This window comes from Ammodytes marinus, assembly GCF_949987685.1.
Source record: "Ammodytes marinus genome assembly, chromosome: 4".
Classification (NCBI taxonomy): Eukaryota; Metazoa; Chordata; class Actinopteri; order Uranoscopiformes; family Ammodytidae; genus Ammodytes; species Ammodytes marinus.
In genome coordinates, this window is record NC_137233.1 from 26,968,426 (window position 1) to 27,073,421 (window position 104,996).

Here is a 104,996-nt window from a genome sequence, read left to right on the forward strand (position 1 = left end):
CTGCTCCAGAAAAAGTTAAGAGACCAATCCAAATATTCAGTGTCTCTCGTTTCCATGTTTGAGTAGAATGAACCTTTTGGTTTTATAATATAAACTACTGACAACATTTCCACCAAATTCACAATAAGAATATTGTCATTAAGAGCATTTCCATTAAGTAATGTAGAGATGAAGACTGAAGAAAAATCCAGACAGGTCTCTTAATTTTTTTCCAGAGCTGTATATAAAAAATTATATTCAGTATGTAAATAAGTAAGTAGCATAAGTAAGAAAGCAAGTAAGTAGGACCTATGTAACTAACTAACTAACTAACTAACTAACTGCCATGCCTGAACATCCTATATAGCATACCTAGGGTCCAATCAGACCAGCCCTGTGGTTGTGGCACTGTTGTTTAAGGACTCCATCATGTGGTGAGTGTGACGGAAGTTCTATTAAGGTTGGAGGTCAACTCAGGTGGAAGAATATTTCAGGAGACTTGGATGAATTATGAAGCAATATTTATTACAGACTTGGCCAAGGAGAACCGGACTGCAACTCTCGTGACTTGCACTTCAATTCTGCCAGACTCATGCTTAGAGCTGTGTATTAACCTCGCGCTATCTCTAACACCTCCCCGGCTCGGGCACCAAGCGTATCAACGTTTTCAGAGCTGAACACAGTGAACCATAACATTCTGGAGTCTAAGGAGATGAGACTTTATCTATACAACTGACCTAAGTGTCTCCTAACAGGCTCCAAGGCTGACCTAGAGTCTGTGAGACGGACACACGTAGGCATATATGACCTATTAATCTTTCCCATTAATAGTACAACTAAAGACCCAAAATTCCCTCACAGTGAGAAGGCTGAAGAACTGCAGAGGGACAAGCCTCCTTTGAGCTCGACAGTGAATTGACATCAATTCAAATCATCACATTATAATACTAGAATACCATCAGAATTGTTCTGCTTCCATACGGCTAAACAGAAGCTGCAGTGAAAGAAAAAAGTTGAGACTCACACTTAATGAAGAAGACCACTTGTTTCGTCTGAGTAAGTTTACTTATTTGTGGATAATCAGGTAAGGAATAACAGCAGTTGGCCTATTGTTCTGCCATAGTGATTTATTTTAAAGTTAACATAGAGTTAAAATGTATCAGATAAGGGAGAGTACATTGCTAACTTTTTCTTATCGTATCTTCTTATGTCAGTCGATAATGTGATTTATGGGCTGTAGCCCTTGGGGCAGAAAGGAGGTCACGCCATCACAGTGGAGTGTTGAAGCAGACCAGAGACACAACTGCAAGTTTAATGCTGGCATATGCCCTGGTAAGTGTCTTGAGCATCTAAATTGAGATTTTTCTGCATACAAATTTAAAACTATTTGTGATTCGGAAGTTCCTTCGACCGTGTAAATGAATGTAGAATATGGTTAACAAATGTGCTGGCAAAATCACAGACGTGCCACTGTTGTGTACCAAGCCACACAGTACCCTGAGATAGACTGTTTTGTTGATACATATTTTACTGCATTGTTAGAACTGTTCAATCTGGTTGCTGGAGAAGAACTGCAGGCTCTTAACTCACAAACAAAATGCCACTAATGACATGTTTGTAACTATATTTGCTGCATGAGCATGAGAACAGTGATGAACTTTGGCATCTGGCTGCTCCCCTGTTTATGTTTATACTCATGAACAACGAAGATGCTATGTGTTTCTGATTTGTTATTAGCTTAGCTTTATTGAGGCAAAGGAGGAAACTGACAGTCTTGCGAATCTTAACCATTTATTCGGGAATGCACAAAATATAGCAGTAAACATACAATCTGGATATATACTTCACTCTTCAAGTTTAGAAATTTTAGGAACAATAATCTTTTCATAAAGTATAAAATATACACATAATGTACTGTAACAATGGATTTGCATTGAAAAGCACCTTCACACAAATGTCACACCACTACAACAGGACACAGAATCACACTGGAACCCATTATACATTTTACAACAACATGTTGCAAGTGACTGTGCTCTAAGTAAAGTAAGGCTTCCATTGAAGGATTTGCCCATCATATCTGAAACACATCTGACCAAAAATGCCCACTATGTGCTCCTTCAGGTTCAACCAGACCAGGATATGCTGAGGTTAGCGAGGGAGATATTAATACATGCTCAGCCATCCATGGACCTCAACTCTTTGACCTTAAAGAGTAAATGCAGCCCACTTGAAAGCCCCTTCATCTACTGCAGGCAAAGCATCAAATCTGCAAACCCATTAAAACTCACTGCAGTTGAGAATATTCTGATCATAAAATATACATATTTATTCTGTGTACGTAACACTTTGGCAACAGAATTTTGGAACGACTGCATGAAGGAACTAAGAATGTTTTTCAAAATAAAGGCACACCAGCAACATTTGAGCACACCGATAAAATATGAATACAGACCAAAAACACCCACATGGCGACGACACAATGTGCTTCAAACCTTTTCACACTCAAACGCTGAGCGAGAAAATCAAACATGGCACATGGTTTACAGTATAATAAGATAAAAGATTTTACAACTTAAGCTTCAAACTTAACCACCACTCCCCCACCCCACCCCATTGCTCTCAAATGAATTGAGTATAATATAACAGAACAGTATTTAAGATTCTATTAAGTGCTCTTCATTTATAACCATCCCAGAGATTTATCGCTGATATATTGTATATGATGTCCAAACTCTGCATAACTTTATCACACCCTGTATATATCACCCTGTGAAACAAGAAAGACAATCTCAAAGGCAACATAAGGAATACTTACTTACAGTTAATTTGCTGATCAAAGGAGATCAAGCAGAATCAAACCGTCTGTATCGCAAAAGAAATGGCAGCAAGGAAACTAATACACTGTGATCAGTTGAGGCCCCGTGTGCCGATCCGTCCTTTACTGAATCAGTGTAGACGTACTGTGGTAAAAGCTATTTGTGCGCATCATCTTTCCCTTAGTTCCCTTATTTTGTACAGTTTTGTGTTAAATATGCTATAAAAAAAAAGTATGATGATTTTTGATCACACTTCAAAGTAGTAGAGGACCAAACATTTTAAACTGATGAACCATAAAATGATTCTTTACTTATCCTGAACCAGGGATGAACAAATCGTAGGACTTCGCCTTCAAAATAAAAATAAAATACATTTCATGATAACTTTGTAATTCTTCAACTTCCATGACATTAACACAATGATCCATTATTTTTTTTGTTTTCATATTTTAGTCAACAAAGCAAGAAAAAAAGAAAAAAAAAGAAAGAGCAACTGTAACCTTTCTGTATTTCAATGTATATAAAAACAACAACACATCAGCGGAGAGACAGAAAGGTTGACAGTTGCATGTGTTATCCTGTACAGAATTTACATCACTGTTGCAGTGAGAGTTTGATTGAAGGCCTCTTAATCGGTTCCCATTTTGGCGATCAGTTCGTCGCAGATCTTGGTGAGCTCCTCGATCTCTTGATTCTGTGAGAGAAGAAGTGTTTAGAAACGAGTTTTGAGCTAAAATGCCAGGACAGAAACATAATTCAGTTTGGGTAGAATACAAATTAGACAGAATAATTGTTCATGCACACCAAACAAATTTAAACTGGGCACGTCCATTAGACTGTCTTCAACTGTAACCAGCTGTGTGAATGTAACTAAGTTAATTTACTTAAATACTGTAATTAATTACAAGTTTTTCCCTTACTTCTACTTCACTTGAATATTTCCATAATGCTAGATTAGATGTAATCTACTACAGTTCAGACGTACATACAGTATTTTACACTCCACTGCTTTCATTTGATACGTAAAGGAAGCAACATTTTACAACAAAAGAGACCCATATGATATACCTATACAAAGTACTCTTACATGCTATTGATAAAAACAATGGTATTTCTACTAAAGGATCAGAGTTGTTCCTCCACTGACAGATAGGCTACTGCAGTTTGGCTGACAACCATAAACAACAACAAATAAATAAGTTAAAACTACAAAATCTCATATATCTCATTGCTTGGTTTCTTATTATTCTTGGAGCTTGATAATGGAGTAATGTGTCTACTATTCCTCTTAATTTGAACAAGATGCTGGTTTTAGTAAATGAAACACTGCCCCCTAGTGTTAAAAGCTATGCCAGTGTGTTGGCAAGAGCATTTATAAAATCAGTGTTCATTGCCAGCACAGTGTTTTTACAGCCTACAAACAATCTCAACGCAATATTATTTGTTTACAGTAATAATTTCTTTACACCTCATTTCATTTGACGACATCTTGACGCTTTTTAAACAGGCATTGTAAAGCACCTCTTACCAGACTTTAGACTTGAAGGGAAGCCGAAGCACAAACAGAAAACTCCATTCCACTGGACCTCAATCATTCAGAGTGTTACCCTACCTGGCACTCCCACAGTTTAACACGGCAAATCCATTTTAATCATGTTTGCAGTCAGCCTACCTTTTGAAGGACAGCTCTTTCAAGCGACTCCACCTTCATCTGCTCCATCCGCAGACTGGCGTTGAGTGCGACACCCTCGGAGTTGGCCTTGGCACGTACCTGGGCTATCTCCTCATTAGCCCTGTTAGAGAGGAAGTGAAGAAGGAGACCAGAGAACTTGTCAAATTGCCTCGCCCTTTTCAGGATTAAAAACCTGTCTAATGGTTAAATCTTGGTATCAAGAAAACATGCAATATGCTTTAAAAAGAGCAAGAGGGCTTCATCTGATGGCCAAATACATTGACATGCCAAACGTGAATGCATGACACATTGGAATAGGCAACCATTTATCGCAGTTAAAGCGGTCTTTGCAATATGTAAACAGCGATATCAACATTTGCGAAAACGCATTTTTTTAAAAATATATTGTGCAGCCCTAGTTGGATTCCACAAACTGCAGACGTGGAAGCTTACTTGTCCAGTTTCTCCTCGGCGTGCATCTTGAGGGTTTGGTATCGCTGCTCCTCCTGCTTGATCCGGTTCAGGTAGTCCTGCGCACACTTCTTCAGTACTTCCTCATTCTGGGGGGGGAGGGGGGGATAAATGTAGAGAATACATATAGTGGTTCGGCTTTTAATGTGGCAGTGGGCTGGAAAACATCTCATGAGAGTCTCTACTGACCTTCTTGAAGCCCTCCAGCACGCCCTTCATGTTCTCATATCTCCTGAAGAGGTCAGCGAAGGAGCGCTCCACGGAGCTGAGGTCGGCTATGGCCTGATCCCTCTCTAAAGTCATCTGCCGGACCGACTTACTACAGGACAGCGTCTTCTGCTGCTGCTGGTCCTCTGCAGCCAACAGAGGAGTCAAAATATGAGACTCACAGGAAGCAAAGGGTTGGGTGTGTACAGCTTATCTTAAAGACTGAACTCAAGCAGCACTGCCAAATGCAACTTTGAATCAGTGGAATATTTGCAATTGTTTTGGTTCTTCTGAGGCCTACTCCATCACACTGTGTTCAACATTAAATGTTCTCAAGGGAAGCTACAGAGTGTCTGCTGCTGTTTTTGAGCCACAGACTATAGGTAGTAGTAGGCTACAAAAGATCAGCAAATTCATATTAAATATTGGGGTTGAATGAGAAAAATACAATTTATTCAGCCTTCCTTCTGTTGTGGATGTGAACAATATTAGAAAAAAGCTGAGAGGTGAGTATTGAACCTCATTGTAATTGTTCTTTATCACATCCTATGAACTCTCCACTGACTCGACTATACACAACAGATAAAAAGCATGTACAGTTAAAATCCACCAGGGGGCAGCAGCAACTTACCAATCATCTGTGCAACTGTTTTCTCATATTCTGCAACTATTTGCCTGTCAACATAAGAAAAGAAAGAACGAAACTCAGCAACTTTGTTTCTCAATTTCACTGTCAATCACTGTACATTTCTTTTTTTGGGGGGCATTTTTATGCTTTATTTGATAGTGCAGAGAGAGAGGTGAAATGGGGCAGAGAGGGGAGTGACATGCAGAGAACAACCGCGGGTGGGAATCGAACCCGGGTCTGCTGCTGCGCCCGGCCCGGGAAGGGGACGCCTTACCAACTGAGCTAAAGGCGCCCCCTCACTGTACATTTCTTTAAATGTGAAACTATACCAACCTCATCTCCAAAACCTCTGCTCTGCTGTCTTCATATTTCTTCTTCCAATCGTTGACCTCCATCTCTTTGGTGATGATCTGATCGGAAGAAAGGGGCATGAAGAGAAAAATGTCCGGATCTGAAGAAATGTGAATCATTGGCTGACTCATTTAGTGAAATGAGCGGCATTTCAGCCATTGGGTGTCTGTGTGTGTGTGTGTGTGCCAGTGACGTACCTCTTCTCTGATCATGGTGAGCACTGCGGCCTTGTCTATCTCACTCAGAGCTATGTTGTCCTGGGACAGGCCTGCAAAATCTGGAGCTTCACTGCTTGTCACCTTGGTTGCTTTTTGTTTTATAGATATCTGACTCTGTGAAACGTACAGAAAACACAATGAGTGCTCGGTTTCCAGGAGCTGCTTTATTTAGTTTTTAATTTAGATCGCATGATGTCATTGTTAGGAGTGTATATTTTATTTATCAAACATTTGCATGAGCTTGAGGTGTAAGTGTGCTTATCTAAGACACTATTATATAGGTGAAACCTATTAGATTATTGTGGCAATAATAGCTGATGGGGCTTTAGAAAGCAACACAAACTGTTGTCCCAAAATGACAAAAGTAGGACTAATTATTTATAAACTATCTTCTTCTTAACTGGGATAATAGAACAGCAGGTGCTCAACGAGCCAGTCATGTTTAAATATTAATACTACTACTTACAATCTCATCTTTCAGACTGCAGGTGTCCTTCTCCTCCAGGTGATCTGTCATCTTAGCCTCAGGACCTTCAAGGAAAAAAATAACAACACGGAATTCAATGACAAATGACAACGATGACACATCCATACAGAACTATACATAGCCTATCTGAACTCAATGTCCTTACCTGAACTTCAGCAATAAGAATGAATTTGTCTAGTTTTCATCAGAATGTCTTGTTTCTGTGATGAAAAGATGGTGTGATACTCCTCAGACTGGTTGAAACGACTGCATCGGAATGCAATGCACATATGAGAAGAATTTGTTCTCAAGCGCAATATTTATAACTTATTTTTAACCAGGACAGGGCTCTGCTGAGTGTGCAGGCTCCATTTTTCTTCTTCATAAAGCTTGACACTTTATGCGGTTGCCTTTGTAGTCTCCAATCCTCAAACAGAAATTGATGCTTTTTCCAATTTATACTGCTTTTGGAACTTGCACCTCTCTGGTTGTGGTAACTTAAATTGACTATCATATGTCCTTTAAAATCTAAAAAACACTAGGTATTAGATATTAAGACTTTTGATAGAACTATTTACTATACTACTAATACTACTACTATATAGTCATAAACAACATGCATTGTTATTTGAACAGATAGGTCAGTTGATCCTTTTGCTTAAGTTGACTTAACGGGGAAATGTTGTCACTTTTAGGATGGGTGCATTTAACCAGACAATGAAGAAAGTCTTAATTGAAAAGACTTATTTTTCTACAAAGTGGAGGGTTTGAAGGTCCAAACATACCGTCCATAGCAGATATATCATTGACTGGCTGTTTTTTCATGGGTGCTTTATTGCTTTCGGGTTTTCGTCTCTCCTCGTGGCTGTCTGCTGTCTGGCCCACAATGCCAGTGGAGGCAAGCTTCTCCTCATCCGTGGCATGGTGGACTCGCTGTGTGATTTCTGGGGTCTGAACCACCACCTCGTCCTCCCCCTGGAGACAAGGGAGGAAGATTCACATGGCAATGGGATTTAATTCACACTTAGATAGCAAAAGTGTAATATAATATTTCAAACAAAATAATAAATAAAACAAAATAAAAAATTTGAACATGAAAACATCTCCTTTACAGGAACAAAATCAATCAATTGGCAGCTTTGATTAAAACTCTTCCTAGTGCATAGCAAAGTGTATGTGTACTGTAGAACAAGTGTGGATACAGTACGTTACATCAGACATGAAAGTATTAGAATCCCAGACATCTAAGGTAACCCCAGTGTTGAATATATTGCAACCGCATTACGTAAGGGAAGTTAACTTTACATTAAGTTACATTAGGGGCTCTTAGGCACTTGTAAAGCATAAGGAAATGAGGAAATCTCAAGAGGATGGATGAGGTGATAAAGTCCAGGGCACAGACTAACATTTGACTTTAGAGTGCTAATAAACCGATCTGTCACCAAGCCAGCACTGCGGCGATGGAACCACTGCTGATGCTCGTGTCAGCTCGTGTCATACTGAATGTATGTCTCTATGTGTGTGTGTGTGTGTGTGTGTGTGTGTGTGTGTGTGTGTGTGTGTGTGTGTGTGTGTGTGTTTGTGATGAGGTGAGGCCGGGAGATGCTGCTGAATAATGGACACTGCAGTTTCACTGCAGTAAGGTGAAACATTTTGGCCGACACAAGACACAAGACTCAAACAAAAAACACACACACTCACATACACACACACACACACACACACACACACACACACACACACACACACACACACACACACACACACACACACACACACACACACACACACACACACACACACACACACACACACACACACACACACACACACACATACACACACACACACACACAGTACCTGATCGCACACGTCAAGCACCAAGGACTGGCTCTCGTCATATTTCTGAACTTTACAGGAATTCCTACAAAACAAGCACATGTTGAGAGTAAAAATGTCAGAATATATAAAAGTTGCAATCCTTATACACCTTTGGAGCCGTTTGCTTAGTGTCATATTGTATAAGGTACAGCTAGATACAGTGCATGGCAAGACATAGCTAGTATAATCATACTAGCACTGCCCAGCTACTGGAGGGATCAAAAATGGGACAAATGAACTTGCTGTAACATGGGATGGTCCTGTGAGTTGAGGTTAAACTTAGGAGGACATTTATTTCCCTCACATGCTCCTTCTCAGCAGACAATTCTGACGTCATGATGAAAGTAAAGGGGAAGCCAGCATGCATAAGAGAAAGAGAGCGTCGATAGTACTTACAACAGAAAACAAAGAAGCTTGACTTTTTCAGAGGTCCTGAGGCCAATAGAAGTGGAGGAAAGCAGAGGTTGGGGGTTTGCGTAACAGACAAGGGGAGTAAGGTTGAAGTATGAAGGGATATTGATTAATGACAATGGGTGACAGAGCAGGGGTAAGAGACAAAGAAGAGCGTGTGAGTGACTGAAGGGCGTTAAGCTCAGCATGTTAGATACACAGCAGACAGTTAAAAGTTTTTATGTAAACACGAGATGCCGACAGACCTGGAACAGCCAGTCCAAACCACTGCAGCTAAAAGTGCTTTCAAGGATCTAAAGATAACATGTTGGGGAATTGCGTCAATGGTCAGTATGCTGCGTTAAGTGTTTGGCATGTTCTCAAAGCATTCTGTGGTACGCATCCAACCACTAACAAATCCAGCCAGAGAAAGAGCAGGCTCAGTGTGAGTAAATCTGAACCCAAATGGAAATCTGAATTTTTATCATTGGTGATGTTAAAACCTTGGAGGCGGCAAATGCATGGGGCAAAATAAAAGAGCATATTCACTTCGCTGTACACTCACTGGATTGTCCTTTCTTTGCTTTTCTTGGGAATCTGTCTCACTTTCTTCTCCCCTGCCGGATGCCCCGCCTTCTGTTTGCCTGCGTCTTTGACTTTTTCCTCCGTCTGAGGGGCGCTACTGGAAGATTCCTCTGTGCTCAGGGTTTTGGAAGCTTTAAAAGGGTCCACGGAGTCATCAAAATGGTCTGGGTCAAAACTGTAGGAGCCCTTGGGGCGCACCGGAGAGTTGTCCACTGTGCTATTGCTTCCAAATGGATTGAAGTTTGGGTCGTCCCACTGATTGGCATCAAAGTTATATGTTTCCTTCTTAGGAATAGGAATATCATCAAGGTTCAGAGGTGCAGGAGAGTCTGAAACGGGAAAAGTTTCTGGAAGAGCGTCTGCAACTGGCTCTGACGCTGGTTGGGAATCTGTTTCCAACACCGTGGGTTCTGGTGCAGGTTGGCTGGAAGCCTCGGTTCCTTTGGACTTCTGCTTCTTTACTGCCAGTTTGCTGATTGTCTTTTTACCACCTGATTTCCTTAGAGGTGGCTTACTGACCGTGCCTTCGTCCAGACCGAACTCTAGCATCACAGACTTCGCCTCTGGTAATGGCTCCATCATCTCTGTTTCTGTTGGAGCTGCTGAGCTGGCCTGACAAACAGGCATTGGGCCACCAAATGGATTGAAGTTTGGGTCGTCCCACTGATTGGGATCAAAGTTATATGTTCCCTTTTTAGGAATAGGAATATCATCAAGGTCCAGAGGTGCAGCAGAGTCTGACACTGGGAAAACAGTTTCTGGGAATGGTTCCGAAACTGGTTCTGACACTGGTTGGGAATCTGTTTCCAACACCGTGGGTTCTGGTGCAGGTTGGCTGGAAGCCTCAGTTCCTTTGGGCTTCTGCTTCTTAACTGCCAGTTTGCTGATTGTCTTTTTACCACCTGATTTCCTCAGAGGCGGCTTGCTGGCTGTCCCTTCGTCCAGACCGAACTCTAGCATCACAGACTTCGCCTCTGGTAATGGCTCAATCATCTCTGCTTCTGTTGGAGCTGCTGAGCTGACATGACAAACAGGCATTGGGCCACCAAATGGATTGAAGTTCGGGTCGTCCCACTGATTGGGATCAAAGTTATATGTTCCCTTCTTAGGAATAGGAATGTTGTCAAGGTCCAGAGGTGCAGCAGAGTCTGAAACTGGGAAAACAGTTTCTGGAAATGGTTCCGAAACTGGTTCTGAAGCTGGTTGGGAATCTGTTTCCAACACCGTGGGTTCTGGTGCAGGTTGGCATGAAGTTTCGGATTCTATGGGCTTCTGCTTCTTAACTGCCAGTTTGCTGATTGTCTTTTTACCACCTGATTTCCTCAGAGGCGGCGTGTTGGCTGTCCCTTCGTCCAGACCGAACTCTAGCATCACAGACTTCGCCTCTGGAAATGGCTCCATCATCTCTGTTTCTGTTGGAGCTGCTGAGCTGGCCTCACAAACAGGCATTGGGCCACCAAATGGATTGCATTTCGGGTCGTCCCACTGATTGGGATCAAAGTTATATGTTCCCTTCTTAGGAATAGGAATGTTGTCAAGGTCCAGAGGTGCAGCAGAGTCTGACACTGGGAAGGCAGTTTCTGGAAGTGGGTCTGAAACTGGTTCTGACTCTGTTCGGGAATCTGTTTCCAACACTGTGGGTTCTGGTGCAGGTTGGCTTGAAGCCTCAGTTCCTTTGGGCTTCTGCTTCTTTACTGCCAGTTTGCTGATTGTCTTTTTACCACCTGATTTCCTCAGAGGTGGCGTATTGACCGTGCCTTCGTCCAGACCGAACTCTAGCATCACAGACTTCGCCTCTGGTAATGGCTCCATCATCTCTGTTTCTGTTGAAGCTGCTGAGCTGGCCTCACAAACAGGCAATGGGCCACCTATTGGCTCGAGTCTGAGGAGAGAGCTGGGGCCGCAAGGTGGGGGAGAGTTCTGAATTTTGGATCCGCCGGTGTTGAAGGGGTCAAAGCTGTCATCCAGCTGGTCTGGGTCAAATTTGTAAGTGGCTTTATGAACAGGGAGTTCTTGTTCCTCAATAGTTTGAGCAGCCTCGATCATTGAGGCCTTCACCTTCAGGGATGGAGGTTTAGACTTCCTGGTTTTGGTCTTTGGAGTTGACTCATCGACCAGTGGGGTCTGGTTGAGGCCATTGCACTGTGGATCTGGTTCAGCAAATTGTTTGTGCTCAGGGGTCTCTGCTGCTGGGCTGGCCGCAGGTTCACTGCTCTGTACTGAGACTGGTTCTGAGGTTGGAATTGGAACAGGAGTCACAACTGGGACAGGATCTGCAACTAGGATGGGGACTGGGGTTTGGTACGGCTCAGGGGATGGTGCTGTGCTTTCATCCACCTGAGGTGTTTCCTTCACCGAAGATGAAGTAGGAACGGGCAAAGAGCCCAAAGCTTCTGGAATATTCTGTGTTTGTTTTGCTTCCAGGGTATGAATGTTGACTTCCAGAGGGCCACCCATGGAGACTGCAGGCTCATCCTGACCCATGGTGTGGCGGAGCAAAATATCCTGATCCCCAACAGGGACAGTCACTATCAGGTGCTCCTCCTGAGCCACATCTGCAGAAGAAATGAGAGAGGAAAAATAATTCAACTTAAAATCAAGTTCAAAGTGCAAGATAATATGACTGCATGTACATTTCTTCTGCCTATGATAACATATCCAATCAGATCTACTAAACTCAGATGTAGGAGACATCTGATTGGTTACAACCAGCCAACTGCTCCGATTGCTGCTGTTGCCATGGCGACATCTTACTATGAGGCCCATGAGATTTAAACCAAGCAGTGCATCCGAAAAACAGAGAGTATGAGAAAAAAAGAGAGGTATGGTTTATTTTGTCTTGTGTGTTGAGGAGGAAGGGGACAGTGGCTGCTGTGATGTAATTGTTGCCCCCAGGAAACTGTTTGACACATCAACATACTTCTGTATGCCTGTCATAGTCGCCATATTCATGTAATATTATGTTGCTAGGAGACAAGCACTACCTGCTGTGTTTCCACCTATTTCAATTCATAATATAATGTCGGCAAAACTGTGTCATCTTCAAAGTATTCCTGCCGGTCAACATGCCCATACAAACGCGTCCTCCTCCCAGTCCACATGCATTATTCAAAAGACAAGTATGAGATCCTTCCTCAGTTCTGTCACTCTTGTGTTTACAAAAGCATTTCACATGAGGGATAAATCTCTCTGCTGCGGTGCCTGAAATAGTACCCAAAACCTGACCCTCCATTTAAAAATTAAATGTCTTAAATACATATATATTGCAAAATAGTATTGATAAAGAATTGTTCATGTATTACAGTAACTCAAGTCAAGGCAACCTTTACGTATGGTTCTGATAATGTCATCAAATGAAGGTTAGGTGCCTTTTTGGCTTCAACAAGATCTTCAGCTATCAGATAAATATTTATAAAACGGTCACGGTGCATAGACTGATGCTGATCTTGTAATGGAGACTTTGGGTGGGCACAGAAACACAGCCATCAGCATGTTTACATTCAAAGAAGTTTCTAGAGGCACTTCAACTCCCGCCCGCCAGGATTCAAACGTCCTCATTCACAGCTGCAGTAAATGATGTTTGTGGTTGAAACAAAAAGCGAACTCCCTCCTCTCTCCATTCTGGTCGACCTTTACTATGCACATTTTAGGAACATGTTGGTGGAGCCTTCAAAACTGGAAGATTGGTTTACTCCTGCCAAAGACGACAATTGCCTTTCATCAGCGCACGGTACCCTTAAAAAGTTGGCTGCCTGATGGCTACAGCCTGAAAACAAGGGTTGTTCAGTCACTCCCCTCATTGTGACCTCTATCAGTTACCAATACAAAACGGGGCCGACCCATGCTTTTGTTGAACCTGTTGAATTCCTGAGCAAAGGACATTCCCACACTCTCCTCTGGGCTCCTCCTCTTGGTGATTCAAATGACAATGACAGCGCTTCCGCTATCGTCAAACTCAAACACCACCTAATTGCAATACTCAGTGTGCAGTACAGCTTACGTACCAAGCACAAAGGACATGCTTAGGTATAGTTTACCATAAAGAAAGTCAATACTGACCTGTAATGGTACTCATAGTTAAAAAGGGAGGTCAATTCCAAGTTAATGCTTAAATGCAGTAGGTAGGTTCTTTCCCGAAACAGACTGCATATGTATCCAATTACGCGGGCATGGTAAACTTGATATGCCCTGCATATAGTCAGACACAGCAGTGGAATTCCAAAATGGCCAAAATGTGCTATTTAAAATGATTATCTTAACATACCTAGTTGACACATTTTACTTGGAAACTTTCTTTTCGTTGATCACGACCACAAACACATGTAATGTTTGATGAACATATACAGCAACATCAAAGTAGTATTTTTTTCCATGCAGGGACGCTGTCTTAAAAACCTGTAATGCCAATAAGCACCTTCAGCTTCCCCTCCATGCCTCTCCTTAACTTTCTCTCTTCTCTGCGTTTGTTATTTGCTCAGCAGTGGCCTCACCTGTTTTGTCTGCTTCAGTGTTGTTGTTCTCCAGCTCTCTTGGGAAGGTCGGAGGGGCGCGGACGGGAGTTACTTCTTCAGGAGTGCCAAAATGACCCTCTGAGTCAGAGCTGTGGTAAGCCAGAGAAACACATAGAGATAGAGAACATTAACTTTCCAACCAGGAAAAACCTTGCATGACTGAGCAGCAATGATTGAATTAATATAATTCTATTCAAATTACTGGAGCTATCTGTGCTCTTAAGCAAAAGGCTTCATCAGCACAGGGAACAGTGAAGACGACGGCTTGCATAAACAGAACTGCAACAACTGCATTCACACCTACAATAGGTCCAATAAATGAGTCAAATGTGTTATTTCTATTCCTTCCTAAATCTATTGAATCAGATAGATACATTTAAGTGAATCAGGAGAATGTTAGAGTACTGTTCAAGCACTTTTTTAGAAAACTACATTATACGCTATATAAGTCAAGTCCATTTACCAAAACTACATTGTGTAAAACTATCAGTTTTTCACATTAATAAAGCAAATCTCAGAGAAAAGGGATTAACAGAGTATGATACTACAAGAATGTAAATGTTATTTTGGATATAAATCTACAGCGTGCTGAATTTAATCATTTAAATATGTATCATGAGCAAAGATACGTTGTGCTTTAACAAGTCTTTACTTTCCCAAATCATTCAATATTATATACTCCGCTGAGGTTGTTTCATAACACTCAGCACTATAGAGAAAGAGGAAATAGGGCAGCCTAACTCTTTCCTGTCACATCTCCAGCTCTATGCAGCATGAGGTATGAGACGGCACCTCGCAAACTTTCTATGCATCTAGATTAAAAGATGAGAACATTGCAAGTGAATGCAGTTTAGAATCTACAGTACATGGGCCCTTTCAAACACACAAAATGGTGATGTTAACATTGAAGAGCAGCAACATTCAACCTTGATCAGATCAGTTCAGGAAACAATAGCACATTGTGAGAGTAAATAGATGGCACTGTTTAGATAATGGCTTAGATAGCAAACAAACATGGAGTCTGACACTTGAGGAAGTGTAGTGACAAAGCATCAGGTCAATACAATGTTTAAATGTGAAAGTGTGAAGGTTGGCACATATAAACATTGGTAAATCATTATGTTCAAATGGAACAAGGCCGAAGATAACACAGTGATAAAAGTAGACACCAGGAGCAGAGGCGATAAGGCCATTACGCCCTGAGCATGTGTCATGTTTGTGAGCAAGGATTAGATCATCGAACTAAAAGCCCTACAGTTACCTGGCCTCAGTGCTAGAGTGTGTGTTATTTCTGTGAAGCCATGCACAGAAATGAGGATATACCAGTGGTGGGTCTGAGAAAAACATTCACTTCAAACACTGTAGCAGCCCAAACCAGAAAGCCAGAAACGTGTCAAGCACTGCACGACAACACACCACATTTCACATTTCTGCATGTCAACGAAAAAATGATTCATGCTGATAAGGCAACGGATACAGTCTGTCCCTATTTCGTCCAACATTCATAATAGTAGAGATTCCTCAACCTGACATGTGGACAACACACACACACACACACACACACACACACACACACACACACACACGCGCGCACACACACACACACACACACACACACACACACACACACACACACACACACACACACACACACACACACACACACACACACACACACACACACACACACACACACACACACACACAGAGGAAAGGAAAAACACATGTGAAAGTGCCACCCTTCTCCAGTCCAGACAGTGTGTGAACCACCCACAGTGTCAGTAGTCGCGGGGCTCCACCACCACAACAACACTTGCCTGAAGCCTTGAGATCTCTCCTCCTCTTCGTCTCCTGGCTCTCCACGTTGCTCCCTCTCCTGGCTGGCCTCCTGCCCCTCTTGGTCCTCCTCTCCCTCTCCCCCTCGCACCGCCGTCCACGTCCATTTGGCCCATGACACGGGTGACAGCCAAGACATCCCTTCTCTTTCCACAGCAGGGTGTGCGGATGGGGGGGTGGGGGGGGTTCTTCAACCCTTCTGTTGACTCACTGGTTCTCCAAAGCCTGACTGATCCTTCGCTGTGTTTTTCTTCTTCAGATTCGCTCCCTGCCAACAGCTCTCACATCTTCCCACAGAGCCTCTCTCTCTTGATTCCCACGAAAGCAGGGAGACATTTCTTTACCACTCCTCTCTTTTTTTGGTATGTTCTCAGTGTTAGAGTCACAGAGACATTCGCTGCCTTCTCAATCTTCTCCTTTTCTTTACCTCCAGTCACGCTCCCTTTCCCCTCTGTGGACAGAATACCTCTGCTCTGATCAGCTGGGTTTCCAAATGCTGTTCTCAGCCTCTCCTCTGCTGGCTGAAACCCACCACTCCCCGCCTGTTTCCCCTCTACCTCGGGCCAGCCCACTTACAAAAAAACACAGCAAGGGGAGGCAGGAAGCCCACAGCCGTGAATACAGAGCAGCTTCTCTCTAGTCAAACTCAATGAGTCCCCCTGTGGTGGGAGAATGGTACGTTCCTGTCAGACCGTTCTTGCACTCTGAAGCAGAAGGAGGGAGTCTGAAAACAAACACAGGAGAAGGAGGAGGAGGAGGTGGAGCCGAACTGTTGGGGCTCCACAATTTTATAGCCCAAAGAGAGAGAGGTTAGGAATGTGAGGTTGGTTCTTAAAGCCTTCTCTGCTCCCCCAGGCCATTAAACAGTTAACTGTGTCTCCCATACAGTGGCAGGCATGCATGACCAGGGGAACCAGTTTAGTTAGATAGCCCCAGGAGACTTACCTGGCTGGATTCAATGTGTCTGAGGTAACAGTTAAGCTGACAGGGAACAAGGGCCATCAATGCACTCATTGTCTCTCACTCAAATTCATTGTTGATCCTGACACATACAGGTACAGGTACATATTGTACAGGAAAAGAAAGGGAAATAAAGAATAACATTTCTAATGTGTTACCAGTTTACGTTTGCATCACATATTTTACTGACTTTATATAATTGTACTGTTTGGTATTCTGTTCGGTTCCATTCTCTGTACATTTAGTGACCTGATTATGCCAATCAGCAGCAGTCATCAGCTATAAAGTAAGTTTAACAATCACCACTTTCACTTTGATGTTAATCTTCAAAGCAAAATTAAACCCGTAATAACTTCAAAGTGGCCCCAACTGCTGTGCTTCAGAGAAAGGTTTACATTGTATTGTCTGTCTAAAACAACAGTCACATGCCTGTGTACATTAAAAGAGTGAGTGAAATCCTTCCTCCTGTCAGGACTACCAGTGATAAGAACCCCTCCTAATGCTTTTCCAATGTAGGACATGGGGAACAGAATCCACTACTTACGTCTCTGACAGCTAGAGACTTATGTAGTTGCTTTTAGTCTAATCAAAAGGGAATGTTATAAAGTGACCGCCTATTTAGTAAAAAATGCCCAAATAGTTGTTACTGTGCCTGCCCTTAAACGCTATAAAATCCAAAAGAGAGGTTCCCGCACATTATCTTACTTGAAAAAATATAAATGTATTTATTTGGTGGCAACGTTTCCGTGCTAGACTTCCATCTGTCGAACCCTTTTGTAACCATTTTATAATTTTAAAATGTAGATGTATAATAGATTCCTTTAAAAAAATGCTATTCTGTTCTATCCTATACCATTTGTTAATATTTTTTAAACTTGCTAAATTGTTAAATAGAGGAAAAAAGGTTGGATCTATCCTTTTACTTGCAGGTGAGCCAATAAAACAAAAACAAAGTATCCATTATGATGTCAAGGGAAACAGTCTCATAAATGATGAGACAAACAAACACTACTGTATATCTAGAAAGCACTCACAGGTTGAAATCAACCGACATGGACTTAATATTAAAGGTGAAGTAAGCGATTTATTTACGTTAATAAGTGTTAAATCGCTCTTTATTCATACAGTGATCACTTACATAATGTGCGCGTTTCATAAAGCCGATTTCTCAGTCAGCTGCTCTGCATGTAATCGGCAAGTAAACTTATTGGAGGATCCCGAAATGTATATCCAATCACAAGAGAGAACGATACAAACCGACACCCGTCTCACTCATGGTCTCACTGCTGGTGCACGCCAGAGCGACAGATGGGTGAATGTTTATGCGCCTACAATGGCGGAGCAGGTAAAAATCCTTCCCAATGTCTGTTTTGATGGTTTTTATCATGTTTTATCACACTTATGGATCTGAGATGATGCTAGATAACTCGCTGCTTGAAGACCACAGTGCATTAATGTGGTGACCTAGGTCCATGCGAGCGAGGGGACTGCTAACTGCAGTAACTGACAGGAAGTTAGCTAAAAGAACCATTCTGCTTACAGCACCTTTAAGTGCTTTCAGTACCTTGAGGGTCGACAAATCTCTTATGAATGGTAATTATGACCCACATTTGTGGCAGTTTCTTTCAAAATCAGTGCTTTTTGCAACGCCTGTTTGGTATATTATATTGCTATTTCGTGAGCCTTCTCATTTAAAACGAATATGCATCCTGATATTGTTTGCTAATATTGCACTCCCTCTCCAGAAACTTCTCCAATGTTTGGCTTGGCCACGCAGCAGCTAAACTCCTCCCAAATTCCAATGGAGGAGCAGAGAGACACACACACACGTGCCTCAGTCAGGCTCAGAGTTTCCACATTGGACCAGAAAGGGTGGAGTTAGTCCTCTGCCCACGTATTTACTGTCTGGGTCTGGAGGTTGTGGCTAGGGTACAGAGCGAGGGGTGATCCCTGCTTGAATCCCTGCTTGAAAACACAAAGAGATTATCAGTGGAGCTCAAGGATCAATTTGTGCTTTTCTTCTAGGATTGTCTTGTCTTTCTGAAAGCACCAGCATTTCATATTTTTGAAGTGACTGAGCCAGAGTTGAGACCCGCAGGAGCTCAGGCTTATTAGAACAAAAGATTACTGTCTCCCCACACTTTGTCGGCTCTAATCTTTGTCAATCATCTTTCATCAACACTCAGGTCATACTTGACTAATGGACAAAGCTGTAACACATGAGAAACCTGCATTTTGTGGAGGTTATCTTTCACCATAAATCAATGTTTGTAACTGGAGAGAGCATAACAACTCTTGGTTTCCATGTATTCACTTTTTATTCTAGATGGCTCCCCGCACCAGTGGTGAGGGGGGCCCGGGTAAGTTACATAAGAAAGGGTAACTTCCTATTGCCATCCTTGTTATGAAAACATAACTATTCGTTGGCAGTTCTCTAGAAACACTCTATACTACAGTGGAGGAAATAAGTTTTTGACCCCTCACTGATTTTGTAAGTTTGCCCACTTACAATGAAATGAACGTTTTATAATTTTAATGCTAGGTTTATTTTAACAGTGAACAGAATATCAAAAAGAAAATCCAGAAAAAGAAATTATTTTGCATTTCATTGAGTGAAATAAGTATTTGATCCCCTATCAAAACATTGCTTAGTACTTGGTGGAGAAACCCTTGTTGGCAAGTACAGAGGTCAGATGTATCTTGTAGTTGATGACCAGGTTTGCACACATCTCAGGAGGATATTTGGACCACTCCTCTTTGCAGATCCTCTCCTAATCTTTAAGGTTTCGAGGCTGTCGCTTGAGCTTCAGTTCCCTCCACATATCTATTGGATTAAGGTCTGGAGACTGACTACGCCACTCCATGACCTTAATGTGCTTCTTCTTGAGCCACTCCTGTGTTGCCTTTGCTGTATTTTTAGGGTCATTGACGTGCTGGAAGACCCATCCACGGCCCATTTTTACGGGCCTGGCTGAGAGAAAGAGGTTGTCACCTAGTATTTCATGGTACATGGCCCCATCCATAGTTCCCTCGATGCAGTGAAGTCCACCTGTCCCCTTAGAAGGGAAACACCCCCAAAGCATAATGCTTCAACCTCCATGCTTGACTGTGGGGATGGTGTTCTTGGGGTCATAGTCAGAATTCCTCTTCCTCCAAGCATACGAGTCACTATGATACCAAATAACTTGATTTTGTTCTAATCTGACCACATCACCTTCTCCTAAGCATTCTCTGAGTCGTTCAGGTGTTCATTGGCAAACTTCAGACGGGCCTGTACATGTCCCTTCTTGAGCAGGGGGACCTTACGGGCACTACAGGATTTCAATCCATTACGGCATAGTGGGTTACCAATGGGTTTCTTGGTGACTGTGGTCCCAGCTGCCTTGGGATCATAAACAAGCTCCTCCTGTGTAGATCTGGGCTGATCCCTTTCTCATGATCATTGATACCCCACGAGGTGAGATCTTGCATGGAGCCCCAGACCGAGGGAGATTGATGGTCATTTAGTGTTTCTTTCATTTTCGAATAATCGCACCAACAGTTGCTTCCTTCTCACCCAGCTTCTCGCCAATGGTCTTATATTCTATTCCGGCCTTGTGCAGGTCTACAATCTTGTCCCTGATGTCCTTAGACAGCTCTTTGGTCTTGCCCATGATGGAGATGTTGGAGTTTGATTTATTGACTCTGTGGACAGCTGTCTTTTATACAGGTAACAAGTTGAGACAGGTGTGTTTTATAAAGGAAACTAGTTGAGATTAGGAATACTTTTTTAAAGCACGAGGACTAATCTGTGGGAGCCAGAATTATTTATGGTTGGTAGGGGATCAAATACTTATTTCACTCAATGAAATGCAAAATAATTTATATATTTTTTTAATGTGATTTTCTGGATTTTCTTTTTGATATCACTGTTAAAATACACCTAGCATTAAAATGATAGACTGTTCATTTCATTGTAAGTGGGCAAATTTACAAAATCGGCGAGGGATCAAATACGTATTTCCTCCACTGTATATACAGAACTGAATACAGCCATTATTTGTCACTGCTTACAAAAACAAACCAGGCGTCCTCAAAGATTTCAGCTTGAAGTCTGCCTTTCTAGTCTAAAAATGGCATCAATAAACATCAGTAGGTAGCGTGTGGCAGTTGTGTGTGTGTGTGTGTGTGTGTGTGTGTGTGTGTGTGTGTGTGTGTGTGTGTGTGTGTGTGTGTGTGTGTGTGTATGTATGTCCCCAGATAAAAGACCACCCCATTCTTAAAGGCTGCTCCACCACAGCCATGAGAGCTCCTGCCAAGGAATCTGACGCTCCACCAAAAACCAAACACAACTCTCAAGAGCTCAGACTTCAAAAGCAGTGGGAGGAACCTAAAAAGCATTTTATTTTAAGAAGACAGTAAGTCGCTCAAGCTAGAAGGAAAACAATTTGTTCAGTCTTTCTCTGTTGACACAGTAACTCAAACTCTGCCTGTGTCTATGGAAAAATGTGACTAATTACATATTTATGTTTAGTCTTCTGTAAGGGCTTAACATCCAGTGACTATATTTGTCTGTTGTGTAACTTCACAGCTCAAGTGTCAGAACAAAGCAGAGGTCAAATTGACATATACACACCATGTCGACGGAAATGATACCTAAAATACATCCTGACTCATTTTTAGAGGACAATAATGAAGCCACAAAGCTACACACAACAGACCTCCCTCTGGAGCCTGAAATAAATGTGTGCAGACGGAGTCAGACACACAGAGAGGAAGGAAGTGAATCAAAATGTGACGAGAAGAATAGTTTTGTTATGTGATTGAGGAAAAGAGGGAAAGAGAGGAAGGACAAGCGGAGCAACCGCCATCTGCAGAGTAACAGGATGGATAAACAATGGACAGGCAATGAATAGGCAACACAAACTGCATGAGAGGAGCACCTTCTCTGAAAGTAAACATCTCTTCCCCCTCAATTTCTGTCAAATAGCAGAATCAGTGTGTTGCAGTGACATCTATTGGTGAAATCTTACACTGACACCCAGACACAGAGCACCTAAATAGGAAACTAATCTGGCTTAACAAGTTGTTTATGTGATAGCGATAAACATAATACATTTCAAACCTTAAATTGAAAATGTCATAGAACAACCTAAATGTAGGCCTATGTGCCACACCTGTATACAGTGCAGAGTTTATACAACGGTGTCACTATTGCACACTTAACTGTAGGCTATAAATGTGCATGACATGTATGGTTTACGAGCTATTTGAATTAAAGTTGCAATGGCCCATTCATTTGAATCGCAGCATATAGACTTGACTTAAGTCATGATAAGTTCATTATTGCACAATGATCAACTGTACACAAGTTCTTAACGATTTGTTACATTATGTAATAACAAGTATTAAAGCATATGGAGCCCAATTAACCTCTACTTTATTTAGGCTTTAATTCAGTAATTAACTCAAACTTCAACATGCTTTATGTTGCACACATAAACTAATGAGCTTAAAAAAAGGCCTACCTGTCAGCAATTTGCCATTTGTCAATTTAATTATACCCTCATCAATTTATGAAATGGCAAAATTACAAAGATCCAGCCCCACGCCCCTCCCCCCAAGACACAGAGCATCTTCGTAAGATAACTAGGCCTATCTAAAAACAGACATAGCCTTAACCTTTTAAAACAATTAGGCCTAACAAGTCAATGGTTTAAGTGTTTAATGTTGCATGAAGATCAAGCTAATTGGCATATCAGAGTACACCAGGCATGGACCTAGTCACATGAGCACTCTACAACAATAAATAAATAGAAAGGAATTCATTAACAGATTGGGCACTGTAAAAATTGTTTTCTGACACTTACCGCGAGTCGTAAAGTGTGTTGCTGTCCATTACATGAAGTTGTTAAACGGCAGGGAAGTTAAGATATTATCATGCAAAGAAAACGCAAAAAGGGCTAAAGACTGAACTAATGAACTACAGTCTAAACTAGTTTTACTTGATATGGAAATAGTTGGTCGATGGGTGGCAGTAAAGCTCTTCGACATGTGTCAAACATTACCCAAACCCGAAGAAGAAGTAGTACTTCCGCTGTGACGTACTAGTCAGCCAGTAGTAAATGGCGGTTGCGAACAGGGTGGACAGTAAACATTACCACGGTTATAACTTTAACTGTCAAAATATCATCAACAACATGTACTCGACTGTGTCGGAAATACAGGAGAGTTACAAAATGTTTATTTTCAACTTTCAGGTCGGTTCATGTGCTGTGCTGACAGGAGATTCACTCCCGAGGAACCGACAACGCAAACGGTAAGTGGTGCACCATACGGATCTGTAATTGTTAGAACCAGCGGTTAGTTTACATAATTGCTTATAAGTGCTTATTAAATAGTTAAGCTTGGTCCAAAAAAATATAGACACGTCTGTATTTCTGTGCCAACAACAACCAACAACTGTGTCAACTTACGGCCTCTGTTAAAAGATTGTACTACCTGCCCTGCTGCAGCTTAAACTTGCACGAGAGCTAACAGTAGTAAGGCTAATGTTTCGAAGCTGTGATACATTCTAAGTTAAATGGCACCTGAGCTGAGGCCATTTGTAACATGTGTGTTTTAAGCTACTTGGCTGTTCAAATGAAAGGACTTGACCAACGCTTATGTCAACGTTCTTAGTCGAACTAATGGAGAAAGAAGACGGAGAAAAGGACACGGAGTCCGAGGAGACTGAGCTCCGTCTGAAAGTGGAGGCGTTGAAGCAGGAGCTCAGCGAGTGCAGAGCCGAGCTGGCAAAGCTCCAGAAACAGCTCAACCAGTCCCAGAGACAGCACAAGAGCACAGAGAGCTACAACGAAGACCTGAGAAAACAGGTCAGTGCACACAACCCGTCATGACCTCAGCACACATCTCTTTACGCAGCCTACAAGGAGTGTCGCAGCCCAGTTTTTGTACATTTAACAATAATGCACTCTCTAGTAGTATGCAAAATGTAGTTTTTCATGGCACTAGAGTTGGATATTAAAGGGTTTCTTCCAGGAAACTGACCAGATCCTAACCCCATCTCACCTTTTACTCACTTTATTTAGTAGATTACTTCCTAATAACCTTTCTAATTTATAGCAAGCCACTGATAAAATCATTTGCTGTTTGAAATAGAAAATGCTTACTGTGAATGTTTATAAATTATGATGAAAATGTCATAAAACTCTTTATTTATTTTCATGTTTTTTTCTAATTATCATGTTATCTGAATTGTATCGTTTCAGGTTGACCAGCTGAGCGCAGAGATTCATGAACGGAAGAAGAAGGATAAAGACAGAGTCGACATCAACACTCAGACAGAAGAACATGTGTGGACAGAAACTGGTGCGTAACTTTCATATACTTCATTAAATTCATTAAATTAGTTAGTCAGACAGACAGAAAGCAATTAAACTGTTAAAAATTGTTTCCATTTTCCTTTCCAGATTATTACAACTACTACTATGGAGACTACTCGCAGAACCCAGAGACGTCCGACACTCAGGAAGTCCTGGACACAGTAGTAGCAGTGGATGCAGCTGAAAGCAGCGAGGCGGCTGAGGATTCAACACCAAACGAAACAGCAGCTACTGAAGTGTCAACTCAGCCTGCCAACAGTGTTGCAGTCACAACAGAGGTTAGTTTTTCCTAAAAAGTTACTTGAAGCAGACATAAATGCAAATGTTTGATGTTTATACCTCATGAACGACTAAAACTATTATTATTATCTATTAACTGGCTGTATCAAAACTGTATCAATACTAATGCCAAATACTGAAAGAAGGACATGTTGAAATGAATGGTAAAGTATTGTATTATACTATTTATATTATTTGAAAAGGAGTTGACATAAAGACCAATGGATGGCATTTTCTCTTTCAGGAGGGTGATGCAGGATCCATTGCCGACATGTTGAGGGCCACTGCTGAACAGGCTCTGACACAGACTGGGTTTGTCTTTGATGAGACTTCTGGGATGTACTATGACCACAGCACGGGCTTCTACTACGACTCGGTTGGTCAAACAGACACAGCAGAAATTATTATCAATATATTTGTTTTTGTTTGAGGGAGATGTTGTACCAGTCTTTTGAACCTATTCATGTTTTTCTTCCCTCGTCCCCAGGCTAGTCAGTTGTACTATGACGCAAGCACAGGCATTTACTACTACTGTGATGCAGAGAGTGGACGATACCAGTTTCACTCCAGGATTGAGGTGCCAGCTGTACAAACTTCTGAAGAGCCTTGGCAGGATAAGAGCAGCAGTGAAAAGAAGGGCAGAAAGCTTAAGAAAGGATACAAGAAAACCTCACGCAAGGACGATAAGGTATGCAACACCTGGATCTCTTTCACTGACACATGACATAGATGCATTTTATACTTGGTGGCTGACAGCCGGCTTTTGACTTTGTAGTTCCCCATTTAAAAACAGCGATTGTCTCAGTCTTCAAATGCATTCTCTTTTAGGCTAGTTGACTAAATAATTATCCTCTGACCTAGGTGCAAGAGGTGACTAACTCATTGGCTAAAATGAAGATTTCTTCTTACTGGAATACTGCTTCCCACAGAGGTACACCTTTTCATACAAACATATGAACCTTTACATTCATGTAAATAAATAGTTTTAGATATGGGACTTATCTCAGTACATTTCCCATCACAATAGGAATTATACCTGCAAATTGCCCATACATTTACAACACTTTCAAAATATTTGATGTGATGTTGACTCACACAGTGTTGTTGGGTTTATATCAAAATCTAAAGTAAGTAATGAAATTTGAACATAATAATGTGATGGCCAAACTAGGAAAGTAGGACCCAATTTAAAAAAAAGAGTCCCAATTCAAACCATAAAGCATTCAGCCATTTCATATTGCGAAGAGTCCTCACAAAGTTCTTTGTGTTTGAACTGGTCATCAGTAGTTACTCCTTTCCTTACCTGTACCGTGGGTAATCTGGGTGCAAACTAACATTTAGATCACTGGAGGTGTAGGTTTAAAGTGAATTGTCTTTGAAGACTGAAACCAGGTACAAAAACAGTACCAGACATGGCATGGAACATGGGATCTACAAAGCCAGCTTGCCCGCTGTCAGTGAGCATCACTGCAGATGCTAATCTCACTGTTGACTGTCTAATGGCAGGAACTCATTTGTGACGAGGTAAAGATGGAAGAAGAAGAAATTGAGTGGGTCGAAAAGAGGGCAACAACCAAGAGAACCACGGAATCACGAAAGCTGAAGCGAAGGTCTCGCAGCCCAGACGTGGCTCCACGTAGAAGAGACTCTTCTAAACACCGGGAGGAGAGCGACAAATCTTCATCAAAGAGGCAGAAGCTGAGAAACGGTTCACGCGATGACGATAAGGACAAGGGAAAATCCAAGAAGAAAAGCAGGAAATCCAAGTCAAAGAAGGAGAAGAAGAAGAAGAAAAAGAGCCCGGCTCACAGCGGTGACTCAGAGGGAAACAGTGAACAGGAAGAGGGTGAGCTCACAGAGTCTGAGAGAGAGGAGTGGGAGTCCACTCCCTCTGTCTCAGCAGCTTCTAGCTCCTCCTCCTCCGCAGAGAGCCCACTGTCAGAGATGGACACTCAGAGTCAGGGAGGTGAGGGGAAAAACCAGCCCAATTCAAAGCTTATTCAGGACGTACATCTACACAATATCTGTCTCTTAACTTTCAGCTAGTTAGATCATCACCTTTCATTTGTTCCTAACACTGTATATTTCTGAGGTAGCTATGTTCCTGTAACAGTGCAATCTGTTTATTCTTTCTTGCAGTCAATGACATTTGGCCGCCCTGTGTGAGAGTGACTGTGGTCAGGTCCCCGGTGCTGCAGGTGGGCACTCTGTTCATCATCACAGCCGACTCTCCAGCCACCATCGGCAGGTTTGTGCTGTCCTCTCTCGTGGTCGTATGGCAGCAGGAGTAATATTTAAATCAAAGTGGTAATACTGTTTACCAAGCAAAAGTGAGAGTGTTGCGATTTAAGAATGGGGTTACCACAGTGGGACACATGTGCTGAGGCTGCAGTACCAAAAACAGAATGACATGCCTTTAAGTAGGAACTGAGAAAATAACCCCCCTTAAGAGGCACCTTCTTGAAGAATTGATCTCATTCATAACAATGTCTCTGAAAATTCCACCTGCTGTCTCTCTGTTGCAGAGAGAAAGATATGGACCATGCGATCAGAATAATAGAAATGGGAGTCAGCAAGGTATTGATTTGCCCTTTCTTTTTCTCTGCGAGGATGAACATTAATAATCAGTATTGCAGTGTTATGTCATGTTCCTAACCGTGAACTGTGTTTGATTCCAGTTCCATGCGTTGGTTTACTTTGACCAGGATCAGCAGTGTTACATGCTGGTGGACCAGGGAAGCCAGAATGGAACAGTCATTAACGGCAACAGGATCTTACAGGTAGACAGTTTGTCACCCTTTGTTAATTAATAAATAAAATAAAGTTCCACTCGTCAATCAATTCATCTTTCTTCTGCAGCCCAAAATCAAGTGTGAGCCACATGCACTGATGCACGGTGATGAGGTGAAGATGGGCGAGACCGTGCTGTCCTTCCACATCCACTCAGGGACCGATACGTGCGATGGCTGCGAGCCTGGTCAGGTGATGGCTCACCTCAGCAAGCACAAGAAAGAGGAGATGACAGGTGAGCTGTCAGACTTTTGAAAAGCCAGTGATAAGCTGATCCAAAATCTTTTTTGTAAAATCTGATTTGCTTTTAATTTCTTTAAACCATTCCTAATAAAGTGGCTTTATGTGAGATTTCACTCACTTGTTGTGGTTGTGTACTACCATATCACGACATAAAAATAATATAACAGTGATCATTTAACTTTGCTCTGTATTCTCCCAAAGTTCCTGCTCCCACCAAAGAGCATAAAGAAGCACTGAGAAAAAAGGAGCTGCAACAGATGAAGGCAAAATATGGGCTGAAGGTAAGTGTCAACAGGACTAGCAGCTACCAAAAATGTGCTTTTTCTCTTAAGGCAGCCAGCCAATCACCTCTGTGCTATCTCTGTTAACAGAGCAGTGAATATGAGGAGGCCAAAGCCCTGAGGAACCCCAAATACCAGAACCGAGCGGAGTCTCGACGGCAGACTGTCGGCAGCGAGGGCGTTTTCCAACGAGATGATGCGCCCGCTTCTGTTCACCAGTAAGTATGAGGTCACTGACTGTTATCGCTAAAGGAGGAAAAAAAAACAATGGATGAAATGGAAATCATGTATTGTGTTTTACTTGCCTTCTCAATAGGGAGATCAGTGAAGTCAATAAAGGACGGAAGATGCTGGAAAAGATGGGCTGGAAGAAAGGAGAGGGGCTTGGTAAAGAGGGAACGGGAATGAAAGACCCGGTAAGATCTGTTGACAGATTTCCTTGTTCACTGAATTGTTTTGTGAAACAACAAAATGACTTGACAATACTTTTCCTCTCTCCACAGATTCAACTACAAATCAGAAAGTCCCAGTCAGGTTTAGGGGCCGGTGGCGCGATGTCTCTAGACAGCGTCTCTGTGACCAAATCAAAGTCCCAAAAGAACTGGGAGAAGGCGCGCGAGAGATTTGCTGATACGTGCCAGCCCGACGTGCTGCTGTCGCCTAAACCGCAGAAGAGCATGTCACCCAAAGCCTGGGTCAAATCAGAAGAGACTGACACGACAGACACACAAACAGGTTTGAATCCAGACGGCCAAAATTAGGAAAAAGAGTGTTGATTAAAGGACGCATAGAAAATAGTATTATTTTACAGAACGACGAGGACAACAGAAAGTGACAACAATGATGTCACTTGGGACTGTTCTGTTCATTTCAACACTGTCTTATCACCCAGAATCTGTAAAAGTCACTAGCTGCCGTTGTTCAGTGTGTCCTCCCTCCATAAGTGAACTGTGTGGAATGTTTACACTCCCAAAAGAAGAGCAGCAGTGTGCGTTTCACGGCCCAATGCGTCTGTAGTCCAACCTACAGAGGGCAGAGCTGCCAATGTGCCTACCAGAACAACAGGACATGGATCGCCTCAAGCAAATATTGACACAGTGAAGCTATATTTCTCACAATGAGATCGTACTACGATGCAACAACTGTCTGTGTGTTTAGACAGCCACCGTAACTGATCGTGTTAAAGCAGCCACAACTGCTTGGTGTTACTGTGTGCAACCCCCTCCCTCCCCCCCCCCCAATCCCCTCCATTTTTTTATTAAAACCTTGGAACAATGAATTTCGAACATGCTTAACCGTTTGGTTCTTTTTGATTCTTTGCCTATGACGTGACATCAGATGTCATTGGTGTGTTTGCTCCAAAGCAATAAGACGCACACATCCACACACCAGTGTAAGGCCAGTGAGCAAACATGCGTAACAGTCCGACTGTATGCAGTCTTTATCTGGGGGTTAATTTTGAGGGTGTGTGAATATTTGCATGTGTGTGCAAATGTGCGCTTGGACAGAGGCCACTCTTTGACCGAATGGAAAAAGAATGGAAGTCTACTAGTTTTCAGTCAGCTCGGTCAAATAAGGCTAGTATATGTTTAATATTGTCACTGTTACTGCATTATTATAGCTGCATACAACTTCAGAAAAATGAAGAGGTATCAATAGTTCAGCTTTAAGCAACACACGTTTAAGACAATGAATTAGGAGTGACTGGCAGTAGTTTTATCACGCGCTGTTAAATCAGTATCAAACAGGTGAGCAATGAGACTCACGTGACACTCTTGGTTCGACTCTTTGAGCTGGCTCGCAGGCTACTCCTCTTCTGACTTATATTTCCACCCATTTTGATCTCTTCCCTCTTGGTAGTCGATGGACAGCCAACAATGTGTTCCCCTTAGTTAACAGGCATGATCTCCCGAGACTGGAGTGGTGCTCTGCTGTGAGGCTTCCTCTTCTCTCTTGACAGGTGGGTCCCTCCCTTCCTCAAGCCTCCTCCCTCGACCTAACTGCTCTTACTGGGAGTAAACACTCAGCAGCTGATACTGTAATGTAATAAAATCGGGAGGGATCAGCTTGTGTCCTCTGGGCCTCGTATTGGGCAAAAAGTCTCGACCAAGAAAAAAGAAAATAAGAGGTTGAGAGTCATGAGATCGAGTGGGAAACTGGGAATTCTAGTTAAATATGTAGCTCAGGGCTTTTAAGAAATCTGGCTTGACCAGTTTCTGACACAATGCATGCCACTGTTGATTTTTTGTTCAGGCTATTTGTGATGTCACTTCTTCAGAAGTTGTTTACTAAACGTGAAGCCAGTCCAAGGCAAAATCAGCTGATTGTGGAGTTCTATGGTAATTGTAATATATTGAATCTGTTCTGTTGGCTAGCCGTTTTGAAGTGCATGTTTCCAACTGAACAGTGGAGTGTAGGTGTGAAATCTGTGCTATGTAAGCACCACCGGCGTGTATTTATCTTGCAAGCGAGAATACAATGTCACTTCTCTCAAGGTGAGAAAATGTTTGTTTTCTTTGTAAGTTCACAGGCGAGTTAAGACAAGTTCTCTTTGAGTTTCAGTTTGGAGCTGAAACGAAATCTTTGTTAGGCGATGGACCAGAAATAAATGTTCATCCCAAACCGTGTGATAAAGAGCAGCTGCAGAAATATAATAGATTTATTTCGTCGGCATAGTTTTTCCCACATGAAATAAATAATCAGATGTGCTGAGTTTTTAAAGTTATTAAACCACCTGGACTTTTTATACACTGTTCCTAAAACTCACCATCGAAAATGTCTGACTGTTTTCCACGCCCTTCTATCTGAGAGCTTTTCACAGGTCAAAGGTCAAGAAGGAAGGTCGTCCTCTTTTTCATGCCACACATTGCATCACATGCACACACACACACACACACACACACACACACACACACACACACACGCACACCCAATTGCACAGACTTGTGAAAACAACTGTTGTGTGTTGCATTTTTTTTGTTGATAAAATCAGACAAAGAAGGGTGCGTCTCAAAACTGCAGATAACGGATTAATGGTATGTTTCATGATGTAAATGGAGTGCGTACATCCTCACTCCCATTCGTGATAGTTAGGAGGAGTCAGAAGTCCAAACAATTTTGCCATAATGTTTCCATGCAAGGTTTCATTTACACTGACATCACATGAAGTATAATATGCTGTCATTCTGAAGTAAATCATAAATGATGTTAACAAAGATAAATGACACTAAAGCAAATTAACTCATGAAAATGTTTCATTCTGTTAATTCAATTGAATTACATTTATTTAACTCAAATGAAATACATAAAAGTAATTGGTTTGACTGCCCGAGGGATCAGAAGTATTATATATATATAGACTTAGATCTGTTTTAAGGAGCCACACGCCATAACAGTACAGCGTTTTGGGATAATCTCTCACACCACTCTACCACTCTGTGGAAGTTGCCAGACACACATGATCTAATGATATGCCATTGAGTGGAGGCTGCCCCCAGCTGGTAGACTGTGAACACTACCAGAGCCTTCTATGTCAGAGCAGACCACAAAGTAATAGTAAGAGAGCAACTCCTTCATCATCCTCATCATTCATATTTTCCCTGTACAGGGCACGATGTCATTCATCATCTTGCTTGCCATCATGGTCGAGGGCTTGGCCGGGCTGTTCAGCCATTATCGCCCACTGGAGTCTGTAATTTTGGACGACGTGCCTCAGAAATAAGTTTTGACGGTTTCCCTATTTAAAAGACTTGAATAGCAGTTGCGTGCGTTTGGAGCTTGTCTGGTGTATTGCGTTGCTAGGACCTGACCACATCTTGTTGTCATTTGAAAAGGGAGTCACTGTGTGTTTACCACAGGGAGTCAAATAGGTTTGTAGCAGAATGAAGACCTTGGGAGATATACGGTGCACAAACTAACAGTCACAGGGGTCATTGTGAGGGATCTAGACACACAAATTATAAGACAAATACCTCCTCAGAGTATTCCACTCCACTGCAGTAGGAACATGTAGTTGTATCTGAAGTCTTTTATTCGGAAATGAACAGAACTTTTATGTTCTCCCTTTAACATTGCCATTCTTATTCCAGTGGGGCATGTTTTTGAAGTCTCTCCTTGTTCCAGATGGAAGTAGGACTAAAACCTTCTCAGCCAGACTCAACACGCATTCAATTCATCTAAGCCAGACCCTGTATGTCTGTCTGTCTGCGTGACTGTAGCTCTGTGTTATCGCAATCACAGTTTGTGCCTGTGACTCCATTGAGAGGCATGAGACCAGAAGCGACACCAGTCTGAGGAACACTACTGTGTTGACTCAACTTCCCTCTGAATGTCCGGCCCCCCTCCTTCTGTCCACACCAGCGACTGAGCCTCTGTAAATCAGAGCAGGGCACACAGGCTGAATACAGTGCAACAGATTACACTGTTTTAAAATGGCTTGCCCTCCTTGGTTGGAGGGCATCAAAAAAGATTCCAGCTGCAGAAGATGCAGAGGAGGGGACAGGAAGCGGGGGTTTGTTTGGAAGTGCTTCCAAACGTCCACAGGTCAATCAGCTTGGTAAGAGAGGAAATGATCCACATTCCAACCACATTCCAGCATGAATATTGTTTTCATATTCAACAAAGCACCATCTTACAAGTCCTTTTTAGGTGAGGAAATGTGATTGCACTATTTGGAAAAAGGAAAACCTCCTGCAATATGATGTGTGTAAACTAAATAACCCGACTAAAGCTGTCATAGGGCTTCTGTTTGTTTATTTGAGAGGGGCAACAGTCCTTCCCATGTACGTCATGCCGGGTGGGTGCCTCAGTATAAAATACCACATCCAGACCAAAATTCTTGTGCTCCAAACTGAATGGAAATTCCAACACAACTACGACTTACTCCAGGCAAGGGATTCAGACAACAGCCGCTGTTGAACGTCTTGCTTCCACCCTTGGCTTTTCCTGCTGGGTGTGTCTCCCAGTGACCTCATCTTCCCAGAAATCCTTTAGAAACCTCAGCGGCACACTCGCTCACATGATGCAAGATGTCCACAATCAATCACAAACCGGTCAGTGTACAGAAAGACAGTTAACTTTGCTTACAACATCAACAGCGTGGATGGTGGTGTCTGTTCATTCAACCAGAATGTGTGTGTGTGCGTGAGGACTAGCATCCTGTTTATACAGCCTGGTTCTTGCTGCCCGCTGTGAGAAATGTCAGCCTTAACCGTATTGTTCTTGCCAACGTTTTTTTCCATTGAAATCTGTGTGACTAATTCTCCCTCAAGGGGGAAAAAAACTCATGTGAGCAAACCTTCACTAACCTGCCTGTGCCTGTGAGTCTTAACAAGAACAGCTTGAATGAACAGAAAGTTTTAAACTATAAGTACTGTACAACTCCGCACATCACAACCAACACAAACTGCTGGGTTGGCTGGTGGGGGGGAATTATAGATTATTGAAAAGAGGCTTTGTGTTCATGCAAAAAACACACAATAGCTCCCACGCGACAGCAGGACCTTTTAAACCCAGACACAGCACATTCAATGAGTCATCTGACACACTGTCCAAAAGTCAGCTGATCAATACCAAAGAACACAAACAGTTAACTACAGCAGACATATAGTGTACTAAAAGCACACTGATATGCATAAAGGGACACCTGACAGGCTGACCGGCCGTCACACTTAAAGTTTCAGAAGTGTGAAAAATCCTACCTTTGCTTCTCTGAGTAGTGACAGGCTGTGTTGGAGCTGCCAGGAGTTTCGGATGTTTAAAGTCCTCAGAAAGTGAGTCTGTGCACTCAGGCTGCTGTAGGAGTTGCCGCTCTCTGAGTGAAAATACTTGTTCTCTCTCTCTGCGTGGCGGAGTCTAGTCCATGTGGCTGGATGGGAAATGGGAAATGAACTCTCTGGGCAGAGAGCCAACAGCAGACTGAGGTTTTAAAGACACAGCAGTTTTCAGTGCTACAGCAGGTCTGGTCACACTTCACACAGTGTGGAGGCTATAAGTAATGTTTTCAGATGCTATATTTATCATTCCCATAACACACTGCTGACTTCATTTCCGCTTTATTTACTTATGCTAATACCAAGAATAATTGTTTTTCCTTAACTTAGGCCTACTTGTTTTACTTACTTTTACTTAAAGGGCTTTTAGATTTTCTGCAACGTTATGCTTATTCCAGTCCAATTCATGGGCAAGTGTTAAATAGTTTTTACTTTGACACTTTTATTTGATAATTTCAAGTTCTGGTGACTTTACAAATTCAGATGAATAATACAAAAAGTAATTAAATAACTTACTATGTATTTTTGTACTATAACATGTATGCCATACTTTTGAATTTAGGGCTTTTTCTACACTGTAGTATTGCTACTTTTACTTCAGTAAAGGAGTACTTCTTCCACCGCTGAGCTCTTCAGTGATCTCTCCACTCCTCTTCGCTACTCTGGAAAAGGAACAACTTAATAGGTGATCTGTGATGATTAACTCATTAAAACCATCCGTGAAATTCAGATTTAAATGTGAAAAAATAAAAATAAATATTAGGTTGTCATCTGAAATTAGTTTTCATCAGTTTTTGTATTGAAACATCCAAGCTTCTCAAGTTTGGTATCATGATTTGTCAATTTTGTCATGATAATGTTCACACACACAACAACAATCACACTGTATATAGTACAACAAAGAGGTTTGTACCCTGAATAAGTGAACTGGTGTCTCCCTCTAGTGTTTTTTCATTAGAAGGCAACTGCAGCAGAAGGATTGGCTACGGTTGTATACTGTTTATGCTACCACCAACTAAGTGCATCATGCAGAGTACAGCTGAAAATAAATAAATAAAATAATACCTATTCATTTATTCAAGGTTTTATTTTATTAGGTTTGACTAATTACTGGTACTAAAACCTGTTGAGACTAGTATACTGGCCATTAGCCAACTTTACCAGCAATAACCATCTACACTGACTCCATTCTGTGTTGGGAGAGGATACTAATTTTCTCTATCCATCCATCCATCCATCCATCCATCTATCCATCTATCCATCTATCTATCTATCTATCTATCTATCTATCTATCTATCTATCTATCTATCTATCTATCTATCTATCTATCTATCTATCTATCTATCTATCTATCTATCTATCTATCTATCTATCTATCTATCTATCTATCTATCTATCTATCTATCTCTCTCTCTCTCTCTCTCTCTCTCTCTCTCTCTCTCTCTCTCTCTCTCTCTCTCTCTCTCTCTCTCTCTCTCTCTCTCTATCTATCTATCTATCTATCTATCTATCTATCTATCTATCTATCTATCTATCTATCTATCTATCTATCTATCTATCTATCTATCTATCTATCTATCTATCTATCTATCTATCTATCTATCTATCTATCTATCTATCTATCTATCTATCTATCTATCTATCTATCTATCTATCTATCTATCTATCTAATCTATGCATAATGATATCTTGAAAAAGGAGAGTGAAACTCCTCAGAGAGTCCCCATTTGTATCATTGAGACTAATCACATATATGTATTTGCTGCCAGGAAACCCATGACTTCATCTCTCAGGCCACACGGTGCTAATGACTTTGTACCACGGACTGGTCACACACTCAGTTAATCGGGCAGCGACGCACGGAGGCAGAACACTGCAGCTGTCAATGCAACCATGCAGAGTCAACGGTCCACTACAAAGACCTGTGCTTTCTATCTCAACATGCAATGAGATCACTGTGATTTTCTCTTCAGTTAGGATTTGATCATTCATGGGCTGGACTTGATCATTATGGACCTCCTCCTACCCCCTTTATTCACACTGTAGCCTGGCAACAAGCCACTGGTTAATATGCACTTCACTTCACCACGTGTAGGTACATGATGAGGAGACATTAATGGCATGATATCAAATGTTCCGTTTGCTGGGAGGACTGTTTTTTTTAATAGAATGATTCCAGATGTTTATTTCAGTGCAGATATATTTCACATTAGCCTAATGGATCCATACATATTTTGAAAGATCTAGGGTTCATTGTCACAGTTTTTCGTTTTTCACTGCCAATACAGATACATGGGGAACTACACTCAACAAAAATATAAACGCAACACTTTTGTTTTTGCTCCCATTTTGCATGAGATGGTCTTAGAGATCTAAAATTCATTCCAGATACGCAATATTACCATTCATCTCAAACATTGTTCACAAATCTGTCTAAATGTGTGATAGTGAGCACTTCTGCTTTGCTGAGATAATCCATCCCACCTCACGGTTGTGCCACATCAAGATGCTGATCTGACATCATGATTAGTGCACAGGTGTGCCTTAGACTGTCCACAATAAAAGGCCACCCTGAAATGTGCAGTTTTGTCTCACAGCAAAATGCCACAGATGCCACAAGCATTGAGGGAGCGTGCAATTGGCATGCTGACAGCAGGAATGTCAACCAGATCTGTTGCTCGTGCATTGAATGTTCATTTCTCCACCATAAGCCGTCTCCAAAGGCGTTTCAGAGAATATGGCAGTACATCCAACCGGCCTCACAACCGCAGACCACGTATAACCACACCAGCCCAGGACCTCCACATCCAGCAGGTTCACCTCCAAGATCGTCTGAGACCAGCCACTGAGACAGCTGCTGAAACAATTGGTTTGCATAACCAAACAATTTCTGCACAAACTGTCAGAAACCGTCTCAGGGAAGCTCAACTGCATGCTCGTCGTCCTCATCGGGGTCTTGACGTGACTCCAGCTCGTCGCCGTAACAGACTTGAGTGGGCAAATGCTCACATTCGATGGTGTCTGGCACGTTGGAGAGGTGTTCTCTTCACGGATGAATCTCGGTTCACATTGTTCAGGGCAGATGGCAGACAGCGTGTGTGGCGTCGTGTGGGTGAGCGCTTCGCTGATGTCAATGTTGTGGATCGAGTGGCCCATGGTGGTGATGGGGTTATGGTATGGGCAGGCATCTGTTATGGACGAAGAACACAGGTGCATTTTATTGATGGCATTTTGAATGCACAGAGATACCGTGATGAGATCCTGAGGCCCATTGTTGTGCCATACATCCATGAACATCACCTCACGTATCAGCAAGATAATGCACGGCCCCATGTTGCAAGGATCTGTACACAATTCTTGGAAGCTGAAAATGTCCCAGTTCTTGCATGGCCAGCATACTCACCGGACATGTCACCCATTGAGCATGTTTGGGATGTGCTTGACCGGCGTATACGACAGCGTGCACCACTTCCCACTAATATCCAGCAACTTCGCACAGCCATTGAAGAGGAGTGGACCAACATTCCACAGGCCACAATTGACAATCTGATAAACTCTATGCGAAGAAGATGTGTTGCACTGCATGAGGCAAATGGTGGTCACACCAAATACTGACTGGTTCTGAGTCCCCAGACCCCCAATAAAGCAAAAAAATGCACATTTCAGAGTGGCCTTATATTGTGGACAGTCTAAGGCACACCTGTGCACTAATCATGATGTCAGATCAGCATCTTGATGTGGCACACCTGTGAGGTGGGATGGATTATCTCAGCAAAGCAGAAGTGCTCACTATCACACATTTAGACAGATTTGTGAACAATGTTTGAGAGAAATGGTAATATTGTGTATCTGGAATGAATTTTAGATCTTTAAGTCCATCTCATGAAAAATGGGAGCAAAAACAAAAGTGTTGCGTTTATATTTTTGTTGAGTGTATAAATCTGATTCATGCGGAACTACGTAGGCTTTGACCAATATGATACTTTTTTTTGGGTTATTTCCCTGGAGAGATTTCTGAGAGGCTTTTTTCTTCTCTCTGAGCTCTCGTCACTGATTGGAGGAGGGGCTCACTGAAGCACAACACACTAAGAACATGCCTGTACTGACAAAGACACACACACACACACACACACACACACACACACACACACACACACACACACACACACACACACACACACACTCAAAGAACCCCGACAACCAACACAATTGTTCCTAAATGTATGCCACCTAAGTCTCATATTATAACTTTATCACAAAAACAAATGACACTTCCATTGTTAAATGTGATCTAGCAAAGATGAATCACAAATATTAATCACACATTGTATCTTTATTGTTTGGAATTTAGACAAAGACCATATTCTGTAATGGATTGAGATGTTTCTTTTTAAATGTATGTAGTGCTTTTAAGACCCCAGACATGTCACTGGTCAATTTGACCCGAACAGTAACAGAGTGTCTATAAAACAAACATAATACAAGGGTTAAACACACATTTTTCACTGATGAGGTTTCTGCAGTGATGTAAAGGTGTACTCCAGGAGAGTGTGGCATCACTGTTAGGTTTGATTACAGGTGCAACATAGTATTCCTTTACCACACTCAACACCAAACCAAAATGAATTTGGTGCTGAGCAGGTAGGGCCTATAGTGTACAGTGGATAGGCTATTTAGAGTTTTTGTTCACCATTGAAAAAAGCTGCCTGGAAATGATCGATGAGTCAGACCAAAACAGTTAAGACTGGACAGCTAAAACATATTGCTGAATCTCCCTGTCACATTATCAGACTGTGGGCTATTCAATTTACCATTTGACACATTGTTATCATAGAAATAATGGTTACAGCTGCTTTCAGATTTGAAGTCAAGTTTTTCAGGGGGATCATCTGGCAGCCAAACACCAATGCAAAGCCTAAATCATTCAAAAAACTACTTTCAAAAGCCTTTGCCTTTTTTCAGCTTGTTTTCTTCTTCCAATGATTATGAATCAAGTCTACTAGCAGTGTAAGTCCTACACAGCCTGATGGATGCATAGATGATGAAAAAGAAAATCTAGATATTCCATAAAAAATATATTTATTTAGTAACCATTAGGCTATACATTCAGATTGTTACACTCTTAAACTCTGCTGGGCTCCAGCTCCGGGTTTTCCTGCCGCTGATCAGATGTGTATGGATGGCTGTGAAGAGGAGGACGTTACATCACTTGCAGTGCAGCCCCACGCCAGCAGCAGCATCCAGCTCGGAGGTAACACGGCGCACACAACCCCAGCTGGCCATATTGTGCACCACCAGCTCTCCGCGAATCGGCTGCGTCACACCAAAGGAAAAAAAGAAAAGAAAAATCATAGTCTATATACCATAAGCGCTGGAGCAACGCCACCGCATCAGGAGAAATACAGTGTTTCAAAACGCTACACGGCTGAGCTGGTAAGTTATTTTGGATGCGGTAGCCTAAATCCTATTTTGCTTATTTATTTTTTTCCTACGGTGCATGCATCAGTCCCCATTATGTCGAAATCCTTGCGTGTCCTCTTCTGCGCTTTTGTGGGTAACAGGCTTTTCTCGTGGCCCACAAAGCGCCTCGCACCACGCACACATAATTTGTGTTCAATCGGTTGAATTCAACACCATAATAATGATTCATGAATGGTTTGTGAAATCACACAGGAGCTGAGAAGCATAATCCGTAAATGCCTATCGTTCAGGAGAAGCCTTTAATAAGATCATGTTTATCCATCCCATCTCCCCAGGTTGGTGTTTTTTTTCGCGCAGGGAAAATGGTTAAACTGGGGAATAATTTCAGCGAGAAAAATAACGGGAAGGTGGTTTCTGAAGACGGATTTGACACCATCCCTCTCATAACACCATTAGACGCCAGTCAGCTGCAGTTCCCTCCACCTGATAAGGTAAGATTGTTTTTTGTTTGAATTTTTCCAGTGATTTGGAGGGTCCAAGTAATTGGCCCTGTGTCTTTATTGCTGCATTTCTGTCATTCCAATTAGTCCGATTAGTGAAAAAATTACAATTCTAATTTATTTGAGTATCCATTCCATGTTTACAAATCCATTATGTCTATATACTGAACAAATACCTGTATCCACCCTGCTTCTGTGAACTCTCATCCCCCTCCTGAAGCCGTAACCGTTAGCTTATTGGATCCTCTCTCTTGTGCATGTGTGTTGTGTGTGTTTCTAACCAGGTGGTGGTGAAGACAAAGGCAGACTACGATGGTGGGAGCAAGAAGGGGAAGCTTCGGTCCCCCAAAATCGCAGAGTTCTCAATAAGCATCATCGAAGGCGTTTCTGAGAGACTCAAAGTGAGGATGCCTTGTTTTTCACACACATTCATCCACCCATTTCCATAATCTCTCTCACTCCTACACATGCATCATATGCTGACCGGAGAGCAGGCATCTGTCTCCCTCGCACCTCAGGGTTCATATTCCAAGTCACACTGTGTGGGACTTCCTCTGGCCAGGCCACCTTCATCTCCTGGTGTCCTGCGCGGCCCTGTCATCTTAGCCGGGCTACACGCACACTGATTCACTTAACCCCGCCCTGAGACTCTCATTAATTCAGCTGCTGCCATGGCGATGGCCTCCAAGCGGCATCATCTCTTCCCCCCCTCCCCCACCCCTCCTTCAAAGCTCTCCCCTGCGTTGGCAGATGTGTCTAGCTGTTCACACCACAAATAGGATGGCGCAAACATATGCTTCTGCAGGAGAAAAGCTTTCAAAAACACAATCCCGGCTCCATGTCTGATTTGCATACTGTATGTAGGCCCCAGAAGGGTCCCTTGCATACTTTTTAAAATTCATAAGAACTGATATGCATGTTTCGCAGGCAGTCTGCTCTCCTTCCACGTTTGGAAATCAACAGATGAAATGGGTTTCTCTCTGCCAAGCCTCCTTTTGTGCCAGAGCTTTAATACTCAAACACCTGAGAGGCAAAAAGCTCATCACTGTCTCAGAGAACACAGCGCTCACATCCTCATACTTTGAAATGCTGCAGAAAGCCCTTTCATGGCAGAGAGGCTCTTTCATAATCTCCTGTTGCTCTGCCTTGATACGTGCTCTGTGCTGTCTGCTCCGCTCTGCCACTGCAGGCTTCACACAAGGCAGATGAGAAGAATATATTTTTATTCACATTGATTCAAGCCCACTACTAAATCTGCGGCAAACACACTGGTGGGGACAGTAGGCCTACAACGAACTTGGATGCACCACGGCACCGTTCTCCCAAAAATACAAGACAGCTTCAGTAATATTCTGTCAGCGCAGCATGCAACAAGAATCCACCATTATTTCCATCGGGATTTCACTGTTTCAGCGTCTCTGCCCAGTGCTTGAAGTATTCCAGTTTCTCTGCAGGATAACATATTCATCTATAGTGAGAAATAGCTGGCAAAAAAAAAATACCCTGAGGCTCCTTGGCAATACTGTAGCTATTTCTCTCACAACTTGTCTTACCCCCCCCCCCCCCCCAAACACACACACACCCCCACCTCCCAGAAACACCAGTAGCTGTTACATAACTCCCCTGAGAGGTGAGAGCTGAGCTGTACAGATGGTCGCACAAGCCATTTCCCTGTCTAGTTACTATGCAGAGCATCCTGTAGCCCTGATTGGCTGTTATTAACGGGTATATCCAACTTGGTGTGAACCTCAACTACACCCAACTTTCATGGCAACTTCCATGGACACTCCTTACCTCAATCCTGCAGCCTTGCTCTGCCATTTGACCATTGATTAGCGCACGCACACACACACACACACACACACACACACACACACACACACACACACACACACACATGACATTCACACAGGTCTTGTGCCACTGCTGTGTATCTCCTTAGGTGACCTTGCTGGTGATCTGTGCCCTGGCCTTCCTGGTATGTGTGGTGTTCCTGGTCGTCTACAAGGTCTACCAGTATGAGCAGCCTTGCCCCGACAGCTTTGTTTACACGGTAAACACTTATGTTCATTACTTACTTACGTTTGTGAATTTGTCTTATTATACTTTTCATGTTATTGTTACCTGAAGACCCAATGTTCTTCGGTGTTTAGCGTTTTCTTAGCAAAGTTTGGAAAAGTGATATATAATGTGGGTTCATATATGATACGTTTGTCATACTGTAGATAGAAGGCTATCTAGCCAGATAGTCATGATGCTGTTTATATTATAATGGGTAATCAATTCAATGAATCTCATTTTTTATTTTTTTGGATACAATCATTTCTAACTTTATATGGTGTAAGAAGCTGAAATAAGGAAAGATTGCTTTCAAAAACCCAATTTGCAGAGCGGGATGGGTCTACCTCATTTCAGACTCTATTATTGGGCTTGTAATGTGTGCACTCTCCCTCTGGCTCCGAGATCAGATGCCTGCCTCTGCCATGGCTTCATTTTGAAAAAGAGATTTACTCTCCAACTCCTTTTTCAGCCCTGCTCTTTCTGTCATTATCCTCTTCACATTCCTATTCTACAAACAATCCAATATACTCACACTCACTTGAAATATGGTCGGCAGTTAGGAACATTTTTGGATGGCATTCTGGCTCTTTACTGGCTCCTTTGCTCGCAAATGTAATCTAGGCAGAAAGGCATTCATTCCTTGATCCTAGATCTTTTCATTGACGGAATATGTTCAACTTTCCAACAGTTACAAACCAAATTTAACTTGCCGCATACTTTTTTAAGGTATTTGCAGTTATGTAGCTTTGTGAAGCAAAAAACAACATCCTTCCCTAATATACCAGTTAGTTGACCAATTGAATCTATATTTTTGTTAAATTCACATATAATTATTTACAACACACTTTCATGTTTAGATTGCACCTCCTCCCTAGATTCTCTGAGAGAAGCCTTGGCGATTCAGGGCTCGTAATGGACAAAAGCTGAAACAGTGGTACATTCTTTTTCTAAATCTAAAAGCTAAAATTGCTAAGACTGCACTTATCAAAATATATTCAGATATTAAACCTGCATGAACCAACCTCATAAGCCCATATGTTCTGGCACTGCCTAAGAATATCAAAGTATTGGCAAATAATCTTTCAGTCCAGACCGAAGTAATAAAAAACACAATTTCTTAGTTCAATACGGTTAGGGGTTTTTCTGACACAGCCTTCCTTGGTCTGGTATGACCAATATGGTGGTTATTGCTAGCTAATTAAAAAAAAAACGGTCTACTCTACATTATTGAATTATTACTGAGTTTGCCAACTTTATGACTTTTTCCAAAATATGTTTTGTTGAATGCTTAAACTAGCATTAAGTGTTATGCCACAACTTTTAGCAAGCATGTATGAACTCGATCCATTTTCACATATTAACAATACATTAGGTAATGAAATGAGAGAAATATAGCCATGAGCTTTGATTGACCTAATGTTCTAGCATGTTAACACTATACTTAAAAAGTAGGAATGCATGGCCGTCTTGAAGCATATCAGCAAGGACAGTACTCCACATATCAAAGTGTTGCTGCTGACTGTCTGATGAGAAATGATGAGTTAAAGTCGCTGGTTTCTGGGTGGCTAGTGGCTACACCACATCTTGCATAATTCATTTCCTGAGAGAAAATGAAAATCTGTTAATTTGTTGAAGGCTGTGACTGTACGCTTGCTAGTGTGAAGAAACTTTGAAAATCTTTTATTGCATAACTATTAAATCTCTATATTCTTTTTTTTACATTTAAAGTGTGATATTTTTTTCTCTAGTGCTTAACAGCAACTGCCATCTTACCTCCCCCCCATGTCACAGTGAACTGTTAATCACAGTTTGTTACTCGGAATACCATTATTTTCTCACCATGTGTGCTCGTCTCATCCCTGTATTTTAAATCTCCTTCTCTCTCTCTCTTTTTGGAGCAGCAAGGTCGCTGCATGCCGGCTGGGATGTATGGCAACTTCCCCCCTCAGGGCCCAGGGGGCCGCGGGCGCCTCTTCACCCTCATCAACCACTACAACATAGCCAAGCAGACCATCACTCGCTCAGTATCACCATGGATGACCATCATGTCTGAGGAGAAGGTCACCCAGCAGGAGACGGAGACTGCCCAGAAACTGGCTTAACCAGCCTGGGATCAGGAGAGGGCCTCACCTGCTGCAGGAATACATAAATAATATGGTTGTGCCATTCAAGCTTTCTGTGGGCTGAAAAAAAAAATCCACTTCTCTTGCCTGAGGTGCTCTGCTGCCTTGTTGATGTAGTTTGGTCAGCTCATGTGTACTGTAGCAGGAAGTCTGTGAAAGAATTTCCTTCGGGATGATACCCTATCTTATCTTTTGAACATGTTTTCAGGGGTGGATTCATGGTTTGTTTGAATAGCAAATGTTATTTATTTACACTATGGAACAGAGTTGCAAATGTGTAGAAAATAGCCACCAAGATACACACACAGAAACACACACACACACAAACACTAACTGTCTTTGTACATACACATAAGCAACAGAACCCACTTTAGTACTCACATTGTGAAATGACTGTGAACCGTCTCATGTCTGCGTCGTTTGTTTAAACACACATGCACGCACGACTCGTAAAAAAAATATTTATTTGCTATGAACCTCTTTCTTTTTTGTATACATGGAGCACTGGTAGTGCATGTCAGACCTCATGAGGTCCAGCTAGTGGTCAGTTTGTCATGAAGCGATAATGTTGGCAGTAAACTGCCACTGAGTTCATCTGTGTCAAAGTATTTATTGTCATGATATTGTGAATAAATGAGGCTCGACATTGAGGAAACCTTTTAACCAGCGATAAAAAACAACGACTTTAATCGTGTTGTTTTGACGCGGCTCTCCGCATTTAGTGCTGTTAAGAAGTTTTTAGTATTTAAAGCATCCACTATTTTTGACCAGCATTAATGATTGTCTCCATTCATTTAAACTCTTTGTGAACATCATTTGCTTTTCTTTGCCGGCTACACTTACTTGATGGTTACTTTTAAAGCATACCATTCATGCTACTGTATTGAATGTTTTGCATTGCTAGTGAAGACACTGTATTGTGCAATGCTTTGCATTGATTATTATCACCATAGATGGCAGTTGGTAGCCGTCAGATACTAGACTTAGGTTGATGTAGTGGAACAATTGGACAGTAGTCGCTTGTCCTGTTGCCTTTTTCTGTATTCGTCATTTAGCCTAAATTGTCAAAAATGATGTACCTTTTTCAAACAATGTAATGAATACCATTGAAGTGCATTTGCTACATAAAAATGTTCAATGAAAAACTGAAATAAAGTGCCCACATTTCACACCAACGTCCAAATAGAATTCATATATGTTTAAAATTTAAATGTTTTATTTTTATTGTTATTTTTTTAATCAATGTCATCAGTAATGCTGAAACACCCTCAGTGCTACATATAATGAACAGCTCCAGGTCCCCGTAGATAGATCAGAAGAAAAACTTCTATGTGGTGTAACACTTAAACAAGAACATAGGTTAATCCCAATGAAGTGATTAGAAATATCAGGCCGGGGTGAATTAAATCTCCAGTCGGTAGCTTTTCTTTAGCTGACACGAACTGAGGCAAGCCAAGGATTTCCACTGCCCTTGATGTTATCTGAAAGCCTAACGGAATTTAAACCAAATTAAATCCTGACAAAAACCCTGAAGTAAAGAAAGAAGACACATCATTGAATTAAGAGCATTGCTTAGTTTTACTTGAAAGCGAGTGGTGTGTCAGTACAGTTTTGCAGCGATAGATTAAATATATTCAAAGTAATTATTCGAGTGCTGCCTGGAAAGCAACACATTCAAACAGCATTCGACTTTGAAGCATAATTTATACGTCACTGATGGACACACAAGTTTATAACCAATTAAACAGTGAACACGAGACAGTGAATTTCAATGTAACGCCAGTCTGCACAGTATCCTCGTAATCTGGGGGTTGAGCAGAAATGGATCTTTCAGTCGGTCAGACAAGATGAGTTGAAGTAGGACACAAAGCTCCACACAAAGCTTGCCTCTGTAGAAGTGTTTTTTTTTTTAAATACCGAAGCCGCCCTGAAAGCATTGGACAAACGATGAATGGACTGTTTGCATCTAGAGGAATGACCAAAACTGCCCATCTCCCACAAGGATCTTTCACGACTTTGAACAACAGGTCCAGCTTGGTCAACTGCACATTCAGTCTCAGTGTTGTCGTCGTCATCACTTCTTTATGTGCCAGAGTCTGATGGTTTCCCTCTTGTGTATATATATATAGAGAGAGTCCATGCTGGCTACTTGTGTTAGCTGTCATACCAGTCCAGGAAGAGGAGAGAGAAAGAGCACATGACCAGGAAGAACAGGATCCACACCCGGAAGCCAGCGTTGTTTTTGATTGCCTTGTGATAGAAATAAAGAAAAATAAATTTTTACCGGTCAGATTGACTAACATCAATCAAAGGGAAAAACATGAAGGTATGAATGGCACACTCTAGAATAAGATGGTGTCGGGCCGGTTCCACCCATTTTTTTTTAGTAAATGTTACCTCACGTATGTCCTCATTGCCTTCTTTGACATTTTCTGTAGCACCCACCACCAGCTGATGGATGCTGTCGATCTCAGTTTCCTGTTGTGAAAAAAAAAGTGACACGGACAATGACGTCATATAAAAGCTCTTCTAAAAAAATCAAGTGTCCAAGTGAAGTGAAAAAAAAGGCAAGCAGCTCAGACTCACTTGTTGCAGGACTTTCTCTGCGAAGATCTCCTGCAGCCGAGAGATCTCCACCACTTTGCCCTCGATTTGCCTGCCGCGCACACAAAAGGACAAATGAAATATCCACTGAAATAGCATGTGCTTAGCATCTTTAAGCCCCTCCAGATAACATTAGTATTACAGTGGCAGGTCTAGCTGTTAAGGTCATTTTCACCTCAGGACCATGGCACTGATTTTCTCTGGCTGCCACGGTAACAATTTCATCAGCAAACACATTATGTCCTAGTGTAATTAATTTAATCCACATCTGGTGTTTCACATGATTGTTGTCTTGCTCACTGGGAATTTCAATAGGGCAGTGTCATTTAGTTAGAATGTGTTACACATCCACACAAGAGTGTTTGACCACAGTTTCTAGGTATATAATTCTACCGTTCACTATACTGATGTGTTTACAGGGTGAAAAGTACTGAGAGTGCCTGGTAATGTTCTCCGCTGTTCAGAACAGATAATACATTTAATAAGAAGGGAAAGAAACACGCGCGTACTCACCTCACTTCATCCACCAGGCTGTTCATCTCACTCACCAACCTCTGGTTCTCCTGCTCAAACTACAAAGACACAAACAATAGAAATGCATTACAAAACGAAATGTCGTTATTTGAGTGACACTTCAAAGTTAGGATGTACAGTGTTACCTCAACCGCAAACCTTAAAAAGGAGGTTTATCTAGCAAAAAGGCTTATTAAATTCACTGTGTACTTGTGTGAGCATATACTTATTATTACAATTATTGCAAGTTACAACATTATCAGCTGCTACATACGTTAATGAGACACACGTGAGTCAAACATATCGCCATATTCCTGAATCCTGATTTAAGAGGTGGCTCACCATCTGGATCTCCTCGGGAGATAGCTCGTCCTCCACTCGGGCCTCCTCCCACAGGTTGGCAGCGTTTTCTGTCGGGACCTCTGACACACTCTTCTCTACTGGAGGAAAAAAACAGACAACGTGAAAAGTCTTCATCGGGTATCGACAAAAGCCTTTTTTTCTGTCATTCTTTTGAAAGGAGAAAGGTAATCATGAGTTTGATACCCTTATTATAACTCTATATTGGAGCAGACAGTGTTGAAATATTGAAGCAGCGAGAGCACTGAGTAGATGTAATAGAAACTGTAGGAGTGTGGCGATCAATCATCATCCGGAGACATTGTTTCGCCCGACACCTCGGCCCTCTCAGCGGTGCTTGATGAAAACGGCTTATTAGATGGAGAGTGAAGAGGGGCTTCTTGGAGCACTGAAATATCCTTGTATGATATGATAATAATAAGCAGTACAAGCCATATGCTGCCAGAGGCAAAACAATGAGCATGTTGATGTTTTGAAGTCATTTAATAATGTTTTAAACATTTTTTTGGTCCCTTCAGTGAAACATTTATGTGGGGTAAAGTTGATGACGCACACTGCTGTTTTTGGACAAATATAGAATGTTAAGTGACGTAGGAAGGACTGGGGACTTTGATCTTAAGATATCAGATCAGTGAACATTTGTCACAACATCCTTACTCCTACATGGTAACGATCCCCTACACCTGCTAGCATGGCTTGCATAAACCAGCAGTATTACAAGTTAATGGTGGCGATTTAATCAAAGCAGCAGCGATGAATCATCGGGCATAATGGGGCTGTGCGCGGTGGCACAGCACTTTTCAAATTAGAGGCTGCATGATGAAAAGATCAGTGCCGTGCCTTCAGACGGCTGTAAGCGATGGAGGGGGCAAGACTTTCATAAAATGTCAAGACAGCAGTAGATAATATACAGGGAATGAATCGGGCCATTCATCTTGAATGTAGTGCAGGCTGCTCTACTGGCATTCTTGCTATCAACCCTTTAAAATTGTACTTTTTTTCCGAACAAATGTGTCTGCTGGTGTAACCTGAATGTTTCCTTTTATATTTAGCATTTCTGTATTTAGACATGCACTGAATGGACAGGAAAAGATAACCGAATAATACAGAAAAACACCAAATCAGCAAAGAACAAGTTTGTCTCCGCTCTCCAGTGTCTCTAACTAACTTACCAGAACTTTCTTCCTTAACAATCTTCTCTTCCGTGGGTTCCACTGGAGCCTCTGGCATTTTCTGCACCTTAATGTGGTGCTCTGGTGCCAGTCTTGACCTGAAACCACAGAGCACAGGGTCATCTGAATCAATAAGGAAATAATAGAGCAAGCAAGCAGGCAATTAATGTGTGTGAAGGAGGTATATGAATAGAAGCTGATTTTGGAAATACTCACATCCTCTTCTTGTCCACCATCCTCTTGACTCTGATTGCTCTCTGCTCAGAGTACAGCTTACACACTCCTTAAAGATAATCAAGACACAAATGATGTTACTTTGCAGTCCCGTTTGCTCATATCTAGCTTTAGTGATTTCAGGCATGCAGTGTGTGTACATAACACACACTATACCCTGAACCAATACACCAAAGGTCAGGAAATGAATGTATACAAAACAGTCCATAATAGTAGAAGGTAAATTACATGTGCTGTCTGTGAATCATAATGGAGGTGCATGAACTCACCTCTAAGATACATTTCAATGAGGTCCAGCACTGCCCCTCTGTGCTCCTTAACCTGGGATGATGTCACATTCTTCCCCGCTACCGTGACAACAATGAAACATTCATTTGTTAAAGAGAAACTCACAGGTTCACGTCAACACAGTTCAGGGCTTAGCTTGAAGATAGACATCAGAGTAGTTGTATGTATCTTTAATGTATGCGGCATAATGGAAGGCAAAACTAGCATCACTTGAATTGCCAGTAAAAGTGAAACAGACACAGACACACACACAGACACACACACAGACACACACACAGACACACACACACACACACACACACACACACACACAGACACACACACACACACACACACACACACACACACACACACACACACACACACACACACACACACACACACACACACACACACACACACACACACACACACACACACACACACACACACACACACACACACACACACACACACACACACACACACACACACACACACACACACACACACACCTTCATTACGTAGCTGCTTGATGGCCTCAGAACAGGTCCTCATGAAGATCTGAGCATCCTGGTCAATCTGGTCTCGCTCATTGTCTGTCATGCGCGTCAGATCAGTTGAGATGAGACTGGAAAACACACAAGAACACCACAGTCAGTTTAAATGCTTTTAGGGCACGGATCAAAAAGCTGACAATGTGATTAGTATCTTAACACAGACTCTTTAGAGAAAATCTTTATTACAAGTGGCCTATTTAATACTGACCGATGCCTTCCTTTTTTCCCTAATATTCATGTCTACCTTCAACCACTTTTTGTCCTCCTTACATATCACATACTCAGTATTGTATGGGGCAGAGACCATCACACCATGCACTTGGCAGATGGCAGCAATACATCCAAGCTTACACAGATGGGCAAGTTAGATTCTCATCCAACCAAGCTCATGTTTTATCACTTACATCTGAGAGAAGCTGCACAGACATGGGAAGAACATGATATCTCTACAATGACAATGAAAAAAGCCTAAAATATGGGAGCTTTTTGCTGTCAGAGGATGGGCCTGTGTTTGAAATTCAATGTCTCCCTCTGGTGGACTTCTAAGGCACAACCACACTCTTTAGCTAAGAACGAGAAGGACTCGTGATATTTGTATTCTGGTGTAAAAGTGGATTTGAAAAATAACTCGACTGTTTGATCAAAACTAGTCCTCCAAAAAGGTGCCAGACCAGTATTCATGTTTAACTTGGAATTAATATATAATTAACGGGAAGCCGAAAAGATTAGTCAATTAACACATCATGACTATAAGCAAATATTTAGATCATTCTTCCATCTTTGAAGTCATCTTTCAAGCCAAACATAATCTGGTTCACATCTTTAGATCTTTGGGTTTTGTGCAGTTGGTTGTACATAACATTCGATTTAAAGATGTTTTATTGGGCTCTGTGAAAGATTGCGATGGGCATTTGTCACCATTTTCTGTCATCTTCAAACATCTCAAACATTAAAGAACAAAGACGCAGTAATGAGAAAGTTATCTCAAGTCATCTTTTACGTTAATTATGGTGAACTAGAGAAGAGCAAATACATGTTAAAACATTTTTTTTTAATTATTTTTGATTAAAGAGCAACTTTTAATCAGGCTTTAACTTTAACCTCAGCCATAGTTGGTCTGAAATGATGAGCAGCGAGCTAAATCTCTACACATCGAGAAGTGAGTTCAGTATAATCCATAATCATTCTGTCAGGCAGAAGTCAAAGTGTGTGAAGGAAGAAGGAAGTTGATAAGAAAATTGGAAGACAAGAACGGCTGACGGCGAGACTTGCTGCGCCGCGTACCACTTGATGGATTTTCCCACCACTAAATACCACTGCCGTCCACCCATTGACATCTCTAATGTTGAGTTAATGCGCCCTGTTGGGGCTTTATCAACAAACCCAAACAAAACACACACACACACACACACCTACAGAACACAGAGGGGGCCTTGAAGGGGAGGAAGGCCTGGATTAGTCCCAGGGCGTGATTTGTTCTTCACTTGGTTGCAGCTCAATTATTCCAGACAATTAGACTGGAGCCTGCCGCTATACGGACCACCCGACTCGCTGCTGACCTTGTGCCAGCAGACAGCCCCTGCAGCGCTCACTGGAGACGGATTTGACGGTACCTTCAAGTAGCCCTGACTCCATGACCTGACTCAGAGGTTTTTTTGTGAGAAATCAAAGTGTTTGGTCTCTTCTCCGACCTCGCCCCGCAGCCTTGAAGGGGCTTTTTTTCCTTACCCCGCTGCTGTTGTTGATTGTGGTGGATTACTGCGTCTGTTTGGGGAGGCTTACCTTCCGGCGCTCACATAATCTTTCCTGTGTTGTAGCAGAAAGTCTTTGAGCTTGGTGATGTTTGTGATCTGCCAAGAAAAGAAAAAAAGAAGAGAGAAGAAGCGTTACTTGACTTGTTGCTCCTTATAACCATGTCAACGTGGCTTATAAGAGAGAGGCTTCAGAAGTGTACCGGGAAAACTATTTTAACTACAGAATACAGCTTTAGAAGGAGCCAGAGTAAATGTATCATTTTGTATTTATTGGATGCGACAGGCGACCGACGTCCGTCGATCTCCGTGAATATTTTCTTTTGACAATTCATCAAGGCCGGGACATACAAAAATCAAACCTGCAATTTCCTCGTCAAAACAGCTCTCGTAAATAAAAAAAGCTTACAGCGGCTGCATACAGAGCATTGACAGAGCTACATCTCTAATAAGCTTGAAATTCACGACCTGTTACTATTTATCACCGAGAAACACGTCCAAGTGTATGTGTGCACAGTGAAACCAAAGGAAACTTGGTTGAATTCAATATTTGCTCCTGTAATTCGGTCAAATATTAAAAAAGACCAAATTGCTTCCCTGTCCACAGGGCTCTGCTGGCAGCCTTACGAGTGGGTGTGAACGCGCACACTGCGGGCTCTGTTGGATCCAGAAGAAGACAGAACTCAGACAAGCTAAGGATTGAAAAATGACACAATGAGTAGGACTGTGACAGCGACCCCGGAGTGTGGGAGATTATTTTGATAGCACAACGACGCTGTCTTCGGCCTTCAGCTTTTTTTCGCTCTAACAACCTCAATTATCAAATTGCCTTGGCTGTAAGGGGTAACCTGGCACCAGCCGTCTAATAATGTCTCTTAACATTCATTCCAAGAGTCACAGTTACCCGAAGCAGTGTTTGATTTGAGCGGACGTTTGAAAAATGACAAGTTTGTCGACGCAGAACGAAGGTGTCAAGGTAAACAGGGGCGAGCAATTTGTTAGAAACCTAGAACTCTTTCTTTGGTTTTCAAGGTAATTCAGTGACGAATGACACGGCCGTGGGGCAACAACTCGGGACGAGGGCTGTTAAGACAAGCCGACCCTTTTAATAATACAATTATTTGAGGTCAAGAGTTAATTGTTATTCAGAGCAGTTGAGCTCAGAGAAAGGTTCAGGGGAGAAGAGAACCTTTCTTATGGCTCCATGTCTTTCAGATATTGTCCGTGTTGTGGTGCCTCAGTGACGGAGAAAAGTTTGAAGCGAGATTGAAATTGGATTCGATTCTTTCTGAAAAAGTTAGAGATAATATTTCATTTCAAAACATTCTTACGTGTATCTTACTGAGTTGCTGTTAGTTGAAGCATCTTTGTGTGAGAAGCGCACACCCAGATGGTGTTTTATATTATGTTTATATGTCTTGTATGTATTTTTATAATGGTTTTTTGTGATCATTCGGATTGGTGTTTCAATGAGAAGTGTTCTTTCTCACCTCTCATGCACTCAACGCTTTGCACTCGTGTCCACGGTGAGGAATAAAATGTTGTCCAAATAATCAATTAGTCAGTAGGTCAAAAATGTATCTGCAACTACATAATTTATGAAGCAAAAATGTCAATAAACTGTCTTGCTCCCGCTTCTGAGATGTGAATAGTTTCTTGTTTTTCTTAGTTCTCTGTGATCTTCAACTAAATATGTTTGGCTTTTTTTACTGTTTGTCAGAGTAAAAAAAAAAAAAACATTTTATGACTTATCGCTTTGGGCTCTGGAAACTTCTTATGGGAACTTTCTGTCTTTTGGCTCACATTCTATAAACAATGAATCTATTAAAGAGACAATAATCTGTAGAGTAATGGCTAATGAAAACAACCATTGACTGCTGCCCTAGGTCATCTTGTTAAACTCCTGGCGCGTCTTTAAAAAGGAGCCCAAATTGATCCGGGCCTTTGAGGGCTAAGGATGTGGCATGATGTTATCTTGTTACAGACCAAGGCCTCCCTCGTATGTAAACGTACTTAGCAATAAACCTAATTCTGATTCTGATGTTGATTAAGCTTGACTCCGCTGTTCCACGTACAACTAGCTCTGGTGGTAAAACGGATATTTTTAGCCACGAAAACCACTGTGAAGAAAAGTTTTTGAGTATTTTGTTTTCAAGACTATCCTTGGCCTGCCACAAAGTGGAAAATATAACCTCTTACATTTGCATGACTAATTTATCTTCTGCTATTAACTATCATTTCTGCTTGCAATTAGCACTTGGCCTCAGACTTGTATTAATGTTCTTCTAACTGAATATGCCTGGCTACAGAACTCTACCCATGGTACTGCACTGTTTTGACCAGCAGGCAGTGCTAAATCCACAGCATTGAAGCTTTCAGTCAGACACAACCAATGCGTGGGACATGCGTGTGTGTGTGTGTGTGTGTGTTGTGGGGGTGCCGCGGAGTGTCAAGAGTGCTGCTCTGGGGGTTGAGCTGTCTCCTGTGTGTATACACTGGAGCTCAGATTCCCAGCCCCAACCTCAAGGGTTTGCAGGGGGTCAGAGGGATCAATTGCTCTTGTAACTTAAGACCCTAAAGAGCAAGTAATTCCTCAACAATGAGGAAGGGGGAGGCCTTGTGCATGTGGCGCAGGCTCGCAGCCTATATGTGGGTACCCACCGAGCCATATGTGGGTGGGTGTGTGCGCGCGTACACATGCAGCCGCCATAGGTGTGTGTGAGGCAGAGCTCGCGGCCAAGGCAGGAGGAGACAGTCTGACGGGCTACATCTAATCTCGTCATCATCAAAGACCCCCACTTTACCTCCTCACTTTCTCCTTCCCCCTCCAGCCCCGAATGAGCCCAAACAAACCATCAGGGGGGATTATTATGAGGAAGAAAGGAGAAAAGGCTTAGCTTGCAGATTTCTAAAGAGCTTTGGATGGCTCTTTGTTTGGTTAAATCCAGGTAACTTGACAGAATTTGATGATGACTGGCCCTGCTTTGGTTTAAGTCCCTGTGCGTCCTGACCGAGGGCTATCCATACTGACGCCATCATGCTATGTTGTGTTTAGGTACGTCGTGGGCCTGATACAGAGAGGGATGCTTCAGCGGAGAAGACTCTTTCCTCATGTGGATTTTATTATCATGTTTATGTCTGATTCTCTAATGGGTTTAGTTTGGTCTTCTTATGTCTATTCGCAGTTAGGACGCATCACGCATGAGTCAGCTCTATAAACAAACAAAAAAGTACCATCAAAGAAAACCTTTAAGACTATTTATGAAAAGGGGTTTTGACCCTTTTTTTTTGGACACGTGCTAAAGTCGTATTAATGTGTTTTGATTTTTACTGGATAATTCATTTAGATTCAAAGCAGTAGTAAGCTTGTATACACAGTCTCGATGCTTGTTCATTTTTGATCACGCATGAATACAAAATGTCAGCTTGAAAAAGCAAACACTGAGGCACTTATGTTGTAAAGAATATCTAGCCGGGACAAAAACATAACTGCTGTTGTGCTCTCAGACTGGGTCACACAACTATATCTTCTCCAATTAACGACAAATTGTTAGCGGGTCTTGCAGTCTATTTAGGACCAAAATCAATGGACACTTCGGCACTGGTTGTTGAGGCAACTAAATCACGTTCCAACAATCAAGGTCATAAGAAACAGATGTATATGCCGGGCCTGTCACGGATAACTCCCCGAAAACCAGGACACCACAGTAGACAAAATAAATGAATAAACGAGGCAGTGTTGAAGGGCTTGTGTGACTTAAGTGGCAGGTCACAATAAGAGTGAAAAAGCAAACAAACATCTGTGTCAGAGCAGGGGTCCCAGAGTACAGGTAATGGGCCACCTCTGCAAGTATAGCTCTACACAATACTTTATTGATTCCTAATGAGCAGATCTATTCAGTATTAATGACATTTTTTAAAGGTACACAAAAGAGTTTAATTACTTAAACAATAACAGTTAAACATGTGTTAGCTGTCAGCAACTCAACAAGTGTTTCAAGTTAAATAAAACTTACAAATACAATGTATAGTAAATATTTTAGAAAAATATACAAAAATAATACTGCTGCAAGTTCTCCAATAAATAAAAGTCTTAATTACTAAATTATATACGCCATATTAGCGCTATTTACGCTATAATTACGGATGGTGGTTCACCTTTGCAACAACCCGTATTGTGACGTTTCAGTACGAATACGTGTGCTTGTTACACCACTAATTGATTAATCTATAATGTAATACTGTGATAATACTCTTTATGATTCCCACAATTTATTTCTGAATAATTTGAACATGTGTCATACTTGTATTTTCTCTCCAGTCTTTTTATCAGGTAAATCAACATGTCCCCTTCCTTCCTTCAGCTCAGTGTTTCCATCTACATAGTATTGAGTCAGATTGACCAGCATGCTGGATGTATTAACACAATATACACAGTTATGGATTTTCCCTGAAAGCCTTCAATATTTTCAGCCTCACTTGTTTCACATGTATCAGGTCAGAAGTTCCACCTAGGTAGGATAAACAATGATGCGTGCTTTCAGTGAGCTTATTCATAAATATGGATATTGCAGTCATGAATCATGGTCGTAAAGGAAATTTCAAACCATGGAAAATTGTCAGATTTGTAACTTTTGTCATTTTCCCGTGTCCACTACTATTTAAAATCACATATAATTCACAATGGACAGAGCAACTGACGCCCGATATAAGGTACTTCAAAAAGTAGCTCTTACAAAACAATTGTTGTCCCAAAATCCCCCAAATTTGCAAAGACTTCTGATCTGACAATGATAAAGACAATCTATAATACTAGTAATCCTATATCCTGTTGTGGAATATGAAATGGGCAAAAAATATGAGTTCAGAAGAAGGTGACATGACAACATGTCTGCTCTGCATCATAGAAACTAAATTACTTATTTGTAAAGGGATTTTAAAAAAAGAAAATGAGGAAAATACTATTTCTCTTGACTCATCTCAAGAAGCAACGGTCAACCTAAGACAAACGCTGAGGAGGAAATGGGATAGTAGAACATTTCTCTAACAGCATCTGATACAGTATGATGGAGTAGAATAAAGCTAATCACACTGAAGAAAAACGAGAGCGACTGCAAGTAAAGTGTGTACACCAGGAAACAACAGACATTTCAGCTGTGGGGATGACAAATTCTAACCATACTCCAATACTCACGCCTCGTTAAAAACATGGAAACGAGGCTTATATTAGGGAGCCTGAACCTTTGAGGCAGCAACCAGTAACTCAAACGATCTTTTCTGTTGACCCCTGCCATAAACAGGGCCTTTCATCTGCTGAAGACGAATGGCGACCACAACTGAGAAGTAAACAATATGTTTACTGTTATTTAAAACAACATTATCTGGTTTAGTTTCATTTAATGCATTCAATGTATATGTGAAATGGCTGTATATGATTAATATCCCCCATCTTATTGCACTTAATATTAATTTTGACCAAAAAAAAACCCCACTAGTCTCTAATAGTTCTGTCTCTTAAGTAGAGGAGCACACATCTGTTGTAGTTTCATGGTTGAGACTCTCTGTATTTTAAAGTGTCAGGGTCAAGTATGCAGCCTGCTGTCATCTGCACTGGTGGTTGTATTTCAGCTATTGTAAATCACAATAACTACGATTGTCCAATGACAAAGCCTGACAACATTCTTCAAAACGCGTCAACAGCTGCCACTTCAGTCCTGCTCCATGTTTGAATGTTTAAATTGAGCCTCTTCTATTGGGCTCAACATTACTTTTGTTCCGCTTAAACTATTTAGTCTGCAGAGTATCTGGTGTCCGTCTCATGATGTGGAGTCTGACATACATCTGCGTTTTACCACTTTTTCCTCTTTTATTTTCATTTCCTTGAGTCATGCAAATACATTTTGTTGCACGCAGTGAAACAAAATCAAGATTGTGCCCGGGCCTGACAGCAGATGCCTCGAAAATTCAATTTGCCCTGGCTTTCATGGGAAAACAGTGCCGAGATTGGGCCAACTGGTAAAGAGACCATTTAGCAGCGCGTTCATCTCGGGGTGATCCCTTGCAAATCGCTTCCCCATGGCTGGGGCACTGACTGGGGCTTTGACAGCTGTATGTGAGCATGTGTTCTACCTGCGTGCCAATATAGCTTGTGACTTGATGAATGTAGAAATAAAAAAAGAATTAAATAAGAGTCAGTTTTTTTTTTTTTTTTTTAAAGATTAAGCCACTTTTAACAATCCAGCAGTGTTTTGTAAATAGTTTTGAAAACTTCTATCGATTTCCATTGTTTTTTGGTCACTAAAATATGTATTAGTACATTGTAGCTACAACAGCTACTTTGTTACTTGACTGACAATAGCTGTTTATTTCAGGAAGAGGTCTGGTAAAATAATCAAGACAAAAGAGCACATTTCCACACTTGTGCAGTTTATTCCATAAACGGTTAACTTTAATGACAACTCATAGATGTCATTGCGGTGTACCATCTGCTAGTGTGGCTGTACACCATCTGGCCCTGACGTGACCTCTTCAACTCAAAAGATCTTCAAATATGCTGTAGTTTCGTCTGAATGACAACGCCAATAGAATCGTAGAAATTATCCGACAAACCATTTCAAAGTGTGGTTTCGGTCTTTGAAATTTGCCCTTCACCAATTTGACATATCCCAGTACATTTCATATGGAAAATATTTCACTTTCATGTCCATAATCTGACATTATTAGAGCAGATACAATCCAGAGTATCCACAAAACCTAACTTGAGTGGGTTTCAAAATGTATGAAAAAAACTAAACATTTTTGGGACTTTGAAACTTGATTATATATATAAAAGCAGAAAATATCAAGTACTACCAGAGGCTTACAATTCAAACTAAATGTTTTGAGAAATATTTAAGCATGTTATATCAATGTGAAAGTTGTCATAGGGAAGAGCCCCCCCCACCCGCTCCTCTAACAGCTCAAGTGCTGGCTGGCTGATTGCCACACTTTTCATGGTTTTTTAAGAAAACACCGTGAGAATTTTGGAATACCAATACCAAAGGCACAGTGGGGAGCCAAGCACTATTTTCTACACACAATTTAACAATTTTAAAAGTGACCTCCTCCATTTAAAACTTGAGAAGGGCGGCATGCTGCGGAGAGAGGCGAGGTGAGCGGTGAAATGGTGATCACAGTGCCCCAAACCGACCCCCTATGAGGTAAAGTATTCTCCCTTACCAAACCCCACCCTGTAAACACTGGCCCTCTTATTAGTCAATCAAAACTTTTATTTATTTATTTTTTGCATGGTCTTGAAAGAAGCTACATTTCCTTTCTCAGCGAGCTGCATTTTGAGTGGGAAAAAGGCTCATAGATAGGACCACTGTGTATATGTCAAACTTTGATGTTTTCTTTCTATTTTTGTGAAGCTCCAGTGGGAACTTGGGGAGTTATGCATGTCTTGGAGGGCACCCACATCTGTTGTGCATTAGGTGCCGGCCGTCAACATTGTTACTGGGAACCTAATTTAATATTTTCTCTGTTTTGATCTTCCACCTTTAATCACTGGCTCTTGGGAGGATCGGCTTTCCCCAAGAAAGTGTTCGAGAGCCGAAAGAAAATGTTATTGCAGCGTGTTTATGGAATCATACATGTGAAGACGGAGACTCGCAACAAGAAAATGCAGACCCATGTCAGGCTGACACACCGAAAAATGGATAGTTGAATTGCGGGCGAAAAACCGCGACATAACTCGAGAGAGCAGTCAGGACATTCCATACTCGCAAATTTCAATTTCTACAAAAAGCTGCTTCACCGAGATGGTTTTGAGATTATATCTGCAACACGAGTTAGACAGCGGTAGGGGGGGAGCGCAGCAGAGAGCGGGCACCACAGGATAGGTTTGGGTTTCTTTTGAATCAGTACCACTGCTTTTATTAAACCACCATTTCTAATATCAACGTTAACAGAACATAACAAAAAGCTGGTTGTGCAGAGCTGCTGCTGGGACTGGCCTTGTGTGTTTGCCTCTCAGACTGATGGTTGGAGACATCAGGTACAACTTAAAGTCCTGACTTCCCCAGGGAAACGTAAAGTGGTTGGTTCTTTCAAGGTGCCTTTGAAGAGGTCTGTGTTCACGATATGCATGTCAGGCCAAGGACTACTGGCTGGCTGCAGAAGACGTGAAGCCAAGCCTTTTTAGTTGCCAGTAACTATCTCCAACTGCCCAACCAATGACGATGTCCCTCTGTTCCTCAATGGGAGAATTCAATTTGAGATTTCTTTGTGAAGTTTCCTGAAATAATTAAACACCAATGTTGCCCTTCGTCCTAAGTATTGGGGGTCAGTGTCCCATGACAAGAGGTTTACAAGTCCTTTTTTCATCAATTTATCTAAGCTAAAGGCTATGTGAAATTTCCTTCAACTAGATCCAGATAAGGTCTTAAGACTTTAAAGATCTCCTATTATACTACTTTTCTGGTCTTAATTTCTTGTTAAAAACTGCTATTGAGCAACCTGACACGAATCACATCACAAAAAACGATGTAGATTTTCGGGAAACGCTTCCTCTCATCTGGGCGATTCAGCATGCTCTGTCAACACTGCGCTTCGGCCATCTCTGCCCCCTCCCCCCCCCCCTCCTGCAAACCCCACTCCGTTGTGATTGGTTACCTTCCTTCCGGAACACTTTCAGCAGCGCGCGGGCAGATTTGAGAGCAGGAAGGTGGGGGCATGGCCGGAGCGCGCCACCACGTTGCAGCATTACCATACATGGAAAAATCCGGAATCGTGACGACACGATGGCAGGAAATTTGAACAAGTGAATTCTCGACCGGCTGCCCTAGTGTTTAGCGCTCTGCACAGCCACCCCAGACGGTCAGCAGGGAATACGTATAAATGCATGTACGTGATTATTTTATACGCTAGGTTAAACATGACTATAAATCATTATAACAACGTTTATAGGTCATAAAAGTCGAAAAAGTATAATAGGTCCTCTTTAAACAGAGGGACTGAATCCACATTTCCTTGCTGACAATGTAACAACAACATATAGTAAAACATTTGTCTACGACTGAACGCCTGCTTTTATGGGTTTAGGTTATTATAAGACAACAACGTGCAATTTTTTATTCAATCTAAATAAAGGTATGAGAAAGCTTCACTGTACAAGTTTTTTTTTCACCATTGGGCACCTTTTCAAAGCCCAGCATCCAGGTTTGTAAGTGTTGGGTGAGGAGTGACACTCAGACCTGACAGTTGGCAAAAAATATTTGGGGGCTCAAAACTGTAGAGTCTAGCCAGTTAGCCTTATGTGATTTAAAAAAAAAAAAAAAAAAAAAAAAAACTTAGCTTCTGTCTTCCAATAAGTAAAGTAGAGCAGTAATTTATTCTGAACTGGCCACACTCGGCAGATTTTGAAAATTCAGGCCAGTTAAAGTAAAAAATTGTGGCAATTCTATGAGTGCTATGTTACCTCAGTAATATTTATATGTCTGTGAATAGTAGATGACATTTTGGAAAACAGTGTTCTTTACAAAAAGCTTGACTTAAGTGAAGGTGTTGTAATGTTTCTGCATCATGCTCAAGTCTATATTTCATAATGTGTACTTGAAAAAAATAACGAAGTAATAATTGCTGGCCATGCTATACTCATATTTTGGAGTGTATTGGTCAAGAGCAGAATAGGAGGGCCAGAGACAGACAATTGAATTTGAACATCAATGCCTCCTCCATATTTTGAGAGTGGGTTCAGAGAGGGGCTATCCAGCAGTACAGTACGCAAAATGTGCGTGACAATCACTTAGGAGCTAAACCTGTTTCAAAGATGTATTTAAATATATGTGCCAAAAGGGCACATAGATACATTATTATCATGTCCATTTGCTAACTTAAATGTACAGCTTGACGCCATAACAGCAGGCACCCTGAAATAAAGAATTACTTTTGAGTAGGTTCTGTGGAAAGCTACTGTTTTAAATACATGGAACAAGATTTGGTCCTTTCAGTATATCGCTATTGTGCAATAAAATGAGAATAAGTATGAGACTGTGATCATCAGAACAGCACTTAATACAGCTGAAACATGTATGGTCACTATCTACTATCTACAACTATCCCTTTACTATCTCTTGGTGTAATAAACAATGTCATAAAATCAATAAGCATGACTTATTCAGGTAATACAGAATTATTATATGTTTAAGCTTCAATATGGTGGTTTGATTGAAGTATTTGGATACGCCCGATATTTAGTCTTGCAGAGTTATTTCGAGTCTAACAATTAATCAATTTCTTTGCCAGTTTAACATCATATAAATGAAAAAAGTTTGAGATAAAGGACTTTTATCGCACACTAGTCTCCTACTGACACCAATTTAATTCATGTAGCATTCAACAACGTTGTTCCAAGCTGCTGAGAGAGGCCTTGCTTGGAGTGAACAGCTGCTACAAACTGCACTAAACTCCAATAGAGTTTCAGTCTGGCAACATAAAGCACAACACCGAACTCCCTATCTTGCTGTACACATTGCTTAAGCGTAACGAATGCCTCTGCAATGCACCAGGAGCAAAGATTTGCCCCCACAGTGCAGTGTTTAGCTGTCATGACAAGTCAGACTGCTAGCCCCCGGTTAGCTAAAGTTAGCTTGAAGAAACACTCACCACTTCTTTCGCCTTCGGTGAGAAGCCACTCTTGGGTCTGCTCCTCTTGAAAATTTCATCTTTGGTAGAGTCAACCCCTATTCCTATTGCTTTGTTGCGGGTTTTCACTGTCTTGACGCTGGCTTTGAAAAGTAAAGTTATATCCACAGCCATGTCCGTGCAGCAGCAGCACAGGCACCACTGTAAACAAGCTGACACGTCACCACGTGAGTACGTCATCGTCGCGCGACGCTGTGGATTTTCCCTGAGACGGAGAACAAAAACCTTACGTTTCTCCTTAAAGTATTTGCACTTATTTACTCTATAGCGTGCTGTACCGCATAGTATTTACATCCTGCAAGCGTCTGACCTGGTAACAAGACATTCTTCACCTTGATTGAGTTGCAGGTAGCGAATATTTAACAATTCCAAGAAATCTCTTAAATATAATTACTTAAGTTTAAGGAGACTTAAGTGAGAGGCTTTACCTTTCATTGAGATCAGATCACCATGTTTAATAATATACTTAAATGTAATCATGTTAAGTTGTATGCACTATATGCTTGTGTTAAAAGGATGTAATAGTGAACAAATGTACATAGATGGTCTATCATCTAATCAATCCTGGTCTCTTTTTCAGAAGAAAACTGACCCTATACAACTGACTGAGAGGATGTCCATCCGGAAGCGAAAACCTAACTGGACAGACCAGGAGTGTCTCCTGCTAGCTCAATTGACGCAGGAGAGGAAAGAGAGAATCAGGGGCAAAAGCAGCACTGGAGTAACCGTACAGGATAAAAGACTAGCCTGGGATGAAATAACCCAAGCCATCAATAATGCCTTCCCAGAGATGGAGCGGACAACTTCTGACTGTAACAAAAAGTGGGAAAATCTACTGGCAAAGGCGAAGGACGAGATCAAACGACGCAAAATGCATGCGGGTACAGGTGAGGAAAACAATTAGCAGTTTGTGATCAATAAATCATGTTATAATAAGTATCATTATCTACAATATAGCCAAAGACAGGTGAAAATAAGCCAAGGCCTCAAGGGGTAAATATGTGCAGATGGCTGCAGAGAAATGCACTCAGAGTTACAAACCCTACAGGATTAAAGGGGCAAATCAACATAATCACTATTTGTAATTTATAGTGTAGTTTTAATTAAGTGTGAATGCATGATGATGCATTTTCATTCACAGATGGCCTGTCCTGTGAAAAGTTAACCGCAGTGACTCAAGTAGTGATCTCCGTGATGAACCTCCCTGCCATGCTGCAGGATAATGAAGACTCAGTGTTGGTGGACACTGAACAAAACAGGTAACACGTTGTTTATTTGTTGAAAATACATGTTTTGCCTTGAACATGTCGAAATAGAACTTAATTGTAAACTAATTTTTTTTATGGAAAATTTGTTTCTGTTATTGGAGTCTGTTTTTTTTTTGTTGCAACTTCTTGTCATGCAAATTCGTTGACAGTTTTTTATTTTTACTTTAGCTGTATTGATGCTGGACATGAGTGTGAAATGGATGCAAGTTTGACAAACACCAAACCACTGAGAGAGCTCAGGCTTCCCTTACATCCAGATCCATCCACCTCTCCAGCAGCAGAACAAATAAGGACTGCTTTTTCTCACGTCCCTAAATCGCTGGCAGTGCAGTTCAGCAGTCCTCGTCCTGCCGACTTCACTGCTCTAATGGAACACGATAGCCCCTGCTCCTCGCCCTCAGTGCGCTGCCCAAGGGCGCAAGAGCGGATGGATTTGGAAATGTGTGTGCTGAGAAGACAAGATGCGGTCCTCAAGTTGCAGGAGGAATATTACACGCTGAAGATTCAGCTAATGAAGAAGCAAATGGAAGGGCAGCTTCAGAAAGACTGAAGTAGTTGTTGTGAACCACTTGTTGCGCCATTTTGCGACTTATGTCTGCTTGTGGACGGTGACCATTCAAGTCAAGGAAAATATAGACTGTGTTATAATTTGTCAAGATGAAATCTGAATCCCACTGAGGCACATTTATATTTGTGATATGGGGCTATATAGATCAAACTGATTTTATTTTTTTATTTTTTTTGTATAGTCAAACTAGTATAAGGGAAAAACCCTGCAGATTTTATTTGATTGGATTCCATATTTGGAGGAATATTGATTTCACGCGTTGGATTTTTCACCTGCTAGTATTGATCATAATCTGGGTTTAGACATATTATTTTTTACCATACTGAAAATGTGTTGTTGTAGTATAATACGTTGTGTTTCTCATAACTTAAGTAAAATATATATTTATGTTTATGTTACCTTCCATGTTGGTGTCATCATTTTTTGAAATCTCCCTTTCCCCCCGTGTTCTTCTTCTTAATATGGAATGACCAACAGATCTTCTTTACAGATGACATTTTGACATGATCATAATAAGAACATTACAGGTGTTACCCTACAATGACAATGACACACACCATCCTATTAAGTGTCCATGTGTAGGTTGTGCCAGTTAGCCATCATCTTGCACAGTACCAAGGCCCCTGAACTGGGAAACCTTTTTTATTTTTATTTTTTAACCTTTATTTATACAGGTATATCCCATTGAGACCGAAGACTCTTTTGCAAGGGAGACCTGTTTTCCTTTCCCACGTTACCATTCACACATACATTCATACACCGATAGCAGGCTAACTATCGACATTCACACGAGGCAAGGTGGGTTAAGTGTCTTGCCCAAGGACACAACAACTATGACACACAAACCTACAAGGATTGCACCCAAAAAACACATTATTGGTTATACAGGTGTTTTTTTCTGCTATGACTTAAAGAAGTATCTGCAGAGTGTGGACATTCTTGTGTTTGCTTTGATACACATCAAGCCACCACTCCTCCTCTTTCCACTGGCCAGCCAGGTCACTGAGTATGGTGAGATAACATGATCCCTCACTGGTACTGTTGTTGGGAACCAAACTTGGTTTCATAAACAGGTCACTATATGGTCTTTTGTTTGCTTTGAATAAAGTCTAAACAAGGATTCTATATAAAGTATACTGATGATAACAATAATGTTAATATGGGTCCTGTTAAGTATTGTTAGTCTCCTGCGATTCTGTTTGGTTTGCCTTTGAGAACACACCAAATTCAATTCCTGTTGGAGTGTACCCCTGAGTGTGAACAGCTGAGGATGTACTGTGTGGACCAGGTGATATGTGAGGTTCTGTCCGATGCCTTTTCCAAAGCCTTGTTTACTGAGACCGTGTCACACCTGTGATGGGCTATGATGCTGCGAGGCAGTATGCTCTCCACTGTCTGTCTGCAGGGCACCCAGTTTGCAGTACTGTGTGGATGTTTGAATGAGGAAATGTGTTCGTATATATGTGTTCATGGTCATGGCTCGCGAGCAGTTTGCTTTGCACAAGGCATCCATGTTATATTTGACAAATGGCTGCATTGTACAGTAGTATAGTGAAAGCCGTACTAGATAATTTGTTTCCAACATCACCCCTATCAAGGCTGACATTTTGGTCTTTCAAATCATGTATTGCTTCCAGCGCCCTTTTGTTGTTGTGGGAATAGTGTATACTGTGTATAACAAAGAACAAATGACACATTAAGAAAAACACCTGACACCTTAACATGTTCTATTGGCAAATGCAATGTGATACAACTGTGGAATTACAACTATTACATTTCCAAATCCTTCAAATCAAATGTGTTCTTTGTAGGAAGTATGATTCAGTTTAGTTTATCTGACAATCCAACTGATGTGTATAGTTTTACATCGTGAGATATGTAGGTTATTTGCTGATTCATGCCATTTATTCCTAAGTGCGAATTTGGAAGCTGTAAAATGTTTGACATATACCAATAAACATATATATGAAAATTGAACATGGTCATGCCAGTGTAAGTAAAGCTACAATAATGTCCTGTCTAGACAAATGTAGTAATTTGTGCGTAATATTTCTCATAAACCCGTTTATTTGTAAGTGACTGGGCTTGGCACCCAGATGTAAGCAGTGGGGCCCAGAGTGTTGAATAAAAGGCTGTTATTTGCTGTGTGGTTTGCTCATTTCCTTTGTTAGTGTTGTGCCAGACTGTGTTACAACTCAGTGCTTTGACTGTCTCTCCCCTTTTTCTGCCGCCTCAGCATTAACTCCTCGTCATATTTTTTTTATACATTCACTCTCTCAGATTTGACTATGGAAAGAGTGCAGCTTTTCAAGGACCAATCTTATGGGCACAAAAAAGGCATGACGGCCTTTAATGTGTTGATATGAGGAGTCTAACCGAGCATTAAAGTTTCCTAACTTTTATCCGGCCACGGGATAAAACACACTAATTGAGCTTGCTGCGAGCATGTACAGTACTGTACTGGGCTAGAATGGGGACAAGAGATGATAGGCTGCTACTTGGAACCACTGATTTGATTTAAATGTTTTTCATAGAGTCAGAGAGTGTGTGCCTTCATATGCTGAAAAGTAATCTATTCTCAGACCCCGCATATTCTCCAACAAGGTGGTTTCCATCTTTTTTTTGTCTGATGAAACCCTGCCTTCATATATGAGCTCAAGTTCAGCTGCATGGATGTTATTTATTTATAACACTACTAATTTGATTTAACTGGATAGTGTAAATATAGTTTTTCCTTTAACCAACATACTACTATTAATCCAATTGTGTTATCTAACTGAAACTACTTAAACTACCTGAAACAATTTTAATTTACCATTACCTTAAACAATTTATTCATCAATTCGATAACTGTATTCAACACTTGATTCCATACTTTTAACTACTTCAACTGTTTATCCATTATATTTTTCAGTTTGAAGATATATATTTTCACCTCTATAAGTGCAGAAATTAAAAATGGGGCAAGCGAGGTGGGAATGAAATGCAACAAATGTCACCAGCTTGAACCCAACCGTAATTGTGATTACATGGCATGTGCTGTGACAACTCTGCTATCATGTCGCTGCATTTTATCCTATTGAAACCATCCATCCATTGCAAAGTTGAATAATTGATTTATGTAATACTTAAAGGTGCAGTGTGTAATATGACATCATCAAGAAAGTTCTACAAAGTTGAATGCAACGCTCCCTGGGTAACCCCACCCCTCTCGTATTATAACAGAAGCTACAGTGGCCTTCAAGGACAAGAACAATTCTAAATTTTAAACAATGCACCTGATGACATTCCAACTATGACACTTCCAAGATGGCGGCACTAGGCCTTGGTCCAAAATATGCAGAAATATGGACATATATGAGACCCTTTCTAAGGGAAAAAATAATAATTCAAAACATTTTTTTCAGCTATTATGCACTAATTTAAATGTACTTATGGATATTATAATTACTTTCTACAAAATCTGCTAGGAAATAAAAACCCAAATTCTACACATTTGTTTACATTTGCAGAGCCTGTAGTTAGTTTACAAAACATATTTTTCTACATTTATTTTTCCGAGTATTATAAATCAAATTAATATTATTTTGAGGCACCTGGAACCAAACATAATGCTAAAATATGGCCTGCTGCTTTAGACAATAACAGTGAAACAGTAACTTTTCAGGAAGCTGTCTAACCTCACAGAGTGTTCCGGTGAACCAACTTTCTTGTGAGGAAAGTTTGTGTAATTCAGTCATAAGAATATACCATAAAACATGTTTTCACTTCTCTGACACACCCAAAGTTAAGTGGTGTACCTTTAACTATCTCAACTTCTCTTGCTTTCATGCAGTTTCAATTGCAACACATTGTGTTTATGTGTTACAACTTGCTCAGGGTCAATGGGAAGCTAACTGGCTACTGTGAATGACTACAGATTGTAATCCTTTCCAATTGTTCTCATCACAGTATAACACCAACACAGATTCAAAATAAGAGCAAACTTTACACATCCTCTCTGATGACTTGAGAGGTACCCCCTAGTTACTGGTACCCTTGGAAATCTTCAAAGTCATTTTCTGTTGACTTGTACTTTACTCATAATTGTTATTCTGTTGTCAAGTCTTGTTTCTCTCTGCCCTTTGACCTATGCACTTTAGTTTTGGCTTGGGGATCTATAGGCGCATTGCATTTATTGAATTCCTTTCATCCTATAAGTAAATAAGAGTATAAATCCAATATTAATGTAAAAATACCAACATGCTCAGGGGGTCGACCACTGCTGATGTCCCAAAATTGAACTATGGTTCAGCAGACTTAGCATTCTTTACAGGCATTCCTAGATGCTATCTGCCCCTTGGATGAAGCGTCAGTGACGGTATCCATTCCTCCCGTCCCTGACAGATGAGCCATGTTTTGGAGTGTCCTCTGGGCAGTCCACTTAACTGCCTGAAAAGAAACCCCTTAATCTCCACTTTCTCTTTGTTTGGACCATTATCAGACCTGTCAATCCTGGCTGCTTTATCTTCACAGAACTCATCTACTGGCTGTTTGACGTTGGCTTAATTCTATCAAAGGCCCTTATCTGTGCTTTGCCTGAGGATGCATCCTTCCTCTGACTTTCTAGAATGGTCCCAACTCTGATAAGAATATCTCTAATTTGGGCAAAATAACACTTTTATGTGTGAGGGATTTTTTTTTGTATGTGGATTGCTGGTTTATTTGCCTTTTGTTCTTGTGTTGTATTTTGTTTGCTTGAGTTCTTCGCTGTGCCATATTTTATGTTTGTATTATTTATTAACTGGGTGTAGTCAGAAACCTGAGCTACAGACAAATTGATATCCCATTAACCACCGTTGATCCAGATTGGAGATAGTCCCCTTTGATGGCCGTTAACGCTCTGTCTTTTGGCAGTAGTCACTTAAAACAGTCTGAAGGAATGCCATGCAGCTTGATCTCATGAGGAGCAATTACATGGGAGGGAGCTGTTGCCTTTGAGGTGGAAACTTACCTGCCACACCCTGCAGGCTTACAAATAAGCCTCTGGACACGTCCCAAACATTGAGAATGGTCCCTTAGTGTGAGTGCGCCCTTATTCTTCGGGTCCTTCCTCTTCGTATAACATATGGTCCGACCATAGATAGTAAATAGGGTCTGACAGGTATAGAGGGAGGGCGTCGGCCGTGATGGTGAATTAACTCATCTAGCTATAGTTTTGTTTGGCATTATGTCAACGAGACATGGAAGAAGCCTTTTCACAACCCACAAGATATTTGGAGTTGGTGCCAGGATAGATGTTTGACTCAGCCATTAATCATCTCACTTTCTTTCTTTGCCTGATGCAATGTTAATTAAAAAGCAACACATATATGTTATTCCCATTGTCGTCAAACAAATGGAATTTAATTTATGGACATCCTTCATAATTATTTTAATGTAGGCTGGATAATAATTTATAACCACATGACTGTGCGCCTGTGTGTTCGACTGTGAGAAAAGGTTCTTGTGTGCATATACAGTATCTCTGTACTCTGTGCATGGGTTTGCATGTCTTAGAACATCTAGATGTCAATTCTTTTTTTAAGCAACATAACAACCAGGACCCAGTTTTGCATATGAATCATAAGCATTGCATGCAAGGTCATGTGCATGAAAGTTTAATGGAAAAGTAATCATGGAAAAGACATGCAGCTTAGCCGCCTGGACCAACAAAGAACTACCCATAGGTTAAGTACAGATGTTGCAATCACAAATTGGATTTTCCATAATGCAGTCGCTGTTACAAACGCTTAACTTTATTTAGATTAAAAAGGGCATTGCCCATTACCAACAGGCTTCAGGCACAATGTCTCTGCTCCAGGGATTAACCGCAATTTATGCTTTTATATTGTTGGCGTGGTGACAGCCTAGAACAGGAAACTTTCTAAAAAGACTCAGTTACAGGGACATTACCCTTTACCCACTTATTCTATTTCGTCTTATCCCGTCACCACAAGCACAAACAAAATGGTTATTAATAAAAGTACTTTTTGGACATTGAGAGATTGGACCATAGCACTCAATGCTATCATTGTGTCTGGTTTGGAACAAAACCGACCCTTGGTTCTTTGTTACCAACAGTTTGGAGGTTGTTTTACAGAGACCGTGGACATTTGAGTTTCAAATATGATTTAATCACGCCATGGCCACACTAAGACAGTCCCCATTTAAGCATTCTGGATATGCTTGACTTGATCATTTTCCACAAAGGTCTTCAGAAATGGACAGCAATTGCTCCACCAATGAAAGGGGATCCTCTTTGTAATTAAAGCCAGTAGAAAATTGGATCATTTTTTGCCTGGACAGCTTTCACATTCCTGCCTAATATGTCATTGGAAGCTTTTGAAGTTGCTGTCTTGGCAGTCCCAAATTATACCTTTCATCAGCCAATCATAAGAAAATGGCAACCTGACATTCTCAATAGCAACTTACTTTAGAGCTGGAGTCCATGTAATCAAGGGGGAGAGCATGATAGCCATTGACAAATCGACTATGAATACTAGAATTACAATTTCTCTATTGTAAGTCATGGAATGTTTTATTTTAAAGATCAAAGTGACATGTCGACTTGATCCACCAAAAGTCGAATACATGTTATTATCTCTTTAGTTCTTATAGGTTCAAATGATTACTTTTCGGTGAACCCTGAGTAATGCTATTTACGTTAATCTTGTAAACTGTCAGTTGTATGTATCACTATAATACTTTTTATAACCAGTACTTCAATTAGGTCAGATCACAGGTCATTTTGAATCTTTTTTTTTGACCAATTAGTTCAAGATATGTTACTGCAAGATCACCGTTTCAACTCTGGCAGGGAACCCTTGCCACTTTTTCCAATATGTCTTCTCTCTCTGTCTCTTTTGTAATAGTTGACCTGAAATTCAACCGTTTGATTTTTTTTGAACACACGCTTAACATTAAATATGAGCAATAATTCTATGCTTTCATAGTGTCATTCCCCGTCCACCAAGGAAAAAAACACCTTGGCTGGACTGAAAATCGCATCCTGTTACTGTGGAAATATGTAATCCTTTAAAAACTATAAACAGGCTGAGTGTAATAGTAAGTCTGCAAGTCAGAATGAATCATGTTTCTCCATCACCCTTGTAATGGACAGTTACGTTGCTTCGCCCTCTGAGCTCAAGTTGAACGCATTTGTTGGGGAGTCGCGGAATACTGTAGTTTCTTGCGACTGCTGCACGGTCTACCAATTAAGACTCCACAGAGCTGACACAGACGGGCACATTCACACTGACACAATGGTCTTTGAGGGGAAGAAAAAAAAATCTTCATGGAAGCATTTACAGAGCAGGTCACGGATCTACCCATTGCCTCATCCGCACTGGACAGCTGTAACGTTGAAAATGTGATGTTGCGTTTCGAAATTACTCTGAGAATTATGGGCGTTAGCAAAAGTCAGAGGGTTCACTGAGAAAATCTATTTTATAGTGAAAACATGAGACTGTGGTATAGGTAACATACAGTATGCTGCAATTTCCTGCTCCCTTAATAGAATGGTCATTTTGTTTATAGGATTGGTGACCCACAATATACAAAAGAAAACACTCTTCCCGGACGACAATTGGTCAGTTGAGGTCAATAAAACTTGTGTTGTTCTGCTGGGAGACTGTTGGCTGACCGGAGTTACCATAAAACAATGGCGGCTATTATGCATCCCCAGGCACGTCTACTGTACAGGCACACACGTCTGCCGCATTACAAACCAACCTCCTCAGAGACACTGGAATGAAACATGAACTAATTTGTGTCTTTGGTGGTTTCTTCCATTCTTAACCTCAGGCTCTGGCCAAGGCCAGGACGTCGCAAAACGGCTTCACGTACTTATAAATAGGCAGAGAGAAAAGGGGAAAGAGTGAAATGAGCCCAACAGATGACTGAAACCATATGGAACTGGTGGAGAGCCACTCATCTTGTGACAACATAGCACGCAGCTATAACCCCCCCCCCCCCCCACCCAATCCCTCCAAGTTCCACTCTGTCTCATGTCACTGCCTTTCAGGAAAGACTGCAATTGGAGAAGGCCAATCGGTGGCTGGGGCCAAGAACAAAGTGATCGTGATTTTCAAAAAGTGCATGCAGGATCTGAGGAGGAAATGGTTTTGCCGCCAAACACTCAATTACACGTAATTACAATAATTCAACGTTGGTGGATGGTTTATTCCTTTCTATTACGAGGATCGCTCTTTCATGTCTTGCGGTGGGCAACCTTGTTTCTCAAGGTTTGACTGGTTGAGCTTCTACACGCACTAAATACAACTTGCCTGTCATAACCTTTATCAATGGCAAACATATCAGCCAGAGAAGGCGAGTAGTATGCCAAAGATTTCCAATACCTGCTAGAACAAATAAAAGTAATCAGTGCAAAGAGATGAGTGCTCGATCAATTAGCTGGTTAATCGGTTATGTAAAAGAGTGATCTACTTTACATTGGGCTCTGTAAATAATGCCCATAAAGCAACTCAATATTGTTTGTCATTACACCTCCAACTACGTTGTAAATGCCCACTTCTTTACCATCTCACTCCTCCAGTTTTTAAGTCTCGCAACCAAGCTATAACCTGTGTTAACCCATGTGTCATTAGGGTACCCATGTGTCATTTGGGTATTTTTAATTTTTTTGGAAAGCTCACTCCAGAGCCACAGAAGACATTATAAAATACAACTATTTACATAGTGCAGTACTCCTCATGAAGCTCCTTTAAAATATTGTATTGCATTTGCCATTGTCTTTGCAAGCTGACCATGGCAACAATGTGCATGCACAAGTTTCTGGATCGATACGATTTTCTGAAGGCCTTACACCACAATAATAAAAGTCATTTGTATAAAAGTATACATTACAAATAAGTTGCAAACAACATCTGATTCTGGATCACTTTCAGATTGAACTCTAAAACACAAAAGGGTCGGTTGAAAAAGCTCTGACTCAAATCATGTTCATTTTGATTTGGGTGTTTTTTCATCCCACAGACGACGATTGTGCATTTCCACTGAAGCATCTTCAGGAGAGGACAAAGACCTCCTCACTGTTGAAGTGTCTGAACTCTGTGGCTCTCTGTGCTACACAGGTTTAAAAAAATTCCCCGTCTCACTGTACATTTAACCTTCTGTTCCAAAAACACACTCAAATATCAGCCCACTCAGGGTTTACAGCGCTGAACGTCCAGGTCCTATACACGCCCCAAATGGAAGACTGGGAACTCTGTGTGATTGATTGTCACTTTCAATTTTGCATAAGGTTTTCTGTGTTTCTCCGCTGAAATATAGGCCTCTTAACAAGGCCGAGTCACAGACGTGGGCAGAGCGGAGGCTTTGAAATGCGGCAACCCCTGAACCAGAAAATAATCAAGGGGACTTAGGCATGGCACTGCGGCCGGAAATTCACTGTGAATACTGGTTTCAACCATGACCATTTTGAGAGCCCAACTTTTTTTTGGCTTTCGCATTGATTTCGAGTCCTCCAACCCTCCCTCCTTCCTCCTCCTGTCTCCTTCTCGGCTGTATGTCACACACTCAATTTGGGCTCCCTCTGACCTAAAAAGTTGATGAGTAGCGTCTCTGTTTTTTCGGGGCAGCTCTTGTCAGCAAAAAATTGAACTGATGCATGCCTTTGTGTCCAATACTGACACACACACACATTGTGCACACGCGCGTGGTCACACACTCAATCATACAGTGTACGTCCTTTTCAGACCTGCGGCTTGCCTCCGTTCTCCACAACACATCACAGGGATGGCTACTTTTCTGCCCGTCCAGCAAAAAAAAACTTTGCTCACAATCCCCCCCTCCCCTCCTGTTATTCCTCCATGTCTTCTTCCACTGCCGAGGAAGAAATTGCGGTTGAGATTTTAGGCCAAGTCTCTCCACAGCTTGTCCTGATTACTAAGTAGACAAGTACCCATGGTTAGGTGGAACCAGGTCTCTCTGGTCCTCGTTTCCCCTCCTTCATATTTCGGAGCGACGCTCTCTGAGGTTTCTGCGAAGGACCCCATTGGATTGTGGACGGTCCTGAAATAAACCTCCTTTTTTAATCATTCACCACTGTGGCGGTTAATACGTGTTGTGTAGACATCATAATTGTGCACAAAGTCATCGATGAAGTGGGTCACGACCTCATTCAGCATGCGGGAATACACACGGTATAATTTAGTTTTGAATAAACAAAGTTTGACTGCATGTCAGTGTCTGGCATGTCCTTAGAATCTCAATGTTCTCATCAGCCCTCGGAGAGCCAACCAACCATGCTTTTTTTTAATCTGCAGTTTCCACTCCTCCTTTCCTTTTTTTTCCCTCCCCGTCTCCTCCTCTGATCACTGTTTTCCCTCTGAATTGTATCAGCAGCTTACGGCCTTCCAGCCAATTAGTAAAGGCAAACACAACAACAATCAGTCTCTTGGCTTAATGCACTCCACCTCTTCAGCAGTAAATACCGACTGATTCCTCAAAGTATTGTCATTCAGAAGGGCCCCGCTGGCTCTGGTCTTTGTCGAGGACAGAGGGGCCCCCTTTGAAATGGCAGGCCGTACAGAAAACACTACTTGTTTGAGGGGGGAGACAAAAGGCTGAAGGGAGTATCACAATGGCTGATGGGGCCTGATAAAGATAGCTTACAGTTAAATGGCCATTTTGCCAGCCGAGCGGGTTGTTGTTTTATTGGGCAGCAAGGACGCTGCGACTGCCCCAGTGTCCTGAGTTTAAAGAAAGGGCTGCGACCTTTCGATCGCAAATGCTGAAAAACTGTCGACTTGAATCACTATAGGTTTATTTTGAATTAGATGAGACATAGCCTCCGCTCGGAATGGGGAACGTTTAGCTTTTACAATTAGGAATAGGATTTAAATAAGAACAACAATTGGATGTAAAGACCAGAGCTAATGAGGATGCAAAATGGCAGCAAGACCAAAGAGAATGTGGGGGTAAGCATTGTGGATTTCAAAAACATATCAATAAATTACCATTGGCAAATCATTTTGTTTTCATGTTATCATGCCAACGTAAAGCCCAAGTTTATTATCACCACCTTTGAAAAATGTAATAAAAACCATTAAGTGTATAATTTGCCTCTGTATTTTCAATGCTGGTGTTGTAGCCAGAAATGACGTACCTCTTCTTTGTGTGAAAACAAAGCCAAAATATCAAAAGCTTTGATTTACTCTATTTGTATATTCAAAGCTTCGGCAGACCCGAGGAGTAAATTGACTTTATAGCCTGCTGGCAAAGTCAGGGGTAAAGGATGAGAGAGCTTCATCCCCATAACAAAGAAAAGGTAATCAAGAGACAGTACCAAAAGAGCATGACAAAAGGGGCACGCAGTAAAAAAGCAAAGTGCTTTGTATGTAAATCATTCCAGTTTCCCCGGTGTCATGTGAAAGTATGCAAGACAGTGCAAAGAATTCCAGGCATTCTGCTTGTAAGGAAGGGAAGGCCCCGACGCCAGACCGAGCGGCGGGGCCATTGTCAATTTGTCCGTCAGAAACACAGGGAGAGAGGGAGGGATGGGCAGACAGACAGAGGACAAAAAAAGATGAAAGGAAGGAGAGTATGATGTAAGGAGAGAGAGAAAAGACGGAGAGAGAGAGAGAGAGAGTGAGAGAGGAGGTTTTTCGATACAAACCATCAGGGGGAGACAGGTGCCTGGAGGCTAGGCTGGAGACTGGAGGGGTGGGGAGGCTGCCATAGCCCGGGAAGATGGATGAAGCAGCCCCCCTGCTGAGTGTCCGTCTCAGGGTCTCGTCTCGGACTCCTCTGCGCTCCCGCCAGCACAGTGGGAGAGGCCTAAGAGTATATACTGCTAACTCCTCAACGCGCATCCTTTTCTTTTTCTCTATCATCATTTTACTCTATACTTCGGCCTCTATATTACCAGGTTGACGCACAAATCCTTGCACTTATTCTCAACCTTTGCCACAACAACAATTCACAATCCTCCCTACTCTCCTCTCTCTCCCTCCCTCCCTTTCTCTCTCCCCCTCTCTCGCTCATTAGGGGCCATTTTCACATCAAAGGCCCTCCATTATCTGCCATCTCTGAGGGCAATTAGGAATGGGGTGACTTTGAGCGGCAGGCACGGCCACGGCATTAGAACTACTCATCCTCTGTCATGTGGGGGCCTTTGTGGGGGCCGCCGACCGACATTGATGGAGAGGACACTGGGCCCTCATGAAAACCCCTGCCCCCCCCCACCCTCCCACCCTACCCACCCTTCCACAAAAACCCCATGACACCTACCTCCTTTTGACTGGTAAACTGTGGAGTAAAATGGTGTGTAATTAAGTGGCAGTCAAAGCAGGTCCTGTTTGGCTGTGTGACGGGGCTTGGCAGGGGAGATGTGGGGTCGAGGCGGCGGGTTCGGGGATGAATGAGAATGGCGAGGACACAATGGCGAGGCTATGGAGCGCGGAGGGGGGAAAACCCACTTTGGATGAAATAAAGTCAATGTTTGCTCACCTACAGCTACTCCGTGCTAAAAGAGGGAGGGAGAGTTGTAAAAAAGTGGGCCCAGCTATTTACGCCAATGAACCTAATACGCAAACACACATGACTAACACATTTATCCATTTCTTTGAAACCAAAAAAACAACAACAACTCCTTGAATACGCGGTGCACCCCACGGGCAGAGCTCTATCGGAGAGTTACTGCCCTCCAAAATCAAAGCGCTGTCCATGTTCACGACTTCCATTTGGTAATTTACGGCGTCTCTTTATATGAGTGTGAAACAGAGGAACAGTGAGTGAAGCTGTCACCAAGTAAATGTCTCTCATTATATTATTCCCCCTTTCCTTTTCCGAAACAACGTCTTGCCGCTGCACACTGGTGGAAGTATACACGCACAGGGCCCCTCGGTGCGTGCGCTGAGTGGTATATGAGCTCTTCTTAAGGATGGCGGTTACTGTGTTAGTGCTGCCAAAGTAATGAAAAGAGCCAACAGTAAACTACAAAGTGAAGACAGCTGCACTGGTAGACACAGCATTGTTAAGTGGAGATGTATGTATGTATGTACAGTATGTATCAATGGCTGAGAATTATGAGACATCTGAGGAGAAAACCAGGAATATACAAAAACGTTTAAGGGCATGAACTTCTCTACAATCACTTTTCCTGCCAAGGGCGCTCAAATCTTATCTGAGATTCTTGGTCAATTCTTGGGTTGCAGGGTCTACAAAGCACATACCCCCTTTCATATCTGCACCTCGGAGGAATGCGGTGACTGTGCTACGGTGGAAGGGAGCTGATTTAGCCCTTCTTTGATGCTCCCACTAGTTAGCCATCTCCCACTGGGCACTGACATCCTGTCAGCATGAGACCTCTTCTCATCCCCCGGGTTAGTCACTACATGACCACAAGATGTTTGTGTGTGTGTGTGTGTGAGAGAGAGAGAGAGAGACACACACACACACACACACACACACACACACACACACACACACACACACACACACACACACACACACACACACACACACACACACACACACACACACACACACACACACACACACACACAAAAAGAGCAAGTTTCTATAGTGGAGGAAGGAGGAACAGTGAAAAAAAGCTTCAAGAAAAGGTCATACATTTCCTAAATCCAGTTACCAAGCTATAAAATTATATTGGTTTACAGAAAGCCAAAGTGAAACAGAACTTCTGTGTTCTGTTCCAAAACAAGATAATTCCTCATTCCAAAATCACATTTACATTTGTAATCATACAAATGAGTAAAAATCCAGGCCTGGAGCATAAACTTTTCCAGCAGTGTGTCATGTGGTTCACTCCATATGTCTCTAAAAAGAAAAAAGTTGAATCAAATCTTACTTTATTGAATATTTCTGTTTTTGGTGGCCTTTAAAAAAACAAACATTTTCCCATAAGTCTTACTACTACCAGCCCGGCAGAAACGTTGAGTCCAAGGGTAGGAAGAGCGACCGTGGCTCGAGACGTGTAGATGTTTTAGACAGCTGAGGTTACAGCTGGAAAACTGCAAGAAGCACTTACGAAGAGAGAGTTGGAGTCATGGATATAAAGAAAGTTGCAATGACACAAGTACATGTGCCGCTATTTTACAGCATTTTCATGGGAGCGATAATTTCTTGTATGCTTACAAATTAAATTTTTTCAAAACTATGAAAACATTTTACCTTTTAAGTACTGTAGCAGATGTTCATTCTTATCATATATATTTTTTTCTTTTGAAATACATATGAAAAATGTAAAGTTAAGAGACTCAATTGTGTAACAGAAGCTAGTGGAAGCATCTTAAGAATGAGGTGATATCAGGGCATCTGCACCCTATCTACTTGGGTGTTATTTAATTTTTTATAGTTCTGTCCATCATTCCTATCTGTGATTATCCAATTGTACTCATCAAGTTAATCGCAGAGGTCTAGAAAATGCCAGACAGGGCCAGAAACATGAAAAGAAGTCGATCAGACAGCTTGTAAACAAAGCCTCAGGTTAGCCAAACTTATTTGGAGGAGAAGAAAAGGAAAACAATCAGTTATAAACAGCCATTAGGGCCTACAGCTAGCTCAACTCTGACCCATACCACACTTGTTGTCATGCCCGAACTGGCCATTGTGAGTGCTGGGAGAATTCCTGGTGTCTGGCCAGTAGAAATGCAAAATGAAATGGCTAAATCAAAACGAACTGTAGACCGTCAGCCACTCGCCTGCTATTAGGCTGATGGCTGGATTTGTTCCTGTCATCACGCACGATCAGTCGCACGCACATACCTGACAACACACCCTTTAGTCAGAGCGTGTAGTGCACGTGGACGGGTGGAAAAAACATGGACAGTGCAGGTGGAAGAGGGAATGAGAGAAAGAGGAAAAGTGGAGCTGAGATGGCATTAAAAGGAGAAAAAAACGGATAATGCAGCTTAATGCCATTAAGGGACAAGTGTTAAAGAATAAAAATATGAAGCCTGCTAAGCATTTCACACAACATCACATCTACATTTCCGGAGTTGATTTTATGTTTTAAAAAGCTAATAAATGGCATCAACAGTTAAACATGCCATGTACGCATGTAAATAATATTAAAGAGTTAGAGCTCTGAGCTGTGGGATGCCAGGTGTAAAACAAAACATAAATATGCACACACATCATATAAATATAAAATATCCTGTTTGTCATAGTGTTTGCTTCATTCCTTGGTGTATTCCCAAATACAGGGATTTTGTTGTAGCCTAATAACCCAATGGATGGATTAATGGATTGAGATGCAGAGGCTATTGTGAAAAGAAAACCATGTATTAAAGCTCCCATATTATACACTTTTCGGTTCTATTATACACCATATTATATGGTCTTAGTGGTCCCTAATACGTTTTTCTTTAATTGTTTGCTGAAAAAAACTTTCAGATAATTTATTGTACTATGCTGATGTTCAGCTAATCTCACAATGGCCTATTTTTTAAAAAAGAGTTGCAGGTCCCCTCGTAAATATACAATCTTTGAGCTCCCCCCGCCCCCTGTCCGGAAGCGAAGCCAGATACGCCTCGCCCTCTGTCTGTCAGGGCCGTGGACCAATAAGAAATAGGGGTGTGGGCTGCACAGTGGAAGCTTCTGGCTTTACGGTTTGTGAGGTCAGAAAAGGGGATAATTCTGACTGGAGTGTTTTTGGGGGGAGGGGTGGGGGTTTCAGAAAAGGGGAGAGTGAGAAAAGGAGAGATTGTTATTTTTTTTGATATTTTGGCAGTCTCTAGGCACACCGTGGACGCATGGATATGTTGGAACACATTTAAAAAGTGCATTTAGCATAATATGGGACCTTTAAAGTAATTCCTTTGAACAAGGGTCGCATCCATTGTTGTTATTTTAAACATCGCGGCCTCTTCATTCCAACTTTCCGGTCTTCACAGTTCTTTTCAGGTAATCAGAAAACTGAGCGCCTCGGCTTTCAGGTAAATACCTAACTTGTAATATCCTGAAGGCTGGGTGGAATTAGTTGCAATTACTTCTTTGGGTAATTATGAATCAGCTCAGCTATCCAATAAAGCCATTCACACAACCCTCAAGGGGTCCTCAGCGCTGTCATTTAAAATGCGGTGGGGGAATTAATCTGAAGCAAATCCAGGTCTCACGCCACCTTAATTGTACGGTGCAGGAGCCTGTGGGTGGTTGAGGTTTCAAATAGCTTTAATTGACGCTGGGAACAAACAGGTAACAGAATCGGTTTGGAGAGAACTGCCAGCGGGGTTAACGTTGCAAACTGCTGAAAGAGTGTCAGTGTCAGTGTCAGAACTTTGCTCACCCAAGCAAGCTGGAAAGTATAAGCTTGGGGTAAATGTGGAAACTAAACCAAAGCTTGTGATTCAACTAGTGTGCTTTTAAACCAATTCAACTTTTACTATGAGCATATTATGAACACTTTGTCCTGCTTTTTCTCCCCTTTTCCCTTCCTTGTTGCCCCATACACACACACACACACACACACACACACACACACACACACACACACACACACACACACACACACACACACACACACACACACACACACACACACACACACACACACACACACACACACACACACACACACACACACACACACACACACACAATCTATCTCCTGTGTGTTTTAATGCCTTGAGACACCCCCCTTTCCCCCATCTAACTCCTTTGCAAGCACAAACTCCTTATTTACCCCCCACAACTCCACACACCAAACTGTGAATCCTAATGAGTAATAATCCCCATTCTCGTCCCGGCTAGAAAGGGAGAGTCAAGCAGCGTCACTGACCCTGGGTTTTCGACAGCACGTTCCAAAGGATTAAGCAAACACTGGTAATTGCCCCCGGGATCAGGTTCTGTTTTGACTGTTTGTCGTCCGCGCGCCGCCTGATGTGTATTTGATCTACAGTGGGGATGGCAACAGCGCTCCTCTTTCACTCCTCACATCTCAGCTCCATGTGGAGAGACAACAAACCACACACACACACGCACACGCACACGCACGCACACACACACACACACACACACACACACACACACACATATACACACACACACACACATTCTGGTAAAATAAAAAAGTGAATTATCAGCCACTTACAGCATGACGTGTTCATGCAGTTTGCCGAGCCTTCTCCTGAAAGTTGCTAAAAAGCCTGACCCTAACCCTAGCAAACAAACAAACGGTGCATGTGCTCGCATGTAATGAGCACATAAACGCACTCAATCAAAGTCAAATATTTACTGGTATACACTGAAACAACAAAATATATTTCTAATAAAGTGCAATTCCGTTTCATTATCTCATCCCGGAGTGATTTTGGAGTCCTCAGTGGAAAAAAGACATAAAATTTCATGCTTCCATGGTGGATAACATGGTCATTAAAAAACAAACAATTCCTTGCTCGGTTTTATTGGGGCAAACAAATCATGTCCAGACGACCACAATGAGCACCACTAACTAGTCACACTGCTCCGCTGGGATAAGTCACATGGTGTTGGTCGGAAGTCCAAAAGAGTCAAGGGGTGGATTAAATATGTGTTAAAGGGGCAGATACTGATGATGTATTTGATCAAACAATGAATAAAAATGCTTAAAACATTTTCAATACATTGAAAAAAACAATTTGTTGAGGGTTATGAAAAGACTCTGTTAGTTTGCCAACAGGAGACTATTAAACATAATCATCAATCATTCTTGGGCCTTTTTTTTCTCTAACCAACCAACCCACATATTGAGCAACATGACATGCCGACAAATGATTGCACAGATGAGTCAGGAGCTCCTTTGCAGTCAGTCATGACAACCTCTCAGCCGGTTACAGCTGACCTTGTCAACAGGTTTGGGATCAAACCAGTCAAGGAGCGTGGCGTTTTTTTTCTTTCTTTTCGGTAGCCAGTCCTGACCCTAGATCAAACCAGAGGTGAGGTTAATGCCTGCTGAAACCATCAGTCTGCTTTTCATTTTCAAACTGGCTGGATCATCATCTCACCCCCCTGTGAAGATCTCTGTCAAGGGAGAGAGAGAAAAAAAAAAGAAAAGAATCAGTCAATTTTTGCAAGTGATTCTGACATGTCAATTATTGAGGATTTACTGTTATTAGGATGATTGCTCCGATGAATCCACCCAGTAAGCTGCCGGGATTAAAGGAGCATTTTGACATTTTCTTCTGGGATGTATGACAAGGGAAACCTGCAAATATTTCTGTCACTCCATCTCTGTAAAAGAGTGTATTATTAGGTACGCATATTTGTGGTAATTTTCGTGTTTTTTTTATAAAATAAGAAGCCTTGAGGCGGTGTGATCATTTTGAAGTCTTTCCTAAATGTGAAAAATAGAACAACTTTTTGGTGGTATATAAAACAAGATATAGTCATTCAAAGTCCTTCAATATTCACGGAATTGATTTCAGTATAATATGTTGTACTTGTTTGTTTGTTTGTTTAAAGTTTGGCTGATTGGATCAATTAGTTCATAATTTTAGAGCGGCTTTATTGATTTGACGATGAGGTTGTTAACAGTATTTTCAAACAGCTATGACCTGACAGCCATGGGAAGGGTTGGGGCTCCCAAATGAGGCATAATGACACCCTCTGGCCAAAGCTAATACTAATAAAACTGGCTGACAACGCTACAGGAATGTTGCCGCGATTAATGAAACCTACCGGCCTCTCCTCTGTCTGGTGCCAAGCCACATGTGGAACCTCTAAAAGCTTGTGTTTCTGGCGGAGTGAATTACCCCCTCAAACCAGTCACACCAGGATATCAGGATGCAGCGCTGACTGAAGTTTAAAGGCCCAACGTTAGGGCCCAATCCCCTGACAGCATCAGTGTATACACGCAAGCTCAAGGCGATGGCTTGTGTACCGCTTAAGCACAAATACACAGACAGGAACGTGGTTTACTGGCAGTTCAATGATAGAGTAAACACTGAGTTAAGGAAGAGATGGTTTTGGAAAGGTTGATGATGGACTCGGGGTTAGCAGTTCTCACTCAAATCTCCTCTGGAGCGGCAACATTTGGACGTGTAGCAAATGGCATTTTGTGCAGAATATAATATCATGCACTGAGTTCAGCATGGCTAACTATTAAAGGTGGAGTCAGTGATTCTGGAGAATGTGTGTTGTCAAAATCAGTGAATATCTCCTTGAGATGCGCTACCTGTCCGCACTGTGTGTGTGCGGAAAAACAAATCCAGTGTTAATTCACAGCATAGGCCCTTTAAACCGGCATGTTGCTAGCAACAGTGGGCCCCCTTTGTTTACGTACCCTTTGTTTACGTACCAGTTTACAGAGCCTAGGCTGTGTATTCACACCATATGTTTTTTCAGCGCACACACATTATGGACAGGGAGCAGATGGTGAGGCGATATTCACTGATTTTGCCGAAAAGTGATTTTGACAACAGACATTCTCTAGAATTGCTGACAGAATGTGACAGAGAAACAGAGAACCAAGTGTAAGATGAGGAATTTGAGGGGCCATGGTGTGGTAGACGCAACACATAGTGGCAGACAGCGGGAACAGGGAGACGACAGGCAGCAAGGGGAGGAAGCCAGGGGAGAAGAAGAAGGATGAGGGGGGATCCTCCTGTAATTGCTGGAGCGACATGGGGGCGACTCAGGGCCTTGGGGCTGATATTAAAGTGACCTGGGAGACTCCAGACACAACAGGCCTCTAAACAGCCCTGGCTCCACTGTGGAATGAGGCTCCCATACCCGCTGCACAAACATGGCTGTCCTGCTGTCTACTGACCAACGCTTTCAACTCCGCTGACGTGTCACACGGCGTCTCAACCATTTTCAATAGAAAAATCGCACGCTACGCTCTTTCTTTCACGAATGTCATTTAGAAAATACTTTTTGAAATCCTCTTCACAGAGTCTAGACTAGTTCAGGCGGTACGACCGCAGCAGCAGAAAAACATCAGGTTCTTGATTGAACTAACAACATGTAATTGTAAAGGAAACTGCATGCTGGCCTGGTTGTTGTGATGAGCAACCAATAATTACAAGGTACCATAATGAATCACAATACGCCTTAATGGCAAGTCATTAAGCAGTATTCTAATTGAGCATGATTTCCAAGTTTTATGTAAACAAGGAAGACCGCACCTGATTTCATAATTAATGGGAGGCAGAGCTGTTTTTTTTGGACTCCTAACAATGTCACAACACATCTGTAAGACAGTGTGTGGTGAATCAGTGATAGCTTTGAACATAGCATGGGAGTGTGGAGAGTTCTCAGATAACTGTGTGAAGGGGAACAGAGATGAGCATACATGCAGCAACATGGACATCCTGTAAACATGCCAAACCCCAAGACATTCAGAAAGTGTGTGTAAACATTGTGATCTTTGTGGTCTTTAGTCTTTAGTTTGGCTCGCCTTGCCACAACACATGCACACACTGATCAGACAAAATGACTGGTGTGCCCCGTCATCAAGCTTAAAGTGGGACTCGCCCTGAGTGCTGCGGTTTTGAGGATCAGGGATTTCCCGCAGTGTTGAGTTGCAGAGGTGGGCCACCTCACCTGGAAACAAAACCTATCCCCACAAACCCCATAAAACATTACCTGTTTACTTTTGTGAAATTAAACCTTTATGGTCAGAGGAAAAGAGCAGAAATGTTATAAGTAAAGGTACTCATAACGCAGAAAGATGCCTCCTGTAGATGTCATAATATTATATCAATACATTATCTTTACTAATGCACTCATGTGTAAGTAGTGCTGTTACATATTTTAATCTATAACACTGCAACATATTTTCTATGCTCATTGTAAGTTTTGTATATATAATTTGAATCTACCGTATAAAGTAACTAACACTGTCAAATTTAAGCATGGAAGAAAATACCATATTTTCTTCTGAATTGTAGTGTAGTACGAATATAAAAATATAAAAGTGAATCGCATACAAGCACCTTTTTGTACTTAAATTTGGTTGTGAACTTTGAGGAAATTCCCTCATTATTATCCGGAGGAGACATTTTATATGAAGTATTGTGTGCTATCCACTTCACAATGTGAATCATTAAAACAAAACCAACAAAATAAACCTGTGTGTGTGTGTGTGTGTGTGTGTGTGTGTGTGTGTGTGTCTATAACTGTGTACCAGTAAGGGTCACCTTTGGCCTAAGTTATGCTTTTACAAAAGTGCAGTTCATGGTTTTGTGCAGTGATGATGAACAAGCCTCAGTGTATTCCCCTGTGCCTGAATGTGTGTGTGTGTGTGTGTGTTTACTGCTGTGAGGTCCAGCGGTGGCTGACTGATGCCTACCTTGCTCTAACACCGTAGTTAACACAGTTGCTCTGGCTCCACTGTGGGTGGAGTCGCCAGACAACATAACTGGGCCCTGCAGCCCACTGTAATTAGCCTTATTGAAGCTGTCACTCAATGATTCGCCCCGATCCGATCCCAGAGCGGCCCCTGTACTCACATCAAGGAGAAGGTGCTAGGGGCGAGGCCCTGGAGCTGCTGGCCATGCAACGCTAACAGCAGCTATCTGTTACTGCTTTAATAATACTCCTGACAGTCCCTTCTGTTTTCAGCCATCTCACTAGCTTTATTGTCATCCCTTCTCTTGGAGCCCGGAGATGTGTTTTGACAAACTGATTGTTCATTGGCATGACAATGATTATCTAGTGAGCGACACATTGGCGAGAAGGAGGAGAATGAAGAATATGAAAGTCAAAGAGAGGAACATTTTGATCTCAGGCAGGACCTCAATATGGAGTGAAATTGGACTTGGGGGACAAATATTTTTGTGTCTGCTATAGGGGGAAATGTTGGATAAAGGAGTGTGGGTCAACATGAAATAGAACATGCTGTGTCTAACAGTCTCTTCTTAAACTCACATGTTGCTTTCCTCACAGTTACTGCCACTCTGACATCTGCTTATGCACCATGCACCAACACAAACACACATGCTGCTACTGGATTTTCACTTACTTGTTCATAAATTCAGGTTGAGTTGCTGTTTTCACACGAGTGCTGTGGCCCAAAACTGCAGAGTTTAAACTGTGCAAAAATATCCTGAGGGGGATATGGATGGTGCGCTGGTGCTTTATTTTCATTGTAACCCCCTGATATCCACCAGACATAACAAACTGTGTGTGCAACATAGTCAGTGCAAACATATGCTGTTTACACTGCAACAACTGTTCAGGAACATTAAGAAAAGGCTGCAGAACCATGGGTCACATTTAGTCAATGTTCAGTAGCAATCTGGTGGCTTACATGAAATGTACATCTTGCATGCACATCCAACCGCATTGTAAAAGAAAAAAATAAATATGTATATTTTTTAAATTTGGGGCTGAGTGAAGTCTGATGAATTGCCCAAGTGATGTCACTTGATGTCACAAAAGAGGCGAACTGTAGCCTGCTGCTCGTCTCTTCTTGAACCAGAACCGGAATCACTGGCAATGAGTGAGTTGCATTGTGGGTTATCTAAGCCACTAGGTTTGGAAGAGAAAGAACAATTACGTGTGATGTGAATGAAGAAGACAATACTGTTCCTGCTGCATACATTTTACACTTTTAATACAGTAAAAAAAAATGAATAATTTGAGGTTTATATTATTTCATTCTGTTAGGGAAATAATAAAAAAATATATCTGTACATAATAAATATACCCACATATCAATCTGTGGTTGGTTCAGTTTTTTCTGTTGAACAACTCGTATCCGTTTTTGATTTTTTTTTAGAAGATGTACATGTATTACAGAAACATTATCTAAACTTAAAGACACTTGAACCCCTCCAAATTTTACATTATGGTCCAAGGATGGCGAAGGTTTTGCCAGCTTGTGGTGTGTTTGAGCAGGCCCAGACATACAAACAAATGTGTGTTACTGTAAACAGCCTGTTTAGATTCTCTTCAGTGATTTCTATTCCTGCTTGACTGGAGTCGTGAGAGTGGTGTGGTTCTTGGTCTTGGAGTTGTGCATGGTGCTTTGACCCTGATTGGATATCTAACTGCAAGTTTAGTTAAAATACAGAAATCTTTTTTTTTGAATCTAGAATAATATGACTAATAATATGCTATTGCCCTGTTTCATGTAAGCTGGCAGCATATTCAACTTTCACGCGGGGTACAAAAAATTAAAGATGAATTTTATGATATGTACAGTATATTTTACCTTTTGATAGCCTGGCATTCCCAGACCTGCCACTAGGCGCTGGCAAATTAAATTTGCTGCGCCTGTTGGTCTGGAAACTCTCCGTTGAAGCTTTTTCAAAAAGACCAGAAATCTGGGCTCACGTTTCAATTGGTTCTATCTAATATGGGCGCGCCAGAGCCCTTTGTATGGTACTCTGGGAGGACGTAACCAGATGACGACAGTGACGTGCATGCGACGTCGAAGCCGTGATAGTAAACATCAAAGATGGCTGCGGATATGTTGTGCGAGTTTGAGACTGCTTTGGCCTCGACCCTTTACGATTTGGAAGATGGCACTCAAATATTTCATTAGCAAGTAAGTGGAATGTTCTGTTTTGCCGACCGACCACGGCAAACGTTTGATTGAACAGTTTAACAGCTGTTCGCTAAACGAACGGGGCTTACGTCACCTTGTGCATCGCTCTGATTGGTTGTAGTGCTATCCAACTGCGTGCAGTGGCATTTGAAATGCACGAGTAGGAGCCGCCCATTGAGATGGAAATTACTATTGATCGTGGCCAGACCCTCTATCGTTCAAGATATCAGGGTCTGGATTTCCAGGCTAACATTTTGATTTAATAAGATAAATCAACTGTATACTTTCCTCTGTGCAAGCAGTGGGCAACTCTACATTTACTGTATTATTGTGGCTGAAAAGAACTATTGTTTCCTACAGTGCTGTATAAGCAGAAATCTTCTGTTTATGGAGACTTAAATTTATTGTAATATCTAAATTAGCAACATCTCAGGGCCGGTAAACAAACGTGCAACAAGACACAATGACATGTTGTATTATTGTGCATGAATGATTGCAGAGTCATTCCCAGCCAACTCTCCTGTGTTGGCCACTTAGTGTTAAGCAAAGTGCTGGCATGCTGCTAGAGGCAGTAAAAGAGCTTTGTTACAGAAGCCGGAGGTATTTTGCGGGTTTAATTACATTTCATTTACTCTGGGCATTTTGACGGTAAAAACCAGCGTCGGAATTTTCATTCCCTTTGTACACCATTGTAATGAACACAAACCCATAATTGTTTCTCACCCATATGCACTAACTGGGCTTTTTAATTTTCCATCTCTCGCTGAGTGACTGTGCCAAGTTTTTCTTCAGGTAATGCTGAAACTCTGAGTCACAGGGTGCATGCTATGAGAGCCATGCCAGCTTTGAATGGAGCTAAATATACACTATGTTCATAAACCCTTCCTGGGATTTGCCATACAAGCTGACTCTATACCCAAGGTGCCCCCTTTCCCCCCCCAAAGAGGGCACAACAGAATTACATGTGCTGCTTTGTGTAATAAGAATTGCTATTTAATTATGTCTTCCTTAACAGCATCATTGTGCTTTGTTCGAGGAGAAGCAATCACTCAAAGGTAATTAAAGGCTAAACTCCAACTCTGAAACAGCCACATCCATCACAGCTGCACTTTAATGATGAAAATACTGTGTTGGTCGCTCTGATAATTATTGCTTTAGTATTGTCACAAAAGAAACACTGAGCAATGATTTTGGACTGAATGGGGGAAAATCAGCCTTGGCTGGCAGCGGGGCAGGACAAAGGTTTTAGAAAAAAACTAAAAAAGCATCATGAGAGGCGAAAGTGGCCTGCTGGCACGAAAGGAGCTTTATTACCTTGTTTCTCAATGAGTCACTCCCTGACGTCTCATGATGATTAACCACATGTATCACTGCACACACAAAAAGAAACAAAACTTACCCCAGGATGTATCTTAGCCTCTTACAAACAAAATGTTAATTTAAACAATCAGTCTTTTCTCAGGACCATTGTTTGTCACTTTTGTACTTGGGTTGAGGTTAACACAAAGCTAAATCACAGTTCTCCATTGAATGTGACAAATGGGATCTCGGCACAAAGGAAAGAAAGTCGTTAAGGTATCCGTGCCAAAGGCGATGGGAACTCATACGTGCTGTAGTTTTGATGAGGCATGAATGCAGAATGTTGAGCAACCACTCCTGCAAGTTATTACCGCCTTTGCCAGCTCTTTAAACGCTCAGCATAAACCATCGCTGCATTTGCGCTGTGGCTGTTCCCATCAACAGCTTAAAAGGTTACCCATGCATGTAAAGTTTGTGCAGAGATTACATCGATCCCAATCTGTGGGCAGCGTGCACATGTGTCACAGTCATAAGGCTTTTGCAGAGAGGGCCTGCATTCCTCAGAGTGAACACTGGGGAGAGCCCGTCTGCTCGGCGTCAGCCCCTGGCTCTTCTGGGGCACCTCCCCACTCCGAGCTGCAGCCGCTCTGCTCCACATTGTGGTTTTCATTTGTTTGTTTTGACAAGATTATTAACGTGCAAAATCGCACCTTTATAAAGTGTGAGACTATTTGCAGACAAACACAGGCGTCATCGCAGGGAAATTAGCTGTTGTCAGGTGTTGACAGATGATCAAAAGCTGTTACACCTCATCGTGAACCCTCATGTGTGGAAAGATGAATCACTTTAAAAAATTAATTAATTAGACAAATATGGCGCCTGCAGTTATTGCTCCTCTTCAGACTCTTAACTGTATTGACAGCCTTGCGTTTTTTTTCTCTTTCATGTAAGCACTGATCCCAGTCCATACTGAGACTGTACAGAGAAAGAGCGTCTAACTGTCTGCCGCATAATGAGCATCCCTTTCCTTATTTTACATGTGTGATTGGTCTGGTTGGGTGGTCCTGCCATCACATTCTCTTATTTAGGTGTACAAACCATAGACTGTATGGTACAAATGTGAGAAACGTTGGGAAATCTAATCAAGACAGCAAAGATAGCGACGTGCTTATGTACATAAACACATGTGCTTTATGTACTAGATGTTCCCCAAACAAATTTCAAGTCTACTTAAATCATGTATGGTTACTGAGGCCCCGCAGGGGGACATCATCATGGGCTGGATACGCAGTGGACGCCATGATGGATTCACAATTTGTCTGTTTTTGACGAATGGAAATGGATTATGTGTCAAAGAGCGTGCAGGAAAAAGAATGCACGCTTAAAAAAGACAGAATCCCTTGATCACGCACAAGCAGGACAATACATGTGCAGCATGTAGACCTGCACAAAAAGCACCGGGGCACAAGCATGACAGTGGAAACACACACACACGCTCAAATCCACAACAACTGTTTAGTTTCTGAGTCATCGGCCATGTGAACAGTCAGTGTGACAGATTGCTGAGAGACAGGGTGGTGCAAATAAAACACTAATGACAATATAATGGCTCATTAGCTTATGATGTGGGAAGCTTTGTGTGTATGCAGACTACATATCAGTGTGTGTGTGTGTGTGTGTGTGTGTGTGCGCGCACTTGTGTTTGGAAGAAATGCCTGTAGTATGAGTATGTTCCCAGGCTAACCTGACAAGGTGAGACTCACTGGCACCAGCCTCTCAGTGCAGCCCCGGGGGGAGCCGTACAGTGCTGCAGCCTGCGATCTGAGGTATGCACACATGCACACACAGACACACACACAGACACAGACACAGACACACACACACACACAGACACACACACACACACACACACACACACACACACACACACACACACACACACACACACACACACACACACACACACACACACGTGCACAAACACACACACACAAGAGAAAGCTTAGGCTTTTCAGGTTGTTCTTTCTGCATCTCTCTTGTTTTAGCACGGCTCCCTTTCAAAGAGGCAACATGCCAGTTGCACTCTGATAGAACATGCTGTAAAAACATGTTTCCCAATCTGGGCATAACCTATTATTGACTCATAATACTTATGTAAAACCCTGTGAGAAAGTTGCACTCTCACTACATGTATTTCTATTCCCATCACCACACTGTGCTCCACTAAAGACTCCGGTGGAAAGGTAACCTTCTGCTCGCCGTAGCGATGGCTGAGTTTCGGGGTCAGGTCTCTTCATGTGTTTGACATTATTAGCAGAGCTACCATGTAATCCAGACTCAATCCTCGGGCCAATGAGACTTTATTGGGGGTAAAGGGTGATGGTTATGGAAGCTATTAGACAATAATGGAATAAACTCCCTTCCTTTAACTCATTCAGTCCCTGGAGGATTGTCCTTTTCCACTCCACTTCCTTATCGCCCCTTCTTTTTTCTTTTTTTTAAAGATTGAATTGATGACGTATACCTTAAAAGGTTTGGGGGAGATACCATTTAAAAAAACAACTAATCTTTGAGCCTTATAATCCCTGTTTTGAATTATGAATATGAAGTACGGTAATCCCACCGAGCGCTTTCCCAGGGTTAGAGCGGGGGGAAGTGAGTTGAGGAGATACTATCAGTAACTAAGCGATGAGAATGTTCGATATGAACCTTTTCATTATTATTTGTATGGTGAAAATGATGAACCTTTTTCTCCAGATTGCATTTAACCATAATTACTCCATGTTTGTGTGCTAATTGAAGTTGCTTTGTGACTCACTGGTAAAACAAGGAATTAAAAGTGATACGTCTCTCAGTCGACCGTGGCTTGTATGAATGACTCTTGCAAAGAACAAAAGCACAACACATTCCTGCAGAGTGTGAAGTCACATCAGAAACGCTTGAAAGAGACGATTATGAGGAGTTCTCTCTCTCTCTCGCTCTCTTTCTTTATATACCAGTGTTATTATCCGTCATTAGCGTCTATTACACACTAAGTTGTTGCACTGATCATCGTCTTTGAAGGGGCCATAATTACAGGGGAGGTTGCCAAAAAAGGTTTTGAAATGTCTGAGACAATATGGTCTGACGAAGACAAATTCGCTGCAGGTTGCCTCCACTCACTGGTGCCTGTCACTTATTTTTCTTTTCTTTTTTTTTTAAGGAAAGAAAAAAAAGTGAGGCGAATGGTGCTTCAAAATATTCCAGACAGCTGCGTCCGTTGCACAGTTTATCCGTCACAACTTAGCTGCTTCTTTATTTGGCTTCAAAGAGAGGCCAATTGTGGAAAATGTTCAACCGTGGTAGAAAAAGAAAAACCTTAAGGGAAAACCTGGAAAATTTAAATTCCTACGTTTATATAAGAGCTGTCCTCTCATTTGAAAATAACATGCCAGTCTCAGAGGACCTGTCCTTTTTTTCCCTTACCATGAATTCGTCCTCATAGCAGAAGAACAGGGGCTAAGAAGAAGGAGTCCACAGTCTAACCTGGGAGCCTGCGGTGGGGCGCTTTAGCTCTGTGAGAACGCGGCGCGGAGGCTAAGCCCCCTGTTCCACTGGAACGTGTTTTCCTTTCTCCGTGTTTGGACACACAGCAGACAAGTGGAGGTTAGGACAACACTCCGCTAGGAGCCAAAAGACTTATCCGACAAGTAATTAGGAGCGGGGTCAAGTTGAGAGAACTAAGCCCCGTAATTCCCCCTCCAATGCCACGGGTGAGGTAAGGCCCGACTGGAGATCCCTTATGCTCCTGAGCAACTGAGAGAGAGAGAGATGGATAAGTATAAAAGTAACAGATACATTTTAAAGCGAAGTGGACAGGACATGAAATACATAGTTAATTAGGTCAGTTTTCCTATACAACATTTTTACTGATAAAAAAACATGTCTTGAAAGTAAACTCAGCTCAGTCCAGTCAGTAAGTATTACAAACATTTCTTGTTGTCAGTCATATATTAATAAATATTTTCAATTTAAAAACTTCCAAAACGTTTCTACCAATTCAACACATTTTGGTCACCATACAACAACAACGCTACAAAGCACTGCTACTAGAGCCAGAGTAGAACGGTTAAAGATCTCTAAGATAAGATCAGACAGTGAAATAATAAATAACATTAATAGCTCGCAAGCTGTTTTTCAAACCCTAAACATTTTGTAATAAAGTGACAAGTTCTTTGACCGGTGGAAACAAAACTGAGATTCCCTTCTTGAAAGAAATTGTAGTTGACCACGTGAACTATATTATTTAGAAGTCTGCTTAATAAAGGATACTTTCGTTTAAATGTTTTCTTTTTGATGTTTAAAAAAAAATAATACTATTATAATAATGGAGAAATTACAGGAGCCATTTTCCTGCATTATCAGTGCTTTGACCTCAGAGACTTTAAATTGGCAGACAATGCTTCTTTGAATGCATTATTGCACTTAAATTACACTAATTTTTAAGTACTTCATCCACCACTGTCTAAATTTATCAGACATCTTAAAATGATAAATTACTTTCAGATTAAGATTTTTCTGCACATCTCAATAAAACAACCCAATAAAAATGAGTTTGACAGTTAAAAGTGTATAGTTACATATAAATATTTTAATGTATCCTCTTTAACTACTGTCGATGTTTGATAAACTATTTAGAATCAAAATTGTTTAGATGAAGATGCTCTGATGTGAAGTGATAAGATATTATGAGATCCACCTCTTCAGTAATGCACACTGTGTGAAAGAGACACACTCACTCACGCCACGGATTGTATTCCTTCGTTAAAGTGCATATGAAATTGCCCCGGTGATAGAAAAAATATACTATTTAAATTTTTTTTGGGGGGGGGGCGAACTCTGCTTTTGAAGGTGTCACTGCAGAATGCCTGGTCTGTCCTTGAGCCCCGGCGTATTCGTGTGAGCCCCTGCGAGAAAACACCCATGATGTTTTCATAGCCACAGTGGGCCTGTGCTATTGACCTTTACCTTAGCTTTCATGTGGCCCAATTCAAAAGCAAACCTCGGAACCCACAACATGTTCATAAATCAGTTGCTCGGGACAGATGACGGGAGTAATCAGACAGTTTTTAAGCCGTATAAAGAACAAGATATGCCGACAACGAAAAAAAAAGGAGACATTCCTCTGGATGTTTTGTAATTTAAATCAGCTGCTCTAAGAACAGTTATTAAGGTGCCAGTATTTTTCTCTTCTCTCTCTGCGCGGCGACTGCAGACTCCTCTCGGTAAATAACCATTTTGGATGAATGCTGCATTGACATATCATTTTCACAAGTGCTCTCATCTTCAGAGTTATCTGTTTAGCTCCAACTGGCTGCACTACAAAAGCACTCTTTTTCCACTTTGACAAATGAAGGCCATGAAAAACTGACAGAGCAGCTTTATGTCAGTAGATATGAAGATAATTTGGGTTTCTGTTTATGTATTATATTAATAACCAGAAGATTTTTGCAATTGAAAAGTTAGGGAAAAGTATGGAATATAGGTCCATTTGAATCTCTCGAGAATAAAGAGCCTACCTTTTGACTGAGGTGCTAACCTTAAAGGGGACATTTAAAGAAGTACCGCGTATCACTTTGTATACGTACCATGTGTTGTAAGGAGGAGGACCGAGCTACATGTTAGCGGGCACTGGCCTCCGTATTTGGACATGCCTGCGTGTTGTTTGTTGTCTTCACTTCGCGGCGGCGGCGGCGGTGGATGTTATGGAAGGACGGATCAGCCATCTCAGCCATGGATTAGACCGGACTGGGAGGCACTGCGGGGAAGTAGGGTCTTCATTAGAAAAATGGGGAAATAGACCTCTGTTTCATAAAGAGCCATTAGCGTTCAGTGATGAGACTAATGTGTGTGTTTAAAGTAAATTAGAAGGGGGGAGAGGCCATGCTTTAGGGGAGCTGGTGATGAAAGGCTTGCATTAATGTAAATGGTGGAGGGACTGCTGTTTTCTATTTGAACTAACCGCTTCCCCTCCGCTCGATACACCAAACCGCATACACACGCACTGCACGCACTCTCTCTCACGCACGCACGCACGCACACACACACACACACACACACACATTCACTACCTGCTTAGATATACTGTACACTGTACTGACACACACTCTCTCTTTCTCTCTCGCTCACAAACACACACAGCAGTCGTCCCTCTCAGCAGCCTACACATGTAAGTCATATACTAACCAGAGTAGGCCTGGCGCCCGGGGAGAGCAGCCTGGAATTGCCCCTAAGAAACCAAATCCACTTTATCAAACTGCCAGATGTCACTACCAATCCTCCTCCACTGGACGCTGCCTTCACCAGGCAGCAGCGTGAAGGAGACACGGAGCCTTCTGGAGCCGGCGCGGGGACACAGGCTCAGAACAAAAATAAAGACAGAGATATATATGTACCCATGCACATTTTACACACATGGCCATTACCTGTGACCTCTATTCTAACCAAGCACTTTTGTATCATTTCACAGTAATCTTAAACCTTAAAGGATAATAATTTCATTTTACATTAGTGCATAGGCCTACACACAGTTATGAACATTACACACACACACACACACGCACACACACACACACACACACACACGCACACACACACATACATATAATATATGCACCTAGTCAGTCGTGTTGGATTTTACCCCAAATTTGTTGTATTCTTTTTGTTGTTGTTGCTGTTTTACCCTCAATGTGAATATTTTTCCTTCTTCTAAATATGTATTTTCTACATTAAAAATAGATAAATTAATGCAATTTATGTAAGTGTAGTATATATCTTGAATGGAAAGAGAGGGACATTTTTAACAATTTTTGAAAATGTCCCCTTGCCAAAGCAAAAAGATAATAAGGACTGAATCTCAAAAGTGCCATGTCAATTTAGCCGCTCCCTTCCACTGGATCGGTCCCATGCATCGTCGGGATGTTGCTGTTGCAAATAAGGCGTGCAGAGAAAATGAACTTTTCCAAAATGGAAAAATGATTCTTCATTACAACAGGGGTCACGGTTACCGGAGATGCCAAGCTAAGCAAACACTTTTCAAAGTCCAACAGCTCCCTCGACGGCTGGAGTGCCCGCTCAGATTGAACAGGAAGTGAGCGGTAATTTGCCATGAGTTCTGTCCAGCCTCAGAACTCCCAGACATTGTGTCGCTCCAATTAGAGAGCAGTCGCGTGGTTACGGAGACACACAGGGCCAACGGGTCACAAAAGTTGAAATGGATTCCTACCGTCCCCAGACAGTTGTTGATTGAGGTACTAGTAATCTGCAATGCTGAAATCCCTCTTTCCCCATTGTAATTTTTTGGTCATGAGTGTGTGCGCATGTGTTTTACATAAATGAGCCGGCCTCATGAATCCGAAACAAAAATCAACTGCAAATGGGACGGCCAGAGAGAAACGGTAAATATCTTTTGAAAACAAAATACTGTATTACGGGCGCTTTGAGGAATGGAAATGGGAAATGGGGACATGCAACGTGAACGGTATGGTTTGAATCAAGTCGGCCCTTATTCTGCCATGATTATGTAACTAATTACATTTCAGGCTTTTCCATTTTCCAAATGGATGTTGTCTTCAGCGGGAGAGAGACATTTTAACGCATTTCCATGCCATAATTAATTAGTTCCACTTAATAGCTTGGAAAAGGCCCCTGATTGTACTAACAACATTCTATCTTTTCTTCATCGGAGCCAGGCAAAATCAGTTATTGATTGGAAAAATCATAGTGGTCTGCTTTGTTTTTGTTTTGGGGGCAAAATCCACTTCAAAGTTCCATTTGTATTACAAAACGCATAATTTGTAATAGGACAGACCGATTATTTCATACATATTTTTCTTAATGTGATTTTGAACTGATACCACAGTCTAAAAATTATTCATCTGACTGTATTATGGTGTTCTTTTTCATAATTGAGCTCTCTTACTGGATCCACACAGGAATGAGATGAAGCATAGAATTTCTTCCCATCTGTTTTCAACAAATAGACAACATGAAAAATAGACTTGAGAACAAGTAAGTAAGTAACAGTAATTTCCCGCCAGGTATGTTACAGATGTGCACAAAGAAAATAAAACCCCTTGTATTAAATTGTGCTTTGTATATGCATAATGAAAAAGTTTGACATTTGGGGAAAAATATAATTGCGTTCTTGCAGAGAAGTGACAGAATAGTGATACCACTCTGTAGAGTTAATGTGAACCTACAGCCAGCAGCTGATTAGCTTAGCGTAGTATAAACACAGATCAGAAACGGTGTTTGGTTTGTTGTACCCCAATCGGAGCCTTCAAGGCAGCGCTGGTTAAGGTTAGGGTTAGGGTTAGGGTTAAGGTGGGGTACAAAACACCATCGAGCATCAGAAACAGCCAGACTGGCTCTTTCAAAGGTAACAAAATCTGACAAACGTGTCAAGGAATCGTGTGTGTGTGTGTGTGTGTGTGTAAGGGAAGGTGTTAGGCGGTTGTGTAGGTTTGTGTGTGTACGTTTTTTAGGAGTCTGTCTGCAAACTGGAGGGATGAAAAGATCCGAGAGCTTCTGGTGGTTCAGTTCTGGCTGATGATACCATCCCATTACACCCTTTTGCGTCATATCCTGCCTCCTGCATCCTTCTATCAACGCCTGAACTACCCGCATGTCACACACGCACAATCTCATTAAGTTTGAGGCATGTGTGACCAGGCAGCTCAGCTCATTCTCGGGATCAGATTATCTGGATATTGTCAATTGTCCGGAGTTTGTGTCAAAAGGGCTATCCACTACACTCTTTCTAGTATTTATGTTAAGCTAAACTAAGCTTACCGGCTAATGATTTAGCCTCCCCCTACGCATGTATAAGTTGCATCAAATCATCTGAAAATCTTGAGTCTTGAATTTGCGCGTCAATCTATTCCTATAAGATCAACTTTGCCTGTGCATGGATCAGCATGGGCCATTAACCCATGTACTTGGCCTTGTACTTTCAAAAACACAAACACAGACACACAGTCCTCTAGTCCAGACACCAACAGTCAACTTTGTTTTTTGTTGCAATTTTCCCATCATACACAGGAAGTGGTTTCTCAGCCATCACCGTTCCCAAGTTGCCATGGGTAACATGGAGTTTCCTTACCACCTCTATCACCGTCTTCATCTTTATCCCCCTTGCTCGCCATTGTTTGTTTGTTTCCCTGATGTTTTTATTTAAAGCATCAAAAGACACCCCGCCGCTCCCTCCCTCGCGACATCCCCCCGGAGCCCAAGAGCAGTCAGGATGATTTGTAAACTTCAAACGACTAAGAGCCCCAGCCTGGTCTCCTCTGCTCATTTAGGTAATTCAATAAGCCAGGGGGGACAAGCGCAGCGGCGCACTGCTTCCCCCTCCTGCCCTCTGCGCCCTCGCTCTTCCGACTGAATCCTCTGTGGGCCATCTGCAACAAATGTCAGTCTGCAGTGGAAGCTGCTTCCGCTAAGGAAAGATCCACTTTACAGCAAAGGTTCTTCTGATAATTGAACATTTTGAGTGTTTTTTTCCTATGGGATGTCTCTATGCTGACCTGAATGACTAAATCCAAATGTATTTAATAGAAAATTATACTTTTGGACATTATGTTCTGAAATACTGATTACTATCGCTTGAATTGTGTCTTTAAAAAATGTGTCTTTTTTCACTTTCCTTCATTCCCTATACACAAAAGGTGCTGTGAAACATCTGATGTTTTCATTTTCCCTCTCGACACTGACCTATTCATTCGAATGAGGCCTCCATGATCATCTCTGATATCATTGTCTGTGTTGTATCTGATAAGCGTAAAAAGGGACAGTGGTCCGACAGAGGCTCCCTGGGGAACTCCTCCCTGCAGCTGTCACATCTTTACCTCTTCATGGTAAAAGCTTTATCAGTGATGCCGCTGTATGCAAGCGACAATTCACCCAGACACCAGCCTGTCAATGTCTGGCCCCCTTCAGTGGACATGGTGAGGCTGATAGGGTGGAAGAGGTGGGGTACGAGGAAAGGGAGCCATTAACAACATCCGCCTTCCTCTAAGCCCGTCGAGACGGAGGTGGCGGCAGGTCTGCGTAGGCATCGCCACAGTGGCCCAGACCCATAAACGCTGGAAGAGCATAAATCTAGGTCTTTATCAAAACCACACAGAGACATTGGTGGCCACTCCCCACTGTGGCTGCCTTTTACCCACCAAATCTGCATCTGATAAACTCCCCCACTCCCTCCCCTCCCCATGCCACTGCTCCACATCAGACACAGCTAATAATGCCACAGAACAGAACCTGCTAGGAGAGTCAAACGCTGCTTACACTGGTACCACTGCGCAAGGAACATTATTTGGCATTTCATGACATGTTGCAACTCATGTCGAAACATAAATCAGTGACTCCTTATACCATAAATCAGCTTATTTTATTGTAAATGGCAAGTAAAGACAACACAGAGAAAGCTGGTGTCGTCTTTCCTGGTAAAACTGGGGCAGTTTGTCCGTTGATCTTCTAAGTTCTTCTCTGATTGATGAACTGTTTTGACAAAAGACAAAAATGCAAATTTGACGGGACATTCTCGGTTCTTGAAATCAAATCAAATCAAATCAGTTTTATTTGTATAGCCCAAAATCACAAATATATTTGTCTCAGTGAAATACATCCTGTTCCCCCGGCCTACAGCTTTCTCACTCTCCCTTCCCGAGCCCACCCCAAAATGAGGCAGTAAATGGTCCATTTTATCTCTTTTCTGTCAACCATGACTGCTAGAACACCAGATAGTAATCTGGAAGAAAAAAAAAGAGAAAAACAATTTAATTGCCCTCTCAAACTTTTTTATTTTTTTAACAGTCATCCAAAAACCTTTCAAAGCTTACTATGATTGGGATGAAATTGCAGAGCCTCTTCCGCAGGAAGGAAAAACTGACTAATCACCTTGTCATTAATGCTGAAGCTCATCAGGGCCCTTGCCGCCTTGCTGCCTGCTTGGCACTGCCCACATGGCCACGCTGACTGCTGCTGTCGAAGCGAGGCTGGCGGATGATTTGCTCCCAAGCGAAAAACAGCTCGCAGAGAATATTTGGATTGTGCTGTTCAAATATTTGGAGTGCCCTGACACGGCTGCCGCCATCCAAAGCTGGCAAGGCAGAGACTGCCTGTAATTGATTTAATTATCAGTAATTACCCAACTGTTTTTGTGTACCCTCTGTAGTCCTGGGTTGGGGAGGAGAACGGAGGGAGTGGTGGGGGGGTCTGAGTTAATGATGTGTTTTAATTCTGTGGTTCAATCTGGTAAAAGCTCAGGCACACAGACACATGTAGATGTCATTTTGTGGAGACTGACATACAGGCGGACGGCACGCTGAGGGTGGCAGTCTGTCAGGGAGGAAATGAGTGAAAGGAGAATTAATATGCTGAGCTGTGGAGAAATGAAATACAAGGTGCTAGTTCGGGGTTCATTGAGGTTCAACCCCACCACCTTTTCTTGTAGGTCAACAACTCTCTCTAAACATCAAACAATGAGGCGGAACACGAGGATATATAACCCGTAAAAAGGCAGCGATTCAGCATTTTGATAGCTCATGAATTACATCAAATGCAACGTGTGTGTGTGTTGCACGTGAGCTCCTGCATAATATGTGTCTGAGTGTGAGGGTGGGGAGGGGGTGCTGTTAAAAGTCTTGAGTTCTAGCCTGTAAATGTCATGTTTGGTCGAAGATTTCCGTTTTTGCCTTCTAATTGGTGTCGGGGGATTTTGGTTTTTAAAAGGGGAAGGTTAAGAAAAAAAGCAAAGCGAGGGAAGCAGGGGAGGAGGGGGTAAAATAAGCCCACAGAACTGCACTGAACCCAAACTGGGTTTTAATGGTTCCTACTCCAGGAGAGCGTAGCTCGGGTCATTAAGACGGGAAAATGGGGTCGCGCTAGAAAAATAATCCCCCGCTTTTATTTGACAGCACAAGAAAAATATTGTGTCAACACATTAAAGAGGTTACTGGCCATAAACTACATTCACTGTACAGAAAGTGGGGAGGGGGAGGCGCCGCTGAATTGACAAGACCAATGTAGAAATAAAACGTTTTTGAAGTTGCTGCAGGTCTCTCAGCAGAAGGTGCGATTCTCAACACCTTCATCTTCAACTCTTCATCGGGCCTTTTTTGATTTAACAGAGGTTCCTCTTCTGGTAGAGCATCAAAACAAACGGTGAGCCGTTGTCATGGTCGATGGGTATAAATCTTTTCTGTTTCACATACTCTATGGTCAACCTCCAGCCCCCACCCCCTCGGTCTCGGTCTCGACAGTGAGTGGGTTACTATACTGTTTACAATATTTCCAATTCCCTCTCAAGTGTTTGGCTTGGCAGGTTGTCCGGCCTTTTCCCTTGCAATTATAGGCTTGCAGGGTTTCTCAAATGGGGCTTTTGAAGAAATAACACTTTTCTCCCCGAACTCAAGGGAAAAAACGGAGACATTTGGCGAGCAGCTCATACAGTCAATCACACAGGCCGAGCTCAAGCTCTGTCTGACGCACTTGGCTACTAAAATATCCTCATACCTTGTGTGTGTGGAGGCACACAGACGCAAACACACACTTTTCAGTACTCAGAGCCAGTCAAAAACTCACTGTCACTAATGCGCTTTGATGGAATATAAAGATTTCATACAAAAACTGCTAATTGCTTCAAATTAGTAAGTGAGCATAAAACATTTAGGAATAGGCGAGCAAATTAGACAGAATACGAGGTGGTAATAGAGTACTATATGTTTAAATAACGACACCTTCAGTATAAGCTGAGCATATGACATTTACGTGGGACAGCCAGCTGTTGTGTTGTTCAATGACGTGTAGAGGGGTGTCATGTCTGTTCGGAGGTCAATGTCCACTTGTAGATGGAACAAGAGTGTACAGATATGCCAGCTAGGCCGCACAGCAGGGCTCTGAGTTAAACGCTTAGATCAGCACTCAAAATGATCATGCTGCTAACATGCTAATGTTAAGCAGGTATGTTACAATGGTATAAAGGTACGTTAACAATCTTGGTTTAATTTGTTAGAATGCTAACATTAGCAACTTCTGGTTGAGGTTAAATTAAATGTTTTGAACGTATTCAGTCCTAAACCAAAGTCTTGTGCAAATAGTTGAAAGCACAACTCTTCCCATGAGGAACCAATATGTGCCGTTACTTGGAAATTCGTCCAGTAGCTGATATTTCGTTGGTGGACCAGGCAACAGACTAATACAAGAAATCCCCCTCACCAGGCTTATAGCATGACTATGAAAAACTAAAATAGTATCAAATATATTTCCCATAGCCTGTTGCCGTTTTGATTCCCTTGTACTGACTCAAAGCAAGTTCATGACAGAGTGTAGGGTACAGATGACAGAAAAGGGAGCGTGGGAGGAGGAGATGAGGGCTCAGAGATAGATGTTGATGTTTATTTGCCCATAATTGGTTGAGATCAATGTCTTAAAGGTTTTGCTGCATCTCACAGGACACAACAAAATGAGATATCAGGAGAAAGGAATAATATAGAAGAAATACAGAGAATGTTCTTGTGTGAGAGGGAACAAGTGCAGAAGAGAGCGCAACATAAAACATTTTGACGACATAAGTCATTGTCCCATTCTGATAATTACAATAAACGTAATTGCACAATGGGTCTGTTGAGCTTTCTCTGTGAAGATTATGATGCTCGGTTCAGATGAAAGGCTCAATAACATCAACATAGTTGGCCTTGCATTGTCAGAGGGCGGAGAGAGGGGCTGGGGTGGGGACAGGAGGGAGGAGGGGAGGGGGGGGGTCTTGAGTTCCTTACCCTGAGGCTAAGAATCTCCCCTCCCCTCTTCTCTTCCACCTCCCCTCGCCCTTCCACCCACACAAGGGAGTTAAAAATCCCATTTACCCTGACTGGAGCCAGGAGTTGGCTTGAAAAGGCCGGGGACAAAAAGCGATTTTCCACGGAACAAAACCATTACAATGGTCCCGCTTTGATCTGGGCCTCCCCCCCTCCCTCCCCCGCCCCCCCGAGCCCTCCACTCCTACCAGTGCCAATTGAACTTTGTCACCATGCAACTGTCATCCGCCGAGGGAAAGCCCTTCCACTCTGAATGAAGCGGTCCACAGCAATTTACTCCAGACAGCACTTTGAAGTGTCAGGGAGAAGTCCAGCTCCGAGACTGCACTTCTTTTTCTTTTTTTGTTTGTTGGAAAACTCACCCTCTCTCCCCTCTCCTTCCCTCTCCTTCCCTCGTTCTATTTCTTTCTCTTGCCAATTTCAAATGGCCAGCAGGACAGTGTGGACGGTCCAGCGGGGCAGCAGAAGAAGAGACGAAACATTGAAGGTCCAGCATCTTTGCTCTCTCTCTCTCTCTCTCACTCTCTTTTTCCCCTCCCTCCCTCTCGTCTAAGTAACAGAGGCATGCAGCGCTGGCATGTGGATAATCAGCCATGGGGCCCCACAACATCAAAAGCTTGGAGAGCCCCTAAGAATACAAATGTGAGGCCTAATGGTACACTTCATTAATGTCCTCCCCATCAAAGGCCACTTTACTGACTTGGGAGATTGACTAATTTACACATTGTGGGAAATTGCTCCCAGCCATGCGTAAAACTGCCAAGCATTTATGTAGAGAGAGTCAGAGAGAGAGAGGTGTGTGTGTGTGTGTGTGTGTGTGTGTGTGTGTGTGTGTGTGTGTGTGTGTGTGTGTGTGTGTGTGTGTGTGTGTGTGTGTGTGTGTGTGTGTGTGTGTGTGTGTGTGTGTGTGTGTGTGTGTTTGGGGGGTGGGGGGGGGGTAAGTGGAAGGGACAGCCTCTGTTCTCTTCTCCAGTGCTTTCTTTAACTGTTGGAAGTGGCTGAAGGCCAAGCCACATTATCACACATACGAACTCCGGGGAGTGCATGCCTTTGTGTTTCATAAGGATTATTACTTTAGGCATTTCAGTGCCCTATCACTTTCCCAACCCCTTCTTCTCTTTCTCATCTTCTCCTCTTTTTCTTCCCGGGAGGGAGACACTTTTCTCCCCACCCAGGTTTCTTTTTAAAGGATTCATTCAACACTTCAGGAAACATATATGCACATTTGCCATTTTTTCCTCTGAAATTGAGATGAGAATATCCATATTATTCAATGTTTTTTGTGTTAAATTAATTTGAAGCCAGCCCACAGGATTAACTCTGGGCTGTTTAGATTAGTGTTGTGGCCACAGTTGGAAATGCGGGTCATGTGGGGCCCAGAATATGCATGGGACAATATGAAAAATTCATGTCAAGGTTATAATAATTGCGATACACAACAGTATCCCGTCAATCATGAGAATATTCTTCAAACATTTAACATGACTCTAAAACATACTGGAATTACTTTCATGTAGTTAAGAAACAAATATTTGTATTGCATATTAGATAAAACACATCTTTTTTAGCAAGAAAAATGTAATGTTCTTAAAATTGTATTTTTTTTTTGCGTGGAGGGAAACAGTGGGCAAGCTGTGCCCTCAGCAATGGTGACAGGATTAAGATTAAGGAATGACTGGAAAGATGCAGGATCCTCCTTAAGGCAATTCAAAATAAATCATTATACTGTAGGACTGTATGTAAGTAAGCCGGACAGCTGCTTCAAATCAATCATGTTAGGATATTCATGAATATCTGGATTAACACATGATGGAAATTCACCACAATCAACATTAAGTGTTTTGCATTTCGCAATAACATCATCTTATATTGTCCCATATCCAGGCCAGAAGCCCTATAACTTTCCTGATACATAAATCTTAAAAAGATGGATCCATGCTTTTGAACATCACAATAGCTCTAAAGTAACTATTTTAAGATGATTTAATTAGATCCAGTTGAAATTAAGAAGCTTTTAAAGAGCCATATTAGGAAATATTTTCTAGTGCCATGAATGTGTGTGTTTGCTCATGAGCAAATTGAATTGGAATAATGACAGCCATCTTGGAACACAGTTTATACTCCTCTTCAGTCGAGACGAGCCTAGCTTAGCATAAAGACTTTTGGCAGCTGTTCAAAGGAAGACATACCCAGCATCAACACTAAACCTGAATACTGCATATGTACACAGCACATTCTTGACAAATAACTTATCTAATTACAGATTTCTTTTGTGCAGCGTGTCCGGCTACAGTTTGGGTTTATATGGTCAGTTCTCGTCAGTAAGTACAGATAGGTGTAGCCTACCAACCTTGGATTCAGGAATTAGTCACTGTGCTTGATTGTTGCTGGCTAAGAAGTCATTAGGCTACAGCATGTAACAACATGTAACTAAAACCACTAATTGCTGTTATTAGATCTCTGGTTATGAACAACTTAAGTGTTTGGTTCACTTTTTGATCTCATAGCCGTGTCTATGAAATAGCAAGTGTGTTTCAGCCCTCGTTCTGATACACCCACAGTACACTACCTTCC

The 104,996-nt window shown here is 41.9% G+C and overlaps 5 protein-coding genes across 10 annotated transcripts; 3 read left to right on the top strand and 2 right to left on the bottom strand.

The window, feature by feature from the left end:
• Positions 1 to 1,757: 1,757 nt before the first annotated feature.
• On the bottom strand, positions 1,758 to 33,769 carry LOC307248925 (uncharacterized protein). 5 transcript variants are annotated; one of them, XM_080025476.1, is made up of 14 exons: positions 33,631 to 33,769; positions 15,996 to 16,738; positions 14,158 to 14,267; positions 9,648 to 12,222; positions 8,672 to 8,735; positions 7,597 to 7,786; positions 6,812 to 6,876; positions 6,325 to 6,459; positions 6,110 to 6,186; positions 5,780 to 5,823; positions 5,131 to 5,294; positions 4,924 to 5,030; positions 4,471 to 4,591; positions 1,758 to 3,492 (listed from the first exon to the last, which is right to left on the bottom strand). In XM_080025476.1, exons 2-14 carry the CDS (start codon positions 16,151 to 16,153, stop codon positions 3,427 to 3,429), a joined length of 3,876 nt encoding a protein of 1,291 aa, XP_079881602.1. In that variant the 5' UTR covers positions 16,154 to 16,738; positions 33,631 to 33,769; the 3' UTR covers positions 1,758 to 3,426. The 5 variants fall into 5 exon arrangements, with proteins under 5 accessions (XP_079881602.1, XP_079881603.1, XP_079881601.1 ...); XM_080025477.1 differs by lacking the exon at positions 33,631 to 33,769 and adding an exon at positions 29,698 to 29,817 and having other exon boundaries at positions 15,996 to 16,465; XM_080025475.1 differs by lacking the exon at positions 33,631 to 33,769 and adding an exon at positions 29,698 to 29,817.
• Positions 23,074 to 29,171, top strand: aggf1 (angiogenic factor with G patch and FHA domains 1). Its single transcript, XM_080025480.1, has 16 exons — positions 23,074 to 23,118; positions 23,214 to 23,272; positions 23,635 to 23,828; positions 24,225 to 24,324; positions 24,426 to 24,616; positions 24,862 to 24,993; positions 25,105 to 25,305; positions 26,124 to 26,583; positions 26,757 to 26,865; positions 27,143 to 27,194; positions 27,296 to 27,397; positions 27,477 to 27,642; positions 27,852 to 27,931; positions 28,022 to 28,149; positions 28,248 to 28,347; positions 28,435 to 29,171. The coding sequence occupies exons 3-16, from the start codon at positions 23,643 to 23,645 to the stop codon at positions 28,690 to 28,692; spliced, it is 2,265 nt and encodes a 754-aa protein (XP_079881606.1). The 5' UTR covers positions 23,074 to 23,118; positions 23,214 to 23,272; positions 23,635 to 23,642; the 3' UTR covers positions 28,693 to 29,171.
• A 5,702-nt stretch (positions 33,770 to 39,471) lies between the features above and the next one.
• On the top strand, positions 39,472 to 43,787 carry LOC307250113 (neuronal vesicle trafficking-associated protein 1-like; the record flags this gene model as incomplete). Its single annotated transcript, XM_080027072.1, has 4 exons — positions 39,472 to 39,615; positions 39,909 to 40,025; positions 41,567 to 41,677; positions 43,587 to 43,787. The coding sequence occupies exons 1-4, from the start codon at positions 39,487 to 39,489 to the stop codon at positions 43,785 to 43,787; spliced, it is 558 nt and encodes a 185-aa protein (XP_079883198.1). The 5' UTR covers positions 39,472 to 39,486.
• Positions 43,788 to 45,324: 1,537 nt separating this feature from the next.
• Positions 45,325 to 62,095, bottom strand: stx18 (syntaxin 18). Of its 2 annotated transcripts, none has more exons than XM_080026866.1 (11): positions 61,914 to 62,095; positions 51,301 to 51,368; positions 49,474 to 49,589; positions 48,961 to 49,038; positions 48,674 to 48,740; positions 48,458 to 48,555; positions 47,268 to 47,362; positions 46,926 to 46,984; positions 46,395 to 46,464; positions 46,206 to 46,286; positions 45,325 to 46,058 (listed from the first exon to the last, which is right to left on the bottom strand). In XM_080026866.1, the coding sequence occupies exons 1-11, from the start codon at positions 62,064 to 62,066 to the stop codon at positions 45,963 to 45,965; spliced, it is 981 nt and encodes a 326-aa protein (XP_079882992.1). In that variant the 5' UTR covers positions 62,067 to 62,095; the 3' UTR covers positions 45,325 to 45,962. The 2 variants fall into 2 exon arrangements, with proteins under 2 accessions (XP_079882992.1, XP_079882991.1); XM_080026865.1 differs by having other exon boundaries at positions 47,268 to 47,365; positions 61,914 to 62,092.
• Positions 62,096 to 62,233: 138 nt separating this feature from the next.
• LOC307249765 (uncharacterized protein) lies at positions 62,234 to 63,979 on the top strand. Its single transcript, XM_080026618.1, has 4 exons — positions 62,234 to 62,300; positions 62,533 to 62,839; positions 63,094 to 63,211; positions 63,389 to 63,979. The coding sequence occupies exons 2-4, from the start codon at positions 62,566 to 62,568 to the stop codon at positions 63,768 to 63,770; spliced, it is 774 nt and encodes a 257-aa protein (XP_079882744.1). The 5' UTR covers positions 62,234 to 62,300; positions 62,533 to 62,565; the 3' UTR covers positions 63,771 to 63,979.
• Positions 63,980 to 104,996: the final 41,017 nt, after the last annotated feature.

Excerpts from the sequence above, each read along its gene's own strand:
- LOC307248925 (XM_080025476.1), bottom strand. The coding sequence starts at position 16,153 with ATGTCTTGGCTGTCACCCGTGTCATGGGCCAAATGGACGTGGACGGCG. Across the intron at positions 12,223-14,157 it reads CACTGAAGCAGACAAAACAG|ATGTGGCTCAGGAGGAGCAC; the intron begins GTGAGGCCACTG and ends TTTCTTCTGCAG. Across the intron at positions 5,295-5,779 it reads AACAGTTGCACAGATGATTG|AGGACCAGCAGCAGCAGAAG; the intron begins GTAAGTTGCTGC and ends TGTTGGCTGCAG.
- aggf1 (XM_080025480.1), top strand. The coding sequence starts at position 23,643 with ATGGAGAAAGAAGACGGAGAAAAGGACACGGAGTCCGAGGAGACTGAG. Across the intron at positions 24,994-25,104 it reads CGGGCTTCTACTACGACTCG|GCTAGTCAGTTGTACTATGA; the intron begins GTTGGTCAAACA and ends CCTCGTCCCCAG. Across the intron at positions 28,348-28,434 it reads GAACGGGAATGAAAGACCCG|ATTCAACTACAAATCAGAAA; the intron begins GTAAGATCTGTT and ends CTCTCTCCACAG.
- stx18 (XM_080026865.1), bottom strand. The coding sequence starts at position 62,066 with ATGGCTGTGGATATAACTTTACTTTTCAAAGCCAGCGTCAAGACAGTG. Across the intron at positions 49,039-49,473 it reads CAAGCAGCTACGTAATGAAG|CGGGGAAGAATGTGACATCA; the intron begins GTGTGTGTGTGT and ends TTGTCACGGTAG. Across the intron at positions 48,741-48,960 it reads CATTGAAATGTATCTTAGAG|GAGTGTGTAAGCTGTACTCT; the intron begins GTGAGTTCATGC and ends ATTATCTTTAAG.
- LOC307249765 (XM_080026618.1), top strand. The coding sequence starts at position 62,566 with ATGTCCATCCGGAAGCGAAAACCTAACTGGACAGACCAGGAGTGTCTC. Across the intron at positions 62,840-63,093 it reads CAAAATGCATGCGGGTACAG|ATGGCCTGTCCTGTGAAAAG; the intron begins GTGAGGAAAACA and ends TTTCATTCACAG. Across the intron at positions 63,212-63,388 it reads GTGGACACTGAACAAAACAG|CTGTATTGATGCTGGACATG; the intron begins GTAACACGTTGT and ends TTTTTACTTTAG.